Raw genomic sequence first — 119,039 nt, 5'->3', positions numbered from 1 at the left:
TCAACGACTGGCAGTGAAGGGAAACAGGAGCAAACATAGGTCAGCCTCCTGCAAAGCCAGAACCCACCACAGCGTCATCATGGCTGCCACCTCCACCCCCCACCCCCCCCCCGCCACTGAGGAAAAAAGCAGGCTGCAGCACCCCGCGGACAGCAAAACATCGTGGAGGGGAATACGGCGAAAGCCAAAAGCATGCCAGGGTTGCCCCGGGCCGGGCTGTAGCCCCACAGCCCCCTCAAACCCTCCTCCCCGCTGCCGGGCGGGAGCGACGGGCCGCGGCAGGACCCTCCCGCTCCCAGGCCGCCCTGTCAGGGAGGTGAAGCGGCCAGAGCCATCTTGGCTGCGGGCAAGCGCGGCCGGAGGGACCCCGGGCACGGAGCCGTGGGGAGGAGAAAAGGCGGCGAAACCCACGGTGACACGGACACGGGCGGCAAGAGGAGACACGGAGCCTCCGCGCTGGCGAGAGCGTCTGCGCGGGCAGTGGGTCCGCCCCTGGGGGCGGCTGGGCCGGGGAGTCCCGCGGGGCTGCGGGCGGGCTTTGTGTGGGGAGAACGAGAAAAGAGGAGAAAAAATACATAGAGAGAAATACGGGGGGGGCGGGCGGGGAAGGGGAAATCAAAGCTGCTCCCAGTCAGGTTTCCTCAGAACACGTTTAACTCGGTTTTAATTCTCTGAATTCAGAGGGGAGAGGTTTTGGTACCACCGCCCCTCAGCTGGGTGAGGTGAGCCAGCAGCGGGGCAGCCAGCGGCACTGTCCTGTGCCTGGCACGTGGGTCTTTTGTCTCAGCCTGCTCCGGACTTGGTCGTTTTACACCGCCGCTGCACAAGCCCTGAGCCAAAGCGCTGGAAAAGCCCCGAGCAGCAGCAAGCACAGGGCTGTGCTGGGTCTGTGGGGTGGAAACATCCCAGAGGGGCCCGGAGAAGGAACAAACGCAATTCTCACCGGGGATGTAAGCCGGCGGGTAGGCTGTGAGTCTTCCTCCTAGGGTTTACAGAGCTCATCTGCAGTAATTCATATGGAGGTCAGGGAAAGGTGAGGCTGATACCTGCAAACTAAGATTATTAGAAAAAAGATATTTGTGGAATGGAATTAAGATCAATTTAAGATGTTTTAACCATTTAACAATTGTGCTGCAGAACAAATACTCATCTTTTGAGGAATAGTTGGAATAACTGTAGGATAAGGAACTCATAAATAATCTTGCTGGAAATGGTATGGCCTTGTAATGGCAGGTGCAAAGAAACATAAAGAAGCTGCAAATTGGCAACAAGACCAGACCAGGCCAGCCTTGAAGGACAAGATGTAGGTGACCGCAGGACTGAGTTTGTGCAGAATTAAGGGTCAACTGGCGGTCACAGTGAAGAAGACTACGAGCCTTCATCTGAAGGCCCCTGACAACCAGCTGAAGTCTCCAGCTGACATACACAAGAGACATTAACATATGCTAAATGAGTTCCCAGAAAAGTTATGAATATGATAAAAATGCAATTAATATGTATGATTAAGGTAGTATAAATGCTTGTTGATTTCATTCTCATACACACATTAGGAGGAGCTATCCCCTGTGTGTCCAGTGCTGTCATAAAGAATGCCTGTTTTCTAAAACTCCAAAATTGACTCTTGGAGAGTGAATTAATTACCACTTTCTGGTAACAAGGCCAGTCATTGGCTGCTGTGCAGCAAGGGTGTTCGTGCTCTTCCACTGAGGAGTTTAACAGGCAGCACGGTGGAAGCATTGCAAACCCTGCTGGGAAATACGATACGAACCAGACTGAATTTGGGGCATACACATCACTTTGGCCCATGGCACCACTGCCGTGTGCTGCAGCAGGCATGGTGACGAGGACCCCTGTGGCAGTCATGGGGGAGCAACACAGCCATCCTCACCCTCTTAACAGAGGGGTGCAGTGAGTGCTGCTGGACACAAGCCAGACACTTTCACAGCGAAGAGAATATATTGCTGTGCCACCCGACAGAGCGTGCGCAGCACAGCCAGACATCCCGGGACACCACTGCCAGTGGAGGTCAGGGAGCAGCCCCTTTCATTGTCTGGACAAGCAGTCCGGGAGCAAAGCTGCCAGCTGAGGAGAGTGCTGCAGGGGAGAGCTGGCTGCACTTCTTGGCATGCACACTGCCACTGAGACTGGGAAGGAGCTGGTAGGTTTTTTCCAAGAAGCTTTGGACTGTGAAGTTGCAGGTGGCAAACTGATGTGTTTAGAAGGAAGTTGTTAAAAGGAAGGAAATAAATTTGAAGTTCCGTGGCTGCCAGGAGGGCTTCATTCTTCTCCCAGGTGAGCTGGCTCTAGCTGGGGAAGGTTCCCACAGGGAGAACCTTTGGGCCTGCTTTTCAGGCACAGAAGCTACAATTCTGCCTTGTACTTAGCCTCCCTTGAGCCAGGCCTGGACTTCTGGGGTCACTATGCAAGCAGAGATGCAAACCTAGCTACTTCCTGGGCTGTAACTAAACCCAGACAGCTCTAGTGCCAGGCTACCCCTTGCCATTCAGCGTCTCTCCCCAAGAACTACCCATCCCTCTGGGGAGTGGGATGGCACCTTTTCTGAGCTAAGGAATGCAAAACATCAGCCAATCTGCCTTATTTAGCTACGGGAGCACATGCAATATTACAGCATGCAGAAACCAGCCATCTCTGTGATTTCACCCCACTGGATCATCCCAAGTTTCTGCCATTAGAAAATCTCGGGCAGTGGGGAACGCCACTGGTAGGTACTGCTGGCTCCTGGAAAAGCAAGGAGCTTCAGCAAGCAGAACTGACAAGGAAGCTGTAATTTTTATTAACAAACAATGCCATCTTAACAGTTTCTATTTGTCATATTAGGTGGACAGCCAAGTCTTTGAACTTACCTTCATTTCCCACCTCTCCCTCACCAGAAGAGAGAGGTCCTATGCCCTCCTGATAGAGCAGTGCACTCCCTGGGTCCCCCTGCCATTATAACCTACACACTTTACCTTTATTCCTTACGGACTGCATTATCAACAAAAAGATCACATTTGCATACGGTATTTAGGGCAAGTCTGTAAGAGTGTACTATTCTCCTCCTTTTTATCAGTTTGTTAGTGTTAGCGCATGATAAAACTACACCAGCAGCCGTGTCTGAAGTTAATTAAAGCAAAAGGTACACAAGAACCAGGAAACACATAATTAAACCCCACACTTGATATTTACCAAAGTTCAAACTACTGAGAGTCACAGATGGGGAAAGGAAATATGTTTTCTGACTATTGCAGCTCTGTTACAATGTAAGTTTTCAGAGTGTTGATGGTGTTGGGGCCAGAGTCTTAACCTGTACAATTTCATGTCGTTGAAGCTAATGAGTATCTGCTGACTTACCATCTTAAAAACTTAGCATCAACAAAAAATCTGTCTTCATAAACAGTAGAACTAGCGAGTTCATGTCTTTTCAGTCCTTTTCCACTGTTGCACCACAGGGGAGCAACTCTGTCTACTCACTTCCTTCTCTCACAATAGCTAGATGGGACTTTAGTGCATGAAAACAGAGTAACAGCTGAATAGCTTCTATTCAGCAGGAAGTGCCCAGGGCAGAAAGGGTGCTAAGGAAACACAAACAAGGTTGACTTTCTCAGTGTTGATTTATATAAAGGTTGTTCTGTTGTTTAATAGAAATGATTAAACCCAAGTTCGTAGTCTGTATACTTAAGTGGTTTGAGTTCACAACGAACTAGCCCCTTGTTCTCAAAACTGAAAGCAAAGAAGAATATCAGTATATTTAAATCTATTTTTTGCATGTGTTTTACTTCCCAGCTCTGGAGACTTTTACTAAGATGGATGGAGGATCAGGCTGTACTGGACTCCCATTCTGAAGTGCCCCTCAAACCCTACAGACAGTGCTTTCATGGCCTTTGCTCTGGAAAAGCCTCTTGCGGTTACCCCAGGCATGAGTGTTTTCAGGCTTCAGGCAAGCCAACGTGAGAAACAGCTCTTCGAACCCATGAGATGAGAAACTGCAACTTGCAACTCACCTCTACTCCTTCCAGACCAGTAAGGTTTGCTGGTGGTACTGCAAATAGCAAAGGGCTGAGGAAGGCTGGAAGAAAAGCTGTTTTCGACCACCCCATGAAAGGTAAGACACCTGGCATTCTCAAGTAACTTTTTGCATGATCATCACTCCATCACCTATAGCTGTGTCCTTTGTGTGCTCAGCTGCAGAGGCAAAAGACATAAAAGCTGCATGACGACAGCAGACACACAGGAGCATCTCCAAGCTCCCTGGTCTAAGTGTATTATCCATCCTGATTCCTACCAAGGCCAGACCTGGGTTAGCATACTTGGGGGGGAATATACTTGCTTACCTGGGAAAAAATCCCCAAACCATACCTGTGAAACCCCCCCAGAAAAAGGGGTTTGGTTGCCCTAAAGCTCATTGATTTATCCAGCTGTGTTAGCTGGTCAGATGAAGAATATTACCAGTCTCTCCAGATTTGCCGCACTTAAGTATCCAGGACCACATAAAAAGACACTGTGTGTTTCATGTTTTGCCACACCAAAGGCAGTCATTCAAACCAGCAAACCTCCCTGTAAAGGGTCAGTTCCACTTAAACTGAAATACCCTTCCTTGTCATTACTACCTCCAAACAGTGGTAACTGCAGGGCTAATGCCCTGCAGAGTTTGGACTGAACTATCACAGAGCACTTAAAGCTGATTCAGGTTCCTGGTTAACACTAAGGTCAACGTATAAGCTATCCTACTTGTCTTTCTCATGCATAGTCAAGTAGGCATCAACCAAGTTACCCCAACCCCATAAACTGTACTCCGGTAACTACTTCTCTTCAAGACAGGTTAAGGTTACGAACAGAAATGCAGTTGTCTGCATTACAAAAAGTGGGTCAGCCAGGCATCTGAAAAATTCTTGGCCTTCTCTTCCCTGGCCATAAGACAAGTAATGCTTTTTCCTTCCTCCTTCAGTAAGTAGAGGTTTAAGCCTTTTGCTTGCTGCGATCAACACCCTAAGGTACAGGAAGTTTCAAAGACCAAAAGTTATTTCTGTTGTACCACATGCCAGTAAACTGACTTCTTTTTTTTTTTTTTTTTTTTTTTTTCCACTCCCAGGAATCTGTTGTGGGTCTGCCAGAAGTATCTGACTTTTTAAGGTGCCACTTCTAAAGTCAACATGAAATCATGGGAGCCAGTTCATGTATCAATACCATGTCTTGGAATTTTGTCATTTCAGGAGGACCTCACTCTCTTCAAAAAGTAGTTTTCTGTGGCAAAGGCTTGAAAATGTGAATGTTGGGGATATTCTGGTACAAGCAGGAGACAATTTTTTTTTCTTACAGTCCTGTACCAAATCCTGTGTCTCTCCTTTGAGAGCCTTTGCTGGAATGGGCACAGAAGCATGGTTCCTACCCCTCTGATAGTACCTCTCTTCTTTTTAGGGCTACCCCCTTTGCATCTGCTGCTGCTTGAATCGACTATGAAGGAAAGTTTTTTAGGATGTTAACACTATTACTCTTTTTTCTGCTTAAACTTTTAGCACAATGGATGCAGACGTAGGGCTCTCATTTCCTCCCTACAGAGAGCCTTTCTGCATCACCATTCACTAACCACAAAACAAAAGCATTATGTGACTCCAGGACATACACAAGGCACACTGTAACTTAGCTCTCATCTTGCACCTAAGCATAACTTGGGTCTGTCTTAACTGTCGTTGTATTTCCGCCTTCCAGACTTCCCCTCTTGCAATGTGTTTCTGTTTAAGCCTCCACACCCATGCTCTTCCCTTGCATTCTCGCTACCCAGTGATTTTGTACATCCTAATTGCTCTCCCTGTGCTTGGGACACAGCTGCTGCCCAATGGCAATCCTGCACTTTGCAGGCATGATGAAGGAAGCACATAGAGCAGAGACATTTGGGGTAACAGGATGGGTCTTATCTAGGTTAATCTCTCAGTCTCCCTTTGGGGCAAAATAACCCTTTAAGCATTGGTTTCTCCTCTGCTGTTTATCCCCTTTCATTCTTATTTCTACCCTATGAATTGAGTGATCTAGAGTCTCTTCTGCTTCTTAGTCACCATACACATCAGCCAGCAACTGGATTCCATTAATCCTGGCAGGGAGCATGTGAGTTTCCAGTTCTTGCACTCCTGGGATCTGGATGGAAATTGTTTCAGCTGGACCTACACACATCTATACGCACATAAATATCCACCAAGGATCTGTCATGTTCTCATGTATTTGGGCCCTTAGGGAATTTCCAAAAGATGCTTCCAGCCTCTCTTCAAGTAAACAGTCCCAGGTGAATGGGAAATAAGGGCTGGCTTCTCACCTAGATTTTCCAGTGCCTGATAAAGTACAGAGTTCCAGCAAGAAGTGTCAACTGCAGCATTCACGCGCTTCTCTCCACTAGAATTCCCTCAGTGCTTAAGAGCTGAGCCACCTTCACTGACTTCCTACACTGCTAGGTTCTCTCCTCTGTCTAGTAACAGACTTTTGTTATAGCAAGCACATCAGCTCCAAGTTCATTACCTATCAGATTTGATCAGAGTTCAAAAGCAACTTGAGATGAGCACATCCACATTGGCTTTGTTTCTTCTAGAAGCCAGACTCAATAAAGAGAAGAGTCAGGACTTTAATCTAAAAGGCTGGCCTCCTGCAAGTGGGGTTATGATGAATAGAGTGAAACAGAAGGCCAGAGAGCATGGAATGCTGGAAGGAAATCACCCTCTGCTCACAGAAAATGTTACTTGGTCCCCCAGCAGTTCTCTCCACTGTATTGCTTCAGGGAGTTTCTAACTAGTTTTTGCAGCTGTCAGCCCTTCATTTTACTTTAACTGAGTTCTAATTCGTAAGACATAGGATTGACAATGGCTTTGGTATTAGTTTCACACATCAATTCTAGGAGAGCATCTTTATAATTTAAAATGGAGGCTCCATTCTAATCCTGTTTAGTCTATCTTGATTTGAGATGACAGTCTTATTACGCGCCCCATACATTATGGTAGGGTGGGTTGGGGCTTTTTGGCAGGGTTGGGTTTTTTGGGAGTAGTCACACTTTTTCCCATAATTTCTTTTTATGAGGTTATGGCTGCTAAAGTCTGTCCCTCTGCCAAGGTCCATTCAAGAAATGTTCACTTCTGGTGCCTGCATTCTGGCTGAGTCACAGCTAAAGGACTAAAGCTCATCAAACGCCAGATGTGTGTCAGTGCCCCTACATGAAAAGGGCTCTGCTGAGCTCTGACTCTCTACAGAGACATGCTGCTGCTGGAAAGGCAGCAAGAAAATGCTCAGAGAGCTGTTGGCTTCCAGTTCTTCTCCAGTACTCCACCTGGGCAGGGCAGGGCTCTTTCCTGAGCTGTGAAATGCTCACAAAGTCCTGCTGGTTTCCTTGGGAGGCCTGGCAGTTATGCCAGGAGGAAAGAAAAGGCTTCTCTTTGCTGCTCCCTTTTTGCTTCAGGCTATTCAGCAGTAAGAAAGTGGTTTTGGGTCTTCCTCTTGTGAGCTGTCAGCAGAGTCAAAGCACAATGGAAATTGCCTCCCAGCCTGGAGATAAAGAGGGAAGCAGAGCTAAACCTGGCAGAGTGACACATTAACACATTAAGTGATCTTCCCCTCAGTCTGTGGCAGCCCTCAGCTTGCTTGCAAGTGTTCACATGAGCTACCCTGATCCAGTGTCAACATTGGGAACATGTTATCATGCAATAAATCTACACGACCCCCTCAGAAGGAACACTAAGCTATCACACTCACCTGCAGCTTCAATCCTCACAGCTCCAGAAACCCCCACTACTACTGAAAGATTTAAACCAACAGTGTGTTTTTTGTTTTAAAGAGATTGGAGCCTTGTTGCTGGCTTTAGGCTAGAATTTCTGGTGTCTTTCTAGTTGCATTATTCATGGCTTCCAGTTAGCATAGGGAGCCTATCCTGTAATATCTTTTGGAGCAGGAAGAGCTGTGCTGCTTCCAGGGCTGGCACATACTCACTGCTTCTCAGCCTGCTTTTCCACTCCCAGTGCTGACACAGCCTGGGAGAAGGAAGACAAAAACTTTGGACTTGGGCTGAGGCAGGAGAACCCCACAAGACCTTTGCCCTGCTGGAGCACAATTTCATACACCGTGTTCCTGAGTGAGCTGGACTTGAATTCCTTGGGTGAAAGCACAGGACTAAGACTAACTCTGCATGTGAAGAGACACAGAAGAGGCCCTGCCCTCTGTCCTAAGGCTTATTTATTGCCTAAAAGCAAAAATATATTGCAGACAGAGCGCTGTTCTTTGTCCTTTGTCTCCAGACATAAGCTCCTTAACTGCTTTTCATGAGAGTTCCCTCCCTAATCTGTTATTTTTAGATTAGCTATTTTTAAGAGATTGATTGATGCCTACTTACTTTGAGGTTTTTGATGCTCACATTTCTCAGCACTGAACGCTCTGTTTTATTTGCAGTTACATCACACCAGTTTTTATTCCACTGACTGGATCACAGACAGAGTTTTGTCTAGGCAGGCATGGGAACAGAGACCTCTAACTCAAAAACCCAAATTAATGAAAAAAAAATAATAATAATAAAAAAAAATCAAAGCTGTAGTGACTCAGTCACTGGCTCACGTTACTCTGGGAACAGAGCCAATTCCCTCGGGTGGAGACCTCTTTTCCAGGGGTGATACAATCTGTGAGTCCTGGCCTCTCAGCACTTTTTAAATCCGGGCATAGTAGATGACAGAATTTGGCACGTACCTCAGGGCTATGTTATGCTGACAGGCAGGTATTCCTCTTATACGTTCAAATGTAACTTCAAAGTTGCAGATTTTCCTCCTAAAAAGCAGGAGAGAGATGAGCAGGGAGAACCCTTTATTCCCCTCCAAAAAATCCAAGTTTGCTGATGGAAATCTACCAACTGCAGTGACCTGCTGGACCAGCATCACCGGCTCCCAGCGCCAGCATCACACAAGTCACTGGCACCGAATTCTCTCCCATCCCCACTGCCAGTTTCTCATCACCCCCAACTCGGATGGATGGCCCTACAAGACGCTGCAAGGGGCTCCCTGGCTCTGCAGAGCCCTGCCTCTGAATGGGCACCTCTTCTGCACCCTGGCCAAGCTCATGCAGCAAAGGCTTGGATGAAGCGATGCTAACTGCAGTGTTTGGCATCTCACCCTGGGGAATTTCTGCACCCCTCCTTTATACAAAAAAAGGAAACAGAAGTGTACCCAGACATGGATACCATTGTGGTTCTAGTAAGGGGTCATCTGATTGGGATTGAAGGATTTTGTCACCCTTCGTTCATCCCAGTAGGGCATCTCAAGTGCTCTGTACTTGCACATTATTTTGCTGAAGGTTTCCATTAGCTGTCACCAAGTCCCTGATCCCAAGACAGCAACGAGCCCAATGTTTATTAATGTGTTACCACTGCTTTTTTTCCAGTCTTAGAGGAAAAAATGTCAGAGCCATGGGCACAGCCTGAAACCTGAGAAGCCTGAGCTGGTTGTGGCTCTCTGCTTAGATTAGGTCTTCAAAATCAAGGGAGGGCAGCTCCAGGACCTGACAAGTCACAGCTCCTCTCCAATAATAAAGACAGGGTCTGGTGTGTTTCTGTTTAGAGGCATCAGAAACAGCTAGGAAGTAGTATATGTCTGTTTGCTACACTGCTACCTGAGCAAAGAAAATCCCTGTGTGTTCATGAAATACTGTCTTGGCTTGTTGTTACAAGCCACGAAACCCTATCGGGTTGTTCCTACAAATTTTTCCTCCTAATGGAGACAGCCATGCTGGATCCCAACTGCCCAGATTCACAGAAACCTCCTCTCTAGGTAAAGACAGCAGCCTTCTGCCTCTTCTGCACCACAATTCTGCCTGGAAGTTACACAGAGACCAAACCACACTGCCAGTCACTGCAGCTTTGTACGGCAAGGTTTTTGTACCCCAATCCAGAAGATCAAAGTCAAATGTTTCCAAGTCTTATGATGACTGAACTGACAAGAAATGCTGAATTTGTGGAATGCAGACATTTTGGAGGAAAGTTTGCAGCTTTTCAAGTGGCTATTAAAGTAGATGAACTTCTATATGTAATTCATATAGATAGATAGATATATTCAACCTGACAAAGGTAAACTTAGCAGCTTTTTGATAATTATCTCAAGGAAAAACAGTATACAGTAAGGCTTCTGATGCATGATCGCAGCATCAGTAATGAATCTTTGTAAGAAAAACACTATTCCCTAACTACACCAAAGAGAAAAACAAGGAGCTCCAGCTACTCCTGTTCTTCTGACTCAGGTTACTCAGGGCTCAGCATCAGAGGGCAGGTGCTACTCACCACAGTTTTTGCTGCAACTCTGAAATATTGAAGCCAAGAGTTCATTTCAAATAGCAGCACCAGTACAGGCAAGCAAGCAGAGAGATTTGTAATGTATTTTTGAAGACCAACAACTGGTAACTTAAGAGACTGAAGTGACTGCACTCAGGCCTCCAAACCACTGCTGAAGCTTGTATTTAAACTGAGCATACAGTTTTCATATTTTTAATGCAAAAAGCAAAGGCTGGAATGGCTTCTATACAGTATCCATTTTTACTTTTGTACTGTGCTTTCTTCTTACTAGAGCTAGTGTACCTTTCTTTCTTCATTTATCCTATGGTGGAAAGTACTTGTTTGCTTCTCCAGCTGGAGTTTCAATACACGCACAGCAGCTTAAGTCACCTGAAGCTGGGAGATGTTGACCAGTTCCTACTCTGGCCACATGAAAGTCTGTGACTTATTTCCAGCGTCACAATGTTGTTCAGAAAGCAAGCCAGACCCTCACCCCAGTGGTTGTGCCTACTATGGCAAAACTGTCACAGCAAAACCATGCACGTCTGTAGCTTAGAAGTGCCAAGCCGGTAATTTTACCTCCATTTGACCTTTTAGATCAGAAATTAAAGCAACGGTATATTTAACATTTTGGTGGGATCTGTTACAGCATCTGAGGAACAGCTGCTCTCTGGAACAGCCACTCCACCTACCAGTACTTGGTAGCCAGGACTGTTCAGTTGGTAGGTACACGACATGGGGACATGGCACCAGAACTGGATCTCCAGAGAGCTGTAATTTCCATGACTCACTTTATTTAATAGCAACTCACCATCGGGGGAACCTGGAGTTACTAAATAACAGCAACTTCCCATAGGTTGGAAAGAAATCTTGTCATTTTAAAGCACAGCATGTTTCATTTTACAGAAGTGAAACCAGCTACATGATTCTTGCAAGACCATTGCTCTGGCAATACATGCACCCTCCTTTCATCTACTTCCCCCCTCCCTTCCAGTCCCTGTCCACCAATTTTTGAGGAAGAGGATAGCTTTAGCAAAGCGGGCTTTGTTTCCTTTACAATATCCTCATTATTCTTTTAGAAAATCTCTTAATTTCTTGGATAAATTCAGAAAATATTTAGATAGTTAGGGTAACAAAAATCCAAAGCCATAGGAACCTGAGAATGGCTAGCGGGGGCAGGGAGAGGAATTTGATATAATTAAGGTACTGATGCAGGTTTTTGGGTTTACACAAAAGGAATTCCACCTTCTACTTCCCTCATAAACATCATGTCTCATGATGCTTCGCTCCCACTCTTAAACTCTGCATTGGCATTTGCTTAGCAATTCCCTGGCACTAATACAAGTTTCCATAGCAAAGGATGTTAAATGAGACTGTAATCACAAACTTGAGGAACTACTGAGGAGTGAAAGGCAACTAAAACAGACACGAAGCAGCACAAAAATGCAAAACATCCTTGGAATATCCCTGCTGGGAAGTCCCTGTTAGCATTGAGGGATGGTGGGAAAAATATTCCCTTTAGAAATCCTGCCCTAAGTAGAGCATCCAGAAGTCTATGAGCCACAGTTAAAAATGCCAGACTAGATCTGAAGTCCAAAACCATGACCGGATCAGAAGAGATGCTCTGCATCTACATAAATATCAAAGCCATCTAAAATCTTGTGAAAACTTAGGATAAGGGAATAAGACTTTAAAATTTATGAGACTTTCCCTTCAGTGCTTTAAGTGGAGCACTGAAGCCATTGGCCATCAGAGCTTGAGCTGGCATCAGCTGGCATGATTCATGGGCTTCAGTATAAAGAAGGCTTCAGAAAAGAATGAAAGCTCTATTTACAACTCTTAATGCCCCTTAAAAGGGCTTCTGTCTAAGAGACCCCCACCTATATTAGTAGAAGCACATCACTCAAAGCAAAGTTTAATCCTAGTGGCAGCAGAAAGAAGATATTCCTTCCACAAGGAGCTAACACAGAGGTGTCTCCTTGAGTGCCTGAGTAATTTTCAATCAGAACTGGCAAGGGGGAGAAAAAAAAATAATTTGACTTTTAAAATTTTGTAAACAAGTAGGAGGTCTAATGCCTTTTAGTGGGTGGGATCTCCCATCACTGAGAGCTATGGTGACGTCTATAGGGGTGTATATACCTCCCCTCCACGTGTATCACAGTTCCAGGGCTGGTGCTAGTCTCTGTGCCATTCATGCTTAGCACAGAAGGGAAATTTGAGTCATAAGGAGCTAAAGGTCTAAAGAGACCATGGGGATGGTCCCAGTGGAAGAGCCATCCCAGTTTTAAACAGGGGTAGTGGTAACGAGATGCTGGCAGAGGGCTGTACCCTCGCATTTGTCTCTGGCAGCTCCAGCATCAGGTCCAAACCCAGGATTACACGAGACTGCTGCACTCATGGCTGCATCTCATCCCCCTCCATCATGGTCCCTGGGTCGCTGGGTGCCATTTCACAGCTGGCTGCCACCAAAACCAGCAGCCTCACCCCGTCCCTTGCACCCACTGCAGTGTTCCTCAGGCCCCTTGGTTGAGCCAGTTCAGTGTGCAGGATCACCAGCCCAACTTTTCTCCCCCCACAGCCAGTAAGTTTTATGCCAGCTAAACCATCTCACTGTGGAATAGCAGATGTGGCACACAGGGTTAGAGGGGCTGCAACAACCAGCTTTGGGAGAAGCAGCTGTTTGGCACTGGGGAACCATTTGACCACCTCCAACATCTTGCAGGACCTCACCCTTCAGCGCAGCGACAATGTCTCTAAACACTCACCAGCTGAGCGCTCTTGCTGGTGAGCAACCCCCCAGGAGTTAAGGCCCCCCAGTCCTGCTTACACCCTGCATTTACCATTGCTCAGGATATCCATGCTACATGTCCTGCAGGAAAGTGGATCATAAAGACTACTGAAGGCAACAAAAAAACCACAAGCCAAACACCTCGGGTTCAACTGCAACAGCCAGATCTTTAAGAGATGGGTTGCTGTACTGTCACAGGTAGGGCAAACCCTAGGGCAGGGAACAGAACACAGCCAAATCTGCGCCTTCTGCCCTAAAATGGCCAGGGACTGTGTGCTGAAGCAGCACGGACAGATCCTGTCCTTTCCACTTAGAGGGACAAAAATTCACCATGCAAAGATTGCTATGTGTTCCTGTCATCTAGCACTATCTCTCAGCAGGAAAAACATTACCTCATTCGGGACCAGCATGAATAGTAATTAATTAATTTGAGACTTTTTAGTGCTAATGGTACATTTAGGTGCCCCTGAATCAAGTGAAGTGGATTTTTACATTAGCACTAATAACAGTTACCCATCCAGTTCCCTTGTGTAACTATAAAATGCAAGATTCATCTGAATATTCCCCTTGAAAATACATTTTTGTGTTGTGTAAGCCTTTAAAATTACAGATAAGGCTCCGTCTCTCCAAATCCAAGGACTAGCATGCAACTGCCTCCCAGTAACACATGCTGCTTCTGTAGTGCTCCAAATCCTTCCTCAAAGGCCTAGCACACTTTAAATTAAGCTACAACTCCCCTCACTCTCTCATCTCTCCCCTCACTCTCTCCCCTCTCCCCTCCTCCCCCCCCCAAAAAGTACGATGACATTATTTACATGGTCTCTTGCCCATTAAGCTTTTAGTTTGCACACGCTATCTTATTTCAAATATGATTCAAGACAGTCATTTTACTTCCCTGACAAGAAATAACTGACCGCTGATTCATTATACTGAATGCAAAAGAGACTACCAATCTGTAAATATAATAGCTATTTTTTAAAAAAACACACTTAAATACAGTTTTTGGACAAAATTAAGCTCATAGGCTCTAGATAATGTCCCGCATACCTCTCAGAATGGTATTCCATTTCTGGAGGTAATACAACTTCTGAATTATTGCAGTCATTAGCCTTGACCAGTTATAGAAGTTAATGTTACATGTCAGCATAAACTTTGAGCAGATACACATGCACAGGTATTGGACAGACTTGGGAAAGATCTGGACAGGGAAGGCAAGGGTCGTACGATTGGTTTTAATCAACACTTGGACCTTCACACTGATGTTTTACTAACACATCAGCTTCACTGGCCATGATGTTCTTTAGCTCTTTCACCCCCCTATCCCCCACAGCATCAGAAGTGGGCCAATATCTTGTCTATCTGCTCGCAGCTCTAGTGCATCTCATGCTGTCAGGGGTGTTTTTGGAGTACTGACCTGTTCTTGCAGCTGCCCTGTGTCTAGAGAAAGGCCAGAGGGGTTGCTTGCTGGTAGAACAGCATGTGAGCTGTCTGGGAGCCAGCTGGTATCTGCTGCAATTTGGGTTCTTCCTTCCTCCCACTCCATGGGCTTGTCAGACTTGGCAGTCACAAATCCACAGACTCGGCCCTAGGTCTTCCCGCGGCACATGCCAACAGGCCAGATTGTTATCCTACAATTATTTGGTTGGGAGGGACCTCTGGAAGTCTCTATTCCAACCTCCTGCTCAGAAGAGGACGATTGCCAGTGCTAAATCAGGTCAGTTGTGGCTTTGTCTAGCAGATACTTGAACCCCCTCCAAGGCTGGGGGTTCCCCCAACACCTCTGGTGATCTGACCGAGGGCTGCACACCTTCCCCATGAGGAATTTTCTCCCCAGCATCCAACCTGAACCTCCCAAGCCACAATTTGTGACCTTTGCTTCTTGTTACACCATCTGCCACCACCAGGAAGAGTTTGGCTCTGTCATCTTTTCAACTACTCTTCAAGAGGTTGGAGGCTACTATTACATTGTCCTTTTGTCTCCTGGTCATGCCAGGACTTTGTTGCTGGCACCAACCATGGGACATTCTTCACAAAGCAGGTCACCAACAACATCCTGCTGGATGCTTGTAAGCACTTGGCACCTTTCAGCTGGAATTGTCAGTATTTGCAAACAAGCCACGTAGCATCCACGCAAGTGGGTGTGTGTAGACAGAGCCAAGTAATCACGTGCCTTGAGTCAGGGTGCCAAGAGCAAGATCCTCTGCCAGGAATCTCTTAGCAGCTGCCTATTCAGTTCCCCTGCATCCCTCGTGGAGGGGAGGTGTGGGATATAGTATTTCTTTGAGCAAAGAGGTTCTTCAAGCATCGCTATGTAAACAAAAAATACAAAACCTGTAATAAAGACAAGAAACATCACTGAAGGATGTTCCTTTCCAGGATCTTGTTAGCTCAGCCATATTCACTGAAATCTTGTGCAAGGTTGTGCCAAAAGAGATCACTGTTGGAGCTAAGCCCAAACAAGCAGCACAGGGCAAAGGTCCAGTTTTTGGAAAGTATTGGTAGAAGAAGTGGGGAGAACATTGCTTCCCATATGGGTGTGGACACCACCACTCAATACTCCCCAGTTTTAGTAACAGAGCTCATGGGGTGCTCTTCTCAAGAGGGGAGGAGGAGCGTGCAAGGTGTGCAGGCAGGAACCAAGAGGAGAGATGGGATGTGCAAGGGATGTGCATCAGCAGCCCCTTGAAGAGGTCTCAGCAACACACTCACCTACCTGGCAGGTGAGAGGCGTCTTGTTCTGAGGGTGGTTGCCACAGCAAAATCTTCCTCAAAAAGTGAACATGTCCAACACAACCACATCTTGGTTTCCTCAGTGCAGATACATCACCTCCTCTGAGGGCAGTGAACAACTAGGATTGCCTTTTAGACATGACTGGGGCACGTTGATTCACGTGACTGATAGTCCTGCTTGATGGGCACAGCCTCAAGAAGGGGTCAGCTGTACCCTACAAAAGGCCAGGCTCTCTTCTATGCCTCCAGAGGCCGGGGTTAAGGAACTGATGGAAATCAAATATGCCCCAAGAGATGCAAGACAGGGTCTTACAGGACAGCAGAGCACAGAGCCGCTCGCACCAAGGCTACCACAGGCACACAGCAGAGCTTTGGTCTTCAGCCACCCCCCAGTGCAGAAGGGTGAGGAGGACCAGGGACATGCAGCAGGAGCACCTCGATTCAGGGAAGAAACAGAGGGAAACTAGATAAAATGGCAGAATATTCAATACAGCAAGGGGAAAGGGAACAGCAGCAATATTTAAAACAAGAGTAAAATAGATGACGGAAGCTGGGCAGCCTACCTTCCCTACCACCCAGGACTTGGCACCTAAGTCCTTCAGGCTCTTCTTTGAAAGCCATCCATACCTTATTCAGGACAAAAGCCCAGCAGCAAGAAGCTAAAGCCTTGCCCAAGCCCAAGGCTATTTAAAACCACCGATCCAACTCCTTAAGAGGGCTGTAGGTAGCTCTCCCTTCTCTAGTAGCAGCCTGCCTCCCCTACCCAAATCAGGTGCTAAAGGCAGGGCCACAATTCATTAACAGTTTCCAGCCTTGGTGCTCTCTGAATGCCAATTGGACAACATGCCTTATTTATATGTCCCTGAAAAAAAAAAAAAAAAAAAAGGAGAAAGGAGATATTTGACGTATCCTTGACAAAAAGGGGTTTTAAGAGGATTCTGAGAGGTCTAAACATATTCTCCACCTAGGATTGGGCTGCATTTTAGGAATAAGTCAGATCCCAAGATTTGTAATTCCTGCCTCGCAGGAAGGAGTTGCCTCAGGCTTCCAATAAAACCTTAGGCTGTGATATGCAGAGAAGGAATTTTATATATTTTTTTTGTAAAGTGACCCAGAAAAGGCTGTGAGGCTCCACTGGTAGAGTATATAAGCTAATGCTTATCTATGGAGTGACCTAAATAAGGATGTAATGCTCAGCTGCCAGATAATAGTTTGTTTCAGTGATTCCCTGATTTGGAGTGATTCAGAGAGAGCCACTTGCCTGGTGAGTCAATGCTTCACAAAATTTGGGTACAGGATCTGACTCTCAACCACCTTGACAAAGCTGTTTATGAAAAGGAAGAGATTCTTACAAGACTGTGGTTATCCCGATACGCTAAAATTATGTTTTTCTGTGCCCTTCCAACTGCAATAATTCCAGCTGCACTTTGCCAGCTGAGAGGAAGATGATGTAATGCTGAGGAATGGGCAAAGGATGGGATGGTTAGACTCTGAACTACTGTGACCTCGGTAAAATCATTTTGTGTCTTTGTGCCTCAGATTCCTGCATGTGAAAGAGGAGTGAACTAAAACCTCCTTTCTCCCACAGTGTGGTTATTCTGTCTGTTCAGATGGCTAACTTTTCAAGACAGGGGCAGTGCCAAGCAATACACAACCCATGAAGAATAACAACGCAATAATCAATGATGCCCTGCATTCATTGGCATCAGTTTGCAAAAGTGATTTGGTAGTTATGCATAGCTGTGGGCCCAAGGCAAGAATCACAGAGGGCCCTGGTTTTCAGAGATGAGGAGAAATCTGCTTTTATATGAAGAATTTACAGATGATCTTTCAGATAAATAATCTTTTATTTCCCAAACAAACAAAGATTAAATAAAATCCCGAGGTGTCTTATTTTCAGTAATGGGAAAATAAATCAAAGCAAAAGTTACTAATCTGAGACACATATGATTAAAACAGATCTGGGAAGCACAAAAGGAAGAAACCCAGAGATAGTTATAATCTCATTAAAGAGATAACGAGTGATCATCAGGATGCTTCTGTAAAGCCAGCACATTTTCCACGAGGTGCAAAATACTGTCCCCAAGCAGGACAAATCTTACAGGTAATACTGAGCAAAGGTATTGAGCTCTGCTCCCATGTGCTGGGCACTGGCTCGGTCCCATTACACGGTTCAGCCAGACTGGTGTTACTCAGATCTGCCTCCTGGCTAAGCAGAAGAGCTCACATCACCCATCACATGCCCTGAGCTGCACTCAGCAGTAAATCAGGTGCTTGGTTTGAGCACAAAAGGCTTTTTCCCCTTCTGACTCAGGTGTGTTCGTGAAGAAGGAACCATGTTTGCCCTGGAAATTACTTCCTTATTTCTTATGTGTTCACTAATTTCTTCTAGGTTGCTAATTTAAGTGCTGTGGATCACATGGGAGGACTCATTATATGACCGGTAATATGGATGCTAAAAGATCCATAACTGGTTGCTGTCAACGTCCCTCCAATTTCCACTTAAGCAACACTTTAAGCTAGGTCAGAGCATTCATTAGCTTTTGCATGAAGTCTCTCCTCAGCCCCTCCTGCCTCTCATTGGCTAGTTAATTAAAATCAGCACCAATATAAGGCTGCTACTTTGCAGCAAAAAAATTGCTAGTAATTATCCTTTGGGGGAATAAATTAATTATGGGTTACTAAATCTTAATGCTTAGCTGCTCTCCTGTAGATAGAAGCCAGAATCCTCTCTGTCCTGCTTGGGTTTCCTGAAGGTAACTGGGTCACAGGAACATGTGCCCTGGCTTCACCCTTTGCTGTACTTCAGTTTGACAAATCTTTGTTGAAGATAATCGCCTTAAAACAGAGGCTAGTTCTTTCCAGCTTTCTTGTTGGAAACTGGTTCCCTGAGCAGCTTACAGGGATACACCTGACCTGGGAAAAGTTTGAGTTCATGCTTGCAATGAGCTGGGCTTTGCGTTCATAGAGCAGCAGGGGAGATTCATCTGTCTTTACTTGAAATATCAACAGTGTAGGCTCCTGGGTCTAAGCAAGCTGAGCAGATTTTCCAACAGCGGAGGGCAACAAGCATGTCAGACTTGCTGCTTATTACATCCTAAGGCAAACACCTAAAGAGTTCAGAATAACCCTGTTCTAGAAATCCTTCCTCCTCCCTTGATGAGGAGGGGAAGGTAAAGGAGATGCTTGGCTTGGATATTATGTGCAGCGGAACATATCTTACCCTTAAGAGCATCCCTTTCTTGCTAGGTAAAATGATGTGTGTGCCCTGTGTTGTCCCTGGGAGAACTGTGGCAAGATCATTGCCTGCCTGAAGGTCTTTTTGCCTCTGAGGTATAAAATATCTATGTGGCTTCAGGAAACTGTAGCTGATATTTTTGGTCAAGTAAACAGTCTCAGCTTCCCCAAACACGCAAAGAAACAGTGTTTATAATGAGTGGCTTGAGCTGCACTGCCCTCAGTCTGGCAGCTCCATTTCTTCTCCTAAAGTTGGCCAGCCAGGCTGCGACTCCTCCCTTGCTCTGCAAGGATGAGAGGAATCTCAGCTGGCAGCTGTTTCCCAGGGACAGACACCATGCTTTCTGAAGTCATCCATCACAACAATAAAATCTATTTATAAATATAGCTGCCTTTGTTTCATATGGTGGGAACACAAAAAAAACCTGTTGCTGAGATCAATTCTGTGGGCTTACATTTGGCATCCGAACCTTTTCCACAGCTTTGAAAAAAATCTAAGAAAATACAAGATCTTATCACAATCGTAGATATTAACTGCCTGCAGCTGAACTCCAAAGATGTGCAGACAGACAACAAAATGCAAACAGAGGGCTTGGGGTTTGTTGGTTTTGTCTTGTTTTTCCCCCCCTGTGTAAACTTTAGCCTCTTTAGCCTCTGTCTTCACCTATTTCCTTCCCCACAGTGCGTATCTGACTTGACTGCAGCCACTACCTATGAAAATAACCAAGTGAACTGAACTGTTTGCTGGGAAAACATCTCTTCTGTAGCTGCTGTTTCTCTCAGTTTGGGAGTTGTGGAGGCCACTCTGGGAACTGTGTCAGAAAGCAGTTACTTCCAGCAACACAGCCCTGCGGCAAGGCTTGTATAAGGCAGCACAAATTTTTGATGCTGGTTCTGGTCCACGTTAGAAGCAGAGGGAGTTTTGCCAGTGAGCAAAACTGGAACAGGCCTGAGGTTTTGATGAAAAACAAGCAGAATTGTTTAATTCACCATGAGATTTTGAGCATTCCTCTAAGTGGTCTTTCCCAAGTTTGCAGTCTTTCACTGGCACTCCAGCTTAGGACAAGGGGAGCATGGTATTTTTTTAAAACCTATCATTTTTCTAATCTGGCAGATGACATTTCAGACCTTTTCTTGATAGCTTCCAGAAACCAAGGCATGGTTTCTCATGAGGATTGCTGGCCACCCACAGCGGGCTCCTCCACAGGTGTGCCCCAGATGCCTATCACTCACAATTATCATCACACTAAGCTAACACCCACCGGACCTTGCAGTGTTGACTTAGCAATTTCTATGCAACAATACTTAAGGCGAGAATTTGCTTCCTGTTTTGGGGTAGGTGTGTGCCACTCAACTAGGAAAAAAGCACTGATGCTGACTAGTTCTCTAAAAGTGTGTCAATAAAATGTCACTTATTTCCTGACTGGTGAATTGGAAAGGTGAAAAAGCTATTTCATGCTTTGGATGTATGAAGAAGAACTGAAGAGATCAAACAAGATAACTGCCAAGGTAATAAACATCAGGGAAAGCAGACAGGCTGAACTGGGGATTAAAAGGACAGATGTATAGCAGGTTCTCCCCTGGTTGGCCACCAGCAGTTTCCCTGCAGCTGAAGGAACTTGCCTCTGTTGCATCAGAAAACTCCGGGAATTTGAAGGTGTGCATTTTGTGCTGACAATACACTTGAGTCATAGATTCAAGCACCATTTTCTCAGTTCTTCACATGCAGCTGTTACAGGCACTGTCCAAAGGACTACGCCTTTATGCAGCAGATCTGGGACTGGCTGCTACAAATTTGCAATCAAATCTTACATTTTTGTCCTTGTTAAGCCTTTCCCACAGGTAACTGAAGTCCTAATGCTAAAATTCCTCTTCCTTCTTCCTCCTCTTCCTCTCCACAGAAAATTGCTGGCAGTTTTTATGACAGGTTTTATAAACTCAATCTCCTGAAGTAGAGAAGACATTGTATTTATAAACCATATTTTAAAAGACCAGTCCCTTAGGAAAATCCGCAGCATTGCTGCAAAGCAGAGATCCACCTGGGGTGAAATAGTGCTCTGTACTAGGAGTTAAACCCACCTGGGCCATTAGATAGTGCCAAGTCTTCAAAGTGGCTGTCTTTAAGTCTGTTAGGAAACAGTGGAGACACCCATCTGCCTGCCCCTCACATCACTGCCTACAACTCATATCCTGGTTGCTTTTCTTAAGCCCGCAGAGCCCAGTGGCCAGGCCACTGCTCTCAAGTGCTGGCCCAGCACAGCTGCAGCCACAGAGCCCAGGGGCTGGATTCAAGTCTTGAGATTTCTAGGAGGGGCCTAATGAGGTTTACTGAGTTTTCTGGGGTCTAAAAGCTGCCTAAGTAGCCATGTCAGCTTTCCTTTTACCTTTCGATGTTTGTGTACTTTTCTCTGAGAAGCAGGTTGTTTTGTTTGTCTACATCCTTGCTCTGGAGGAGCAGAGGTATCCAAGGGGTGCAGGTGGCCTGACTGTGGGGTGAAAAGAGTAAAAATACGATGAAGAGAGTGAAACTACTCTTAAAGTCCATAAAAGTACACCCCATAAAAGTACGGCGAACAATATACATGTTTAATATTGAGGCGAAGGGGCATGATGTGCACTTCTGCTCATCTTTAAAGTGGTACTGAGTATATGTGCTGTGACACAGCTCTGGGATTTAAAAGAATCTCATCTTGCTCCTGGATGAAAAGCAGAACACATTCCCCTGGTGAATCCGGCATTTCATTTGCATTCCTTTGTCTACTGAGCAAAAGTATAACATGTAATCTGAGACAAGTGATTTTTTTTCCCAGAGATTTTCACCAAATTCTCTTTACACTACAAACTCAAAATTAACCATTGTTCACCACTCTGACAAGTAACTAAGAGAATGTACATGCATTTTGGATTAAGAGACAATTCTTATGATTTTTTTTTTTTAGATTGTCCAAGAAAACCGCTTCTTCTGTTTGAAGAATATTCCGTGTGTGCTCTCTGGTCTTCCCTTATCAGCCAGCCTTCATACCCCATGCTTCCTTTGCTATCCTTATCCAAGATACTGTTGTTGTTATGTTAGATAACTTAGAAGTGCAAAATATGATGTGGCATTTTGTCTGGGAAAATAATAAAGTCATGTCTATTCATTGCAATATGAACATGATTAAAGACAAATACAGCTCCTTCCAAACTCTCAGCTCTCCCAAACTCTTCACCTCTTTCCCAACTTTAAGATTTTATCTGCCTCTGTACAAGACTTGATAGCATCACAAGAAATAGAAGACACAAAGATTAGACACTTTAGATGGAAAAAACACAGTTATAAAACACTGATTATCCTAGGACTTGTTCTCTTAACACAATAATTGCAAGGCAAGGGCTGATGTAAACAATGATAATTACTTCCTCTTACCTTTTGAATACAAGCAATTGCAGTAGAAGCCATACTTTGTTGATCATGAAGCAGTTCATGTTTATCTGTTTGCATGCTGAGATACTAGGCGCCCAAACATCAGAAAACAGAGTTAAAATCTAAAAAGGAATTTATGGTTTCTATTTCTAAATTAATCATCAATAACACAGCTTATGCTAGTGTTAAATTTAGACACAACCCTTTCTTGCGTCCTTCTTGTGTCCTGAAAAAGATATGGTCATTTAGCTCTACCTGCTTTTCCAGATGTAGCCCATCCTTGTGGTGTCTGAGCCACATTCTGAAATTAATTCCTCTATCTTCTCCTGAAGATATTATTCCTGAATTAATTCTTCTATCTCCCCAGAACCAGTACCACCTCCCCAAGTTACTGCATAAAAGGTGGAAGCTGGTGGAGCAGAACTCCATTTCATGTCTCCTTCATGTTCTCACCTCCTAAACACATTCCCGGCTGGCGCTGTGGGCACAGATGGGCAAACATCACTTTTCTGACCAGCTGGGAGTTTTCTTCTGTAAAGCAAAACCTGCACCAGCCAGCTCTGAGATCACACAATCACAGTGGGGTTGAGGTGGGAAGGGACCTCTGGAGGTCATCTGGGCCAACCCCCCTGCTCAGGCAGGGCCACCTAGAGCTGGTTGCCCAGTTCTATGTCCAGACCTTGCCCAGGACAGATGGAGAATGCCCTCGTTAACCTGCAAAAACATTGGAGAGAGACCAAGGTGCCGAATAATCCAGCACTTTTCAGCCTGATTACCTTGATTTCCTCTCCCTTCCTTTCCACGTCTTTCCCTGGTCAAGCTGCCCTCGTCTTGGGTGGGGTTGGCTCCCAGTGAGGTGTGTAGCACAGCACAGACACAACAGATACCCTGTGGAGAAGACAAAGAAATGGGCAGCATGACGCAGAGGTGATGGAGCTGAAGGCTGCGAGCAACTTACTGACATGGGGTACACGGGGCTCGAGGGAAGGTTTTGTATTTTGCTGTTGGAGCAGGTCACACCTGGTTCCTGAGGAGCGAGCCTGACACAGTTGGGAGGCTTTGCCTGAAGCTGGTGATGGGAAGGGGCTGTAACCCTCAGCGTTCAACTGTTTTGCAAACCCCGACATCAGAGGAATACATTCGCCTGAAACTTCTGCACCTTACCCTGGCATTCTGCATGCGACACCAGTCCTCTGCAGGATTGATCAAAGTATTTGAGACTGCTGATGGAAAAGCTGCGACTTCACCCCTTAAATTGCTTCCTGGGAAAGGGTTCAGAAGATGCTTTATGTGGCCAGGCTTTCTGCCAGGTGAGTTATTGATCCGTGGCGGGACTCTTCTGGAAAAGAAGAGGGCTGTAGGACTCGCTCCAGCATTCCTCCACAGAAAACATGGAAAAGCAGACAAATTGCACCATATTTTGATGTCACACATATCATTGCTCTTCCCCTTTCCAATACAGTGTCAGCTCTGCTTGAGGTATTAAGAAGGAAGGGTGCCTGCAGATAAACAACACCCCTGGGTGAACCAACACTCGCCATGGGGTAATAAGTGTGACCCCCCCCTAGAAATTGCTACCACTTAGGAACGAAGGTCCTGGATTCAGTAAAACACTAGGAACATGCTAAATTTGAAGTGCAGAAGCACTTACCTTGGCCTTGTAGGTTCTGCTGACCTGGGACAAGGACAGGGTCCTTTCTCCCGTGATAGCTGTGGGTACTGTCTCCCCAGTGTTCCCAACCCTTGTCCTCCAGGAAAGAGGCGTTCAATGTGGAAGTCGCTACCAGGTCTCAGAGGATCAGAGACCACAGTATTAAAGCCTAATGAAGTCAACACCTGCTCATTGATGGATACAGATGCTTGATCTGGACTTTAGCAAATAACTAATTACTTCTTGAGTTGGGGACACCGGAGTGGAGTACTTGTAGGAGACTTGTACACATGCTTTCCAGTCAATAATTCATTCACATGAATAATCCTCCATTGTGCAAACACTCCCACTGAACGCAAGGATTACAATATAATTAAGGACTGGAGGATGAGGCCCTGCATTAAATTGCAGAGTAAACAAAGTATGATATTACAGCTATTAATTAATGTTTAGAAGTAGGCAGATAAAGAAATCAGGATGGCTGTAAATCACAAGGCTTCACTGCTTCCTGAGCTTATGTGCAACATTGTTCTCAGTGCAAAGCCATGGTTCTATTTTTAAATAAAGCTACTGTCTGAAAAGTTATGGCTGAGGTTGTAACCTTTCTGTGACCGGGGCAAATAAAGGTGACAACGTCAGTCAGGGCATAAAGTTTTGGCAGGAACTCAGTGTTATTCTGTGCAAGTCACTCTCCTTGCTATCTTCTCAGCTAGTGCCAATTTTGCTTTTTATTTTTTAACACGTTTAATTACTTTTGTGCAATTCCTTAGGAAAATCGAGGTTTGTGTGACTAGGCTGTGTATTTATATTTCCCTGCTTTCCAGTACATTCTGAATCCATTCATTGGTTTTAGACTATATTGACGAAGCGGCAAGGGCCTTTGGGATCTGCACCGGGAGCCTCACAGGAGAGATTTTATTCAAGGAGTTATTTATTCAAGGAGACCATGAACACACCACGCCTGCCCTACCAGGCACTGCATGCAGAGCTTGAGCAGCCTGTACATTAGCATGAGTAGTTGCTGCAAGGGAATCTGCTGGAGTCCTCAATGCCAGCCTGTGCTGTGCACTGGTGGGGGTTATGACAGAGGTAACAGTCCAGGCTCTCAGGAGAAGATACCTGGTTTTGGTTTTTTACACAAACTAAAAGGCACCACAGCCTGGGAAGGAGGCAGAGCCTCTCCACAGACAGGATCTGCCCATCAGGCCATGGGAAAATCCATCTGGGGTCTGCCCCATGCTGTTTGCAAGCCAGATTCTCAGCACCTGAAGAGACGTAAGATTTACTCACCATCTGTACTCCTATTGTTATTCTGCTGTATTAAAATAGCTATTTTATTATGCCACTTGTTGTTGGGATTTTCTTATTGAGATCTGGAAAAAGCCCTGCACTGTCTTGCCCTCTTACCCTCCCAGTGGTGCAGACCAGGATCTTAATGTCCTAGGACACGAGGTGCACCGTCCGGACAGGAGAGGCAGAGCTCATGTCCCGCTGCTGAGGGAAAGCCTGCAGCATGAAATTAGTCTTTCAAACACACAAGTGGGAAAGAGGTGCCGACAGTCAAGACTTTTTTAGCTCCATAGTCTTTAATATTTATTTTTAAAACACTTTTTAAAAAATAGTACTTTAACTCAGTTAATACAAAAGCATCTCTGAGCAGCGCAGTCATTTTGTGCAACTGCATGAGTTGGAAAAACAAGGTATCTTTGTTTTGTTTCTGTGATAGTTTGCAAAATGCTTTCCTTGTTGAAACAAAAAAGATTTTCTGAATACGTATTTTTTCAGAAATATCTGCTGTGTGTGAAGTTATTTGACAAAATAAACCACAACTCTTTATTTAGATTAGAAAATATTAAAGCTCTGGAGCATGTTGCAAAATGCAGTAACCAGAAATAAACAGGAAATAAGTGACTGAATAGCCGCACATTAAGGTCAGTTGCCCTTGCTTTGGATTGAAGCACTATCTTTTCCCACCGTGTATTTTTCCAGGAAATTTTATCTCTCCTTTCTTTGGTGACTGCTGCTTTTCCTTTCCTGCTTTAATTCAATCATTTCCTTCTGTCATCTAGACAGTTTGAAAAAAACCCAAACCAAACCAAACCAACCAAAAAAAAAAAAAAGAAAAAACTTTCATCTCAAGAACTGCATCTTGTTCTGGGAGAGAGCAGGGAAACACCACATGCTTGCCATTACCACTAAAAGAGATAATTTCTGCACGCTCACTTTAATCCTCATGCTAACACATTTATTTGCACTTTAAAATACAAAAGTTTTGTAATACAATGCATAACTGGCTATAATTCAACACTAGCAGATTTTAAAGCCAAATACTTTTCCACTGTGGAAGTAGGTGGGTGCTGTTTATGGAGCAGCACGTCTCCCTTCAACAGTCTTGGCTCAAGGTAAATATTAACAAAACTGGTAGAAGCCTCAGACTACCCCTCTGCAAACGAGCGCACTTTTTTTGCAGCACAGAGAAACGCAAGGTACACCAAAAACATACTTTCTGCCCAAATAGTCTTCTGCAACTTAAGTCTTTGAGTGACTGCTGGTCGTATCTCAAAACAGTGTCCCATTTTCTGCCAGTAGCACCCAGTGGGAAGGTGCTTGCTGTGTTTTGTGGAGAGCTGGCCTGCGTTCAGGGTGACCCAACTCAGCCTGGGCCTGCAGCACAGCTCTTCCTTGCCAGGAGCCTTCCCCATGGATTATTTCAGTCATTATTTCACCTGACCTCTCTGCAGGGTCAGGTCCTGAGAGGAAGAGTTGCAAGACAGCACGGAGGCTTATTCCTTCAGCAGTTGTTTTCCAGTGGCACAGTTTCCCTAAACCACAAACAGCGGCTGAGCTTCATGGCTGCAATCTCACCGACAGAGCTGCCGGCATCGGCAAAACAGAGCCTCACACATTTTAGTTCATCAGTCCTCTGTCTGCAGCTTTACTGGTGCTGCCCTTGCACACAGGCTTGGGATCAGGCCAGCACTCCGGCACACCTTGGCCCCTTTTGGTCTCACGGCTGAGAGCAGCCAGGTTGATTTTCAGCGCTTTTCTGAGATACGCAGAAAAGGGCGCTCACGCCAACCAACAAGCTTTGACATCTCACTACCTCATACCAGTTACAGCCTAGATTTTGCAGCCTTTATATTGTTACCGTTAGTCCTGGTACTCTTTTTTTTTGGTGAGAAAACCAGCCAATACTCCAATATATTTTGTACTGTTTCAAAAGTTTATTTATCTTGTACATGTCTGAGCTAAACCTGATAAACCAGTTTGTGCCGCTGTTACACAAATACTATGCACTGTTCTGCAGGACCGCGTGTCATTTTTATCACTGATCTTGTATTTTTGTAGTGGCGATTCCTCATTTTTAAAGCTTCGATTAAAATATGAATGGCAAGCTTGTGAACAGCTTAATGTGGAGACAGCCACTGAGAACTGTCACATTTAGATGAGATCTAAGGCAGAAATTCTTCCCTGTGCAGGGGGTGAGGCGCTGGCCCAGGGTGCCCAGAGCAGCTGTGGGTGCCCCCTCCCTGGGAGGGTTCAAGGCCAGGTTGGACGGGGCTGGGAGCACCCTGGGCTGGGGGAAGGGGGCCCTGCCCGGGGCAGGGGGTGGGACTGGATGATCTTTAAGGTCCCTTCCAAACCAAACCATTCTGTGATTCTGTGACTCAGTTGATGCAACAACCTACTTGCAAGTAAATTTGGATTTGTAATACAAGGGCTGTCGTCATCTTTAAAGTTACATACATCTGTACATACATTCATAAGTTTGGAGATGGGAGTTCTTATGTCCTCCCAGCAAGGAGAATAAGAGTCAGAATTGCTCCAAAAGCTTTCTTGGTTAGTCTTAAAAAAAAAAAAAAAATCTAATTTTAGGACATTTTCAATGCCATGGACAGAATAAGCACATTCTGCTTACAAAAGATATTGGCTGAGCCTGACTGAACAGCCAAGAATACAAGAGTACATAGAGTCACTGACATTCTCCTGGTTTCCTACAGAAGTCCTGTTTGAGGTTGCTCACCGATAATGCTCTCTGTTTCAGAGGTTGCTCTCTGTTTTAAACCTCAAGCGATAAGTCTGTCTCTGAGCTGCTTTTTCTACAACTCCAGTGTCACAGTTCCCTGGCAGCTGAAGAGGATTTAACTTCTAGCTGCTGATGTCTCCACTTGTGCCAAGACAGCTCTAACATTCATCCAACCTGGCTCTGAATTGTTTCAGCCCACTGATCCAACACAGAACTGACCTAATTAAGAAAAAAAAAACAACCAAACAAACAAAAACAACAGCTCAAAACAAACAAAACCCCCACTTTCTGACAGAGAGCTCAGTGAAAGGTTAGACAAGGGCCAGGGAGAGTACAAAGGGCAGGTAGGAGTGCAAGAGCAGGTGTAGTGGAGCCAAAATACTGCAGCCAGATGTTAGACTGGCTTAGGCCTTTGCTCCTCCTCAGGCTGAGCTTTGCTCACAAGAAGGAAACCGTGTCCCTGGAGTACGGCTGCATTCCCAGGAACAACAGTGCAGTAAACCTAAGGTTATGTCCTGGGTTTGAGTGAGTGATGGGGTTTTTTGGTAGCAGGGGAGGGGGCTATAGGGGTGGCTCCCTGTGAGATGCTTCTCGAAGCTCCCCCGGCTCCAAGTCAGCTCCACTTCTGCACCAAAACTGAGCCCATCAGCTGCGCCTCTGCGATAACGTATTTAAGAAGGGACGTGGTGATGTGCAGGGGGACTGGTGAGGAGGAGTTGCTGCAGCTGCGTGAACACCAAGGTCAGTGGAGGAATGGAGGAAGAAAGGAGGGGGGAGGTGTGCCGGAGCAGAGACCCCCCTGTATCCTGTGGTGAGACAGCAGGGCGGCCCCCCCCTGCCACCCATGGAGATCTACAGTGGAACAGACACTGATTTATGGCCTGTGAGGTGTTTCACCTGGATGATCAAGGTTCTGTGCCCGAAGAAGGCTGGGGTCTCATGGGAAAAGGTACCCCGCTGCTTGTAATTCAGCTGCTGGGAGGATTGCAGCATGCGGGGGAGTCCCACGCCGGAGCAGCTCGGGAAGGGCTGCAGCCGTGGGAGGGAATCCAGTCGGAGGAAGATTAGTGACCCATGACGGAGCAGTGTGGGGAACGCTGCAGGCCCATGGGAGGGACTCATGTCGAAGAAAGTTTGTGGAGGACTGTCTGCTGTGAGAGGGGGACCACGATGGAGCAGGGGGAACAAGTTCCAGAAGCTCCTCCCACCGCAGATGGCAAAAGCGGCAGCGCTGCCTGCACCCCCCATTCCCTGCCCCTGCGCCACTGGGGGAGGAGGTAGAGATATCGGGAGCAGAGCTGAGCCCGGGAAGAAGGGAGAGGTGGGGGGAAGGTGTTCTCAAGGTGTGGCAATGCTTCTCACTGTCCTACTCTGTTACGTGTTGTTAGTGTCTGTAATTAATGTATGTTATTTTTTTCTTCCTCTAACAAGTCTGCCTTTTGCTTGTGACCATAAAGGGGGATTTTTTTCCCCATCCCAGTCCTATCTCGAACCCCAAGCCTGGCTCTCTGTCCCTTCTCATTGCCGGAAGAGAAGGGAGAGAGAGTGGCTGCGTGGTGGTTGGCTGCCGACCAGGCTCAAACCACAACAGGTTACCACCTGAGAATCGATACCTATTTACTTAGTATAAAAAGGCAGAAATATCAGTCACAGACAGGAGTCCCTACTTTTAAAGGATTTCATGGCAATAACAAACTTCAACACATTTCTCTGTTATTACAGGTACGTGCAGCAGATGGAGCAGAAATGAGTGATAGAGGATAGGAAAAGCTAACTTTTTCCCCTATTGGATTTGAGGTCTCCCACTTACTTTCTCCATATAAGTATACTCAGTACAGACACACTTCGAGATTTGTAGTGTCTGGAAGCAGAGAGCTCCAAAGGACAATAAAAAGTGGCATATTCCTGCTCCTGTTGGGCCCTTTGGTGTTCACATGGGCACTGGGAGCACCACTGTCCTTGCTTCCTGGGAAACACTGGGCACCACCACACCACAGCTCCACATTGCCACTGGTCTTGACCTGAGGAGTCCAAAGGAAGCACTTACATCACTGCTGTTGTTATCTGGCAGAACATAAAATTCAGCCTCACATTTCATTTGAAGCACAAACATGGCCTTTGAAATTGGATTTTGAACTGCACCAGAGTCAAACCTCCCTGTTGTCACAGGAAACCACCTCTCTCCTTATCTTAGGGCAGGTGTTCCTCCCAGTTGTTGAGATGAAAAAAAACAAACCAAAACAAACAAGAAGCAAAGAAAGAAAAAAAAAAAATCAACATTATGTGTCATATTCCACAACCACTGTTGTTCTTCATTTGTGACCACCCTTGTCTCTGACAGTGAAATGGGTGCTGCTGGCAAAAGGAGCACGGGAGGTCTTAAGCACAATTTCAGAGACAAGGAGATGGAGATTATAACACAAGATTTTGTGCAAGAATGCAAGAGAATGGCTGGTAATTGGCATGCAGACAGAGCTAGGAGTTCACAGTATACCACACATACATTTATATATATATAACTAAAAAAGCTATGTATATAACCTACTTTATAACTTAAGCTATATATACACACAAAACTTACTATATAACTTGTTTTAGTTATATAAAAGAAAGTTTCTTATTATAATCAGACTTGGACTGACTAAATGTGATGTTATTTAGGTGTTTCACAATAAAACTTGTCTTATACATGTTTCATTTCAAAAACTATAAACCAACTTAGATCAAGAAGCGAAGCATGGCCAGGCATCCTCAAGACTAGATTATAATACATCTCATTTCTAAACAAAATTTAATTTCTGCAATATTGTATTAGCACCAGGGTTTTTTTCTGGCAAATTTTCTGTTGTAACATTGTCTTCCACTGCCAGATTATACATTAAAATTAACAGTGTTTGAAAATGACTGAATTTTCTCCAGGAGAAAGTGAAATATCTGTGACTATTCTTTTTCATGTTATAAATTTGATAATCGTTAACAGTAGCCACATAAGGGTTTCATTTTATATTTATGTTATTTTATATTTAGTGATGCTCTCATCTACCTTTCTGGTATGTTGTCACATTTGCTACCAGCACATCTAGTCCTTCTCTTAGGCAATAATCTCCCCTAGTCAAAGAGAAAATCTGAGCTATTGCAAATCTAGAGTAGCATTCCTTTGCTCCCTCCACACCTTTTGCTCACCTTCTAGGCTTCCCCACTGTGGGCATTTAGAAAGTTTTGAACACAGCCTTATCTTCCTGCTTAAATCTTATCACTCACTTCTCTGATGTGTTTCTATGCTCCCTAACTGCTAACTCGTCCACAGAGACAAATATATTATACTGTATTACAGTATACATTACAGAGCAAATGCCACTGCACAACAGGCCTTTTTCTAATAATCCTTTCTCATCATTCTCTGTGAGACTGGGATGCTTTTGCCATGCTAATAGCAGTTTTACTGCCTTGCAATTTTTATTCTTGCTTGATACCTTCCAGTCTCCTAGCACCACTTCTCTTTAGTGCCTGGAAATTGTCCAGATTTCACATTAGATAATGATACAGTGATACTCTCAGCACCAGAGAAAAGGTCAGAAGAAGTGCATTTTCAAGAATAAGTGATTCTAGAAAAAGATAAAAAATAGCTAATGAGCTACTGCATGCCTAACGCTGTACATTCATTTGCATAATTTTACCAGCTATTTTCACTCACAGTAACTCCTCAGAGCCAGAAAACTACAGAAGAATCAAGTGTGGTAAAATAAGGAGTGCAATTCATCTAAATACACGCAGCTTTCATCAGCTATGAGCACTGGCGTCAGTATAACCAGTTCACTGGAACTGATAATGCAAACGATGAAGGAGGAAGAAGCACATCTACAATTTGATGTTCACAGTCTTTATAACTACTTACAGTGTGAATGAAGCTTGATTTATAGGTTAAACCTATAATTCTGAAGGCTGAAGAACATATTACATTGGCTGCAGAAATGGACATAAGACCCTCAAGGCATTTCTTAGTGCCTTTTTAATTTCCTAGTGTATTCTATACATTAGCTTCAACCACTTATTTCCTGCACTTGAGCAGGTATTCTTGTCGTTATTTACAAAACACAGGCTTCGTAAATCCCCTTGGGCTTCATGTCTCAACTAGAACAGCCTCAAGGCTACTTCGATATTCTGGCTGTGGCACGTACCACCTCCAACCCTGCCTCATACCCCGTGGCATGGCTGGGAAGAGGGTACAGTTTTAAGTCAGCTTCCACAGTGTTTGGGGAGGCTGCACACACGTGGCATTTTTTTAGCGCTCTCACTCCAGCTCAAGGACTTCATCACAACAGTATCATTGCCAGAACAAAGACAAAACAGTTTGCCAGACAGCACTGGCTAAATACCAGTAATTCTTATTAAACTACTGTAGTGGAAAGGGGAAAACATGCTTTCCAACATGTACACACAGTTTAAATTGAGTTTGTGCTTGCACACTTAAACCAAACCTTGTGGCCTTGTCTTTCTGGATCTTTTTGGGAATTTTGCAAACAGCAACTTGATTCAACTCACGTTATATGATACAAAATCCCATTTCCTCTGTTTTTATTTTGTTGCTATGTAAATAAGAAAAGCAGACCACCAATCTTAACTTTTTTGATAGATATTTAAGAGGAGTTCTACAAACTCATGTACATGCTCTAATTACTGTACAGCTTTATATTATCTGAAAGATTAGCTGAAACTTGCCTGCTGTGTCATGGCAAAGTATGACCTTATCTGATCCAACCATATTGAAGCAACTCCTTAAGGAGGAGGGAAGAAAATAAAAAAAAAAGTACACTGGCAAGCTTAATTAAATGTAGACTTTTTTTCAGGTTAAGCCAAGATATAACCATATTTCCCATCCTACCATTTTCCTACTTGCTCCATACTGAGCACTAGCCTAATCATCATTCCTAATTAGCTAGTTTTGTTTTATTCAACAAGACTAAGAAATAGTGTAGTGGAATTATTTACAGGAATAAAGTTATTACAATTTTTATTTCAGTGAAAGGCTTAAGAGCAAAGCAAGATGAGGATCTCACAGGTTGAAGCAGAGTAGAGCAGAAGGCGTGCCTCAACCCAAAGCAGTCCTAGTGATGCAATCATAGTAACATTAATTGTTTAGAGAAAAGAATCACAGCTAAACAAAAATCCTTCCCTTTGAAAAGCCTTATCAAGTACAGAACGAAGAACATCATGTCTGATTTTGACAAACTTGAGTTACCTTTAAAGAGAAAATTAGTCCTTGAAAGTTGCCATGACAAATTAAGCTGCTTAGAATCAGCTGTTTCTCTTAATGTAGCATAGAAATTCCTATTAACATTCTTTCCAAATGAATAAATATATACTATTTTAAGATACCTGAAGAACTAAAAAAATGGTTTATTTGACAGAATGTCACCTTTTAGCTGAAATCAACCACATAAGTTTACAAGGAGAAAAAGAGAATTCTTTGAGCATTTCAATTGAGCTGAGTATGTTAGCTTCTCTTATCCTAGTGAAGAAGTAGGGAGATACAACTTTAATAAAATGAACATGTGAGTATTTCTTTTGTTGAATCCATTTAGGGCCTAAATTGCATTTTTAATCTACAATGAATTATTGTAGGAAGTGCAATAGCTTTGACTAGATACAGGCATTTTTTGAAGTAAACACTTGGGCTGAAAAAGACCAAGTGTTTTACTTCTAGTTTTAAACAAAAATTGAATGGTGTAATTTTATAACATGACTGGTGTCGTATCAAAGACCCATTTTTGAAAAATTCAACACACCAAAACATGTTTGAAAACATTCAATTCTATCCCAGCTTTACAACAAATTACTTGAACTAATAAAGCTTTAAAATGGGCAAAAGAAAACAGGTAGGCCATTACTTTTCTAAATAGTATTTCCTCTAAAGTTTTTTCTGCCTGTTTCTTCAGCTCACTGGTGATTTCATCTGTGGAGGTGATGGATCCTAATGTTTACTTAATTACTAAGGGTTTGTAACTAGAGTAGTTTACATTGGTGTTTAACAAGATCCTCACTTTCCAACAAGCACTATTCACCAACTCTCCCTCCTCCTTACACAGAAAAATTCCTCTTATCCTTTTGGCTTCAAAATAAACTGCTTTTGGCTACCATTTCCTTTTACTGCACAACTTCCCCTACCATTTTTTCCTTTAAGCAGGATACTCTGATCTTGTAACAGTCATGTAAAGATCTCAGCAGTTCAGAAGTATTATGTAATTTTCTGGTAAAGAATTTCTGATATTAACATCCATTTTCCATAGAACATCCAGGGCAGTGTCACAAATTACTTATAAACACGGCTGGATTTGCAAGGGATGAACGAGTGGCAAACAGCCCTCTATTTCAATGATAGATAGAAGGACAGCATGAGGAAGCATGCTTGTAATGGTGCTAACTCACAATGCAAGACAGGATAAGCAGTTTCTCTGTATTCTCAAACTGCAGCTTCTTTGTCAGCTGACACAAGTTTTATAAAGCAGGAGCAGGTTACTTACAATTTGTGCAAGCTTCTTATTAGAGTGAAGGGACTGGTCATACAATACTCCATAGCTCTGCAAAACACAAAGCACAAGCTCCCTCAAAAACACAGTTTCCTTTTATTTGCTAGTAATTTGTTGGGCGAATTCCAGTGGGATACCCTTTTTGTCATAAAAATCAGGTCTCAGGAAGGCCACAAAGTCATAGTCCCAAACAACACTACCTTATAGCACAGCAAATCTCCTCGGGGCCTTCCTCCCATGCAACAGAGACAAGTATCGTGCTTGAGCTTTGCCTGCAGCTTCAAAGCTCCAGGACGGGCAATCCCACATTGATTTGCCTTGGTGGCATCGCTGTGAAGAAGTGTTTTAGCTTTACCATGAACAACAGCCCTTTATGCTCATGCAACTGGGCACACAGGCAACTTGCACCAGCGCAGAAGAGGCAGAACCTGTGTGACAGGAGAGGGGCTCCCTAGGAGCCCTGAAACCAGGCGTGTGGGGAGCAGGGGGCACCAGCTCCTGCCACCCCACATTTCAGCAGGCAACACTGAAATGAAAAAGCCACCATGCCCTTGATGCTGGGAGTTCACAGCAGGCCTATGCGCTTACAATGCAGCGGTAGCTCAGGGAAACAAGGCTACCCAGCCCTAGAGCAACATTCACAATCCCAGGCCAGGTACTGGGGACCCAGCCTGAAGTAAAGAGACCTTAGAGGGTAGGAAAATAGAAGAGTGGAAACCTGCCCCCCCTCAGCAAAACTCCTATTCACCGCCTCACCTCCCTCAGGACAACTGCCCCTCGCCTTAGCCCCACCCCCCAATCGCAGCCCCGTCCCATCATTTTAGCTCCGCCTCTTAGTTTCAGCCCCGCCCCCTCAGCTCAAGCCCCAAGCGCTGTCGAGGGAAAGGTGTGGTCTCCCCCTCCGCTTTTCCTGCTCGCTTCTTATTGGCTGCGGCAGGAAAGGCGGGGCCGAAGCCGCGGGGAGGGGCGAGGCGGGGTCACGTGGGCCAGCCCCCTCCCCGGTTCGGCCGGGGGCAGCCGCGGCCACCCGCTCCTCCCCGGCGAAAGGAGGAGGGGCAGGGATCCCCGCACGGGAGAGGGTGGAAAGCCGGGGTGCAGCGCTCGGGTCAGGTCAGTCCACGCCGCCGCTGGCTGGAGGGGACGCGGGGCCCCTTTGAAGCGGGGGGGGTGCCTCTGAGGTAACATGGCGGGGCTGAGGGGAGGGCGGGGGGGAGGGGGTGTCGGTTTGCCCCTCGGTTCGGGGTGAGCGCTGGAGGAGCGGTACCCCTCTCCTCCACCGGAGGTTCCGGGGGCGTGGGGGGACGGACGTTTGCTTGGCGTTTGATGGGTTGCGGGGCGGGGAGGAGCTGCTGATGCCCGGGCCGGAGAGGGGAGAATGAGGGGGGTGGGGGGGAAGCTCCCCCTCCCCCCGCCTCTCCTCAGCGCGCCCCCTCCCCTCACGCACCGCGCCTCCCGTAGCCCCGCCCACACCCATCAGGCCACGCCCACATCCCCGGCTCACCGCTTTCTAGGAAAAGTCACCGTCTTTCCCCCCGCTTATTGGCTGCGGCGGGGAGGGCGGGGCCGAAGCCACCGGGGATTGATGCGTCATTGAGGGGAGGTCACGTGTCACCTCTCCCTCGGTTCGCCCGGCGGCAGCTGGAACCGGTTGGCGGCCGCGCCGCCCCCTCCCCTCAGCGCCGGCCCCGGCCCCGGGCAGCGGCCGCCGACCCCGCCACGGAAAGGGCTCGGGAACCGGGGCAGCGGCGCTCGGCCAGGTCAGTCCGCGGTGGGGCTGGGGGCGATTTGTTGCCGCACGGCTCCGGTTCTGTTTATTTACCTCCTCGTTATGCAAGCGGCCGGGAGGCTGGGGCAGGCGGCTCGCCGCCTCCCGACCGGGGAACGGCCGCTGGGCTGGCTGGTTCTGCTCCCGCCTTTGCTCGGGACCCCAGCAACGTACGACCCATAGTAACAGCTTCTGGCTTAGTATTCCCGAGCTCCTCGGGACTAGCGAGACAACTCTAGGTTAACTTTACCTCCTCCTGCTGCAGGAGGCGCCGATTTCATTTTCCTATTTCTTCATTCTCTTTTTCAATCGATAGCTTGTCTTGTTGGGTGTTAGCGTTTTAATTCCTTAAAGCGTGCGCTCTTAGATAGAGATTAGCCTGCAGGATATTTTAAATGTGAACTGTAGAGTGAAACGGTTGGTAAGTGTAATTATTTTTTATCATAGAAGATATTTTTACCTACGGATTTTTATATGTATTCCTATTCTAGAACTGTTGTCTGTAAAATAATTATAGAAAATATTAAAGAATCAGGGGAATGCCGTTTGTCTTGACTAGAAGCTACTGGTCTAAACTGCCACATAATTAGCCTTTAGTAAAGCAGGTTGCTCCTCACTCAAACAGATACAGGCTTTGGAAGCCCTTTAAAAAAGTTGTTTGTTATATTGAGCACTGAGAGCTTGAGGGGCATTATACATGTTATTTGTCTATGTCATTTCTAAGTAAGGAATGTTAGTATGATCACAAAGAGCCGAATTACCTCCTGGTTAACATGTTGACAATCACATGTTAATAATGAATTTTGCTACAGCAAAGAGGAGTCAAACTCAGGCTGTTTTGGTTTACTTGCAAACATGCCCCAGCCATTTCATGTATTTTTCAAGAACTTTGTCTGCAAAACTGCTGTGACATAGCTAAGCCAGAAGAGTCTGCTACATGGACAGGTATTTGAGAAATGCTGAAAAACCATTAGGTTTTTGTTATTTAAAACAAAGCAGAGGTGTTACAGATGAACATAGTATTTAAGATAGGGATCTTGTGTTTGATTACCAGGACCGGCTTGGCCCTGCAAATGGGTAGTTAAATTGATACTAAATATAGCATCGTAAAGATATTTTTCTCTTGATATGTACTAATGGGATGCTGTTTCAGAAACAGTACTTGGGCTTTGCTTCTTCCTAAATGTCAGCATAACCCTATTGGTAAAATTCCTGCCTTTGAATCAGAACAGCGTGTCCAAATCTTGTATGCAAGTTTGTTTTCTGTCCAGTGTTAATACTGCAATGCAGTATGAGAGAGCTGCTGACATTGTGGCCGTCCTTTCTCACACAGTCAAGGTGTGGAGGGTAAAGAGGGGGCAGGAAGAACCTTCTGGTTGTTTGGGTGAAAATGAAAGAGTTGATGCTATTTCTAAAAATTCTCTTGCAATTGTTAGAGTGAATGTCCTGACAAGCATATCCTCTGACCTTGTTGTAAAATAAGGTGTTGTCAACTATTATTATTTAATTGGAGTACATACCTAATTTGTTACTTTAGATGTCCTCTGTAATGTTTTAATACCTTGTTAGGGCCAACCACAGCAACAAAATCTGTCTTCATACTACAAGTTTAATTGGATTTGAATAGATATCACTTAAAGGTATAGTCTGAGGTAGCACAAGTTGATATTTTTATGCTTGAGAGTCTGAGGCTGTGAGTAAAAATGACAAAAAAAAAATCAGTCAAAAATATATCTTAAAACAGCAGTTCTGTGTGATTAGGCTCATCTCTTTTCTTTGTTCAGCATACCACCAGATCCAATGCATGGTGGCTTTTCTACTGCTGCTTATAGGACAGTTTTCAAGAAGGTAAAACACGAGTACAGTCCCTCCTTCTGCGGTGCACGGTCGTGTTCAAGCACAGGCTTCCTCAGGGAAGCTGCCGGGGCCCTGCTCCTGCCCGGGAGCACTCCCAGCTGCGGGGTGACTTGTCTGGGACAGTGGCACCTTTCCCCTGCTTCAGGCTAGAGTGGAACCTCTCCTTGGTGTTGATAGATTTTGAGTCTGTACTTTTAAGGTGGAGAATGCCTGCTTCAAATCAGGAAAATAAAAGCAAAACCACTGCAGCCTTCTAACCTTTCCCCTTTTGGTCTCTATATGCAAAAGAATCAAATGTTATTTTAAAATAATTGAGCATATATTTACTTTTCGCAGTACCAGTAGTCTGCAGTGTGGTCTGTGATGAAATGTGTGCTAATGGTATGAAAGACCCTTTTTTTTTTGCATGGATAGTCTTTATTTTTCTACAGATAAGTGAGCAAATTCAGTAATAGAGTGGTTAAAAATATTCTTAAAAACCAGATGTTTGGAATTACTAAAATGCATTCCAGGAATATCATGGCACCTAGGTACCTAGCTGTCTCATTTTAAATGCCTGTTTAATTACCTTTGCAAAATTGCATTAAGTACCTATAAAAAAATTCTAGACTTGAATATTAAAAAAAAAAAAAAAACAAACAAAAACCAAAAAACACCAAAACAAACAACAACAAAAAAACAGAACAACCCAAACCATCAAAAAGATACTTTGTTAGCTGTATTTTACCCTCATTGAAAAAAAAAAAAAAACTGTGTTGTGTATTAATTGGTCATCCTGAAACATAATGTTACCAAAGAAAGTTTTGGGTCGATAGCTTGAAGTCAGAAATTCCTACTAACAGTTTATTTGGGGCTTAGGGGAGAAGAGGGAAAGACATGTAACACAGTATATTTTGGTGTAAGTCTGCTGCTTTTCGGCTTTCTTATCAGCATCTTGCCAAATACTGATTATCCTCAATGGACTAAGTCCATGCAGAGGGTCAAGGTCTTATATGATCCGGGTTGTCTAGCTTCTTAGGTCTTAAGTGATGTTGTTATAGTTCGCACTCCATTAGATGCACCCTGGAGGAAATAGAACTTGCAAAGCTTTGGATTCTCTTCATGTCTTGGAAGAGCAATATTTTGCTTCTCCTTTAATCTTGAAGTTACTTTTGTTATGAGTTCTGATTACTTTCAGTAGAAATCTTCCCTGCGTGTCCCCCCAGTTTAGAAAGCTAGTGTAGAATTTTCTGAGGTTTGGTCTGTTTGTCTCCCCTCTCTTCCACCATTAGATGTCAATGGATATTTTTTCCTTCTACTGCTAAGTATAATCAACCATTCTGCAGCCTTTACAGCCAACTCACAATTGATAAAGTCAGCTTTTCATTCAGATCTATCTTAATATAGTCGTCTAAAGTGTTTCCTGCCTGATTTTGAAAGTCTTCTGTATACAACAAAAAGAAAGTTCAAGGCCTTCAGGCTTGTCTCTGCAGTAGAAAAAAATTACCACATGGTACTTAAAGCCTGTCTCAGACGTTGCCCTTAGAGCATTCAAAGTCAGTCTTGCAAACCTATTTGAGTTGCTATTAAAAATCTCACTTATATTGAGAGAGAGCATGTCATCTGGCTTTATGAATGCTATGAATTTTTATGAGTCTAAAATTTCTTTGCAAGCTAGGATATTATATTCCAGGATTGTCCCAGATTATTTGGTGTGTATTTATCTAAACCTGAAATACTAAATATAAGATATGGGGCAGCAAACAGCCAATGCCTCTTAAAATATGTTGGAAAGGTTAAGGAAACTAAGGGAGGTGGGGTGGGATGGGGCAGGAAATAGTCTAAAGCTGAAGAGTTGTGAAGGGGTTTTATATACCACCAGATCTGTAAGCCAAAAGGTTCAAATGAACTTCAAACTTAGAGTTATTAAATTAAATCCCATGCTCTGGTATATTTTGAATATAACCAAAAATTATCTTGGTCTTTGCCATCCAGTATGACCTTTGCTACCTCATTTTAGAGGGAAAGCTATGATACTTTGTGATACATTAATAGTTGATAGTGTTATGTCAGAAGGAGAGTCTGAAACATTGTCTTTCTCTTCTTCCAAGTGCCTTTAGGGGGTCTATGGCTGTTCGCCTGCATCTTCTAGAAGTACCCTTCTAGGATCAGGAGGGAAGAGCTTGGGTTCCCTATTATTTAGGGAAGCACATTAACTCCTGCTGCTCTTGTACTCCTTCAGGTGACCATGAGGAAGAGAAAATTGTGAAAGGAAAGATTTACAGGCAATACTAGAATAAAAAGTAATTTTTTTCCTTCTGTTTAGCCTGCATGATACACTGCTTAAAATCTTCGCTGCTTTTCTTTTGGGTGTATGAAGGCAAGTAAGCAGATTTCTGAAATTGCAAGATCTCCAGTTGCTTTTTCTTTCTGTCTAAGACCACGAGGAGAGCTTTGTCTTGTGGCAGGGAAGCCCATGATTGCACATGATGCTGCCTACTAGGCTGTTGATCTTGCCTCTGCTCTGGAAGCCTTGCAGACAGCCTGTTTTATACAGGGAGGTTGGTTGATGGATGGGGTTACCTAAGGCAGGTCAGAACAGCCCCAGGACTTAGAGTGCTGCTGTTGTGCAGTCACCATCTCCTTGGGAAACCTCCAAGATTGTGGAAGGTAAGGGTTTGCTTTGCAAAAGGAGAGCGTGTGAGAGACTTGAACTGTGACATGGTGGGGGAAAGAACATGTTTGTGTTGTAAAAGCAAGAATCTCTAGGTAGAGAAACATGGTTTTTTTATTTTTTTTTTTAGTGAAGTGCTGATACCACTGTGTGAATATCTCCCTGGATGAGAGTGCTCTTTCTGAGGAAGTGACTGAGATTCAAGTATTCATTACTTGCTTGCACACGTGAAGTTGCAGTCCATAAAAGCTGACCAAAAGGAGGAGGGGCAGTTGTTTGCACCCCAGGATAGCATTTGGGCACATGTAATTGCAGCAGATGTTAATTCGGCTTTAATACTTTTGAACCCAAAGGTTGCTCAGAAATGGTTGTCCCACAAAGACTTCTGGTTTGTAAATCTGCTCAGTTGACATTGCTAACATTTGCTGATTAGGAAGTGTTTAACATTTTTAGTGTAACTGTGCTAACTTGTTTCAGTTCCCCTAAGCAGACACTTATGACCCCTCTGAGCTGGGGATTCTTTACATTCTCCCAAACAGTCCCTCATTACTGGTGTGGTGAGTAGAGAGGATTTTGTTGTTGTTTGTCAGCTTCTTTGGTGAGTCAGTGCTGAAAATCTGGAGGATGGAACAGAGGGTTTAGAAGATCTCCTGACACCTACCGGTCAGAGGGTTTGAATGTCTAGGGTTTCTTGCCATTCCCTCTGGGAATTAAATTGCTCACATTTCTCAGGAACCATCAGTAAATATACAGCTAAACTTATGCTTTTTTTCCCCCTAAATACAACATTTTCATATCATGTCTTAAAAGTACAGAATGCTTTATAAGTGCATGATAATATACAACATAGGCTTGATTCACTAGCAAAAAGCAGACCTATTTTTTTTCCTTGTGGTGTGTTTACATACAGCTCTGCTAGAAAAGATGTTTCTTCAAAATGAGTAGTACTTTGACTCTAAAAGTTAATCTAAGTGCAGTACCTGTAGCTGCAGTTATGGTTGAAAAATCAGGCCCGTGTTTGATGTAAACTAGAGTTTTTCTTTTCCTGATACACTTCCCTTGGGTGGGTTGAGTAGATCTTTGAGATAAAATGCCTTTTGAACAGAATTTTGACAACTTTACAAAGTCAGTTTATTAAAATCTCCTTACTTTTATATATAACAGTAGTTAATTGTAATATTCTGTTTAAAAAAAGCTCACAAATGTCTCAGAATTTTTACAGGATTGGCTAAAGGCTTTATACACTAGGAATGGATGGGTAGTTAATTTGGAGTAAGACAGACATGCTAGTTTTTGTCAAGTTCAATTTTGAGTCATGTTACATTTTTAGAAAGTGGAAGCCTGTTCTTGCTTTGGGGAACTGGGTTCAGGCTTCAGCTGTCATTTACCTGCTTTGTAATCTTTGGCAAGGCATTTTTGCCCACTGCATCTCCCCTTTGGCTCCTCTGCCTTTTCAGTTAAACCGTGTCCAAGCAAGGGGCAGTTGGTGAACATAGCCAAGGCCCTGAACTGCTCAGTGTCATCATAAATGGAACTAGTAGTTTATATTCTCTTCTTTAAACTGAGGTTTTTGTCTCATACTGGACCAGTTTCACAAGTCTGATTTTTAGTTTCAGCACTGAAACATGCTGTGCTTCTGTGTCTGTAAATAACTGCTAAAAATAAATGCTAGTATGTGACACTGGTAACATACAGACCACCTAATGACACACACGTGGCAAAATACATAAAGGGTGTGCCCTTCATGGAATTCCTGTTTAAGTGTGCTTATTTCTAGCTTCAGTGTTTTGGGATTTTACCATTTATAGAAATGCTACTTGCAAAAGATTACATGCAGAATTGGTATAGATGACCAGAAATGTCTATATTGCTACCATTTTCTCTCTCTGTTTACTATTGAAAGGTCATCTCCCTTGACATGGAGGAGAAAAAGAAATGTAAAGGCAGCAACAGTTAGGAAAGAAATAGATTAAGAGAGAAGGAAAAGATCCAGAAGAAAAATTGTAGGTGTTTAAACTTCAGACCTTGAGTAACTTTCTGATTGCCTGGGAGGAATGAGGTTTGATTATGAGTTGTTTGTTTGTTTGTTTTTTCCCTACTTGGTATCTGACTTTCTTCAGGTTTTCTTGCTTTCAAGGCATCTGATAAACTGCCCCGTGTCCTTTGAAGGCAAGGACTTGTAGTACAACTAATGAAAGGTAGATTTTTCTCTAGTGCTGCTAGATCTTGTCATTATTATTAAAGCTGTTACTAAAGGATTGCTGACCAGCATAGTACTGAAATAAAGTTCCTTTGTCCTGTTCAAAAATACAGATAAAAACTTTCTACTGGCTTGGTTTAAAAAAAACAAACAAACAAACAAAAAACAACAAAACAAAACAAAAAACCCCAAACCAAAACAAAAAAAACCCCAAACAACAAACAAACAAAAAACAAAACAAAACCCCACAGTGATATAAAGAAATGGATTAGTTGAGAGCGTTGCAAAGTTGATTCTGCATATAATTATTATGATTATTTTGCAGCCCATGTCTAAAGGAATATACTTTGGTGATGACAGCCTAGCAACATCTAGACTTGGACTTTAATACGACTTATTTTCATAAATAATACAAAAGGCTATTTTGTATCAATAGTGTTCCTGCTGTAATGGGGAGAGTGGGATTCTGCCAGCTTTTTTCCCTCGTGTTACTGTGTGCTGGATGAGGGTAGAAAATAGAAGCAGGGTCAGTCTTCCAACTACTGCCCTGGCTATCAGGGGCTGTAGGCAGCCCCTTCCTGCTGTGGTGTTTGAAGCCTGCTTTGTGCTTCTAGTTGCTGGTGCTCCCTGTGAAAGGCTGGAGGTGCTGGTAGGGGAGCAGAGTCCAGGGTGATGAACAACTCGCTGCCTGTGACAGCAGAGAGCTGTCATTATCATGGGTGGGGTTCTTCCCCTTTTTCCTTCAGGGTGGTAGTGCTCATCTGTGAAACCTTTCTTGTGTTTTGAAGCGGATGCTGAAGAATAACATAAGGAGAGTGTCAGAAGTCGCTGCTTGCCAAAGGTCATAGTCTTAAATGTCTTATAACTTCCAGTGGCTTCTTTGGGAGCAAAATCAGTCAAAACGGAGGTTTTTGAAAAATCTCAGTTTGAGACTGATGAATGATGTGGGATATTGATACTTGTGTATGGTATTTGATTTACTAGTCTTTTTCTCGTGCCTGTGTTGCAGCAGTGTCTGCTGCAGCTGGATGCTATTTTCCAGGGCTGCTGCTGGTTTTAAAGAGCTTTCTATTTCTACTGCTCACTCAAACAGCATCACTAGTGGCTTGCTTACCTGTTAAGTGGTGGGGTTTGTTTCCTCTTACTTAAGACAGCAACAGGTGTAGTGTATTGTTCCTGAAATGTAGTATCTTTTTCCTCCCACTATAGGAGATTTCAACTATCCTAAGACAAGAGTTCTGCAAGTATGACCTCTTCTCAAGTCACTTTTGAAGTAAGAGGACCATCAGTACCAGGTACCCAAATCACACTTTATCCTTTTTGTGTGGTTTAACTAGAAGAAAACCAAATAGTAGAATGTTCAAAGACTGTCCTGTTTTCCTCAGATAAAAAACCATGTCACTTCAAATATCAAAAGAAGTCATTGTAAAATATATTGAATCAAGAAATTTCACATAGGAATTTGAAAATGAGATTTGGGAATTAATTTCTACCTTGTTCTTCAAACAGTTTCAGTGTCCTAGAGATTTTGATGCTAACTGAAATGGTTAGAATTGTTTTAAAACTAGTGTTCTGTCTCTAATAACTTTTTATTTCATGGAGATCCAAAGAATATTTAAATTTTGGACCATGATAACCAGGCATCCACTGATGTGTTTGTTCTGCTTTTTTACTTTCTCTGCATCCCTGATGAAACTTATCCATAACAAGATGTGATCCCTGCTAGGAGTTAAGAACAGAAATAATAAGCAGCTTAATTCAGTATTTTGTCATGCAAAAATGTGTAAAATAACTTCTGTAGTCTAAATGAGGGTGTCAGATCACATAGAACACTAACATTTAGTGTTGATAAATTGTGCTTATTACTTTCACTTTCATCTTTAGGAGCTTTTAAAGAAGGTCACTGTCCTGGTTTCGGCTGGGAGAGAGCTAATTTTTTCTTCATAGTAGCTAGAATAGTGTTGTATTTTGGTTTTGGGATAGGATTTGGTATGAGAAGAATGTTGATAAGGTACTGATGTTTTTAGTAGTTGTTATGAAATCAAAGACTTTTCAACTTCCCATGTCCTGATAGTGTGCAGGTGCATTAAGAAGCTGGGAGGGAGCACAGTCAGAGCACCAGGCCCAAATTGGCCAATGGAATATTCCAGATCATGTAACATCATGCTCAGTATAGAGAGGAGGGTTTGTGGGGAAGCCAGCTCTTCTGCGACTGCGGTTTTGGGATTTTGTCTCCTCTGGGATCGCCAGCTGGGATCAAACTGGGCATCAGTTGGCAGGTGGTGAGCAATTGCATTGTGCATCACTCGTCTGTATATTCTATTATTATTATTTTATTTCAATTAAGTTGTTTTTATCTCAACCTACAAATCTTACCTTTACCCCTCCAATTCTTCCCCTGCCCCCGGGGCGAGGGGAGAGGGAGCAAGTGGCTGCATGGCGTTTGGCTGCTGGCCGAGTTTAAACCACAACAGCCACCAAAAAAAGTTATTGGTGGTTGCCCAACAGAAGCAGATGAATGTGGGAGCATGTACAGATTGGCAAAATTCCCATTCCAGGCAAATACCAGAGGGCATCTGTGACATGGAGTGCTTCATTTTTGCTTCATCCTAGCTGAAGGAGGAGGGTCACTGGTTACTGGATGTGACGCCTTTAGGTCTTCATCGGGACACGGTCCCATACCAAGAGGTGGCCAAAGATTAGCTATTAGGAAACGAAAAATGGAGCTTCTAGCTCCCAGCTGTACACAAAAATTCTGCCCCAACAGAGCTGGCCCAGGCAGGGAGATTGTACCATTCGTGAGACTGGGCAGAAGGTCTGGAGCAGCTTCCTCTTTGCTGTAGCAGGAGCCCAGCCGGTACCAGCATTGGGTTCCCTGGCGAGGAAGGGAAGGGGAGAAGTTGAAGACCCCTGAGCTCGAAACACAAAACCAAACCCCACTGAGTTTAGAACTGCCTTTGAAAAGGCAGTTCCAGTTTATCATGCATCTCACTTGTGCCTTTCCTGGGATAATTTAAGCAGCATTTTACAAATTGTGATTCAGCCTTGCAGTATAGTTGTTGATGTGAGTTTAGGGGTGACTGTGCATCTTGTTCAGCTGTTGCCTCCTGTGTTGTACCTTGCTGAGTGATAAATATTTACTGAATGTTCATGTTTGTTTAAAAAAGAAGGCCAGAAAACTATTCTAGCTAGCTGCTACTAAGAGGAATGTAATTTAGGTGGCATTTCAGAGGTTGGCTGGTGTGTACACTATCATGTACTAAATGCTGCTATTTTAAACAGATATTAAAGGAATTTTAGCTTCTCTTTAATATCTCCAGTCAGAAATTCTGTGTGATATTCAGGTGACCTTCCCTCCCCCCTTTATCTCCTCAGTGCAAAACCAAACTATAATGTGCCTCAATACAGAGTGGAAAAGGTAAAGCACCTACACAACTGTGTGCAGTGAGTTGCACAGTAAGTATGCTCATACAGCTGATTTTCTGTCCGCATTTATATGCGTACAGTGAGCATCCAAAAAGCTTGATTTTGATTTTTTTTTTTTTTTTTTTCTTAATTTGGACAAAAGATTTTATAAAAACCTGATTGTAGTTCAAGATACTCTCCAAAATTATTTTAGTAAGCTGGTTTTAGGAACAAATAATCTTTAATTCATGGCTTTTGTAGATTTTTTTTTTTTTTTTTTTTTTTGCAATCCCTGGGTCTGTTGTGCGGGGGTTTATTCATAAACAGTCCTGGTGGTATCTCTTACTAGATTAACTTGTACAACTGGAACAAATGGACACAATTTTAGAGGCATAAGGACTTCCTCAAAACTGTTATTTCAGACTTTGAAGTTCTAGCTATGATATTTGCCTTGGTAAAAGGTAGTCTTTGTTGTATACAGCTTGCCTACTCTATCTTCAGATTATTGTGGCTCCAACGCTATTGTTACAGCTTTCCCAGTTTGAGAACAGGAAATCACCATCATAGATGCTTGCATCTAGCTTTTAAGAGTGTCAGACTTTTCATCTTTCAATTTGATTTTTGCTTTTCCTCTTGATGAGGCATGCAGGGTAGTTCTGTATACCCTCTCCCCTTTCTCTTAAATGCTTCCCCCCCTTGGTTTAAGGGTGACGTTGAAACTTTACATTTAGGCATTTAATGTTGGAGGCTGAAGTAAATTTCAGGACTTTTAAAATACAATTTATGTAAAAGTTGCTTAAGTACTCTGGTAGTTCTTACATTTTGCATAGCAATATTAGAAGGTTAAGCAGATGGTGTCTAAATATACTTTAAAACTTCACGTTTGATCCTTCTGCAACAGATGTTTTTCTTGTGTCTAAAAATACTGGTGAAACCCTGTAAAAGCAAAATACTAACTTGTCCTTTCCATTTGTATTTATCATTGTTGTTGTTCTTACAGTCATGTACGTATAGGTTTTATATTAAAAACAAGGGTAAGTTGCAATGTTAAGTTTAACTCCTGGATATCCCAGAATCCAGCATTCTTATACTATTGTAATTTTTTGGATTCTTTCTGTATGTATGTATTAGGGTAGACAGAGTGTGACAATATCATGTGTTTTTTTTTTTTTTTTTTTTTTTGTGTAACAGTGTTATGCTTTTATATCCAATAAAAACCTGAAGGCATAGTAGCAAAATTAATTTTATTTCTCTCCGGAATAAAATTAATTGGATGTATTGTCTTGGGGACAACACTAGCAACCTCCTGTTTGTCTGTGCTTTCTAGACTGTTGGTGTGAATTTGAGAGAATTACGTTTTTAGACATGTGTTACTCAGTACTATGTGTATATACATACATGTATTAAAAGAATATACAGTATATAGGAAAAAAACTGGTTTATCTTAAAAATAAGCATTTTGCAATGAGAACTTTCCTGTTGCATTTCCAGTGATTTGAATTGCAGGATGATTTGGAAGCCAACCCTTTTAAGGGCTGGGGTTGTCAGTAGTCCCTCTCTGAGATCCTTATGATGGCAAAGAAAATGCTTTTGTAGTTTGGGGGAGGGGAAATTCCTTTTTGAACTGAAAAGAGGGAGTTTAGATGGGTGACTCTGGTGTATATATTTAAAATATTCGAAGGTTTGACCATGTAGGCTGTACTTATTAATTCCATATAGGCTTGAGTAATGATGGTTGTGGGTTTTTTCTGTTTTTTGGGGGCTCTTTTAGGAGAGGTTTTTGCAATATGCGGGAGCTGCAGTGCTTTGGGAAACTGGAATCCACAAGTTGCAGTGGTCCTCCAAACTGATGATCGGTAAGTTGTTTTTTTTTGTTTTTTTATTTGTTCCCTTTGAAGTAGCTGGAGTTCTGGAGCAACAAATTTATTCTGGCTTTGAGTTTGTAAACTATTGAGCTACAGGTACTGGTAGTAAAATTCTCCAGAACTTCTTGTCTCAAACATTTTGAATGCTTACAGATGCATCTAAGAAAATGTTTAACTCGGGTATGCTTTTTCTAGCTATAGATGATGCTTCTACCATTGTGGCTGGCATATTTCAGCAGTTTAGCTGTAGACATTTTGAGTAAGAAGCTGCTATGGATAATTTGCAGTCCCGTAACAATACAGCGAGTTATAGGAGATGTTTATAGTGTTTACTTTCTTTTTAACCTATGCGAGTTACTATTGTGACTATAAAGAGATGGGGAGAAGATTATTTTAAGTAAGAGTTGCATTGAAACTTTTGAGTGGTTAGTGTGTATATAACCATGAGTGTACATGAATGAAGCTTAAATGCAGTGGAGAAATTCGGTGGTTTCTTAAAATGGAGACCTGCCTATTGCTGTATGTATGATGCAGGAAAATAGGGCTCACAGGATGTATTTACAATTCTATCAGTGACTTGCTGTGTAATCTTGAATGAGTCCCTGAATTATTTCATCATGTTTTCCCCATCTAAGTGAGGATGAAAATTCTTGCTCTAATAGAGCACTTCAGATCCATAGATTATAAAGTGCAATTTCAGTTCCAAATATTTATTGTGCTTTGTGCATGTTTGGCTAAGTTACCTTGCAAAAACCTTTCTTGAAGCAATACACTAAACTTAATTTTAGAGTGTTGCTTAGGACAGACATATGTCTGAGGTGGCTGTTAGGCTGCATTTTGAAACTGTTCCATGGTGTTGTTTGTTTGTTTTTTTTTTTTTCCTCCCCCCCCCCCCCCAGTCAATTATGGAAAGCAACTGTAGAGCTTCCTAGAGGAGTTCCTGTTTGGTATCGGTATTTTAAAGGGTACTTCCTAGAACCTAAGGTATGTACAACCTTTTCTATTTTAGGTTGACTCATCCTTAGTAAAAAATTCCCTTATTTGAAGTAAAAAATTTTCTGAGTTAAACTTGAGTTTATAGGAATAAATATTAAATTGCAATTTACGAAACATTAAAACACTTGTGGATATACAAGCAGTTCACTTCTGGAAATACGTGACCATCCACTGTTACCTTCAATTATTTTGGTTAAATTGTCTTCTCTTTTTACCAGTGTTAGTGTTTTAAAAATTAGAGTGATAGTGAAATTCCAGACATTATTACAAAGCTTAAATGATACGGTGAAGTTCTTATTAGTTGTAGTGGGGCTGTAACAACTTCTACATTTATAATTGAACATGGACTTCAGCAGGGCAATTATCTCTAGCATGGAAGCGATAACGGGAGAAGAATGGTTAGTGTGAGCAGGTGTATTTAAATTGGCCTAATCTACTACAATTTTTAAAATTACTGCAGATTTTTTGGTGAGCATAAGAAGGATTATTGATCTTTTGTGCTGCGTAATGAACATACATAAATTTTTTGGAGCTAAAAGGTGAAACAAGGAATGGGGCACCCCAGTGTTTTCTCTAGGTTTGTATATAGGTATTTGCATGACTTGGGGGAAGAAAACCCGAGACACAGGCACAGATGTATTTTCACAGGTATTGATGTCATAGTTGCATGTGAGTTGAATGTATGTGGCAGTTTACTAGTCTGTAAAAATCCTATTAGGGTAAGGGGGAAGTTCTTCAGGCTGGGGATGAAACTGCATCCAGAAAAAATTGGACTCAGTTGGGAAAATAAGCAGCTACTCTAACTTTCTCATAATAACAAATAGTAACTGTAAGAAATAACCCAGTTAAAGTTATCTTTGCTGTCTTTCTTACTCTATTAATATCCCGTAGCTATTCACCCTAGACTTTAGTTCTTAATTGAAATGGGGATTATGAAGGCTGTAGCTAGATGTGCAAAGGAGTTACAGAATCATCTGGTCTATATCTTCTAAATATTTTAAATTACCGTCAAGAGTATGTAAGTTTTTGTCATCTGGACTAGCCTTTCACTGAAAAAATATTTGCCAGAGGTATCTCAGTGAAGGATACCAATTTTAAATGAAACACAATTCTGTTTTTTCATTACAGCATGTGAAATAGTCTGATCTAAAACTGATGTTTAAATTGTTGTTATTCTGAGTCAAAAGAAGGAAAGGCCAATAATAGACTTGTTTTTTGAGGTCAAACTGAGGCCAAAAGTAGATCAGTTCTTACAGCTTAGCAGCTCTGATGGGGCCCTTATATTTTTTGCATATGCCCATAAGTTTAAACTGTAAACAGTAGCACACTTAGTGAGAACAGATTGGCAGAAAATGTGCTCATAGACAACACAATTTCTGTTTTAACATTTGAAAAAGTTTACGATATGTATTGGTGAGTGTGTTTCTTTAAGTAGGTGCTCTGTATCGTGCACGCTTTATGTACCGTGTGATGCAGAGTCTGCCAAGGTAAGTATACATTTTATGGAATACCAGCATAAAGAGCTACTGTATATAAAAAGGAGGAAAAAAGAAAACCACCCTACAAAACAAAGCATGTGAATTGCCAGGGTACGTGGTTATCCACTTAGTGGTGTCTACCTGTTAAGTGCATAGGAATTTCTTTCTTGTGACAGAGTCTTTCGAAGAAAAGAATTCCAGCTACAGTGTTTTCTTCCTCTTTCTGTAAATTTTTTGAAGAACAATGAAAAAGCAGGATCCCTTCATTCTGACAGGAATATAAGGCACAGTATAGTACCAATGAAACAGTATATGGAAGACTTTAGCATTAAAAACTGTGATAAGGAAAAGATGCTTCAAAGTTAAATTACTCTGAATAATTTTATTTCAGTATTTTTTTCATTAGACATCACATGTGATTAATCTCCTAAATTTGATAGGCTTGCAATATACGATCCCTCAGACACTGTTAACTTTTTGTATCAGAACAATTTTGTGTGTCATCGTCTATAATAGAATAACTTAAATACATGTGTGGTCTTAAATATACTTTAACATATATTTAAGACCACACATGTATTTAAGTTATTCTATTATAAAGTCAGAATATGTGAATTTAGACGCTATATAATTGAGCGAATGATGCTGAAGACAGATCCAGCTGAAGCTACTGTTCCTTTCTGTATCAACAGCATCTTTGAAGATGCTTGAGATGGGCATTGTGACAAAGCTGGGGTGATACTTGCTGACTGAGAAATAGTTCTCATATTATCCAAAATATTGCTACAGACTAGATGTGAAAACAGAGACAGTAATTCACATTTGGGGGGGGGGGGGGAAGAAAGTATTTTTCTCACCTCCCTTAAAAAAAAAGTCATATTGGATCTCTCAAGTTATTTTGCTTGAAGGATAGTACAATGTCATGGGAAGTTTGGTTTGTTTGCACTGAAGCATTTTGGTGCTAACACAATTGTGGTTATGTAAATGGAGCAATTTTTAATATATATACTTAGTATTTTGAAATTTATAGAATTTTTGTAGGAATACAAATAAATGAACAAATACATGCAAAGAACGTCTTACAGTAAAATTGGTGCAAGTCTTGGCTCCTGCATATCAGGAGCTTTTACTGTGTTGTAAACACTTGATGTTAACGTACAAGTCATCTTAAGCCTTTTAAAAGAAACATAAATACATACACTTGATGAAATAGGACAGTAATTTAAGCTATTTTGCTTGAGGTTTGTTCTTTTCTTAAACATAGTCCAGAAGCAATTACTTTACTGTGTGGATTTTCCCATGTTTTATTCTACACATACCTTCTGTTTGTTGGAAGGGGACAACCCACCAAAACACTCTCCTCTGGAATTTAAGTCTTCTGTATAACACGTGTTTTAGGAGAATGTTTTTATATGTGTTGTTTGCATGATGCATATTTGAAAACCTTAGTAAGGTACATACATACCTTATTGTGTTGAGCTATGTTCTGTATTTGTTTTTCCAACACTAAACAAGCATGCAAGATTAGGGTTCTTTCTTTCAGGGAAAGTAGGAAATCACTAAGCTATCTGTGCATGTAGCAGGACTTCTACAACTGCATTGGTGAACGTTTTGCACACATGAGAATATTGCTTAATTATAGAGGTTTCAAATGAGACTTATGTTGACTTTTCTGAAATGTAAATAGTTTAGTGCCTGGAATACTGTCATAAAGGTGAAACTTAGGTCTAGGCTAAGTAATTTCTTTAATATCAGAATATTTAGAAAAGCATTTTTAGTCTGATAACCCATGGTTAACCTGATAATAACAAAGGAACACCTCTGCTGGGACTGGGCTGAGGTAGCAGATTGTGTGTTAAACTGATACTGGAAATTCTAGACCTATAAAATCTCTGTTTAGCCCAGGACTTCCTGGCAGGTCATTTATATGTGCTGTTACCTTGCAAAATTAGTTACTGTGACTGCGTGGCATTGGTTGATTGTTTGCTTTTGCCCTTCATTATTGTGTCTTACACGGTAGAGAAATCCAGAGAGATTTTTGTCAGAAATCCAGCATCATCAGTTAGGTCTAATTCATTTAGCTGTTTCATGTTCTTGAAGTAGGTTGATATTCTTGAAACATAGTTTTAAGAAGTGCAGTTGGATAAATGTCGTTGTGTGGTATTTTTAAGATCCTATGTTTTTTTCCTAATGCCTACACTGTTACGTTGCCTTGCAACAGGAAGTTTGGAACTGGCCTCCTAAATTATCATTTAAACATCCATGGAAGCACTTTCCTTTTTTATTTATACTAAGCACCCAAACACTTCATGCAGATTGTTCATCAGACTGCTTTCAACCTCTGGAGCGTTATGCTACATGGGCATTTTACCCGTAATTTCAAAAGTGTCTAATGACTACTGGGGGACCCCACAGCCTCTGACAATGTAAAAGGACTTGATTTTTTTTTTTTCTTTTTAAAGAAAGATCTTGAATGTCCTTTAAGAGCTTTAAAATTACATCAGATGTTCAGCTAAATACAAACCAAGCAACATAGTTTTTATGTATTTACTTTTTTAAAGTCTCTGTGTTTAGTAGAGCGGGATCCAAGCCATGCAGTGTCACTTAGGATAACCTCGGTGTGCTGCCCACTGGGATGCCTGATGTTGCATTTGGATAGGTGCCCTTTTAAGACTCTCTTAGCAGAGGCTGATGTTTTTAGGTAACGTTACCCTACTATGAATATTGATGACACATAATTTACTTCTGCTGCAGGCTGATCCGAACTGGGCTGCTGTTCAAGTGCGGTCAGTATATGCCACTGAAATTACATCAGTATTTTAACCTTGCTGTAACAATGGCATCTGTTACATGTAATTAAAACATTATTCAACTGCCTGTGAACACAAAGACGGCCTGAGCAGGCATTGTGAGAGGACATGTCTGTGCCTCTTCTCTAATCCATTTCCCTTTTTCCCCAGGTAGCTTTCCTTGGCTCTTCTTGGTGCAGAAAGTGTTGAGGGTTCCTGGGATTAAATGCATAATCAGCCCACTGTATTCCTTTCAGGGGATGAAATTTTGATGAATGTCTCCAGTTTATCACTGGGATAATGTTACTCAAATTCTCATTCATAGTTTTAGAACCTAAAATTAAAACGTACAATTACAGTAGGGTAAGAAATAAACTGGTATTGGTATTTTAGTACGATAGGTTGGGAGTTTCTACAAGAAAAAAACCTTTGCTTACCTTTTGAAGAAAACAGCTTGATCCATGCTAGGGCACACTTGCATCCCCCAGGTTTGCAAGCTACAAGTTCTGCCTGTGTTCACAGGAGTCGCTGTTGGAGAGCTTGCAGGCCTGCACGGCGTTAGGAAACGGTCGCCTTTGTGCTGGCAAACACAGGTGTCAGTTCTGGAAACTGAGATTGTGACGCGCAAGTGTGGATCTGCTGTGAAAGAAGGGGGAAGGGACTTTTCAATATTTATTTTTCTAGAAGTCCCTAGGAGTGATGATTGTGGCAGCAGTGAGAAGATGAGAATTAAAACTGCCCTATAACAGGAATAAATTGAAAACAATAGTATCATCTTATTTTATTTATATTTATATGCATTCTATCTGTAAAGCATAACTTTAAGCATGTGTATTTTATTCTGATGTGACCCTTAAGTATAGATGCCTCTGAATTTTTTTAGAAAAAATGAATTGCTTTTAGCTAAGACTCACAGACCGCATCTGTCCTATTGAGCAATTTAAAAATATTTGGCGTTTGCTGCTAACTCATTCAAAAGACCAGTAGATTAAATGTGTTTGATATTTGTTAAGAAATCCCATCTGCTGCTAAAGAATTTATGCAGTGAGCTGTAAGATAACAAAGCATTCTGGTACTGTGTAATTACACTGCTGAGCTTGAAGCTTGTCTGAATGTCCCTGTTGATCTGAAATCTGTTTAAACGAGAATGTGAAGTACTGGGACAAGTTGCCATTGAAGCACATGTGACGGGTAATAGTAGCAAGTCTTTTTGGAAATAAGAGTTACTTAGGCCCAAAACACCAAGATGACAAACTCTGCAGCTATTTGACAGTGGTTCTTATGGCTGATGGTAACAGCCATGCGGTGTTAAGGGAAACTTCCTAGGGTGACTAAGCTGGGAATCAGTCATGTTCTTGCTGTTGTTAACCAGGGGTTACCTAAAAGCTTTAACCTGGAAAGCTATTTCAAACTTAAATTGTTCTGAAAGAAGCGATTCAGTTATTGTTCTGATTATCTATCTGAGTCTTGGCTGTTTGTCAACAAAAACAGTCTCTTGAAGGTCAAAAATTCTTTTATTTTGGTGAAAGGATCTAATTTATCCTGGAATAGACTGCAGGGGCTTCACTGCTGGCTGATTGGATTGTATCAATGTCTTTTTTCTTCTGAGGCAACAAAATTCCAATTATTTATGTTTCAGTTAAATGGTAAATAATTTGCTCGTCTGTACCACAACTAAAATAACTGTGCTTTATAGACTTTGAATTAGTCAAGCAAATTTTGAGGGAGAACCTACCCCTGCAACTGTTAACTACATGAATAGATGCTGAGTGCTATTTGGAATTAGATATATGGGATATGTGTTTTCATAAATTGTTGCTGTAGTATCCTAAGAAAAAGGCAAGCACTTAATGAGTTCAGAGGCACTTCGATATTTTTTTTTTTTTTTTTTTTTTGGTATTAGAAACTTAAAGCTGTCCAGCAGAGTAGCTGTAAGCAGTAAAGATTTAATAATTCCATGTAACTTCTCCACCCCATCAGACTTTGTCATAAGTTCTGTTATATGTATACCCAGTGCATCAGATAGTGTCATCAGCAGTTGCAGGGGTAAGAAATGAGCCTGATCTCTTTTCTTTTTCTCATTCATTCTCTCTTTCTGTCCCCCTCCCTTTCTTCTCCTCCTTTTTCCTTTCTTAAATCTGTAAGCTTAGTTCACAACCATCCCAAATAGCTTCATGGGTAGAAAATCAGCTATAACGAAAGAAATTATTGCAGCCATTTAACTTTTAAATTACAGACTATCGATGGTCCCTGCGAAGTCATAGTTCACACGTGGGAGACTCATCTACAACCACGATCAATTACCCCTTTAGGTATGGGCATCAACTGCATCTGTTTGAGGCATATGCATAAGATTGCTAATATGCTGCACATTGGTTTAGAGGGATTGATAACTATAGTCTTAAAATACTTAAATTTATTAATGTGTTGGAGGTATTAACTTTTTCTTTGCACAACATGGGCCTTACTCTCAAAATATATATAAGTGGATTAAAAACAGAGTGGATGTAAAATTCTTTGCTGCTATCCTTAACATTATGTGGGTTGTTTTTTTTATTAATTTGGAATTGTAATAATTTTCTGTAAGTTTAATTCTTTGAGACTAAGGATCCATATTATATTTTCAGAGAAAATGTGGGGAGGGGGAGGGTATGAAGTCACTGATGTTTTTATTTAGTATTTCATTAGTAAAATTTTAAAGCAAAAATTTTTAATTAGGCTTCTTTAAGTAAATGGATTCATGTAAATAGCAACACGAATGGGCTTATTTACCTGGCAATTTAGCAGAAGTTTATTTTGCTGGAAGAAAAGGTGGCATGCAGACTTGCATACAAGTTCCTAATGCTTTTCTGAACAGGGAGAAAAGTTTGTTTTTTAAGAGTGACTGAAATAACCTTTGAATGTAGCTTGCAATTTAGATCTCTTATGCTGCTATGGGATGGCATGTTTTATGCGCTGTCTTTTCTAGGATATGAAAAATGTTATTTCCTCCACACTTAGGAGCTCACATCTGTTAAATACTTTCCGATGCATTGAAAAAATGTCTTTGGGAAAGAAGCTGGCATTAAAGAAACTGTTTGTTAATCATAAATAGTACTATGAGCATGTTTTTTCCTCTTTTTTTTTTTTTTTTTTTTTTTTTTAATTTTAATTGAATTAGTTGTGTTTCTATTCCTGTAACAGGATTGTTTCTGTATTTATCAGTAACTGATTAGGGAAGCAGCCTACCCTCTCTTAGGGTCTAGACTTTCTCTCTAAATTTGGATAACTTCATTCCAAACAGAATTTTTTTTTTTCCCCAAGCAATACTTAATGCTTCTTAGGCAGTCTTTCAGAAAATGCAGCAAAACCTTGATGTTAGCACTTGGTCATTGGGAACCTAAATTATTGCCTGTGGTTATTAAAAATTGAGGGCAGGCTTAGGAAAAAAAAAAATGGGGTTAATGACTTTAGAGACAAAATTTTGTTAAGATATATGTTTTGGGAAATGCATAATTTGTTTAGACTACTGCAATTCTGTTAATGATGGTGAATTTTCTTAGTGCTTCTTAAGATTTTGATTATTAAAACTTTGGAGAGGGTAAGAATAAAAGGAAGTGTAAAATGAGTGTTTGGAATATCTCATCCTAGGTTGGTTTCTGTCACATGGGCAGAATAAGCATTTTAATTGTGACTAACTTGATTTAGAAGTTTTAACTATAAACGTGCAGGAGGACAGCTTTCTTGTATGTTTGCAAGAAACTTTGACACTAACAAGAAAAGCATCTTAGATTCTAATAGGATGTAGATATTATCAGCAAAATACTGCAACAAACTAGGAAGTTATGCAACCTTCTTGCTTTTCTCAGTTCAGATTACTTTAGGTAAAACATCTTCTGGCATTTTGTGTGTGGATTGTTTTTTCTTGCAGAAACTAAAAAAAAGCATAAATTGGGAAAAAGCTTTCTAGAAGGTTGCAATAAACATGCTTATTCTTTGTCTGTTTCAGTTTTCCTCCATTTTTTAATTAGATAAACTTTTTAGAAGTGGAAAAGTAGAATTAATTTAACTTGGCAATGAGTCTTTATAATGTGAATACTAATTAGTTTCTTCCATTCTTTTCCCCTCCTTTTAATTCTAGACAATGAAATTACTATTGACGATGGATACTTTGGAATTCGTAGTAAGTGAGATATATTGACCTTTATTCTTTACCACATATTTAATTTTAACAGGATTGATTGTTGTAGTTGAAGAATATTTGAAATACTAAATTTTGGCAGGAATTGCCTGTAAGTGATTGTTTTCTCTGCTTATATGGTTATTTTTGTATCCAGCATTTGCGAATTCACAGTAAGGTTGTAATCCCTTCTAATGTTAATAAAAGACTGCGAGGAAGAGCTGAAATACTGTCAGTGTGCTGGTGTTAAAGGTTAAGATTTGTGAACTTTAAATCATAAGCATGTATTTCTGGAAATACAGAATTAACTGTTAGCTTTCTCTTAAAACCTAGGCTTTGAAAAAACTCATTGTGCCTAGAAAAATATTATGACTTATACTAAATGTACACAATCTGCATCTTCAGTTAGGCACATAACTGCTAAAACCTCACGTTCTTGTGTCTGCCTTTGTCTCGCTTCTGGCGGTTCTCAGCTACCTCTTAATGCTCAGTCCTGTGGTGCCTAAGGTAACTCTTTGTCCTGGCTCATACAGCTTGTCTTACAGCTTTTCCATTTTTCTTCATATCATCATCAAATGATGTGTTTTGTTAGGAACTCTTCAAAACTGAAGAGGTCTGCTTCGGCACCTGGTCTGGCAGTTTGTGCTTTCTGGCCATCCTGCTTCTAGGCTTTCCTTGTGCTGATGGTGAGGCTGAGGATTCTCCATGCTTCCTTTCCCTGTTATATCTGTTGGGGATGTCATATCATATCCCCTATCATATCTATCCTGCCCTGCAGACTTACACTATGGTACTGGTATTTGTTATGATGAACTAACTTGACAGCTGTATCTCAGTAGAAACGGGGAGTCTCAAGTAGTATGAATCTTCAGAGATTCTGTCAGTGTTATTGAGAGGTATTGAGAGATCCCAGGACAAGGGAATGTTATGACTTAGCCCTTGATACCATAAATAAAATCAACGCTGTAATACGTAGTGGTCTCATGCAGACAGTTTACATGGGAAGCTGGCAAGGCTCATTGTTCATATTTAATCCCCTTAAAAGCCAGCAAACAACTGCACTCAACAATTGCTCTGGAAATACTATTGAATAAGACTGGTGGTAAAGAGGATTGTCTGGAAGATGGTGTCAGAGGAACTATATTTACATTTTTTATATATTAAACTGTCTAGATGTCCCTAAAATAAGTTATTAAAGTGTCTTTTACTTTTTGTTTACTATTTGATAGATGGTATTGAAACTGTGGATGCTGGGTGGCTGACATGTCAAACAGAAATAAGATTACGTCTGCATTATTCTGAGAAACCACCTGTAGTGATATCTAAGAAGAAATTTAAAACATCAAGATTTAGGTAAGAGCCTGCTCATCTCAGTCTGCAATTTATCTCAATACTAGTGATTCTTTTTTACTTAATGTAGCCTTTAAATTAATTTTGGGTTGCTAATAAGGGTGTACTATCAGGCCAATTTTGAAGTATTTAAGCACTTTGTAAAAGTATGGTGATAACTTTAAATCAGTGCTGTGTTTTAGTTACCTCATTTTATTATTAATATGGCGTCAAAAGAGTTCCTTCTGTTTCAACAAAGGAAGACAAGCAGTCAAGGAACACTCCTGGTTTCACTGCTGACTTAATACTTTTCAGCTCTTGCCTTTCTGATAGTGACTAAGCTATTAAATACGTATAAAGCAGGTGTGATAGCACAAGTTAAGCAGTAGGTAATGGGTGTCGTTCACAAAGGCTTACTCTATACTTCCCTTGGTGTTTCCTGCTTCTTGTCTGGAACCGTAGTATTCTTTAGTTATCTGCTGTTGCTTTCAGAGATTTTTCTTGGTTCTTTTTTCTTCTTGAAAACAGCAGAATGGAAGCAAAAGCTGGGGGGAAAGGAAAGGGAGAAGGCTTCCAGGTTCTTTGTTGTTTATTCCTTTTTCTCCTTACTAAAGTAAACAGCCTTTGCTATTTAATATATGGTTAATTCTGCACTGGCATTACGGATTTCCAGTCAACAGGGATGGTGGGGATAATCTAATCACTTCTGTTGCTATTTAGATCAGTTTGATGTTTGCAGCTGCAGAGGTGTCCCAGAAAGCAAGCGTTATTATAACTATACAGTTGACTGACAGAGGCGGGTATCTTAGTTCTGATGTTTTGAGGGCTACGCTACTGCCCAAAGTGTTTGATCTCCTTATTCTCTTGAATTTCTGGGATTTGGAACTTGCTTGCTTTCTCTTCCCTGCTCCAGCCCCCAGTCCCTTTCCCTCCTCCCTGTGTTTTTTTTTGGAGCTCTGTGGTTGTCAAACTTTATCCCAATACATACCATTGTACTGTGTGGTGTAGGCTTGTTTTCTGCATCTTTCACAGTCGTTTCTTGGGGGGAAAAAAAGAGTTAGGATGTATAAAAACCTCTCCTCCTTAACTAGAGCCTGACACATCTCTGAATGCATGATGATTGTTACTACTACCAATCCTCAGCAGAAGTGCTTTTTCACAGCAGCAATTTTTAGGTAATATGTTAGCCATGTGACTCTTGCCAGTAGGAAAGAGGGGCAGCAGGAGTGCTCAGATCCTGCAACAGCCTAACAGTGCTCCTTCCACTCCTTGCATACAGCTTATCTTCTTTGAAAAGAATTGTGGTTCCCTGTTTTCTTTAACGGAAAACAGTAAAAAAACCCAAACAACTTCGTATTTAATTGCTAGAAATCAGATTTTGAGTTTGTAACATATTAACAAACTTCCAGCACACCACTATCAAAGTGATTTACAGGTTGCACCCTTAACCTGGGAGTTACTTCCGTACTGTGTGACTTATTTTAATGGTCTGACACTTGGTTTTGTCTTTTTTTTTTTTTCTAATTTCTATACCACACCTCCACCCCCCTTCTGATGAGGGGAAAGTTTTACTTAATACAACATTCTTCAGTGAGAATACTTATGTCCTGTTCTCTAGAGCTTTGCAATTTTTCCTTGTGTGTTATAGCAGGTGGAGAGATAGCAATTTCTGAAGTCTGGTTCTTGTCTAAATTACATGGTTGAAATCCAGATTTCATAAGCTGGATGCATTCACTAGATACTGTTTTTCACATTCTGCCTAAAAAGCTAGATCTGCCCAGGTAGTTTTTGTGACTATCACTTGCTACGACAGTGGCATTTTTCAAGCTTGTGGAGCATCTTTGTTATGACTTCTTTTTTTTTTTTTTATGAGGGTATTAAGAATGTGGACTTAGTGTAAAGGATTTCTATGATTTGTTTCTTTGAGATAAGACTTCAGTATTAATAGTGAATTGGCATCTAACTAAATGGTAACTCTTTATCCCATCTGCTGCTTAGATGATTCAGAAGGGGATTTGGATTACTCATATATGCTTCCATCACTGGCATAATTCATTCTGTGTGGAAGGTTTGCTCTGTATAATAATGAATCCTGAATCTTACAGAAAGGCTTATTCTCAGTCCTGGATTTTTCAGAAGTTGCACTCAGTTTACTTTTAAGCAATTATTTAGGACTTTTCAAGGGATTTACTAATTACTTCAGACTATCTTGTTTGTGTCTAATATAACATATATCTGCCTTGTTATCTGACAGATAACATTTATCTGCCTTATCAGTGTTCAGAGAGACTTTTTATCAGCAGCCACCAGTGTTCAGGTATTGATCTTGATTACGAATATTTCCAGTGCTTTTCATTAGCCTTTCGGCATTATGGCTATCAATCTCTGGAGAAAAGCTGTTTATTTGGCAGCCCAAATTGTTAGTTTGGTGGAGTGCTGCTTGTGAGACCACTAGTACAATCGTCACATTTACCCAAGTTCCAGTTTTAGAAGTGACTTGAGCACTTAAATCTGACTAAAATAAGACTTGGACAACAGCTGCAAACTCTTGAGCCTTGTGAGGTCCCACTGCATACAGTACCTTCCTGTAGATGTTGGTGTTACGAAGAATCCTTGTGTTGTACCAGCTTCTGCTCTAGCTTCCCTGTAATTCTTTAGTGTTTCCAAAGACACTCCTGTGACCTAAGCATTTTTTTTGTATTCCTGGTTGAGTAGAGTAAAATTGACTCTAGAAGGCCTAGAGGAAGACGAGGATGATGAAGAGGGCCAAGAGAAAACATCTCCTACTGTCCCTCAGAAAATGGCAAACACTGTGGAGTTCTCCTTAATAAGTAACAACGAATATAAATGTCGACACTCTCAGCCAGACTGTGGTTATGCTTTACAGCCAGACCGATGGATAGAATACACAATACAAACCATGGAGCCTGATAACTTGGAATTAATCTTCGATTTTTTTGAGGTATGTCTCTTTACCACTAAGAAGCAACTGGTCTGCCTTTGGGAGTTAGTCAATTACTGTCAAGATTTCACTGTTGGGATAAGCCTATTGCCTGATATTTTTGATCTTTCGGACGTATGTAAACAAGTTGTAAGACTATTGGCTACTAGCCCATTTTGCAGAAAGGTTTTGTGAGTCTACTCAATATGGCACAAAGTTTTGCAGTTTCTGCTTATTTCAGTCAGTACAGATTAGACTGAAATCTTAGTGTGCAGTACTGCATGTAGTTAGGTTGGCTGGATTTTTATTCTTTACCAGAGCTAAGTTTTGCATAGCTTTCTTCAACCTGAACAATGTGTATATGAACTATTTATATTACAATTATTTGATCTTAATTTTTAAGTTATAAACAAAAGAGATTTATCTGAACTAGTGCAAATTAAAACTAGACATTTGCGGATTCTCAATACTACATCTGTTACTTTGCACTCTATTTTTTTTCCCTGAAAGCTCTTAATATTCAAAGTCCTTTTTAAAAGAAAACTACTCTTGTCTCTTCATACTGTTTATGCAGAAGAAAGTTTTAAGCATTCTGTCTTTGGTGTAAAAATGCCCTTAAGATGACTTAGGCTCATAATTGTAGAGTGACTACATAGTTCCTGAACTTGACTGTGGTCAAATGCACGTTCTGCATGTTAGTTGCCCTCCTCCTTCCCTGCAAAAGTTATTTTAAGCATATATATTATTGTAGTACATCTTTGTTCTAAACATGACTTGGGCTTTTTAGAAGACAGACTATTCCACTCATGCAAATTTGATCTGATGTCCTTATAAAATCTAAGAGTTTTCGAAGACAGATGTACACAAGTTTTGTAGGTTTTCCTCAACAGTTTCATATTCCTGGTAGTAATTTGCAACACACTGTTACATTAAACAATTTTTACCCTGAAATTAGTATCTTCTGTATATGCAGGAGATTTGTTACATCAGTGCCTGTATATATCACCCTGAGGAGCAAGGAAGAAGAGTTTGTTTAGAATTCTCACCTACATATAACAGTAGGTGTTTTGGGTTTTTGTTTGTTTTTGTTTTTAGGAAGATTTAGGTGAGAAAGTAGTACAAGGCGATGTGCTGCCAGGTCATGTAGGTTCTGCTTGCCTCCTGTCATCTACGATTGCAGAACTTGGAAAGAGTGCTGGAATTCTTACACTTGCTATTATGAGCAGAAATCCAAGGAAGACAATTGGAAAAGTTAGAGGTACCGTTGATGCAAACAGATGTAGATAACTTTACTCAGTCATCCATTATCTATTGACATGTGAAGCATTTGGTATTTTTCTTGTAGTGGACTACATAATTATTAAGCCAATCCAGGGATATACTTGTGACATGAAGGCTTCTTACGCAAAATACTGGAAACCAAGAACAACTCTAGATGTTGGACACAGGGGAGCAGGAAATTCTACAACGACAGCTAAGTAAGTTCAATTATCTTTTAATCAGGTGGGAGGGGATTATGTTTAGTTTCACTAACATCAACTGAGGAAGTGGACACTTTAAAATAAAAAGCTGCAACCCATAATCATTTAAGTCGCTTCAGTATCAAATGTGGGTGTTCTCTGAAAGGTAGACTTCTGTTTTGTATTTCTGTTGTTTCAATGGACTTTTGTGCTATGCTGCATCTAACAAAACCTTTTTCTTTTCTGTTGTTTCAGACTTGCTAAAGTTCAGGAGAACACTATTGCCTCTCTGAGGAACGCTGCTAGTCACGTATGTACACACATTTGCACACACATAGTACCTGTATACTTAAAACTAGCTCGACTTGTATGCTTAATTTCCATGACTCAATACAATGAATGTTAATTGCACTGATGTAAAATTACATCAAATCACTGTGGAAATTCCTTGAGAGATAGGAAGGGGAGTACCCCAAAACTTCCATCTACTACACCTGGCAATGTTCTAATACAGGGAAAAAAATTTTAATCTCAGCCCAGGAGAGACATAGGGTTGGAACAATTTTGAACAAATTAATAAAACTTTGACTCTTGCTAGAGTCTGTCAGCATACTCTCAGGTGGCAAAGATCTCTCTTGGGGATTGCTGAGTACCTAAAATTGGTGCCCAGAAATGAGCTGAGCAGATGGAATAAAACAATCATTTGTTTCAGTGCTTGCTACAGTGAAGACTTGAAATCCTAAAACGAGACTTTCAGTTTTGAAGTTACTAGCTTCAGGCTCTTAAATTCTGCCATTGAGGTGGTGACTTTTATTCCTTCCAATAATGTCAGTCACTGAAGTGCTGTGTGATAAGATTGATCTAGACAATCGGATGAGGCACTGCAGCAGAGTAGCTGGAGTCAGAAGCACATTCAGAGACTCCTTGTCTAACTCCTGTTTTTGCAGTGAAGAGCTGTGGTGACAGTCACACAAAGATGCCGCTATGAGAACACCTGCTGCTTAACTTGTAGGGTTCCCAAGCCTTTTTAGGTACTAATTCACTTATGTAGATTCTTGCCAAACAGTTTTTGAAGATGTTAAAGGGATGGGAGCAGAGTCTGTAGTATTATGCTTATTGGCTACTGAATCTGGAGTACTGCACTCCCCAAGAGTCATAGCTGAGGCTTTCTCTTGTTTGGGAGTCAGAGTGTAATTTGAACACAGTGTCTGGAACATGCACTGACTGCAGTGCAAAAGAGAACTGCAGCTACTAAATTATCCTTTTGAACAGTAGTTCTTAATTTCTGGGTGGATGCTGCAGGTTTGTAGGCAGCTTTTAAAAAGCCCACAAGAAGTGTGCATTGAGGCAGAAATTTGCTATGAAGCTGTGAGCAGCATGACCAGTGATTTCAACCCTTTGCAGGCTGATAAGGCTGAAAGCTACCACTCTAAAAATATTTCTGCTGAGAAAAGGACTGAGAAAAGCCTGTCCTATTTTCTTTTTGTACTGATTGAAAAAGAATAAGCGAGTCAGGATGATAATTTGATGAATGGTATTTTTGGAGGCCTTTCAAAGGCATGATTTACAGACACTTAAGTAAAAAAAAGTTGATTCTCTGTATTTCTTTATCTCTTTCTAGCCCTCCCTCTTTTCACAAAGATTGTACTTAAAGCTCTTGTTTGATCTTTCTTCCTTTTTAAGCTTAATAGAAAATAACGTATAGTTGAAAAGGACAGGAGAATACCCACCGCAATTATTTCTACTCTTGCACATGTTACAACACACTAGTCACTAGTGACTCCAGAAGCTTCTCAGTTAATGGAATATCTCCCTTAAGATTTGCCAATTCGTAGCAATCACTTATCTCTTGTATGGGGTAGAGATGTCAGGGAGGAGGGAGGAAGGGCACTGCAAAGGCATCTATGTTTAAAAACATTCTCTGAAGTCATGTTTACAATACTTGACTAGAGGTTTTACAAGATTAAGCAAGCTATGGATATCAGAGTGGCATTATGATAATTAAAATACTTTCCTATGTGATTTTTTTTTTTTTTTTTTTATTTCTAATCCATTGTTGAGTATGATGTAACTGGTAACAGCCAGTTGCATTCAACTTCTAGTTGATGTCCAGGACCTGTCAATACTTAGCAACTTGTCTGCAGTTCTGTAGTCCTTGTGCATAAGTAGTTAAGGGATTTTTGTTTTGTTCTGTGTTTTTCAATTTTCTGCAGGGAGCAGCATACGTAGAATTTGACGTACATCTTTCTAAAGATCACGTGCCTATTGTGTACCACGATCTCACATGTTGCATGGCCATGAAGAAGGTAAAGATGATAATACCTGTATTATATCGTTAAATGTGACTATTCCAGCAACTAAATGCCAAGGTCTCATAGAAATAATTCTGGGGAATCAATGGATGGAATGGAAATAAATATGCAGCATTACTGTGTGCGTAAAGTAGGGCAGGGAATTTGTCTTTTTTCCTTTTGATGTTGGAGCAACAGTGTTTCAGAAGCATGGCTGGAGAGTCTTCAAGCCTATATTGTAGTTACTTTTTAGCTGCTTTTTATTTATGGTTTGCAAGAAAAACGCAAACAACTCCATTATATTCAGTAGCACCTCTGGGACTCTTTGAGACTGTCAAACTATGAACTTACGGTTATTTCTTTCCTGAGGGAGAGTTAGTGTGATTCTTAGCATGACTTCACTCCTGCTCATCTTCAAATATATACTCTTTTAAGCAGTTACATACTCATAAAAGTTCTTTAGGTCAAACCAAAGTCTACCTTGTTTGATATCCCAGTAGTGGCCAGTACATGGAAAGCAGAAAAGTGGAAGAAACAAGTATCTCCTTCATTTAGGGCGTTTGACTAGCCACAAATGGCTTGGCTTCCGTTAGATTTTTCTAACTCTTTCTTTAACCCTTTTTTACTTCAGCATTTTGCTGTGTCCTTTAACTGTGAGGTAAACAATATAGTTCATGTCTTGTTGGGACAGTAAGCGAGGCTGAAGAACTGCTTTTGGATTGCTTGGTGGAAGAGAAGGAAAGCAGTTAAGAGAGAAGTTCTAGGAGCAGGAGAATGGCTCTTGAAAGCAGGTGTCTTGTTCCTTTCCTTGCTTACCTCATGAAGTTGCAGTTGTTCCTTCTTTTTTTAGCCAAAACCTGTTTTCTGTTTTTGTAAAGTGTCAAGGGTACTGTAACATAAGAAGCACTGAACAGTCCAGTTACTCGTACATAGAGAAGCATTCCTTAAAAGGTGCTCTGAACAGTCCCTCACAATACCTCTTAAATATCCAAGTTTTTTCAAGTATAACAGCTGGATGCTTTCACAAGAGTAAAGTGACATTGCACTCCTTAATAATGAGAGAACCATAGGCATAAGGACTGGTGACTCAGAAAACCCACTGAGGTGCTGATCCGTTGCATGTTTTCCATTGAGGCCAGAATACTTGCATTCAGCAGAAGCGCAAACAGGTTGGACTCTGTTCTGTTCCAGTCTTCTTCCTTTCTGGTTCTAGCAGTGAAGATAAAGGTAGCTTGGCAGTGCAGACTGCCAGGTAAGTTCTCTCTCTTCTTGGCACTAAGTCTCACTTTGTCATCAAACTCTCACACCTGTTGTGATATTGCAATTTTGAAGAAGTTTGGAGTTGAACAGTTGTGGAAGTTTGAATATGGGAAATGCGTATTCAATGTATATTGAATCAGTATTGTCTTACTGAGTAAAAATTTCTTTACAGTGAAGAGGGGAAGTGAAAAAAGGATTGTCAGAGGTTTTTTTGACACTAGATCTTTATTTTGAAGGCAGGGTGTGTGTATTTCAGTTTTACCAGGACACTTGGATTTTTTTAATTAGTTTCTGAGACGTTGGATAGACAATAATAAACTGAACTGCCTTGGAGTATTTCTGAATGCATTTCTTTACTTGCAAACTTCTTTCCTGCATGCATTAATTGATAATGTTTTTACAGAATAAATGTGCTAACCTTTTCTGAAGAATGAACACTGAAGCCTCTGACTTACATGAAAGAATAAATCCTGTTTTTTCAAATTGATACCTGCTTTCTACTTCTGAGTGCCTTATGTTCTCTCCTGAAAACTGATCTTACTCGTATTATTATAAGATATTGCTTGTGTCTTTATCAATGAAAGAGAAAAAATTAGTTGTCTTTAATGTTACCATATTAAAAGCACGTAGGCTTTTTTGTAGTTTTCAGTGATACTTAATGATATGTTATTTCTCTTCAAAGAAACTGGATACGGAGCCCTTGGAACTGTTTGAGATTGCAGTTAAAGAACTCACATTTGATCAGCTGCAGTTATTGAAGGTATTGTTACTTTGGCTAGTATGATGTGCAATGTGTAGAATTTCAAATCGTGTATGTCGCTTAAATTTTTTTTTTTGAGTCATGATGGATAGTTTGAGAGATCACAAGTTTTAAAAATTCTACAAGTAGAATAAGTAGCTAATTCCAAGAACAGTACTTTTGCACCATCATTACAACTTGAATAAATTTCATTACTTACATCTTCTAGAAAGGTGGTCTGACAACTTGTGTAGATCCATATCATTATGCTAACATTGATAATTTTCAAGAATTAAGAGGGGCTGAAAGTGGTAGGATTCATTGAAAGCCAGCGCTTTGGAGTCATTGAAGAAAGGTATCTGTCACAAAGTCTATCTCATTTTCAAATGTCTCCCTGTTAACAAGGGAGATCCAGATTATGTTGAATGACTTTTTGGAGGTGTTGAAGGGCCCATGATTCAATGGTATGGATTAGACAAACTGTCTAGAGCTAGTTGATTGTTTTTATTTAATTGGGTAGCACTGTATCTTCTGAACAGAAGTGCCCTGCCTACGTAAAAGTGGGGTCAGGTGATGAGACTGGGTCACTGAAGACCCCACTGATATCTGTCCTCAGTCAAGGAAGCACCTGGCTGGTCCAAGAACTATATGTTTCTTTTCACTTAAAATGACTTGGTTTCTTCCTTTCTGTGGAGAGAGAATTTGAATGAAGCAAGGGATTTGGCCCTTGTGCTTGGCCTGATTCTATCTTGGTCTGTGACATTACAAAACTGCTGTTGGCCCTCTGTCTGCACTTGATTGGAAACAGAGTCTAACATCTGACAGAGGAGGGCTTATTAAATATCCAGACTTAATGTCACGTCCTCATGTTTAAATTATATTATGTGTGTTTCTACCCTTGAACATGTTCTCTGAGTTTTCACTAAGAACATTTTCAGTTTGTTCTTGAGCTTCCCTTGGAATCTTTGAAGTTTGAAAGAAAATTGTCACGTGTACTAGGATTTCCTTTATTCTTTTAAAAGTTGCTAGAACTGTAAACTTTTAAACTTAAAAGCAATTTATAAGGAGAATTAGTTACATTTTACATGTAGTAAGATCTGCATGGGTGGAATATTTGTTAATTTTACTCCTCCTGTGTTCTTTAGCTGGCTCATGTAACTGCCCTGAAAGTAAAAGATCACAATGGTATGTACTAGTTTGCAAGTCTTGATTTATTTATTACCATGTAATGATATATATTCTGTGATTGCAGTCACTTGTTCTAATCACATTTGGCTTTTTCCTGAAAATTTCTAAATGCCTATGTAGTTACTTTAATTTTGTGCACGCTTTAGAGTTCTTTGCTGGGAGTTACTCCCTTGGAAAGAGGGGACAGGAGGGTAGAAGATGAATGCATAAATACATATTTATGAATATTCCTAACAGTTACCACTAGTGTAGCCATTTTATGCTTCTCTAACTGTACCTCTTTGGCAGCTCTTCAGAATTGCTATCAAGAACTTTGGTAACTACTATAGGGTGTCTTACTGGTGCTGTGTATTTTTGGCCTTAATTCATCCCCTTTTTAGGGACAACAAACTGGCAAAATATCTTTCACATCCTGCCTGTCTGGGAAAAGAAAAATAGTAAGTCTTGACAGGCAACGCTGCTTCTACTGGATGTGATTCAGTGTTTGAAACAGTGAGGGCTGGGAGAAGCTGTTTCTGATAAATATTCTGCCAAGGCTTTTAATGGGAGTTAAAAATTTTCCCACGGGCAAAACAGGAATTGCCAACGCCATTGTTGGGAGTATGTCAGTGTTAAGACGGAAGGCTTAGGTAATCAAAAGATAGACCTGATTCCATTCTTTCTTCTTAAAGGCCTTATGATTTTGAGCCAGTGTTTTCTTGCTGGGATTAGCACTGCTGCTATTTGCTTTGATTCAATATTTTGTGTTTCTTTTTAGCATCTTTTAAAGAAGAGGAAAACTCTGCTTTTGAGACCCAGCCATTTCCTTCTCTGCAGAGAGTAAGCAGTGAATATAGAGCAATAGAGATCATGACTGTGGAACACTAAAACATGCATTTTTCTTTCAGCTTTGCACATGTAGGAAGGGATATTAATTTTTGGTTTTAGGCCTCCAATATCAATGCTGGAACTGAGAGTTTGGGCTTTACTGTTGACCACTGGAACCTTTTCAATGCTTGAAAGTAATAGTTCACGTATTTTTTTTTTTTATGCTAAATTCACAAACCCAAGCTGTATAGCTCAGGATACACTCAGTTTTACTGGTTAGCATCTAGGGATTGCATTTTAATGCATTGACAATTGTTTGCTAATTTTGAAAAAAAAAAACAACCTGGCCTTTGGCAGTTCATCACACACTCTTGGCCATCTAGCAGAGCCAAACACAGAGAAATGTGAAGTGTATTTCTAGTATGACCCAATTTATAACTATTTGCCAACTTCGGGCTTTGTGTTGGCTTATTTTTCACTGAAACAACTGACAGTTGTTTACCAAATACAGTTTGATACCATTTAGAGAGGGTTTTTTCCTAGAACTACTATTTTTTTTTTTCACCCCTTACTGTTCTTCCTAATGTCTGAATACTTTTTAGGGACTTGTTCTATACAGTAATACTCCTTTTTGTTTGGATTATGGAGTTGATTAATATCTAGTTATTTATAGGTTTATGTCAGAGCATGTATGAAATACCCATCAGTTACAGGCTATATGCCCTGCTGAATTTTTTTTTTACTGTCTAATCAGACTACTGCATAACTACAGAAAATAGCGAACTTTATGTAATAAACTAAACTACTGAAGTTCAATTCCTCTACCTGTTTTGATTCCTCAGATTCAATTTTCTTCCTATAAAAAGGGGTATGTTGTTCTTGAAAGAATCATCTTCCAACTTTTCCTTAATTTTATCAGCTGTTAGCTTTACCTTTTGATTTGAAGTCACCTTACAAATAATTCTTCAGAAGAATTTCACGTATTTTTGTTGTTCTAATGGCAAACTCATGGATTTCATACTTAGGGCTACGTATTACTTAAGATGCTTTTTGCATTCAAAAAAAAATTCCTGGAGAAGTAAAAAATGTTTCTTCTTTAGGAGTACAAATGGGGCATGTCTCACACATGTGAAGGTGAATTGACTTGCATTTGTACTTTGTCAAAATTTTGTCCTTAAGATTTTATCCATTTTTATGTATTTCCTAACCTGAAACTGAAGGAGAGAAAGGTGCATACATATCTTGTGTTAAATGTTAAAAATTTAGGATTTTTTATTGTGCTGTTACACCCCACTGCCATTCAATCCCAATATATTCTTCCAGTAATTACCCTCACAGTGCTTAGTTGCTCTTCTGTGCTGTGGGGTCTCTTCATAATGAAATTTTTTCAGGTCCTGGAATCTGTTTCTGAAGATGTTGGATTCAACATAGAAATAAAATGGATCTGCCAACAAAGGGTAAGTAAATGTACATGTGATTTACTTTGATACTTAGTTACCTCATGGCTATTTGTAATTTGATGTGGCAATTTGAGCTACAAAAGCATAATTTGGGCATTTTTTTTAATGTGACTTTTGTTTTATTATAACCCACTATCTTTAAAACTAGGAGGATAATAGAACCACTATAGCAAATGAACAAACTTACTCTTAAAATTTTAGGTAAGTATTTATAAGCTGGAGTTCATTATGCAGCTCAGACTGCTTTTAGTAGAAGACCCTTTTTAAAGTTAGTGGATCACAACAGGTCGGGCATGCTGTACATGGAAAAAGTGACAAGATATTTAAGCTCTCCTGGCCTGGTGCAGGAGCAGCTGTAACATGGTACAGCAATACGTGCAACTCTTTCCTTCTAGTCCGCAGTACTGCAGCCTCAGCTGGACTGCTTAGTACTCAGTCTAGAAGGAAACAGTTGTCAAGGCTAGGACTGGAAACCTCAAGTGGGGGAAGGAAATGGAGTGGGAGGTGGAAGTCTCTGTGCATGGAGGCATACTAATGCTCTCAGAGACAGGTCAACTGCAGAAAGACTGATGCCTGCTATTCTCAAAGATAAAGGATACCACATTTTTTTTTTCCTACACATCTTACTGTTGTGTTGTTATTTCTAAATATAAAAATACAAAATATCCGTAACAGTTTTTAGTGCTATTTTGTGGAATTCCTTTGTGTTTTCAAAATTAGAAAAGGCTTCCTAGAAACTCTCTCCTTGGATGGGAAAACTGAATTTTTTAGTGAATCTTACTGCTGTAGAATTCAGCTGTGCCTCAGACTGATAGTCCTGTAGAGCTGTAACTAACATTCAGTAGACTGAAGGAGTGACTTCTGTATTCAGACTGGCAAACTGAATTCTCATTTTGCTCAGGTTGAATGAGACACCGTTGCTGGTTAAAACAGTTTCATTAAGCATTAATTTAAATGGTTGAAACTTGTCCTTTCTTCTTCTAGGACGGACAGTGGGATGGCAACTTGTCAACTTACTTTGATATGAACCTCTTCTTAGATATTATTCTAAAAACTGTTTTGATGAATGCTGGAAGAAGAAGAATTGTGTTTTCTTCTTTTAATGCAGATATTTGTACAATGTAAGTTAAGAGATAAATGATGTCTTTTCTTCCTTTCTTTTTTTATTTGGTAACATTTACTTGGGAGATAAGAATACCCATCAGGAAACAACACATGTTTGGATTAGACCTAAACTTTATGTGCCAAAATAGTTGGGAATTGAAACAAGAACTCCTTGCCATCTGAGCTGTGCCAAAAATAAAAAAAGGAGAACAAAGTCAAATTAGACATTTTTTTTGTCAGGTGCCTTCCTGAATGCTTCAGGGTTTCTTGACACAACAAAAAAAGTCAAGGTCAAGTTTTCTTCTGGTATCACAAAGTCTTTTTGTTGTACTTGAGGGGTACACAAGCCAAATTTACAAACAAAATCATCTGGTTACAATTTTTTCCACTGTAACTGCCTTTTAAAAAAGGATAGAAAATTAAAAAATTAGATTACCTGTGTTTGGTTTGGGTTTTTGTTTTGTTTGGTTGGTTGCTTTTGTTTGTTTGCTTTTAAGCAGTTTGCTTTTCTTTTGTGGAATGTCATATTGAAGGTATTGGGACACAGAAAAAAACATAGAAGTTGAACTGGGGAACAAACAGTTGGGCTACATATGAACTAACAATATGCTGCAGTACTCTGAAACAAGAAGTGATTTAGCACTGTCAGGGAAAGGCTTTATGGAAATCTCATTTGATGGGAGACTGCACTGATGAAATGCCTTTGAAGGGTAAATGGGCAGAACAAAACCAAATCAAAGTACTGATAAAAGGGTCAAGAAGCAAGCATGTTAAGAGTGTGTAACATGCTAATCCTGAAACTTGGCTTCCAACTGTTGTCACTTCATACCGCTGTACTGGTATGCGACTTGAAAAATATATTCGTAAGGTTAGGTCTTGTATATTAACAACGTTCAGAAATTCTTATAATGAATTTTCATTTTATGCATTTAAGAAGAAAATTACAGAATTGAACAGTCTTTGAGGATTTTTGATAAATATTGTGAGGATGTGGATCTGAGTTCAACTGGAAGTCCAGCTTCCCTTTAACTGTACATTAATCTCTAATAGTGGGAAAAGGAACAGTTGAAGCAGTTTGTCTCCATTTGATACTAAACTGTAGTACCATCTTGTTTGCATCAATTAGGAACTAGCAGAATATGCAGTAAAGAGCATAATTCTGACAGTGAGATTGAATTTTTCTGTTTTTTAACACATTTGCTACTTGCAAACTTTTTTTCTTAACAGGGTTCGGCATAAGCAAAACAAGTATCCTGTGTTATTTCTCACCCAAGGAGAATCTAAACTCTATCCGGAACTTATGGATCTTAGATCTCGTACAACTCCAATTGCCATTACTTTCGCACAGTTTGAAAACTTGCTGGTAAGCTGGCAAGTTCTGATATTACTTTGCAGTAAAATGAAATTGAATTATTACTATTTGTTGTAAATCTATTGGTTTGACACTAGTACTTAAGATTACAACTAACCTCATAAAAGAAACACTAACATTTGGTAACTGCCAAAATAGTCCTTTATTTCAAATGTCTGCTTAACGCATTGTTTACAAAATAATGCTATCAGTACATACTTTAATTGTATGAAATTACTTTTTATTATTATTATTGATGAAATTTTAAGGAGCTGCAAGTGTCAAAAGATTAAAAACCTGATGTGAAGGTGTTTCAGAAACATAGATTTTAATTGAAGTCTCTTGTATTTCAGGGAATTAACGTACACTCTGAAGACCTCCTGAGGAATCCGTCGTTCATTAAAAGGGCCAAAGCTAAAGGCCTAGTTATTTTTTCATGGGGTGATGATGCAAATGACCCAGATAACAGGAAGAAGTTGAGAGAATATGGTGTTCATGGGCTAATATATGACAGGTACTTAACTGTGTTTTAAAACCAGTCATAATAAAGCTGAGAAACTACTGTATCCTGATTCTTGTGAAATTTCACGTTGCCTTCTGGTTAACTGGGTGCAGAGTATCTTCCTTTTGTCTTGTAAGTATAAGAAGCCCATAAACCCAGTTCAAAAACAAAAGTAACACTAATTACTGCTCTTTCAGCTGTATATATGAAGCAGAGGAACTTTTGTTTCTCTTGAGGTTAACATAAACAGAATTTGATTCTTTAAAGAACTATTGCATGGCAGACACATTTAACATGCTATTAACATTCCTGATGGTAATTTTTAAACTTTGTACGTGACGTGGTGTAGACAATGTTATTTAACTGTTTGGCCGAGATCTTCAGCTTTCTACATTTAGTTAGGGAAATAGTTAACACAACTTGAATGAATAATTTTAACTTAATTTTTTGCCAACATGCTGTTGTGTTTCAAAGCTGTGAATTCACTGTTTTTCCTATTAAAATTATCTTGGAGTGACTTCAGGACAAACTGCCAAATTAGTCATTTCAGAAGCTACCTGTTATATCCACATAGTTCAGGTGGACCTCAGAATACCATGGTAACAAAAGTATTATTTTAGTTCCTTACAAAACCCAAAAGTCTTAAATCTTTTATCATAAAAGATGTGAAATTCATTATTAAAAGATGATGATTAATTTGGGAAGCTGTATCAAATTAGAATTTCTGACAGATTTCAAAGAATATGTAATTGGGAAAGAATTAAGTGTAACTGAAGTGTCAAATTATAGAACACTTTCAAACATTTTGCTTTAGCAAGGGCATTGCTTTGCATATTGTTTTACCTGAAAAACAAAAGGGGGTGGAGGGAAATCAAGTAATTGTCAAGCGCTCTGTTTTATAATAGTGAAAACTGAGACTCAAGTTAACATTTCTAGAGGCAAGAATTTAAGTATGTTTGCTCTTAGAATTCTAGGCTCCCAGTATTAAAAAAAAAAAAAAAAAAAAAAAAATACTCCATTCACTCTGTTCTTGACTATTGAGAGTCCTTTCAGAGTGGCAGGTCCAGTGCTTCTCTGGTTTGCCAGAGGTCTCACTTCTTGTACTGTATAGAATGTCTCCTTCTATTCCTTGGTGGTAAAAAGAAATAAGAATTTTACATTGGGGATCAGGTTCAGACTGAAGTCATTGAAACATAAGTTCTCCTCCTGCTGCAGCAGTGCTCCATGTTGTACCTCTCCTGCAGCTCAAGACAGATGCCCCTTTAATAAATGAAAAATATCTGTGGCCTAGTGTGCAGACAAAATGGTACTCTGCCTCTTTAGTGTCCAGTTGCTAGGAAACTTGATTCTATGGTATGCATAACTTGAAGTGATAAATTAGTGGTCGATAGAGAGGTGGGGTGTTTTCATCAAATCCTGCTGTGTAAAGTGTTCTTCTAAAAGGTCTGCTCATCTGCTGTCTTCTAGACTTACTAATTACTCCTGATGTAATAGATACACACTACTATGATAAAATAGTAAAGCAGGTGACAGCCTTAGGCCTGACTTTCTGTTGCTTTTATTACTTTCGATACTTAATTGCTCAACACAACTTAAATAAAAGTTGCATTTGTGTTAAGGCCTAAGTCTGCTAAATGTCAACTTACACTTCCTTTTTTACCTCACCTTTTGATGATTAACCAATTCATTGGAATTGTTTATAAGCTGAATTCTTTAATGGATTTAACCAAGCAAAAAACTATTAACCTTCCTGCACTACTTAGACCATCTATATTCTGAATAGTATTCATCTTTCCTCTCGCCACCTGCCCCCTGTATCTATTCCACCTTATTGACATCTTTCCAGCTCCAAAATTAATATTAATTGCAAAGTTGTTTAAAAAACAGTAGTTCAATGGTGCATTTTTTTCTGTTTTTAAAGTTATAAACTACAACTAAGTAGCAACCAATTCTTGTTTCAGTATAATTCTGGCAGGCTTGTTAATTCTAATTTCTAAGTGTTATTGACCTTTTTTTTCTGTAAGCCAAAACAAATATTGGAATGCTCCCTTACAATTCTTAGTTATTTTTCAAAATCTACTGAATTTATCTTAATATAGGTTCCTTAGAAAGGGGAACATGACACTTTTTGAAAATTGCATCAGATATGTCAAGTTGGACACTTTGAAATGCGGGTGGTACCTGCAAGTCCCAAGCAGCACATCTAAATGTAAGACCTGGCAGCAAGTGTTTCCATTGACAGTTGGAGCTGCTGGGTAAAGAGGCAGTCTTTCAAATCATTGGAGAGTATGGAGTTCATACTGAGAGTTTATATTGTAAAAAGTTCTAATAGGTATGGTGTAAGCATCCACATCCTGTGCTGTTTGAAATTTAGAAATAAATTCAAAACTACCATGAAGCAGAACTGTACTAGAGACGTACATGCCTGTTTTGAGGTCTAGACATAAGTAGGAGCTGCTGGAATCTGTTTATTAGTGTAAAGCCAATTTATGCTATGGTTGAATCTACAAATTCCAGAATACTTCCAGGGCTGAATCGAGATGTGCTTCTTCCATGGCTTCTGCAAACTTTTTTGTTCTCTGGACTTAAGGCCCAAGTCCAGATACTTACCAAAAATTGCTGTGCCTGGTGGTGTGTGGTGTTGTTTACTAGACATTTACTTAAACTATCTTAATGTTGTTTTATCTGAATAAGCGGAGAAGTGAATACAGGAGCTTTAGTGAATTTTAGATTGCTTGGATATGGCCTTGAGTTACTGTTACTGCATGTGGTAATTATTTCAAATATTATGAACTGTCTGGATAGAGATGATTTCTATAAGCTATTTTTTCTGAACTTTAATCATCCATATAGAGTTGAGCAAAACATTGTAGCCACTTGCGAAGATGACAGAAAAACTGTGTCCTGAATACCAAAAGTTGCTGATATCAAGTGTTGGGCAAAAAAAAATGCAGGTAGGGGGTCTGACTTTGTTTTGCATGGAGAAAAACTGCAAGACTAAATCTGGGAAGCTTAAAAATGCCAACGCTATTAAAAGAACAATCTCACTGGGGCATGGGAAAGAACTATATTCCCCCCTCCCATCCAGTCCTTTCTCCACTTGGGCTGCAGGTTAGACTTACCCAAAGTCATTAAACCAAACGGATGGTCTAATGCAGTTGCTGGGACAACATTCTGCTTTTTCCTATGTTCAACTAGCATTCATCTCAGCATCTAAAGTAGCCAAACTACTTGGGTTAAAAGGGCAACGTACAGAAAAGGTGCCACCTCTGCCTCCAGGCTTCTGTTTGGGCCCTAATCCAGAAAAGTACGTTAAATGCATGACTGGGTATCTTTTCACACACAAAAGGAAGTCTCAGGCTTAAAATGCTTTATTAGTTTGATATTTAGATTTTTAGAGAAGACTCTTCAACATATTGTAGTGAAATTCTCTGGATTGGCAAAAAATGTTAATTTTAAAGCAGGATTTGTGGGGTGATTTACCTAGTATTTTTCTCCTGGATAACCCTTGTAAACAGTCCAGGAAATATATCTGTGTTTGAATATACTTAACTCAGTAAGAACAATTCAGTCTTAGGCTTTTGACACCAGTCAGCTATATATTTAAATGCCAATGTGGAGAGGGGGTGGGTGCTAACTTACACTCGCATTATTTTTTTTTAATTCACTTTACATTATCTGAGTTCTGTTTGTTGAATAATACATACAACTGCATGAAAATATTGTCAGAAATCCTCAAACATTTATGCTGAAAGCTTTTCCCTGAGAATCTTGAGGCTGCATGTTGCATTTTCAGACTCCAGACAAAAGCTCTGTGCTCTAGTGGTATTAATAACTTTCTAAAACTCACACAAATTTAGCTGCTGATAAAGGTGAGGGCAGTCAAAACACTTCTCAAAACTGGAAGACTGTCTAAATCTGTGCCATTTTATTTGTCAGACTTCAGTAAATAACAGCATGGATCTATGAAGGAAGTTGACTAGTATTAGTTGATTTATAATTCAATTTACTCAGTGATTGAAATAAGATGTTATGCAATGGCAGTCTAAGTCTTTCCTATTTTGCGAATTGTAGAATAAACTCAAGTTTACCTTGAGATGTAAAGAAAAATTTAAATTTTAATCAAAAGCTTCAGAAAATCTTTTTAGCATGGAAACAATATTTTGGTGCTGCTGACTCTGTTCTTGGACTAAGCTATAGCAAAATAAAATAGCTGTGACTGAAACTTGCAGGTTGTATATGTTGTCAGAGGTTGCTAAAGCACCTGATAGGAGCTGAGCACAGCAGTTCTTTGCCTACTGCGTAACCGTGGAATGTCCTGCAAAGCTTTTTGTAGAAAGTGCTAATTTTAAAAAATAATATTCAAAGGGCTTCCCTGTCTTCTGTAGGGCTTGCTTATTAATAGGAAGGTGAATGGAGGAACTTTGGTGCATAGTTACTTATAAATCATTGTCCTTATTAATGAAGGATAAAGAGAGAAGAGTTTAGTCCTTATTTTGATGGTGATGTTGGAAAGGATTTGTAAGAGAAGTTCTGGAGCTATGCTGTGTTTTTGACAAATGCTGGTATACTTTTGTGGACCCAAACAAAAAGTGGGGACAAGAAATTCTTAGGTACAAAGGCTGTGCTTCAAATTGCCTTCTCTGCTTTTCGTTCAGAAGCAACACTATATACACACTGAAGCAGACTGGTGCCAGGGGACAGTCTGAAGGGAACTTGAAGGGTTGGACTCATCCAAAATGTCAATTCAAAAGAACTGAATATGAAGCATGAATTACAGAATTTTTTTGCCCTAGTAAAGTACCTGCCAGAAGCTGCTTGGAAACATGCCTTTGTTGTTCTAGTGTCTAACTGATGGGGAAGGATTTAAGATTTGCAGTTCCTAAGGTGTGTTGCTATATAGAAAACGAGCTTCTAATTTAAGTGCTTTGTCTTGAAAGCACTGAAAACTGTATAAGCTAACTTAACTGAATAAAGTACAGGTCTTATCTCCATCCTAGAAGGAAGGAAGACTGGGCTTTTATTTTGCAGATAGCTTCTATTAGGCAATTTGGGGTCATGTCGTGGGTCTGTATTGGATTATAGGTGCTGTGCAAGTAATTTAACTGCTGTGCCTTCTGCGCGTATTTCCTAAAACTTGGCAGCATTTCTACTTACTTCTAGGAGTTTCTTCACAAAAACTCTTTGATCTTCTTGAAGGGAACGTGATCCATATCTGTATTTCCTGCAAAAGTGTTTCCTCATTTGAACCCCCTTTACTATATCGCTGTTTGAGCTGCATATTACTTTTGAAGTCTTGGACTTGCCAACAGTTCACAAGTTGTCTTGCTGGGGCAAAAAGGTACCTGGCACTGCATCATACATCACTCCATTGTTTTAGTTGTGATATGGTGTTCCTTTAGGACATACCTTGAAATTATGGTATGAAAGAGAAAGGATGATGCAGTAAAAATGAACCACTTTCTTGAAGGAATCATAAGTGAAAGTAGGACTATTCATAAGAGACTAAGGCAGAAGCCATGGTCGTTTTTTCCAGAAGTTTTCATTTGAAGGAGACCTGCAATACCTGAACTGCATATGCACAATAGCTACAAGTGAGGGGAACTGGATGCCAAGATTTAAATTTTGGATATAAATAGTATACTGGTGTTAGAAATTAATGTTGGGACATCAGAATTTATCCTTGTACCAAAGTTAGATTGCAGGTACATGAATGCTTTTGCTTTATAATGAATTGCACCAAAATTGAATTTGAGTTACGCACAGTGCCTACACTGTCAAACTCAAAATGTGTTTTGGACTTGCACAATCTGGTACAATGTTGACAATTCCAACTCCTGCAGCTTTATTTACATGTGTTAAAAGAAAAAAGCGAAAAGAAGATATATTATTTAAAATAGTATAAATAGTTAAATTTGCATTAGGTATGAATAAAGATTGGATTTTTCTGTTTTTCACTCTTCATTCAATATTGTAATGGTAATTTTTAAAAATAGTCCTGAATTGGGGTGTGTATGAAATACTTCTTGAAACAGTAAGTATAAATTCCATTCAGTATTATGTATAAGTGATCTTATCACAGTCTGTTCAAATAATCTCAAGATTCTGAAATTTCTTATGCTTTTAAGTTTGAAGCCTGGAACTCTGCTCTTATTTCACTGCTTTTGTGCCATCTGTAAAATCACATTTTTCAGGAGACTGAAGTAAAGGACAGCGGGGAGCTTTTTAGTGTATCAAATGAAATATTAACTACTGTGTAAGAGGAATACCGTTTTATATTGCAAGATTAGTGGCAAAATTTAGGGTACTAACCTTGACCATACCATTTTTATAGATTTGCTGATACATAATTTTACTCTAGTATAGAAAAAACTCCAGTTGCTTCATCTAGTGTACATTTCTGTGAACTGTCAGGTTATACTGATCAGTATGTTTTTCTTCTCTCATTTATTCAGGATATACGACTCGAATCCTGAACAACCAAATATATTCCAGGTGGAGCAGCTGGAACGTCTCAAGAAAGAATTACCAGAGTTGAAAAGCTGTGTGTGTCCCACAGTTAGCCACTTTAAATCCATATCTCCATGTAAATGTCATCATAATTGCCTGGAAGAGAAAGCTGTAGATAACTTGAAAAGTGTTCAAATGCAAAAGGACTGATTCTAAGCAGAATGTTGTTTTGTATTGATTTAACTTTTAGCGTTGGAACAGTGCTGTCTTTGCCTTCAGGTTTGTTTTATTTTTAAGTCCCCAAATAGCAATAACTGTGTTCCTCCTTCCTGACAGTACTTGTTAAAATTTCAAACAATGTTAAAATATTCAGCCAGCTATAGTTACTGTTCCATTTACATATGCAGTTTTAACTTTTTTCCTATAAAAAAAGTCTTAAATCTTTAAAATTATTAACACTAAGGGTGTTTCTAAAAATGAAAAATATTAAGCAGTCTGAGGAGTGCAAGCTCGGAAACTAAATTGTAGGGAAATTACAATGATCTGATATTGAATATGCTGAAAAATTTTTTTGACTTCGATTTTACTTCAGTGGTAACACTTTGTCAGTCTGTATCTGACAACAGGAGATGAAGAGACATAAATACAAGTAGATCTGGCCTGAATAAATTGGTACCTCATATATGTATTTGCACTAATAGATCCACCTGTACAAAGCTTTGTGCCATTTTAAAATTATAGATATTTTTAAGTAAACTGCAATGCATATTAACTAATTTTTTTTTACCCACTTCATTGGACACTTAGGCTGCTGCCATTATTTTCTGATTTGCCAATTCATTGGTATAGTGTCTGTGTATAGCAGTCAAGGGTGAACCACAAGTATGATTTTTCTTTTTCGTTAATCTCACACAGGCCTGCTAAACTTTAGAAATGTTGCAAACAATTTTAACATAAATACAGAAACATCTTCAGTGGTTGAGAATATTTTTTTTGCACAGTAACCTTAATAAACAGAGTATGTAACATGCACAAACTCTACAAAATGCATGCTTTAGTTATTAAGCATGAAACTTAGGTGTTTGCTGAGGTCCTTGCATCTTTACGGTGCTAGTTATGTGTGAAGAATGCAAGGACTAACTCAACTACTTACTCTTCTTTGCCTAAAACCACAAGCCTATAATTTACAAATATTTGAAGAAAAGGCTACACCATACATGGTTTGTCTTATTTACATAATACAAGTTACTAGCTTTTGTATTTTGCAAGATTTGGTTTTTTTTTTCCTTGGAGCAAGAATTACAAATGTACCGAATTCAGATAATCGGTGTTCTGTTGGCTGGCATCTATCCTCTGTAATTTATTACAAAGTCAGAGCTTAGAGTTCTTAATAGATATGTATGCATGCCCTTTTTCCTCCTGAAGTTGCAGGTCATGCCAACGCAACAGCTGTAACTTTCTACTGAAGTGTTAATGTATCATAAGAATGGAAAATATTTATTTTTTTCTCTTGTAAATTGACAATGAAAACAATAGTGTGTACTATATTCTTTATATACAGTCATTGCTACATAGAACTGATTGTACAAAGAGTAAAGCCATTACAAATAAGTGCTTGAGCCTGCACTGCTGAGCAGTTCGAAACAAACATCTTTTTTCAGATTGCCTTGTGCATTTTAGTATTTAAAGTTCATTTGTCCTGCACAAACAGCACAGTAATGATTAGGTATCTGGAAGCTGTTTTTTATTAAAAAAAAAATTTGGAACTGTGAGCTGTGTTTTTTTTGGGAGGGGTCACTGAACCTGATTCTTGATATCAAGAACTTGTGGTTGTTATCTGACACAGCAAGTCCAGATTCCTCACCTATGTGATTATTTCCTTTTTTTTCTCATTTGTATACCCCTGTGAGATTCTCTTGACAGGTCTTGAGGGCTTTGCCAGCAGGTCTGCAACCCCTACGAGAGTTATGTATGTCACTGCTCGTGAAGGCTGGGCAGTGACAGCAATGTTGAACTTGACAGCTATTTTTTCTGAAGGTGGTTTAAAAGTTAGGCTATCTGAAGCACCCTCTCAGACTAATTATAACGTGATCCTGAGAAGGACTTGGGCACCCTTAAAAACTTGTTTCTCAGCCTTCAGATGCTGTTGGGGGGGGGGGGTTGATGGTAGAAATAAGTGATGATTTTTACAAGATAGGTTTGAGCCATATTGAAATTTTAATGTATTCTTGCTGACTCCCTTATTGATAGGTATGTTTGCTCCAACGCAGAGTGGGCTTTAACAAGCTCTTCTGCTGTGTCACTTAGGGCTAGAGCAATGTACCAGGGATACAGGGAACCAAAGAGCAGGGTTGTGGGACCTGGTTGGGGGGGGGGAGTTTTGTTCAACTAATAACTTACCACAACCCTTGTCTTGTAAGGAAATGCAGCGAAAAGTAAAGAGAGTGGTGCCCACCTCTGCTCACCGTCAACTGCTGGTAAGCTTTATGCTGAAATGGCCCAGAGGTGAGTTGTAGGAGACTTCATCTGAGGGGGGCGGGGAAAATGATTCCAGAAATAAAGTTGCTTTGTTCAACGTACAGCTCTTTGAAGGAAACTCTGTGGTGTTGCCAAAGAGGCTTTTTAGATACTCTTGTGAAATTGTTCCATCCTACACCCTCACCTGAGCACACAGCTACTCTGCGTCGATGCACAGCTGGGGTGAAGACTCCTTGGAAATGCTGGATTTCTGCTGAGACTGCCACCCAGTTTGATTGCCCTGGTAGCTGCTCTCTCGCATGGCAGCAGCGGGTCACTAAGGTAAGCATGTTGCCTGGTGAAAGGCAGCTGCACTGCTCCTCTCCTGCTTTTGGAGGGTTTCCTTTTGGGGCCACCCAAAGGCTAATTATATCTGACTGTCAACAGCTGTGTTACTTCATAGTCTCTCCCCTGTAAATAAGTAGGAAGGGAGGATGAAAACATTGCCCGGTAAAACACTAATTTGGAGAATAGAAGTTCCTGCACATTGTGGCAGAGACGGTCTGGCTGCGGGGCAGGAGCTGCTGCCTAATCCTGGCGCTTCCCCCTGGGCTGAGTGCTGAACTGATACCTGCAAACTAAGACTATTAGAAAATAGATATTTCTGGAATGGAATTAGGATCAATTTAAGATGTTTTAACCATTTAACAATTGTGCTGCAGAACAAATACTCATCTTTTGAGGAATAGTTGGAATAACTGTAGGATAAGGAACTCATAAATAATCTTGCTGGAAATGGTATGACCTTGTAGTGGCAGGTGCAAAGAAACAAAGATAAAAAAGCTGTGAATTAGCAACAAGACCAGACCAGGCCAGCCTTGAAGGACAAGATGTAGGTGACCACAGGACTGAGTTTGTGCAGAAGTAAGGGTCAACTGGCACTCACAGTGAAAAAGACTACGAGCCTTCATCTGAAGGCCCCTGACAACCAGCTGAAGACTCCAACTGACATGCTCAAGAGACATTAACATATGCTAAGTGAGTTCCCGGAAAAGTTATGGATATGATAAAAGTGCAATGAATATGTATGATTAAGGTAGTATAAATGCTTGTTCATTTCATTCTCACACACACACATTAGGACGAGCTATCCCCTGTGTGGCTGGCGCTGTCATAAAGAATGCCTGCTTTCTAAAACTCCAAAACTGACTCTTGGAGAGTGAATTAATTACCACTTTCCGGTAACAATTTGCCCTCCCAAGGATGTACAAATCCCCACGGGACCAGGTGCATTTCAGTACGTTTCCGGGCTCAGGGCGGGCGAGGAGCCCCGCCGCAGAGCTGAGGGGCGGGGGCGGGCCCGGGCCAAGATGGCGGCGGCGGGCGGTCGGTACTTCTGCACGGCGGGCCGCGGACTGGAGCCTTTTCTTGCGCGGGAGGTGCGGGCGCGGCTGGGCGCCACGGAGGTGAGAGGGGAGCCGGAGCGATCCGGTCCGGATCGGCGGGGAACCTCGTTCGCTTCACGCCCCAGAGACGGGCGGCCGCGGCGTGAAGGGATCCCTGAGCACCGCCTGTGCCGCGGGCAGGGACGGGTGCCAGCCTCGGGCAGGGCCTCTCCCCTCACCGTTCCCTTTCTCCCTGCGCCGAGCGGGGGTGAGGGAGCGCCGAAGGTGCTCACCCAAAACACCTTCCCGGTTTGGTTTAGTTTCTGTTTGTCCCCTGAGGTGGACTGCGTCTCAGGAAAGGTCTTCTTCAGCACAGAGGCGGAGCCCGGCGAGCTGAGGAAACTCAAGTCTGGAGAGCGATTGTTTCTGCAGCTTAAGAAACACCCCCCACTTGTAGTTTCTAGAAATAAAGGTACGGCATTGACTCCTTCCCCCGGGTCTTCCCCTCCGCTTTGCTCACGAGCTGTGCACGCAGAAACGTGAAGCCCCAGTTGAAGTCCCGTTTATAAAATTAACGTTTGATTTATTCTATTTATTTACTAACGGCTGTAGTTCTAATTGCCAACAATAAATTCGGAAGTATCTGTCACCCAAATATGTATCCAGTGCTTTTTTAGTGCTGCAGATGACTTTAAAATGGCTTGGAAGAGGTATTTTTACCAGCATGTGTTCTGCTGGCACTGTACATATATGTGTAACACCAGCACCCGCCCCTTCCCACTCCCCACCCCTCCCAAAAGCGAAACAAAAAAACCCCGAAACGAACAAACAAACAAAACCAAAAACGAAACCAAAGCCCCAACAAAAAAACCTCACTCCACCCTGAAACTGAAGTGCAGTTCTGGACCCCATGTGTGCATCTTAACAATGACTCACTTTCTTTTAGGTGAAGTGGATTAAGACATATAACCTGTGTCACTTAAGACATATATCCAATGTCACTTAACTGTTCAGTATGCAGATATCTTGTAGATCTTAGCTACCTGGGTCACATTCTCTATCAGTTTTGGAATAAGAATTTAAAGTTAGATGGATTGATAGTCTGCCTGCTGGTGGGATTTTATCTCTGAGATCCACAGATGGCCTTCAGCTTTGAGGATCAAATTTAACCATGATTCTAACGTTTAAAATGAGAAGTAGAAATACACTTTTTTTTTTCCCCCTTGACCAGCTTCAAGGTTTTTAAGTGAGTTGGCCTCTATTCCTTGAGTCTCTCTTGTCATAGGTAGCTCAAGAGGACTACCCAGAGGTGTAAATTTAGGTGTGTGTTGGAGACTTTTCAGGGTTGAAGGCATGTTGATGAATAGCAAGGAGAGATTTTCTTTATAAAATAATAAACTGGTGGCTTTTATTATGAGCTGAATCAGTGGTTTATATTTGCGTCTGTCTTCCAATCCTGGAAAGCATCTCACATCTCTAACACTGGACCGAATGCCTTCTGGGGAGCATGGCATGGTAGGCTGGTCCTCTGTCCCTGGGAATGAGTCTCGGAGGTGGTCTGGTTTTCTAGAGCTGCAGAATTCAACCCCTGCACGATTTAATCTTGGTTCTGCAGAGCTTGTAATCAGAGGGATGCCTGGGTCTCTGGTGGTGGGGTATGTGGATGTTGAGAGCTCAGCTATGGCTGTGATTGCTGCTGCTGTGGTTCCTGGTTTGACACATTAATGAAATCTGAACAGTCTATGTTAACAGCTGCTCTTAATCCATACGAAAATCAAATGCTGAGACTGAACCTGAAAGTGCTTTTTCTTACAGGGAAAATGCTGCATGAGATTAAAAGCCTTGTCATTGAGGAACCAAATTATTGGCTGTATGTTATCTCTATTTGGAGGAACCTTCATAGGTGTGAGGGGAAAAAAGATATGTCTCAAGAAAACTGTTTGCCTCTTAAGAGAAAATCAGAAGAAGAGACAAATACTGCAACTAAAATGCAGAAAACAGAACAAGTGAGAGAGACTGTGTCTGAGGAATGTCAAGCAGAAGCTGGAGAGAGATGTGTGGTACCAGAGAGAAAGAGCAATCAGGACTGCCGGACTGAAAGTGAGACTTCCTTAGAAGACCCTTCCAAAAGCAGTGGAGAGAAGCCTATTGCAAATGAGAAGCTGAGTTTCAGTTTCAGAGTTTCTTGTCGTTGTAGTGGAGCAATTGCCAAGATACTTCCTTCACAGGTATGCTAAAGTATCTGTGTTTTAAAAGCATTTGGCAAAGGCAAAGGGAGATGTTTAGTTTATTTGTCATTTCCACTGTGTGTGGTTTAGGATAACAAACTGCTGTAACCTTTTTGTGTAATTTCTCAAAAAAGCCCTTAACCTGCATTTACCTTAAACAGGTGAAAATACAGGGGCTGTTGTTAATTTCTAGGCAATATTACCCCGAATATTTTTTCTAATCAATGCTTTCTATTGAGGATAAGTAAAAAGGTGAGGGTTTGAGGTAGCTGGTCCTGTAGAGTCTGAGGAATGATCTGATAATAGTTTACAGCTACTTAAAGAGCCATTGCGAGGATAGTGGAGGCAGACTCCTCTCATTTGTGGCAGACAGTGGTAAAGAAGGCATAAAACCAGAACTTTGCAGCCTTGGTGGGCTCTGGTTGGGTACTGGGGAGACCTTGGTCCCCAGGAGGGTGGTGCAGCCCTGGGATGTGCCGGGCAGGGTGGGATGGATCTTGGTCCTTGGGAGAGAGTGGTAGTGTAGAGACCTCCAGGCACGCTTTCCATCCAGCCCTTTTCCCATCTATAATACCATGAGAAAAATAAAAAAAGAAATCCTGGGTAGCTTCAATTTATGTAGATTTCTCTTACTTGAAGATAGCAGTAGTTTAACTAGATTTTTTTTTTTTCCCCTAATAAAGCTAGTACCTTGGGATGTGGGTCAGATGAGCCTGCCAACAAGAATGTTTGCTTCAATTTGTGCTGTGCGTTTGAACGCTCGTACTCTGAAAGTGGTCAGAACTTCCTAGATGCCATAAAAGCATTAAAATTGTGAATTTCAGTTGTGCATTCACAGATTTTCTCTTGGGTAATCCAGTTTACAGCCATCAGAAATATTTTGTGCATGATACAGAGTTCTAAAACAATGACAACTTTTTTCTGTAACTTGGGCAGGACTTGAACCTCAGACTCCCACACTCCTCCTGAATGAATGATAGTCATTTTGGGCTGTGGTGTGTTTGCTTTGCCCCTCACTTGCTCACTGTGCCCTGTTGTACCTCTTCTGGTCTACGTACAAATTATTCTACTAGGGGTAAAGAGAGACTCTTTCTTTTCCCAAGTATTTCTAAGGATTGTGCAGCCAGAGGCTGTGATCTGTAGTTTTCTTAATTCTGTTATTTTTACTGCCTGTGACCGTTCTTCCCCCTTGCAGGAGATTGGAAGAGCTGTTGGCATAGCGCTCATGAAGCAGTTTGGGTGGCGGGCTGATCTGCGGGACCCCGATCTAGAGGTAGTGGTGCTTGTCTGCAGATGCCCTGTTGCTGCTTCTAGAATTGCCCCTGATTATCTTTTGTTATGTTCTCCATTCCCTTTGCACTCAGGACCGTGGCCTCTCCCTGTTTGTCTTTCTGCTGCTGAATTTAACTAGAAATCATCTGGCAGTGCTGAGCAAAGATTTTCGGTAGCCACTGTGTGTGTGCCTTTGAGAGCACTTAAATACCAGAATGGCCAACATGGGCTTGTACACCAGGGGAAGGTTCCATACAGGAGGTGTCTCAGGATCTGGCACTCTTACAAACTGCCAGACTCTGTGTCAAAAAGGGAGATCATCTGAGCCACTGGGCACTCATTTAGTCTCTGAAGGGGAAGAGAGTGAGCAGGAAGGTCGCGTTCTCGAGGAATTCAACTTGAGAATGCCATTTATGGAAGAGCCTCCTCCTAGACCCTGTCCCTGACAAGTAGCTTGATGCAAGCTGTCTGGAGAACTTGGAAAGAACTCGCTGCTCTTGACAAGCTGTTTCTTCATCCCTGTGCTTGGCGTATGGAAGCTGCTCCCAGCACTGATGATGGGAGGTCTGAGGCCGCTTGTAAAAGCTCCAAGTTCATCTACTGGCTCTGGCTTTTCCAGGCTGTGCATTAAATATGGCTTTGTTGAACCTCAAGTGAGGCTCTCGTTCTCATCCAGATTTTTACTCTGAAACCACTGAAGTGCTGAGGACTGGGATGTTGCAAAAGTGTTGTTTTTCTTTGGGCTTCCTAGGAAGGGATTGCGGTCATGCAAGACCTGTTGGGGAGCTCAGTCATCTTTTGGGATGCTTCTAAGGCACAAGAGGACAGTTTCTTTGAGTTGCCTGTGTTTCTGGAAGGATTACCCACATTTGCCTTCCATCTGAAATGCCCCTTAGTGGCACTTGCGGGTTGTTTTTTTTTGTTTTTTTTTTTGGGGGGGTTTGTTTTTTTGGTTGGTTAGGTTTTTTTGTTTTGTTTTATGTTTATTTTTTTTAAAAACGGAGGGGGGTACCTGAACAGCTGAGTGCTAGTGTACAGTGAAATATCTTCTCCTGCTTAGAGGAAATGGTTTTATAATTAAAAATATCCACTCAATGTTACAAAAATTGGTTCCCTTAGATTCAAGTGCTTGCAGATGGGTTCTTGGCTGACAAAGTTCCCCTTCCAGCTTGCTTAAATATTACATTCTGATTATCTAGTGTGATTTCTTCCAATTAATCATAGCTGTCTAAAGGGTGCATTTTTGTTGTTAAAAACTAGGATCAAAAGTTTGTAGAAACATCTTCTGTGTCTGGCTTAAATAAGTTAAAGCTACTGTCGTGTCAGGTTGAGAGTTTCTAATGTAATTTTTTTCCTCTTTCAGATCTTCATACATCTTAATGACATTCATTTTGTCGTGGGGATTCCTCTTTTCAGGTAAGCATTCTCCTCTCCAGATTTGCCTTGGAAGTATCAGAACAGGCATAATTTCTAAATAGTCTTGCTGTCCACTGTGAGTAATTATCTTTTGGTTTAATATTCACTGACTGTCGCATTAGTCTTGTGGTTTTTCTGGAGCTTATCTAAGCATGTAGTCCATACTTTGCAGTAAGTTATGGATTAGAGCAGACTGGTTTCTATCTGCCTGTGTGGCTGCAGATCTGTTCAGTTTATTTGTTCTTTCATATTACGTGGGCTTTTCTGGTGATTGTACCATTGTTTTATGTTGATTTTTTTTTTTTTTTTTTCTGTTTGCAGGCTTCCACTGGCAAATAGAGAGTATATCAAAACAGCAGGACTGCGATCAACAATTGCATGGGCCATGGCATCTCTGGCTGAAATCAGTGTAAGTGAATGTTCATGGCAAAGGTGGAGAGTCCTGATGGAAGGGACAGTTGCTGCTCCTCAGGGCTGGAGCGGGAAGCTCTGAGGAAGCGTGGTGATTTTAATGCCCCATGCTCTAATGCATGTGGACAGGGTTCACCCTACCTGTGATCAGAGTGTGCTGTCATCTGCTGTTCAACCAGAGATCTGCTGTAATCCCAGATCCTTCTCAGGAGAGGTGTTACTCCTTCTACAGATACATGTCTAAATTGCAAGATTTTTTCACTGTCCAGTCTTCAAACCTTGTTTGGGGTTGTTCTCCCAAGGGAAGCAGAAGCAAGCATGATCTTTTCTGTAGATTAATTTGGTGCCGATATCTGTCTGCATTCCACTCATAATTTTTTTCCCCCTAAATTTCACCTCAAGGCTAGATGCATTGTCTTCAGTGAAACAATGCTTTTTTTTATATTCTTCTACAAGTAAGTTTGGCCTGGTAAACCACTGATTATTGATACCAGCTCTGGATTCAGTGGGAATATGTGGGTGAACCATACATTCCTGAGTAAGCTTTGTCCTGGGAGAGGAGTCTTGCTTGGGATGCAATAACCCCTTTATGTTTGTAGGCAGGTGCCTTTGTGCTGGATCCCATGTGTGGGCTAGGAACAATACTGCTGGAAGCTGCCAAGGAGTGGCCCGTGAGTATCACAGTGGCACCAGGCAGGACCTTTGCAAGACAGCTTGTAGTTGTATCAAGAAAAATCTACCACAGTTATACTGAACTCCGTTACTGGAAAGCGGGAACCAAACTGATCTTTCTAGGTAGTTGTTAAAAGTGTTTTAGTACAAACATTCCTCCACAGGAATGTGAAGGCAAGTCCTACATGCTTATGCAGGTGGGTGCTGGGAGCCCTGGATTTATACTGCAGGGCTTGTGTGAGGCAACCATGGACTTTTTTAAAACTGCCCAGACTTACCCTGGGAATGGAGGTGTCAATGTGATGGTACACTCACATGTCAGTACTAGAGGCAGTGTGGCCATCAGTAGCTAGCTGGGGACTTGCTGTTAGGATATCACCTCAGTACTTCTCTAAGTTACCAGTGTCTTGAGCAGACTAGAGCATGAAAGGAGTTAAGGTAGCACAGGCTTCCCCCATTCCTCTCCCCTCTGGGTCTATATATTGCCCTGTGTAATGGTGGTAGATCTCTCAGGAAGGGGTTTGTCTTGGAAGAGCTGTGCAAAGAGGCAGTTCTGAGAAGGGGTTCTAAAATAAATACAACTGGTTGTCAACAAAATGACTTTTCTCTTTTTCTCTGAACAGGAAGCCTGTTACTGGGGTGCTGATATAAGTGAATCGCAGTTAGAGGGTGCAGATGTGAATATTAGGACTGCAGGCTTGATGGATAAGATCGAGTTACTTAAAGCTTCTGTGAAAGGTATGCCTGTAGGCTTTCCAAGTGAGACGTGTTTGAAATTTTTTGTGGTTCTGGAACTATACAGGCAATGTAGGTTCTCTTGAGGGGTATGTGTAGTAGAGCTAGCTCTCAACAAATAGCTCAGTTTGTGGCACTGTAGTGCCAGTGAGTGGATAATTATTTGTTCCCCCTGCCTCCAGGAACTTTGGCAAGAATAAACTTGGCAGAAGACAATGAAAATAATGATTGTCAGACATGGGCAGTAGTTGTCTGCCTTAATGGTAAATTTGTGAATACCACAAAGAAATACGTACTATGGGAAAGTTCTCTGAGTCTTACAGGAAGGACAAATCCAGATAAAATGTGGCTTGTAACTTAAGCGTACCAGATGTGTAATAGAGGAGACTCATTAAGCTCAGCTGAACTGTTGATGTTGTGCAGTAGGAGTGTTTTAAATGGCAATGCCTTTTTCCTGGAAGGGGGAATCTGTTTGCTCTCAGTTCATGAGCTACTCTGGGGAGAAGGTAATAATTTTATTACCTTATTCCGGACCTCAAAGCCTGAGTCTAAATTAGTTCTTTATGAAATTCATGACAGACAAAAGCTGGCCGTTCTTCCCTGTTCATGGGTGATGAAGTATGTGTATTTTTTTACCTTGCAATGTCTATTTCTTGCCAGAATGGCAAGAAATATTATTTCTTTTTTAGAATAATATATATAGCTTTATTTCTTAATTAAAAGCTGTGATTGGACTTGGCTTCTAGGGTAATGTAAGGTATTCTGACGTCAGGCTTTTCTAGTACTGAACAAGGAATTGGTGTCTTTGTCACTGGTCAGAAGCTGTTATTTCTGCATGTCTTGAGAAGGACTGTGGGTAACTTGTCCTTCCATTTGTAGATAAAATCATTATAAAATTGTTATGCTGCAAGTGTTAATCCAGGGGTGGTCCGAGAAACATCTCCATCCAGTTCTAGCATATCATCACAGCAGGGTTTAGGTGGGAAGGGACCACTGGAGGTCTTTAGTCCTGCCATCTGCTCGGAGCAGGGCTAACCCCAAAGCTGGGTCAGGTTGCTCAGGGCCTTGTCCAGTCGAGTTTTGAGCATCCTGAGGGATGGAGAACCCATAGTCTCACCCTTTAACGTGCTGGCTATGCTCTGGCCAGCACAGCCTTCATCACCACAAGGGAGCAGTGCTGCCTCGTGATCAAGAGAACTGACTGTTCCCAGGATGCAGAAACTCTGGGGAGAGACTTCAAAGACGCTAGATCTGACAGAATCCAAGTGATTCTGGCTGCAACTAGATTCTTGGGGGGAGAAAAGGGGGATGGAGAGGAATTTAACGTGGTTCCTTGCTGTTCATATGTGTGCATCTGAAAATCTGTGCTAAGTAAAGTCTTTGCAAACTTAGCTCTTCTTTTGCACTGTGCTTATAAAGATTGTAGAGAAGGAGCAGTTAGATTGGAACCATGCAGTCCCCTGTTGGGAGAGTCTTGCTCTTGGGGCAGGCTTATCACCAGTAACAGGAAATTTACAGGCTAAACCATGCTGTCATGCATTTGTCTATTCTCAGTCTGCATTGGGTTGGTAGCTTTGTTGTGCCATTGCTGAGGAAAAGTGCAGAAGGAGCTGTGAACCTGGGCGCATAACCTGTGAAAGAGCTGGCAGCCAGTTTTGTAAGGTGAATGGGGCCATAGCTGCTGTTCATTTTTCACACAGTTGGATGTAAAGACCTGTCTTTATTCTGCAGCATTGCCCTTGCCTTCAGAAGGTTTCGACGCTGTGATTTCGGACATTCCATTTGGGAAGAAGTTCAAGATCACAAAAGACATACAGCTCCTACCAGATATTCTCCAGGAAATGGAGAGGTACCTGTGGCCTTTGACATGCTTGGAGTTTGCTATAAATGTCATGTTTTGCGATCCTATCTGTTCAGTCAGCTTCAGTTTTGCTTTATTCCAAACACTCTCCAGCTCTGTGCAGGCTGTGAAAGTCTGAGACCTTTATTTGTGCCTTAGAAGCTGTTGTGGTGTGTCTTGCAAGCTGTGGAAGTGCTGATGGTAGTGCAAGCTGACAAGGAATGAGCTTGTTGTGTGAGCCACAATCATGAATATTCTTTACAGGGCAGAAAGGAGAAAGAGGAGAGGATGACCTAGACAAACTTAAAACATGGCTAGGGAAATAAAGCAATAATTCTTTCTTGGTTGAGGTCTGCTTGTATAAAATCATAGGCTTTCCTTTTGAGTTCACAACCAAGCTTTTACCAGCCTGCGTCGGCAGGAAGGACCTCAGACCAGAAAATGGTGCTATGTTAGCATATGCTGTCATATCCTCCTAGCCACCTGGTCTGCTTTTGGTTGCTTCCTTTCATCTCTCACCCTGTCATTTTCTGTCAGAGTTGAGCCAAGCTAATAGCGGGCTGCTTCTAACAGGCAGTTCAAACCATCTGCCCCTTTATTTAATTTCTTGACTGAAAACAACCCTTTCTGTAGGGTTGGTCTTCAGTAGGTGTTGATCTCACCCAGTGCAGGAATGTGGCGGGAAGATGGTGGAGAAGGTGAGGTAGCTCCACAGAATGCCAGGGCAATCTTACGTCAGCTTACCCTGGCCATCCCTCCCTTTGGCTGTGCTTGTCTTCTGGTCTCATTTGCTCTGTTGGGCCATCCTAAGCAAAATATTACCTTGGGAAGGTGGAGGTGAGGAACAGACCATTACCATGAGAGCCCCACCAGTAAGACTGTTCAATCCACTTGCTGTGAACAGAGCCAGGATAGTATTTCCTCCCCGGCCCCCCTTTCAAAGCCAAGTGTGGTGTTTGCTCATGTAGTAAGAAAAATGGATTACAAACAGTAGTTAATTTTTCTTTGCTTCCTGAGTTTGCAGGTGTCCTGGTTTTGGCTGGGATAGAGTTAATTTGGCATTTTAGTAGCTAGAATAGGGCTGTGTTTTGGATTCAGTATGGGATTTGGTATGAGAAGAATGCTGATAACACACTGATGTTTTCAGTTGTTGCTGAGAGATCAAGGACTTTCCAACTCCCCACATCCTGCCCGGGTGTGGGTGCACAAGAAGCTGGGAGGGAGCGCGGCCAGAGCACCGGACCCAGATTAGCCAACACCATGTCATGTAACGTCATGCTCAGTGTATAGAGGAGGGTCAGATGGGACGGAGGGGGTTCTCTCTCACTTCTGGGATTGTGATTGCAGGGTCTTGGTATTTTGGGATAGCTAGCCAGAAACGGGCTGGGTATCAGTCAGCGGGTGGTGAGCAGTCAGATTGTACATTACCCATTTGTATTTTCTGCTACTGTTTTATTTTATTTCAATTATTAAACTGTTTCTATCTCAACCTATGAGTCTCCCTTTACCCCTCCAATTCCAAGTGAGTGGTTGTGTGGTGTTGGCTGCTGGCTGGGTTTAAACCACGCCAGGAAGCCATGAAGGATCAGTGGAACGTGGAAAGGACAGACTTTTAAAACTTTTTAAAGGGAAAGGCCAGCTTCAGAATTGCATTACCAACCTTGAAAGCTCTTGCTGCGCTGGGAAGCAGTTCCTTTGCAGATAGAAGTATACTAAGAGGGGAAAAAACTGCGTCTATCTTCCCTGCTAACCCGATGGAAAGAACTCCTGAGGTCAGAAATGTTTGTGGGTCAGGACAAGGCCCAGTTCTCCCATTTAGGAAGAGTTATGAAGATAGGGAATTGATACTCTATTTGGGGACGTAGATTTCTGGGTTGACCCATGACCCTTACTGTGCTTAGGTGTTTTATTGAATGCAGCTGGCATCTGAAGTGTCAGCAGCGTTGAGGTCTGCGCAGATGAAAGAATACCAGGCAGGATGACTACCTAACTTTTTTTTTTTTCTTGCAATTGCCAGAGTACTTCGTGTTGGAGGGACTGTTGTATTGCTGCTGAGCCAAGATCTCCATAAGCGCATGGATGGAGTTACCAAGTGTGCTGAAAATGACTCTCCTAATGCCCCTTCTGATGGTGCAAGTGAAACCACCACTGCAAAATCCCTGAATATTGATGGGGATTCTTCTTGCTTGGTGAATGGTGTCAAAGAATCCTTTCTCAGCAGCCAACAGATACGTTTTGGGTCTCTGGTGCCAGATGGCATCTATGGGGTTAGTCTTGGAAAGACGGATGCTTTCATATACAAATACAGGAAGATCTCTGCTGCTGGGAATTAGCAGCTTTCTTGCACTGTGCCAAAGTGAACTTGAATCCTGAAACACTTGAAAAGCAGCATGGCAGTGATCCGGTGGAACCCTGCTGATCCAAACAAACCCTGTGCCATTTCTTAGCTCACCTCAATTTATTGGGATGTCCTAAGGCGTTACTTTTCTCTGTTTGGTTTTTAGGAGAGGTGAAAGATGTCTACTGGTGTTTCAGATGATTTTACTGTAAAACATTGTAATGAGAGTCCTCAAGTTGTTGTTTAGGCAAAGCCTCTCGGTATCAGGAGGAGTTTCTTTGGGAGAGAAAGACTTAATTTGCAGAACTGCAAAAACAAATATGGTAATATTAAATGGAAATGAATTTTCACCTTCAGCAATATTTTTTTAAGAAGCACATCTTGTCTGAAGAAGTCTCCAGCTCTTTTTGAGGGCTGGATGTATGCTTTACCATATGTCTTGCAGTCTTTTATTTTAAAGCTTATTTCTGCTGAGTTTGAAATGTCACTATTGAGATCTCTTGGAGTGGAAAATAAATTTTCTGTATTAATTCTTTGCAGCGTTTGCATGTGTCTGATAGGTATGCTTTAGGTTTTTAGGGTGAAGAGACTTACTTCTATGAAAAAATAATGCTTTTCCTCACTTGGTAATGTTACTCCAAGAACACAATGTGGAAGATGGAAACACTTGCCAAGTGGATGAACATTAGAAGTGACTTCTGCCTGCAAAGAAGCCTATGGAAGAATTCTCCTGGTATGAGAGCTCTATGAAAAAGGTATTTGATGAGAATAGTCTAATTCAAAGCTTCCCCATGGCTGCTGAGCTGACAGGGAAGTACTTTTATAGCGAATGACTGCAGATTGCTTTCAGATGCTGTTTTGGACAAACGTTTGCAACTTGGCAAGCTGGGATGGACTTCTGCATTGTGTTCCTCTGCTGTGATTAGTATGGAGATAACAATTAGTAGTGTGTCTGGGTTTGTTTAGGCTTTTTTTGCCTTTATTTTTTTTAAGTTTGTTGTGTGTAGCCTGTTGGAAGCATTATTTTATCTGTGTGCTTTCCACAGCAGAGCTTCTAATCTGGAGGTCTTAAAATTTTAAGTAAGAGCCTGTGGCACAGACTGAACTATGGAGACTCGAAGGGAATGAGGGTATGGGTCAGATTGGTACAATCCTGCTGCTATGAGCCCTTCTGTTTAGCTGGTACCTGGAAACATGCTAGTGCACCACAAGTAGGGATTTTTGGTTTAAAAGAATATTTTTCTAATCATCTGCCCTCCCACCCAAGTTCAGCTTTCAAAAAGGCCTTGGAGAAGACGATAATGAATGTACCACAAGAAAGGAAATGGGCGACTTGTTCATGCTGTTAGCTCTCTATCAGACATACCCAATCAACAATAATGTGTCTCCTGTCTAGCACCAGTGCAAGTTTGTTGTAGGAGATGAAGCTTCATCTGGGTTGCTTAGTTCTTAATATATCCCAGGGACATAAACCCTGGACGTAACACTGTTTTCAGTGAGGGTCTGAAAGGGAGATGATGTTTGGGTTTTTAAGTTGTTTTTGTTTTTTTCTTTTTAGTGAAGCTATATTGCCATGATAGATAGCTAAAACATTAAAATCTCTTCCCTTGTCCAGAGATGTCTCCTCTGAAGACTGCTAAAGTTAATAGTGAAATTGAGTTACTACTTTGTAAGATGGTTGATGTATCTTTAACAAAACACAGACAATCTGCTAATAGTGGGGCTTTTGGGAGTTGAGTATTCTTCAGTGTTACATGTCACATTTTCATCTGCATGGTTTTGTTGTGTCTCAATAAACTTGTCAAGTAATATATCTTCACCTGAAGTCTAGCTGAGAGATTGATAGCAAAATTGCTTTTCTGATTGCAGTTATGTGTCAGGAAAATTTTTGAATTCACCTTCTGTTGAATTTTCTCATCCATAATGACACCCACTAGAAAGAGTGAAAGTTTTTTTTGCTGTCATACACGTAATTTCTGTCCTTTGTGGTTTTGTATTTCACTGCTGGAAAGACTTTTTGTAGGGTGGTCAGCAAAGTGTAAAAGCAGAGTTACGATTTTTTGATTGTGAGAAAGAGATAGTATCCTGTCCTGCTCAGTTTCAGGAAATATGGCTGGAGTTAAATGAGGTGGTTTCTTAATTTGCTCTATATTTACTTCATCTCTCATTTAGAAGTACTTCTCTGTGTCTTGGTATGAAAGTGCCATTTTAATCACCCCTGTTCCCAGGACCTCTGTAATTTATGCCATTCTTTTGGAGTTGTATTAGTAAGTCATCTTGTTTGACCCCATCCTAGTACCTTTGGTTTTGGTAGTAACTGCACATGGATTTGAGGTGTATTCTGAGGTGATTTTAGGTCAGTTTCTTTTGTTCAGCTGATTAATTTATATCACAGCATATTGAGGGGAAGGGAGGAATAAGCGTTGCTTTGGTTTAATAAAGGTTGAACTTCATTTACCATCTGACAGATTATTCATCTAGTGTGGGTGGACCCTTCCAAAGATTTTCAGCATCTTACAAAATAAAAGGCCCTTCTTTTACTTTCCTCTTTACTGAAATTCAAATAGTTGTGATAATTAGTGAGATTATTGTTCCTGCAGTGGTATCTGTTATACTATGTTTGCCTTAATTCAGTTCTTTTTGTCATATATGGTCAGCCAGTTAAGAAGTGAGGACACAGAAATCGGTAGGGTGAGCTTTGCTTGAGGTCTCAGAAAGGAAGAAGCCTGATTTTCTGCTCCCCGGCACTTTGGCATGGGAGTTAGTTTTGGTGAGGGAAGTCATGTATGTACCAGCTCAGCTGCTTCACACGGAAACTCTCGGGTTCCGTGGGTATCTTTGGGGAAATCCTGGTGGCTGTTACTGTTTTCTACTGTCAATTGTGTTTCAGAGTTTCTGGTTTCTGATAGCACTCCTGTGTGTTGCTGGAAGGGAATGTGTCCAGAACAGAAGAACCTGAGGAGTCTCCTGTTTTGCAGAGTCCTGCGCACAAATCTCTTCTTTCCATGTCCGTGCCCTTGCTCCTCTTTCCTTGGGTGATCCAGTAAGGCATCAATTCTTTTACTGCTTTGCTGCTTCTACAGTATTGAAACTGTGCCTTTTAGTTGTGTGCTGTGTGATAGGCCTTGTAGTCTTCCTTTCTTCTTGACTGACCTTACAGCTCTTGAAGCTCCTTTTGACTTTGATAGGAATAAATGTCTGCTTTGAAGGCTTTCTATTTCAGCTTTAATTGTCTTTTGAAGCTTGGCAGGCAGGCAGAGAGAGGTGGATGTTACACCATCCCATTTTTACTGTGGTGACTAAGTAACTAACAGCAGGGCTTGGTTTCTGTGACGGTGGTTTCCCTAACCAAGAATCCATGCCTTACAGAGGGATTTTTGTTTGTCTTCATTTCTTTTTGTTTAACATCACCTTTATCAAAGCATTGCTTTCTAAAATTGTGGCTGTCATGGTTTGGTATCACGCCTCCTACCAGATTGTGGACCCTAATTAATTTTAGCATAATTCTTAGTAGTTCAGTTCCTGTTAATTACAGCTGTGGCTTTGTAGGATGGGCTGGAGTGATGTTACAGCTCACCCATGCTGGACAGGGGCGATCCCCTACCCTGCTCCTGGCTGTCTTGCCCTTTACCTTGTGTTAGCTCTGACGCTCAGCAGGATGCCTGGGCCGGTGCAGTTAGCTAACCTGGCAGAAAACTAACCCAAAAAAGGGAGGCGGATGGGTTTCTGCTGGCTTGGGGCATTCAGTCAGCTCCTGGGGGAGTCGTGTAGGTTTGAGAGAGGCTGAAGGGCAGGACTGTAGGTCTTGGGAGCAAGGAGGTTGGGAAGATGTTTGGGTGTGTTTCCTGAAGAGCAGAGCTAATTGAGGTCAGGTAGCCTGTCTGTGCCCTGGGACCACTTATCTCATGAAGTAGCAACTTGCTTAGAGATCACTCGTCTGCGTTTTGTTCAGCAATTCACGTAGGGAGTAGTCAAAACCAGAAGTGCCCTCTTGTTACTGTCTTAGACTTTTTGGCCTAGTTTTTGTTGTAGCATTATACACTTTATATTACCAGCTTCCATTTGAAGGACAAATACAAAATTTGTCCAATTTTGGGGATTTTGCAGCCTCCTCCAGCCATCTGCCCCACTGCTGCTTCTGTGAGGAAAAGTTTTCACCCTGTCTTCCTTTCTTGCACTTGATGCTCGCCATCCCTCTGTGCCCCTTGGATTCAGGGCAGGTGTTTATTCCTTTCCTCCCTGCAAAGCTCTCCCCGTTTCCCTCCTGCCTGCCAGCCTGCTGCAAAATTGTGCTTCCAGCCAGAGGGATCTGCAGATGCCACCGTTACTCCACCGTTACTCCACCGGCTCCTGCGGCCTCGCCACCGCACTCGGCACTGCCCAGGGCACCCCACTCCTGCCCTAGGGCTGGGACACCAGCCGCTGCGCTCACGGAGAGCAAACCCACCGTGACTGAACGTGCCCCCCGTAACAGCTGGGGGGGGGGGGGGGCTGGCTGGAGGCTCTGGGAGCAGAGGGGAATGACTCTCAAAAAAAGCCAAAAAAAACAAGAAGTCAAATTGTTACAGGAAAGCGGTAATTAATTCTCTCTCTGAAACTCAATTTTGGAGTTTTAGAAAGCAGGCGTTCTTTATTACAGCACTGGACACACAGGGGATAGCTCCTCCTTAATGTGTGTGTGTGAAGACAAAATCAACAAGCTTTTATACTACTTTAATCATACATACTCATTATATTAAATTTTTCTCACATTCGTAACTTTTCCAGGAACTTACTAGGATATGTTAATGCCTCTTAAGCATGTCTGTTGGAGTCTTCAGGTGGTTGTCGGGAATTCTTCAAATGAAGGCTCGTGGTCTTCTTCACTGTATCTGCCAGTTGACCCTTAATTCTGCACAAACTCAGTCCTGTGGTCACATAGATCTTGCCCTTCCAGGCTGGCCTGGTCTGGTCTGGTCTTGTTGCTAATTTGCAGCTTCCTTATCTTTATGTTTCTTTGCACCTGCTGCTACAAGGCTGAACCGTCTCAAGTGAGATTATTTATGAGTTCCTTATCCTACAGTTATTCTAATTATTCCTCAAAAGATGACTATTTGTTCTGCAGCACGATGATTAAAACAGCTTAAATTGATCTTAATAACTATTCCACAAGTGTCTATTTTTCTAATAATCTTAGGTATCAAAATGGCTTGGGAAATCTCATTATATGAGGTCATTTTTGTTACCTTGGCACATCCAGTCTCCTTCCGAGACACTGGAAACAGCTCACCCAGCAGTCTGACTGCCCTTGCTTTGGCATGGATGTCCATCTGCGAGACGGTCGCTTCCCGGTCCCACTGGCACGTCCCGGCTGCCAGCCACCCTTGGGCCCCCGGCTGGGGCCACCTCGTATGGGTGGGGGACAGACGCACTTACTGCACAGATAAATCAGGCGAGGGGGTTGCTCAGCTGAGTAGCTACACGTCTTCCCTGTTACCCTCAGGTGTAAGGCAGTACCACTCACCACCCCCCTCCCCCTCCCGGGTCTTGCCCAGCTTGTGTGGAGATGTCTCTGCTCAGAGTGCCTCAGGGCTGCCCGTAGCTCCTGGAAACCTCCTGTGTGGCTCCCCTCAGCCACCAAAGTAACCCCTGGTAGCCGTCTTCACCTGCCAGCAGGAAGGAGGGAGGGAAGGAGGAAGACCAGGAAGAAGGGGAGGGAAGGAGGAAGAGAAAGAGAGGGAGGGAAGGCTGCGTTTAGCAGCTACCTCCGGCAGCTAGAGTGAAAGCAGCTGACGGTCACCGTGGGAGAGGCTTGCGATGCCCTCAGCAACTTCCACCACCTCTTTGCCCAGCGGCCTGGCCGTCCTGACAACTTTCCCAGATGTGCTCTTCATTCCTGAAATTGTGAGTGCTGACTTTGCCCTGAGGAGGGGGAGGGCAGATGCTGTTTGTGGGGGCATCCAGCAAACCTCACGCTGCAGAGTGCCTGAGCGATGAGACTCTATGCAAAGCGTGTGGGGTTCAGGAGCCACGCCGCGTCCCTGAGCCACGAGGGTCTAGAGGCGGCCCCTAAAGCCTAGCATGCCCTCAAAGTAAACCAGATGCCCTGAGCTGAGGCTCTGGAGCTCTCCTTAAGACTGCAGGGGATTTTTGTGGTGCCTCTGAAAACCTTTTGCAATTTCCTGCCTAACAAAGCTGAAGGAAGGGGGTGCTGGTGGGATTAAACTAGGTTGCTAAACTGAGCCAATTAATTCACTGGAAGATGATTTTAGCAGCTAATACAGACAGAGGATAAACTGCTTGCTTAAAGCAGGGAGTAAAGACTACCTGAGGTAATTTTTTGCAGCAGCAAAGCCTAGGCTGCTGAATCTGTACTGCTCAGCTGTGGCGTGCTGGACCTGGGGGTGTGGGCAACAGTGGGTGAGTAAAGGGTGGACAAGTACCTTGTAAATTCTTCCCATATTGTAATTTCATTGAGCAGGAGGAGATCATAATCTTAATTGATTTGGCACAGGTGATTAAAAACAGTTGCTGTGAGTGCTGACTAAAATATGGAAAGTTTCAACTAGAACCTTTTTTCTGTGCCCTCTGCCCCCACCCATGAAACCTGCTCTTCTCACCACAGTTTGAGAGGCTTTTTCCAAAGCCTGGGCACTTTCATCCAGCATCGAGGGGTTTGGCTGAGTGTTGTAGGATGGCATTCAGATGATTTCATGCTAAAAACTTCAACTTTGCCATCTGGGACCAAATCCTTTCCTGTCACCCAATTCAGTCCACACTCGTGGGATTTACAGCGTTTACTTCATTCTCCTAGTGATACGAGTTGGGTTGAAGCAGGCATTACTGATGTGTAGAGAAAGGCTTTGCTTCGGCTCCTCCAAGTATGTTCTGGGGTCTTGGTCTCTGCGCCCAGGCCCTGAGAGCAAGCTCCAGGTTTCCTGCAGCTGCGCGAAGGAAGGTGCAAAGTCCCCGTGGAGGCTCTGGCAGGGCAGACATTTGCCAGCCACCCCTGCCCCTGGGTTGTGGTAGTGAACGTGCTGTTGACCTCGGCATGCTTAAAGTAAGGGCTGTGCCTTAAACTGTTTGTAATCCCTATCTCCAGGGCATTTGGCAAAGCAATAATGAGACAAAAATAAACACCCTGTCCTTTGGTTTGGGTGAAATCTGGAAATGTGGATCCTAAAGGCTCAGGAACCACCCAGGGAAGAGGAATGCTGCATAGCTGGATCTCTCCATCTCTGGAGGCGTACACTCTAGGTTGTGCAGCTGTATTATCTCTACTGTGTACAAAGGAGGCGGCTGCCTTGAATCACAGCATTCAGAAGGATAAAGAGTTTCTCGGTCCTTAGTAGAATCTGAGGTTGCCTGCAGTGGGTTCATAGGGTGACTACAAAAAAAAAAAAAAAAAAAAAAAAAAAATTGGCATTTCAAATGCTAAGGGAGTTGTGAAAATGCCAGAAGGTGCTGCCTGCAGCTCAGATGATCCTGCCACACTGGGTATGAAGCAAACATGCCCTTCTGAAATAAGCCTCCCTGTCGATCGAAACCCAACATTAAAAACTCTCTGAACCACCTTCCTGAGCACACTGGTGTAGGGAGGGTGTGAATAGCAGTGACGCCATGAGGCAAGACTCTTTCTGAGGTCAAGATCAGAGGCAAATGTTCCCAGCTGAATACCCGATTTCAGGTGAAGGCCAGGAAGAACTCAAAGGCAGCCCTGGGCTAGTGCCAGAGGCGTGCATGGCTTTTGGCTCTGCTCTGGATAAATCAATTTACCCCATGCTTGCCCTCTCTCCCCCTTTCACTTGCAGATCTTCGGAGGCCTTGTCTGGATCCTGGTGGCATCCTCGAGGGTCCCGTTACCCATCCTGCAAGGCTGGGTGATGTTTGTCTCTGTGTTCTGCTTTGTTATGTCCACCACCCTCCTGGGCCTCTACATTTGTGGGGTGCATGGGGGCAGCAGCTCCTGGGTCACCTTGGTAAGTGGAGGTGACAAACCTCAGGGCCTCTCCCTTCCCCGATATCACCAGTAGACAATTGTTTCCTTTGCTGTTACTGCACTCCAAATTGCAGGCTGGTACTTGCTTGTGTGGATTCCTTTTTTTTTTTTTTTTAGCTCCCCCCTTTGCAGTGTGTTCCCTCCTTGGAAATAACGGTGTGATCCTTGTTTCTTAGGATGTCATCTGCCAGGAAACAGCAGCTCTCTTCTACCTCAGTGCTGCCGTGTTGGAAGCCTACTTCACCTATGGTGCTCGCTTGCCTACCCACCCTCTGATAATCTACCAGGAGAACATTTCTGCTGTGGTGAGTGCCCGGCAGGCTGGGGAAGGAATGTGTGGAGGTGACTGTGGAGTGGCCTCAAGGGCAAATCTTTACTCACACCAGCAATGGAAGGGGGAATGACACTAGTCCCAGTCCTACTTCGCATGAACGTCTCCAAACATGCAAGAGTCAATAGAAATATAATGCATCACAAGGTATTTGCTCAGTGCAGGAACTCATACCATATAATAAAAAGTTAACTGGCTGATGTGTTTTTCCATTGCAGGTATTTGCATTCTTAGCTACCCTGATGTACGTGATCCATAAGGTGTTCTCACTCCTACGATGGAAATCATCCTAAAAGATTCCCCTCTCAAGTGTTGTGTTCACCCCATGAACACGAACGTTGCTCGACGACTGCGGTTTCCAGGCTGGGTTTGGGTTTTGTTTTTTAATGTATGTTCTATAAACAAGCAGCTTTTTATGTGGGACCATGGCAATGAAGACAAAGAGCCTGCCAGAGAAAGCTATATCCTGGCACAACCAGTTTCCTTTCAGTCTCTTCTGGGTTGGGTGCAGTTCGATGCTGGTAATTTGGGCCCAAATAGAGAAACATCCAGCTTTAAAAAGAATAATGCAGTTGCGGTCAAAGTGATAAAATCTCCCTGAACCACCCCTTTATGCTTCCAGGGTTGTTACTGCTATTGGGGGAAGCCTGAACAACCAGCACTAAGGAACGTGAATATGAAACTGGGTCATTTTAATTACCACCCATCCATGTAAGCCCTGTTTCCCTCCCTAAACCTGCTGTGCCAAAAGAACATTTTCATGCAGTTTCTGGAAATGCTGTCTCTGACTTGTGAGGAGAAACAGGGACAATATTTAACTTGTATCAGGGGCAACGTGAGTTATTGCAACCCCTGAAGAGTATTGCTGAATTACAAAGCACGACCATAATGGCAGGAATTACTGCTGCCTCTAACCTCTCTACAAAATACAACTCGGAGGGTGTGCAGTAGACTGTAGGAGAATTTTATGGATGACTAGCATAACATCTTGAGCAAGCAGAGGCAATCAACTCTCGTTTCTGGTGCCTGGCTGCTCTCACATGCACCAACACCATGAAAAAGATGGGTTTACTGTGATTTTGCAAATAGGCAAGAGTAATTTCTGCTGTTTTGCCTTTGCTGCACAGCGGTACGCAGCCCTGTACAGCCTCAGGAGCACAGCTCGGTAATGGGCAATGCCTGAGGAGGAGGCACAGCCTTGGGCAAGAACGAGAGAGCTTTTCTGGCCAGGGCAGCCCGAGGGCTCTGTAGCCAGGGCCAGTGGATAAACCACCAGCTCAGGTTAATCTTAGTGGTGATGTTCACCTGAATGCTTATGTTACTCCAGAGTGTTGAGTGTGCTGGTTTTGGCTGGGATAGAGTTAATTTTTTTCAGGGTAGCTAGTGTGGGGCTATGTTTTGGATTTGTGCTGGAAATAGTGCTGGTAGCACAGGGATGATTCAGTTATTGCTGAGCAGGGCTTACACAAAGCCTTTCCTGCCCCTCACCCCACCCCACCAGCGAGTGGCTGGGGGGCACGAGGAGCTGGGGGGGACACAGCTGGGACAGATGAGCCCAGCTGACCCCAGGGACATCCCAGGCCACGTGGTGTCATGCTCAGCAATAAAACTGGGGGGAAGAAGAAGGAAAGGGGGGCACATTTGGAGTGATGGCGATTGTCTTCCCGAGTCACCGTTACGCGGGATGGAGCCCGGCTGTCCCGGGGATGGCTGAGCATCCGCCTGCCCATGGGAAATGGGGAATGAATTCCTTGGTTTGGTTTGTTTTGCTTGCCTGCGCAGCTTTTGCTTTACCTATTAAACTGTCTTTATCTCAACCCATGAGTTTTCTCACTTTTACCCCTCTGATTCTCTCCCCCATCCCGGCGCGGGGGGAGTGAGCGAGCGGCTGTGCGGGGCTGAGCTGCTGGCTGGGGTTAAACCACAACAGTGAGTTAATTTAAATGGGATTTAGCCCCAAGAAGGGGTATTTTCATGTGTCAGGGGTGCCTTAATAAACAGCACTACCAAATTAGCCCTTCCAGCTTGTTGAGCAAAAAGTGCTTCCATTCTGAGTCTGAAGTTCCTAGATAATAACAAAGACTGGAAAAGGGAAGGGAAATAAAAGTCGTCTTGGCAGTACCTCTCTTGATTCAGATCCAGGGGGGACTTTTGGGCTGTGACCATGGGTTTGGGTTGAAGCTTTTTAATTGCAATGAGGAAAATATTTGACTTTTTTTTTTTTTTCTTGTTTTTTTCCTTCCTGAAAACCAGCCTGACCTGTTTGGCTTAGTGTTAGTGTGACAACAGCGAGCTGATTGCAAAAAGAAAACCGTTTTCAGAGCAGGAAGGGAACTCACAGCCACTTTGGACTGGCACTTGGTTCTGAAGGTTTAACACGCACATGGTGAAACTGGTTTCAACATCACATCATCATGGGGCAGGGTGGGATTGGTGCCCAGATTTGCCCTCTTCTCTTAACACCCCTAAGCTTAGCATTAAAGCACAAAGACACGTTTTTGTTTGGGTCTGTTCACAAAGGCCCCTGGGATGCAATAGCTCTGCCCACCTTCTGCACCGAGCAGCGCTGTCTGTCCCCTCACCTCCCTGTCCCTGTGCTTTGTGGCCGTCACATTTGCAGCCCAGGTCTTGGCAGGACTCCCATCTCTCCTCCCCGCTTCCTTCTGCCTTGCTTTGCCCTTTGCTTCTCCTTTCCCTGCCACGCACCAGTTTACACCAGTATGCACTAGTTCAGCCCCACCTGGTTTGCTGAGAGACCTTCCCCCCCCCCCCCCCGGCATTAGCATAACCTTGTTGTAAACCAGCACTGAAAAAAAACATCCAGTTTTTTTTTTTTTTTTCATCAGCCCCCACGCAGCTGGGGAGGGGGCTGAGGCTGTGGGCATGGAATTGGGAGGGCAACTCCGCGGCCCCGGTGTAACCTGGGCCAAGTCTTTCCCTGGGGAGGGCTGGGTAGAGAGAAAGGCCACCACAGGGTTAAGAGCATCCAAACGAACTGATCCCAAGCAGTGCTGCAATTTTGAAACCCTCCCAGCGCGGCCCCAACTTCAATCCCATGCAGCTGATGAGTTTGCAGGTGAATGAGTGTCCCAAGATGAGTTGTAGCAACATGCATGTTCCTTGCCTGGTGGGAAGAAGAGGAAAAAAAAAAAAAAAATAGAGGAAAAGAAAACTTAAAAAACCAGCCTGAGGTCTCCATTGCCCATCACGCCCAGCCCTCGTATCGTCTCAACACAGCCATGAAGAGCCTGGAAGCTGGGCAGCCCACAGCAGCTGACTGGAAAATGGCACCTCCATGTTTCTGAAGAGAAAGATGCTGCCCAGATCTCAGAGAATCTCCCAGGACCTACAAACCATCTACCACCAGGTCTCGTCCCCACAGAGAGCCCCGAGGAGAGTGTTGGGGCGTTGCTGGAGACCTTGCTCAGACACTTCCAGATCCAGCCTAGACCGGCACCTCATCTTCAACAGCATCCTCCTCACTCCATTTCCTTCATCCTCCCCATCCCTGGGATTCCCTTGCAGATGGAGCAGCCCGTTTAAAAAGCCACAGCTCAGCCCTTTATTCCAGAGCACTTACAAGTCCCCTTCACAGTGTTAAAAATCGTGGGCCCATCGCATCCCTGCAGCCACCACCAGACTTCAACTGGTTAGGTAACTGGTTTCCATCTCTGCCCTTCTCCTCCAGCTTCCTCAGCAAAACAAGGAGGTCTGCAGGCATCTACTCTATAGAGCAGGCAAATGGACTTAAACCATTCACTCGAAGGCAGGCAAAACCTCAGCTCCTGTGATAAAAACAAGATTACAGACATATAATTCATTAACTATGCCCAGATTGCAATCGTGGTTGCTTTTGCTTCTTTAAATAGCTTCTTAACTGTAATGTTAGCCGTTCCCCAAATATTTGTATATTGGCTACTTCGCTTCCAGTGACGCAGCGAGTTACAGGCACTTCCATCTTCTGCTGAACTGCAGGTGAATTTGATTTGTCTGAAAGCAAAGAAACTCAATGGAAAACGAGGGCGAGCTCTGTGGAAAACGCAGGAGTCTCTAATGTTTCTCATTTTATAGTCAGCTTTATCTGTGAGCGATGAGCAAACTGTATGCTGGGTAAAACACCTATACAAAAGCATCTATGCGAACAAACTTTTGAAAACGGGGAAACCCACAAAAGAGGACTTCCTCGGAGGGATCAAAGCTCCATGTGGGTCTGTGGCAGCGTTGGATTCGTGGCCAGCTTGGTCTGCCTTCCCCTCTCCTGACCCAGCCGTGGTCCACTCCCCACCTCTGATCTTTGCACCGAGACCATGACCCCCTCCTGCTCCAAGGGGTCTCCCTCATGCTAACAGAATCAAGCACTGAAACCCCATTTGTTTTGAGGGGTGGAAGTGCCTTATTCCTGATCCATGGAAGTGCTCAAACATCAGTTATTGTCCTGTGAGTCTGAGAAGAGCCCTAAACCTCCTCCAGAAAGCAGGGGCAAGGCAGAGGAGTCCTGAGGACCCTCATGTGAATTAACAGAACTTCATTGCAGGGCAAGCTCATTATGCGTGCCCAAAGAAGCAACAACGCTGGAGAAGGGTCTGGAGCACAAGTCTTATGAGGAGCATCTGAGAGAACTGGGGCTGTTTAGGCTGAGGAGAAGGAAGCTCAGGGGAGACCTTCTCACTCTCCACAACTACCTGAAAGGAGGGTGTAGCAAGGTGGGTGACGGTCTCTTCTCCCAAGTAGCAAGTGATAGGATGAGAGGAAATGGCCTCAAGTTGTGCCAGGAGAGGTTTAGACTGGACATTAGGAAGAATTTATTCCCTGAAATGATTATCAAGCATTGGACCAGGCTGCCCAGTGAAGTGATTGAGTTGCCATCCCTGGAGGTATTTAAAAGATGTGGCACTTAGGGACATAGTTTAGTAGTGGCCTTGGCAGTGTCAGGTTTATGGTTGGGCTTGATGCTCTTAAAGGTTTTTTCCAACCTAAATTGGTCTATGATTGTTTGTATCAAGATGGACAAATCACGTACATGGACTTACTTCTTTTCATAGACTACCAAAGATACTTATTACTAAAAAAAGTAGGTATGAATTATTTGTGTTTGTTATCAAGCAACAGATAATTCCGTCAACATACTTTCCTTAAAGCATTCATCCTGTCATCTGCTTTCCCAGTTGAAAAACCTGCAAGACAGAAAAGAGTCATTTTATTACTGAGAAACAGATGAGGCAGGACCTTCAGGAAGCAAAGGAGAAAAAACCAGAGAACTGCACAAACACTTTTAATATCTGTTATTTCTACTCCATTGCATAGTTTATACTCAGTAAATGGTACAGAGAAAACCACAAAAAGTAACAGTGCAGGAGTTACTAAGACCTAACAATTGGATGCCAATTGCTTGTTGTCAAATGAAAACAAATAAGGCTTAAGTTATTTCTTTTGTGTATTTGTCCAAATGATTGAATAGCAGTGACTGTTTCAGTTAAAAAAAAGACCAGTCTTCTGCTTAAAAAGAAGGAAGGGAATGAATTACAAAAAGGAAGCTGATGCAGATGTATCAATGTCTGTACAAAGAGTAACTCCAAGACCTTAGAAAAAAAAGGAGGAAACTGCGTTTCTATTAGTGAAACAGAGAAAATGAAAACCAGGTTTTACAGCATAATGCAAAAAAATATATGCCTGTAGAACAGAAAAAAAGCAGACTGCCAGTTTACAAACTGCTACCTATTTCTCTCTGAATCCTCAGACCTACTCCTATTTACCAGGTCAACTGTAGTAGTGATGAAGAGATTTCACAGCAGTCTCAGAGTATTTGCAGTCAGCTCAGAGCAAGGCATCAACGGACTGTATGGAGCGAGTAAGAGGATGTGACAATTGTTTTTACAAACTCCGTAGTCCAACAATGTCAAGGTAGATTGAATTAAAATTATTTAACTTCAAATCATCAGATCTAGCTTTTTTGGTCCTTTGATGTTTCTGTTGTGTCAGTTGGGACTGTGGGTTACCTGTATCCAAAAAGCAATGGGATTGGAGCCACTGGCCAACACTGACTCACTAATTTCATGCAGACATTACAGGAGAAATGGGCTGGAAGAGATCTAGGAAAGAAATACCATCCTGACTATTGTGGTGCTACAAGCAAAGAGGGGAAGAAGCAGACAGTCAAGGGTAGTGTCAGCTACCGGCTACCTCCTGCGACAGCTTTCCCCATGCATGCACCGTGTACCCAGAGGTCTCTGTCACTTTCTCCTGCACAAGAAAACGCAAGGAAACTGCGTTATTCTTTTAAACACACGCACAGAGCACAATAACAGTGTATTAATGCTGTGAAGTCACTCAATAGGTTAGAAAGTCCCCAAAATGAGGTCACCTGGGCAACCTCAATTCAACCATTCAGCACATTCAGATTAAAGTGATAATGTATTTCATGAAAAAGCTTTTCAGAGAAGAGGTAGGAGGAATTTTTTCAAAGTAACATGTCTTTCTGCTGGTGAACCACGCTTTACATATAAATTTTATTCCCCTCCAAACTGCAGTTAAAATCAAGGAACACATCTAGACTTGGATCTTTCACATAAATGAAGTTATGCAAAACTACAGTTGACTGGAAATACTGTCTTATTAAAGCTCCCACATATATCCCATCATCAGACATACCTATTAAGCTCATAATAAAAAGGAGACTATTTATATCCAAAAGGTGGATGCTCTGCTTATATACTGAGAGCAGGATTTTCTTTATGAGAGTCATATAGCAATGCAAATGCAATTTCTTGTGCTCTGTCACCAATACAATACATGCAATATTGCTGCCTCCTGATAGAGGTAAGAATTCTCTATTATTTGGATTATATTATTTGGATTATTTACTTCATAGCTATTAATCTTCTATTTTTTTAGCTGATTCTTCTTTTAATTCTGTACAGCTGTCTTACCTCTAAGTTTATTTGAGGCCTAACATCTGTTTGTATGTGCAAGAAAATACAAGAAAATGCATGAAAACTATCTCCTTATGGAAAAAAACTTAGCACACTCAAGAGTGTTTCTTAACTAAAACTTACCCTGCAACAAAAGAAGTCTTTAACTCCTGATATTTGAAAACTGGGTGAAAGAGGAACACTATCTCCTCAATAACAGAACTGGAAATGAGCAAGAAAGTCATTGCTGTACAGGGTAGCTGCACAGTGCCTTTATGCTGGGATCCAGGGCTAGTTAATCCAAGTTAGATGCTGCACAGAGATGGTTCGATTGCTTCTAGAGATACCTTGGTCATCACTACCTTGCATACATAACTCTGCTTAGAGTTCTGTTACAAAGAAATCACAACCAAACCAAGTGCCTCTGACCAGTATTCTTTCCCCAAGTCTTTGCTGAGAAAGAAAAGGAAAAGAGTCTCTTTTCACAGCTTGTATTCTAACATCCTTCCCAATCTTACATTTCTTTTGATTTGTCTGTTGTTGTTTAAGTGCAGAGGGCAACTGAGCACCACAAAGCTGCTTGCTTACTCCTCTCCCCTCAGGATGGGGAGGAGAAAATAAAAAAAAAAGGCTCAGGGATTGAGACAAGGACAGGGAGGGATGACTCACCATTATGGCAAAAGACACTCCGAACATCAATTTAATTAGAACACCACCATCACCAACACTTAAACCATCTGAGTAGGACAGTGAGAAATACAACCACAACTTAAAAGTACCTTCCCCCCATCCCTCCCTTCTTCCCAGGCTCAGCTTTGCTCCAGATTTCTCTACTCCTTCTCTACCTCCTCCCCCCACCCAGCAGTGCAGGGACAGGGGACGGGGGTTGCCATCAGTTCGTCACCCATTGCCTTTACCAACCCTTCCTCCCCAGGCGGAGGACTCCTTGTACTCTTCCCCTGCTCCAGCGTGGGGTTTCTCTCATGGGAGATAGTCCTCCATGAATTTCTCCCACGTGGGTCTTTCCCACAGGCTGCAGCTCTTCATGAACTGCCCCAGCATGGGTCCTTCCCATGGGCTGCAGCCCCCCCAGTAACAGACTGCTCCGGTGTGGGCTGCCCTCAGGGTCCCAGACTTCTTCAGGCGCAGCCGCCTGCTCCGGCGTGGGCTCCTCCACAGGCTGCAGGTCGGCATCTGCCCCACAGGTGACCTCCACGGGTGGCAGGGGGTGGACCTGCCCTCTCACCACGGGATACAGGGGGGTCTCTGCTTTGGCACACCTCCCCCCCTTCCTCCTCCTTCCTTCCACTGACCTCGGTCTTTGCAGAGGTATCCTCCTCACAACTCCCGCTCCTCCTGTGAGGTTCTTAAGTACGTTATTGCAGAGGCACAACCACCATCACTAACTGGCTCGGCCCTGGCCAGAGCTGGGTCCGACTTGGAGCTGGGGGAGCTTTGAGAAGCTTCTCACAGAGGCCACCTCTGTAGCCCCCTCCTCGCTACCAAAACCCCTGCCATGCCTCCTATTTACTTTATGCCATAGACAGCATTTCTATGGTTAGACTTCAAATTGCATGGTGAAGAGACCTTTATAAAGAGTCATAATGGAGAAAGCCTACAAATGGGTCAAGTCACAGATCACCGAAGTTACTATGAGACCAGACTCAAAGGGCCCTGAGTATTCTATTTTTCCCTAAATGTGTATAAATACAGTATTTGTAGGAAACCATTAAGTGGATTTTTTTTTATTATTATTAACTTCAGTAAAATAAGAAAGCTTCCTAAAGAGACTAAATCAGAAGCAAATTTAGGGGCTTCTGATTTGACAGATTCATTAAGAATTTCTGCATCAAGATGCTAGCTGAGGCTACAAGTAAACAAACCTTTTTTAACTAAAATCAGTAATACTTCCAAGGGACTATCCGGAGACTTAGAAGAAACAAACAAACAAACAAACCCAGTCAGATTGATACTAATTCTACCTAGAAATACTAACACTAGTGTCCTAGTTTTGGCTAGGGTAGGGCTAATTTTCACGAGGAGCTGGGAGGGGGCTCAGCCAGGAGAGGTGACCCCAACCAACCTAGGGGATATTCAACACCATGCTGACATCATGACCAGTACATAACTGGGGGAACTGGGCAGCGGGATGGGGTGCAGATTACAGGGTACTGAGTGGCGAGCAATTTCATTGTGTATCACTCCCTTTATATATTCATTAGTATTGTTTTATTGTTTTTTCTCTCCTTCTGTTGTTCTGTTAAACTATCCTTATCCTAACCCATGAGGTTTTACTTTTTTTTTTTTTTTTCCTGCCAATTCTCCTCCCCATCCCACAGGTGTGAGCGAGCAGGCACCTGGTGTTTAGCTGCCAGCTGGGCAGAAACCACGACAATTAGCTAGAAAAGAACCCAGGAAAACACACACCCAGCCACGCTGCCCTTTGCTGCAAAGTGGTCACCGCTGTTAGAGCAAAAGAAAATAAACCCCCCAAGAACCCCAACAACATGAAAGTGATTTTCAAAACCAGAAAGCCGGATTCACAGCTACTGACTCCTACTTCCTTATGACTCCATCTGCTCTGGTAAACCACGGAGCCCAGATCCATTTTGGTCAGGCACAGGCACCTCTGTGAAGAGCACGCTCAGCTGAGTTTTCTTCCCCCACCAGTGCAAGGGGATGAATACTTCCTGGGGCATGTCAGCCCACCCCCAATTCCAGGCACCTGGATTTTTCCAGGTGCCTGATCCTTCTCTTTGACTTGAAAGTCAGCAACTACACTCTGCAGCTGGGTGCCTAAGGTTAGGTAAAATAAATGCAAATATGCATGGCTGAATACTTTCAGGCTTTGATTTTTTGTAAACATAACCAGTATAGACAGTAAAAAGAAACAGCGTGTACAGGAAAGCATAGATGATCTCTTCTGCTAGGAGCTACCAGTGGTTATTTCTATCACTCTAAAGTTAAATAAAAAATGTTTTTACCACTGGATAACATATGCTCTAAATCTAATCACATATTACTACTTTTCCCAATTTCTTTTTTTTTTATACAAAACAAAGTGTCCCAGTGAATACATACAGAATTTGATTATAAAGCTTACCTTTAGAGATGAAACTTAAAATTCCTACAGGTATTTTAAAGTTGCCTAGTGGAAAAAAGGGTAAATTTCTTCTTTTTTTTTTTTTTTTTTTTTTTTAAGATCATGCCTCCCAAAGTCCTATTACAACCAATGATTAATTTGGCACCTTTTACATAGAGTAAATGCACATACCTGCAGCCCCTTTACCATTTCCAATAGCCACTAAAGCATGTGTTGATTTTTTTCTGCCTTCCTTTGCTTTCATACAAAACACATTTTTCACCTGAAGAAAAAAATCCACAGAGCATCTTGTTATGGCACAGTCCAACTGTATTTTTTTTTTTTTTTTGTAAAGAGAGTCAAAAGGAATTAGAGGTCTGTGATGAAGCTTTACAATATATACTGTTTTTGTCAGCAGGCACTGTCTGCAGTGGGACACCAACTTCAAGGCATCAAGTATGTAAAGGTTGCAAAAAAATCCATACTCAGACACAGAAGTTGTTACTTCAGTGTCATTAAAACTCTGGCTGCACAGCAAATAATGCTCTAATGCTGCTAGCTTCATCTGTGATTTCAATCATGATGAAAAAATTGATGATGAAAAAGGGAAAAAAATTGAAAGTGGTATTAATATCTCACTGTCCCCCTCACATTTTAACACATTTTAGAAGTACTCTCAGAACTGCTGAAGGCATGTTGTTGCTTTACACGGGTTAAAAATTAGGATTGAAATCTACTCGCGGACTGCAGAAGGCAGCCTCGTGACAGAGATGACGCAGCTAAAAAGACTTTATTTAAGAGGGAGGAAGAAGAAAACAGTATTTAATTCCTGGAGCTAGAAATGTTTGCAGAAGCTCTGCAAGAAATTCAAGCAGAGATGCAAGAAAGCTATTTACTTGGGAGTGGAGGGGGACACAACAACAACTGGGGAGACAGGCAGCCTTATGGTTAGCATTCTGGAAATCTAAATTTGCTTCTGCATCTGCTATAGACTCCCCTATGTGATTACAGGCAGGTCACTGGTTTACAGTCTCCCACCTTAAATGGTCTAATACATCACCTGAGGTACTTTATTCATCTAGCTCCTGTTCTAGTTTCCTTGGTTTTGTTTATACATAAAAATAAATGTTTATTTAAATATAGACATATATTTTAATATATAGTTTACATACAGTATATAATACATAACCTTTATAAAAAATATGAAACTAATATAATATATAGCATCTATAAGATATATATATACGCATATAAAATACCATACTGGATATTGCTTGACCGTGTCAATATCTGTGTCTCAGAATTACCAGTCAAAAGACACAATTTACTTCATGGTTCATGTCTCCCCTTCCTCTGAAATGCAACAGGGTCTAATTTCTTGAAGCCTCAATATGATTTCCATAAATTACAGTAACAGTGAAATGAAAGATGCATTGTTTATACATGAACTAAGCAGTGCTGCCCCCTTTTCCTTTTACATAATTCTTCACTAAACTACTCTGATTGTAGTGTTATATATCTGAAAGTAGATTATTATAAAATACTTGGTCATGGCTTAAACATTCTTACTAAAATTAAAAAGAAAAAGCCCCAACAACATAAAAAAAACAAAACAACCCCCCAAAATTCCACTGACATTACTAGGCAGAGATTAGGAATGAGTGCTTCTGAAAAATTCTACCTTGCTTTCATTAAAATAAAGATTAAATGATTAAAGATTTAATGATTAAACATCATTAAAATGCTGTCAAATTCAAGGTGCATATATATTCTAGAGAGCACTTTGAAGAAATACCAGCTTTGCTAATTGCTTATTCCAAGCTATTTTTCTTTCTGCAATCTCATTGCTTACAAGAACAAGCTAAAAAACCAAGCCCCCTAGGATGAAAGCGCTTGTGGAAACAGGCTATTTACAGAAAATGCAAAATAATGATGAAAGAAAAGAGAGCGAAGCAGAGTGATCTCCCCAGGAGCATCAAGAGCATACTGTTTTTGCTCTGCACATATTTTTATCTTCCACTGCCAATCTGCATACGTACTTGTACAAGAAAGTAGTTAGCATGTGTATTGTCAAAAATAAAGGATGTGATGTCTGTAGAAATCTACTCAAGAATTATTCTTCTCCCTTCCCAGAAGGTGGCAATAAAGACACATACATGAGCTTCTCCAGAAGCCTTCCTAAAAATGCTCATCAGCTGTTTCGGACGACTCTACCTCTCACTCAGCAAAAAAGATGAAAGTTTTTGACCAGATAGTTGAAGTGTTTTTCAGATAGGCTGACTCATCACAGCTCTGGGATAAACCCCAAGTGCAGTTCTCATCCAAATTAGTAATGAGCCCGATCCGCAGATGTTTAGTGCTGATAGTTTTCCCCTGTCCGTGTGTAAAACTCTCTTTTACAATTCACTGGGAAAAATAACATAGTTCAAATGCCCTACTGACACACTGTGTGTCTAAATGTGGCTTCATACTACAGCTCACATCTGAGTATGTGCCCTTTGGATTAACTCGGCAATAATGCATGCTCAAAGCCACATTATATCTGAAATTGCTTTGTTTCCTTTTCAAAAGATGATCCATAATCATGCCGAATCACAATTCACTGAAAAGCTCCTGAATGTTCCAAACGCCAATTATTTCACCCATACAGGCTGATAAGTTAAAGAGATAAAAAGATTTAATTATTTAATCAACAGAACCAGTTGAAGGTAGCACCTCTAAACTCTACTTCAAAGGCAAGCCAAAGTTCTTGAGACCTCCAAGAATATCAGAAATAAATTCCAGTGCACAGCTCTGACCTCTAATTCTTTTCTGTGACAGGTTGCTTCAGGTGCTATCTTAAAAACTGTCTGAAATTTTCGTTGTCAGACTAAAGACACTGTCAGTATCATCCAGGGAACAGAAAACTTCCCTGTAGTTCTACAAGTAAAACTGAGAGCTCCAATACCCCAAAAGTACTTTGGAGCCAACATCTCATTTGATGTAGATTTTTAGACACAGAGTATCTTGTGTACCATGTAATTTTTCAGTCAAGTGTGTCAAACAATGGATCTCAGACGCTGTAATTTCATGCAGCATTTCCTTTTCACAATCCTTTTTTATTGCACCCTTTGCAAAAACAATAGCTAGGAAATAATTTCCAATTACTTATAAAAAGAAACGAAGGTTTTAGACTGAGCATTAAGGAATATTCTTTTTGTCACAGGTTTCAAGTCTACCAAGATTAACTCAATGGTCTTAAAACAAACACAGATTCCTGGGTTTTTTGCTACTTTGTGGAAAACTGAAACTATGGCCTTATATTCTATTAACAACCCCTGCTGCACCTAGTCTATTTATTTTTATTTAGTGGATGCAGAACAAATGACTATAGAGTGATACAGCTGTAACTCTCTTCTGAGTTCATATTCCCTACAGTTGCACACACTTTGTGACAATACATTTAGAAATACTTAAGACAAGGTCCTTCGTATTATTTCGACCCAACAAACCTTTGTTTTTCTGACTTTACCCCTGCCTTCCACATGCCAACATAAAGCTGCTGTTCCTAAGGCAAGTCAGTTCTCCACGGCTTGGTAAAGAAAGCCCAGTGGTTCCTGGGGTCACCAGCCCCCAACAGTGACAGAACAGAGTGAGTCCCCACACATCCAATCTTCTCTACCGCCCCGCTGATATTTGCCAAGGGCTGGATTCAGATGATTAAATAAGTACAGGTGACATTCAACTGCAAGAACATAAACCTTGAAACCTCTGCTAGTCTTTTCCAGCTAGGAGTAGTGACTGTTCACTCCACTCCTGCTCAGATTTTGGCTAACACACAGCTCATGCTAAGGCCTGGTGTACACTGGGAGCAGCTCCACTGGGTTGAGGTGAAAGCAACGCTCAGGCCAACACGATGGCCAGGAAGAGCTAAAGGTCCTTATGCAGCCACTGCCACCTGCAGCCATCATCCTTGCATACGGACTGATACAGGGCCTAGATAGGAACAGGGGATGTAAGGGTTAATATGGGAATAGCAAGAAGGGGATGACAAGGGAAATAGTTGAGATAACAGTTCTGCTTAATGAGTAGATAGTTTGTAAAACATGATGAGCTGAGGCATGGAGTCTTTAGGCTTTATCAGTACAAAGCCGGTTGGGACTAGACCTACGGTTTGGACAACAGCCAGTAAGAGACTGAGTCTGCGCGAAACCTGGGGTCACAGAGCGGACAGGAGGAAGAGGAGCTTGACTTCATCCCCAAAGACCCCCACGACCACCACCAGAAGACACTGCGGAGACTCAATTGGGAGATTATGGAAATGCTAATTATAATACGAAGCGGGGATAGGTAATGCATATGTATAGGCGTATTGCGAAATATTATGAATATGTAATCATTTGCTCTATAAATCTAAGGTAACGGTGCCATATCAGGGCGCACAATAGGAGGAGTTATCCCCTGTGTGCCCAGCGCTGAATAAACATACCTACTTTACAATCTACCAGATTGTGGAGTCTGTTTTCCGCACGTCAAGACCGCCTGGCAGTTTCTTCAGAATCCCCTAAACTCATGGCAACGGTACAGCTTGAAAGTTTGGTCTGTACGGCACAAATGTCAGCTTACCCCAAAAGATTTTGAAGCGGATCTGACAGCAGCCAGACTGCTGAGGCCTTTGTGCTTCCCAGGGCGGTACGGGGGGTGCCCACACCGTGACAGAGGAGGAAGGATGAACACACTCGCTGTTGGTTTGGCAACCGTTTTGCTCACAGGTGAGTGAGTTACAAGCTGCAAGTAACAAGTTATGTGGCGTGTAGCTGCCGACCAGGCTCAAAACCACAGCAGCGTGAATGAAAGCTATGAACCAGAGAAGTCCACGTACTTCAGAAGGAAAGTCAGACTGGTTTCTCAGAAGTCTTACCATAAACCGGTATTCATTGGGCTGGACATTAAACCAGTCTAGGAGACCCAACAAATCTTTGCAGTGTAGGAGGTTGTACCAACTTTGTGGGTTGTATGAACTGGTGCATGTGCTGATTACCTCATCCTATTTTTCAGTGTTGTTTTCTTACCAAGCTGTACCTTTTGTATGGTCTTAGGAAATGGGAAAACGAGCAGTGCAGAGGCAGGATATTTGTCTCAAAGTGCTCACAAGAGAGGTTACTGCTGCTTCCTTCAAAGCAGCAGATGCTGACAACAGACACCCCAGTGTCTGGAATGTCTCGGTCCTCCTGGGACGTGCTCCTCTGCTATGACAGGAACAGGGTCACTCCTGTTAGATGTACTATTGCTTCCCAAGTGTTTCGCATTGGCTTCCCA

The 119,039-nt window shown here is 41.9% G+C and overlaps 3 protein-coding genes and 2 long non-coding RNA genes across 12 annotated transcripts; 4 read left to right on the top strand and 1 right to left on the bottom strand.

Moving 5' to 3' along the window:
* Nucleotides 1-395: 395 nt before the first annotated feature.
* Nucleotides 396-8,276, top strand: LOC116964168. The gene is made up of 3 exons (XR_004408598.2): nucleotides 396-484; nucleotides 3,784-4,102; nucleotides 5,090-8,276. It is a non-coding gene; the product is annotated as an uncharacterized LOC116964168 (long non-coding RNA).
* Nucleotides 8,277-35,626: 27,350 nt separating this feature from the next.
* On the top strand, nucleotides 35,627-82,454 carry GPCPD1 (glycerophosphocholine phosphodiesterase 1). 5 transcript variants are annotated; one of them, XM_042801717.1, is made up of 20 exons: nucleotides 35,627-35,749; nucleotides 44,324-44,409; nucleotides 48,291-48,375; nucleotides 49,284-49,368; nucleotides 55,884-55,959; nucleotides 57,768-57,809; nucleotides 59,036-59,159; nucleotides 61,851-62,097; nucleotides 63,172-63,334; nucleotides 63,422-63,554; nucleotides 63,792-63,846; nucleotides 65,750-65,842; nucleotides 67,770-67,847; nucleotides 68,972-69,011; nucleotides 69,772-69,833; nucleotides 71,213-71,278; nucleotides 72,266-72,402; nucleotides 73,613-73,748; nucleotides 74,090-74,250; nucleotides 80,694-82,454. In XM_042801717.1, exons 2-20 carry the CDS (start codon nucleotides 44,361-44,363, stop codon nucleotides 80,896-80,898), a joined length of 2,037 nt encoding a protein of 678 aa, XP_042657651.1. In that variant the 5' UTR covers nucleotides 35,627-35,749; nucleotides 44,324-44,360; the 3' UTR covers nucleotides 80,899-82,454. The 5 variants fall into 5 exon arrangements, with proteins under 5 accessions (XP_042657651.1, XP_042657653.1, XP_042657663.1 ...); XM_042801719.1 differs by lacking the exon at nucleotides 35,627-35,749 and adding an exon at nucleotides 35,799-35,817; XM_042801729.1 differs by lacking the exons at nucleotides 35,627-35,749; nucleotides 80,694-82,454 and adding exons at nucleotides 36,232-36,396; nucleotides 77,092-77,588.
* A 1,956-nt stretch (nucleotides 82,455-84,410) lies between these two features.
* Nucleotides 84,411-97,261, top strand: THUMPD2 (THUMP domain containing 2). Of its 3 annotated transcripts, none has more exons than XR_006166196.1 (10): nucleotides 84,411-85,002; nucleotides 86,346-86,758; nucleotides 87,954-88,031; nucleotides 89,394-89,446; nucleotides 89,768-89,855; nucleotides 90,457-90,528; nucleotides 91,153-91,267; nucleotides 92,996-93,113; nucleotides 95,122-96,197; nucleotides 96,489-97,261. XR_006166196.1 is itself a non-coding variant. In XM_033002953.2 (10 exons), exons 1-10 carry the CDS (start codon nucleotides 84,516-84,518, stop codon nucleotides 95,435-95,437), a joined length of 1,482 nt encoding a protein of 493 aa, XP_032858844.1. In that variant the 5' UTR covers nucleotides 84,437-84,515; the 3' UTR covers nucleotides 95,438-97,261. The 3 variants fall into 3 exon arrangements, 2 of the variants coding, with proteins under 2 accessions (XP_032858842.2, XP_032858844.1); XM_033002953.2 differs by having other exon boundaries at nucleotides 84,437-84,611; nucleotides 84,870-85,002; nucleotides 95,122-97,261; XM_033002951.2 differs by having other exon boundaries at nucleotides 95,122-97,261.
* A 3,264-nt stretch (nucleotides 97,262-100,525) lies between these two features.
* On the top strand, nucleotides 100,526-105,268 carry MAL (mal, T cell differentiation protein). The gene is made up of 4 exons (XM_033002956.1): nucleotides 100,526-101,325; nucleotides 103,233-103,400; nucleotides 103,597-103,725; nucleotides 103,970-105,268. The coding sequence occupies exons 1-4, from the start codon at nucleotides 101,239-101,241 to the stop codon at nucleotides 104,042-104,044; spliced, it is 459 nt and encodes a 152-aa protein (XP_032858847.1). The 5' UTR covers nucleotides 100,526-101,238; the 3' UTR covers nucleotides 104,045-105,268.
* On the bottom strand, nucleotides 101,312-114,023 carry LOC122154315. 2 transcript variants are annotated; one of them, XR_006166204.1, is made up of 3 exons: nucleotides 113,934-114,023; nucleotides 108,879-108,925; nucleotides 101,312-102,808 (listed from the first exon to the last, which is right to left on the bottom strand). It is a non-coding gene; the product is annotated as an uncharacterized LOC122154315 (long non-coding RNA). The 2 variants fall into 2 exon arrangements; XR_006166203.1 differs by lacking the exon at nucleotides 101,312-102,808 and adding an exon at nucleotides 106,629-108,433.
* Nucleotides 114,024-119,039: the final 5,016 nt, after the last annotated feature.

The sequence above is a fragment of the Tyto alba genome, unplaced genomic scaffold (genome assembly GCF_018691265.1).
Source record: "Tyto alba isolate M040663 unplaced genomic scaffold, T.alba_DEE_v4.0 Super-Scaffold_100000100052, whole genome shotgun sequence".
Classification (NCBI taxonomy): Eukaryota; Metazoa; Chordata; class Aves; order Strigiformes; family Tytonidae; genus Tyto; species Tyto alba.
Note: the sequence above shows the minus strand (reverse complement) of the source record. Positions and strands in the feature narration are given on the sequence as shown.

What these genes read in the sequence shown, in the direction of transcription:
- GPCPD1 (XM_042801717.1), top strand. Translation starts at nt 44,361, where the DNA reads ATGACCTCTTCTCAAGTCACTTTTGAAGTAAGAGGACCATCAGTACCA. An exon ending in ACGATCAATTACCCCTTTAG is followed by an intron (nt 55,960 to 57,767) that starts GTATGGGCATCA and finishes TTTTAATTCTAG; the next exon opens with ACAATGAAATTACTATTGAC. An exon ending in AATTCTACAACGACAGCTAA is followed by an intron (nt 63,555 to 63,791) that starts GTAAGTTCAATT and finishes CTGTTGTTTCAG; the next exon opens with ACTTGCTAAAGTTCAGGAGA.
- THUMPD2 (XM_033002951.2), top strand. Translation starts at nt 84,516, where the DNA reads ATGGCGGCGGCGGGCGGTCGGTACTTCTGCACGGCGGGCCGCGGACTG. An exon ending in CCAAGATACTTCCTTCACAG is followed by an intron (nt 86,759 to 87,953) that starts GTATGCTAAAGT and finishes TCCCCCTTGCAG; the next exon opens with GAGATTGGAAGAGCTGTTGG. An exon ending in CATCTCTGGCTGAAATCAGT is followed by an intron (nt 89,856 to 90,456) that starts GTAAGTGAATGT and finishes TTATGTTTGTAG; the next exon opens with GCAGGTGCCTTTGTGCTGGA.
- MAL (XM_033002956.1), top strand. Translation starts at nt 101,239, where the DNA reads ATGCCCTCAGCAACTTCCACCACCTCTTTGCCCAGCGGCCTGGCCGTC. An exon ending in TGCTCTTCATTCCTGAAATT is followed by an intron (nt 101,326 to 103,232) that starts GTGAGTGCTGAC and finishes TTTCACTTGCAG; the next exon opens with ATCTTCGGAGGCCTTGTCTG. An exon ending in AGGAGAACATTTCTGCTGTG is followed by an intron (nt 103,726 to 103,969) that starts GTGAGTGCCCGG and finishes TTTCCATTGCAG; the next exon opens with GTATTTGCATTCTTAGCTAC.